Genomic DNA, 126,904 nt, shown 5'->3' on the forward strand with positions numbered 1-126,904 from the left:
CTGGAGGGAGGGCCCAACTTGGCCCATGCCTGGTGTAGATGCAGACCTTCTTCAGGCTTGCCTGTGTGGAGGGGGCAGCCTGTCTTTAGTTAGAGGTCAATGGTGCACGCCATGCATCTGCTCCTCCCAATTAAAGCCCTTGTTCTCTCGGCTTGACACAGTTTTCCATTGGCAGAGAAATCCCTCCCATTCCAAGCTCAGTTTCGTATCCGTAAATAATGCTTTTCCTCCGCCTGCAGACCTCCTCTGCTCCGGTTTGCCCCAAACCCTTTTTTTCCTGCCTTGTATTCATTATTCTTACTTGGGTTGTGTTTAATCAGGAAGGTGGAGGGGGTAAATTTTGGAAGGGAGACCCTCATGCAAAAGACCCCCCCCCCCCTCCTCAATGCAGCCTTTAACAGAGAGTTAATAGCTCATGGGATTAAGGGGAATGTTAATCCAGAGAGAGGGATTAGCAAACCGCACATGAAATAACATGAGATTGCAGGGGGGAAACATCTGGAGCATCACGTTCACTATTCGAGGACACAGAAGGAACGAAGCCCAGGGTGCATCCCCACTGCTAAATTGGTGCAGTTGGAGACTTCCCAATGCTATGGAACCCTGGGAGACTGGTCGAGAAGGCAACCCTTTAGAACAGTGGTTCTCAACCTTCCGAATGCCGTGACCCCTTAATACAGTTCCTCATGTGGTGGTGACCCCCAAACATAACCCTAACATTATGAATCGCCATATAAATAATGATCTCCAGGATGTCTTTTCATTCACTGGAGCAAATTTGGCACAAATACTCGGTATGCCCAAATTTGAATACTGGTGGGGTTGGCGGGGGGATTGATTTTGTCATTTGGGAGTTGTAGTTGCTGGGATTTATAGTTAAGATGTAAACAAAGAGCATTCTGAACCCCACCAACAATGGAATTGAACCAAACTTGGCACAGAGAACTCCCATGATCAACAGAAAATACTGGAAGGGTTTGGTGGGCATTGACCTTGAGTTTGGGAGTTGTAGTTCGCCTACATCCAGAAAGCACTGTGGGCTCAAACAATGATGGATCTGGACCAAACTTGGCACGGATACTCAATATGTCCAAATGTAAACACTGATGGGGTTTGAGGAAAATAGACGTTGACATTTGGGAGTTATATCTGGGATTTATAGTTCACTTACAATCAAGGAGCGTTCTGAACCCCACCAATGATAGAATTGGGCCAAACTTCCCACACAGAACCCCCATGACCAACGGAAAAGACTGTGTTTTCTGGTGGTCTTTGGCGACCCCTCTGACACCCCTTCGCGACCCCCTCAGGGGTCCCGACCCTCAGGTTGAGAAACACTGCTTTAGAACTAAGACTTACATTAACCCTTCCATCACCAACTACTAAGCCTGTCACCACCAACCACCATCAACTGCAGAACATGATACATGACACCTGGCTTCCTCTCCATTCATGACTTTTGGGCATCTTGGTGCTGCTTTGACCACTATCCTGTTGTGACACAGCTGGAATCAGAGAGTGCTTCTGACGAGGATGATGGGACTCAGGTTCACAGTTTGGTTCAAGATGTCCCTGCTATAGAGTGGGGGTATGCAAGAGATAGGTTGCAGGTGGGTGTTTCTGGATATAAGGAGCTAGCCTTGGGACTGGTCTTCCGGAGAAAAGTATTTGTCTAATCTTGGTGGTAGACGCTGCTGGTTTTCCCCCAGATTTGTGGATTTTTGGTGTCCTGACCTGTCTCCTGAACCTTTGGAATCCTGGAACCTTGAATCTTTGGAGTGCCTTCTGACTATGGTATAGACCAGTGGTCCTCAAACTAAGGGCCGAAGGCCAGATACAGCCTTCCAAGGTCATTTACCCGGCCCTCGCTCAGGATCAACCTAAGTCTGAAACTACTTGAAAGCACACAACAATAACAACAATCCTATCTCATTGTTTCCCTGCTATAGACAGTGAAGAATAGAATCATAGAATCATAGAATCAAAGAGTTGGAAGAGACCTCATGGGCCATCCAGTCCAACCCCATTCTGCCAAGAAGCAGGAATATTGTATTCAAATCACCCCTGACAGATGGCCATCCAGCCTCTGCTTAAAAGCTTCCAAAGAAGGAGCCTCCACCACACTCCCTCTGGGGCAGAGAGTTCCACTGCTGAACGGCTCTCACAGTCAGGAAGTTCTTCCTCATGTTCAGATGGAATCCCCTCTCTTGTAGTTTGAAGCCATTGTTCCATTGCGTCCTAGTCTCCAAGGAAGCAGAAAACAAGCTTGCTCCCTCCTCCTCCTCCCTGTGGCTTCCTCTCACATATTTATACATGGCTATCATATCTCCTCTCAGCCTTCTCTTCTTCAGGCTAAACATGCCCAGCTCCTTAAGCCGCTCCTCATAGGGCTTGTTCTCCAGACCCTTGATCATTTTAGTCGCCCTCCTCTGGACACATTCCAGCTTGTCAATATCTCTCTTGAAGAAGTGCAGTTTCCCACAGCAATGGCTGAGAGTGTGGAAACAAGATAGCATACCCCCACTCTTAATTGCTTTCACCCATGAACTCTTACTCATGCAGTTGTGGACAAGAAGTCTCCAGAGGGACCACCAAACGCAGCAGCATTGCCCAACCACGAATCAGGGAACATGAAAGGCACTGCAGACTCCTTCAACCAGAGAAGTCAGCCATAGCAGAGCACCTGATGAACCAGCCTGGACACAGCATATTATTTGAGAACACAGAAATGCTACCTCACCACCTCTGAGGATGCTTGCCACAGATGCAGGCAAAACGTCAGGAGAGAATGCCTCTAGAACATGGCCATATAGCCCGGAAAAACCTACAACAACCCAGCACACCATTTGTCGATGCGCATCATTTCACAGCACAGTAATTCAGTTTCACTGGCAAACGGGACGTTAAGCCAAACCCTCGTAAGAGACACAGACCTAAATGTATGGAGGCACCACATATCTCATGAAAATCTTTCATGTGTATATATATTTGAAAATGTGAGATTTCTTGGTCGTCTCACATAGACAGTTTCTCGTTGCATTTGTGCAGCACACCCACGCACTACAGCCAACACACTAATGGGTTGTTGTAGGTTTTCTCGGGCTGTATGGCCATGTTCTAGAGGCATTCTCTCCTGACGTTTCGCCTGCATCTATGGCAAGCATCCTCAGAGGTCGTGAAGTCTGTTGGAACTAGGAAAAAGGGGTTTATATATCTGTGGAAAGACCTGGGTGGGGCAAAGGACTCTTGTCTGTTGGAGTTAGATGTGAATGTTTCAGCTGACCACCTTGATTAGCATTTGATTGCCTGGCAGTGCCTGGAGCAATCTTTAGTTGAGAGGTGATTAGATGTCCTATTTATTTATTTATTAACTTTGTTTGTACCCCGCTACCATCTCCCCAAGGGTCTTGGAGCATCCTTGTTTGTTTCCTCTCTGTTGTTGTGCTGTTCTAATTTTAGAGCTTTTTAATACTGGTAGCCAGATTTTGTTCTAATCACCTCTCAAAAAAAGATTGCTCCAGGCACTGGCAGGCAATCAAATGCTAATCAAGGTGATAAGTTGAAACATTCACACCTAGCTCCACCCTGGTCATTCCACAGTTCCACGAGAAATAAAAATAAGTTCCAACAGACTTCACTACCTCTGAGGATGCTTGCCATAGATGCAGGAGAAACGTCAGGAGAGAATGCCTCTAGAACATGGACATATAGCCCAGAAAACCCTACAACAACCCAGTTGAAACATTCACACCCAGCTCCACCCTGGTCATTCCACAGATATATAAACCCTTTTCCCTAGTTCCAACAGACCTCACAACCTCTGAGGATGCTTGCCATAGATGCAGGCGAAACGTCAGGAGAGAATGCCTCTAGAACATGGACATATAGCCCGGAAAACCCTACAACAACCCAGTTGAAACATTCACCCCTAGCTCCACCCTGGTCATTCCACAGATATATAAACCCCTTTTCCTAGTTCCAACAGACCTCACAACCTCTGAGGATGCTTGCCACAGATGCAGGCGAAACGTCAGGAGAGAATGCCTTCAGAACATGGCCATATAGCCCGAAAAACCCTACAACAACCCAGTGATTCTGGCCATGAAAGCCTTCGACAATACATCAACACACTAATGTTTGGAAAGCTCTGCAGATGATTAGGCTGGTATGTCTGGAAGTCTCCTGCCTTCTCCTGAGGTTTTGGGTGGCCATCTGTCAGAAGGGATTGGATTGTGGATTCTTGCAGAAGCTGGGGTCAGACTAGATTGCCTCTGGGGATCCCTTCCAACTCTAGAGTTTTGTGATGTGAACTCGCCAGCAAAAAGGAAACGTTGGATGACAGCAAATACCAGGCAGATGCAGCTCTTCCGCCGTTGCACGAAACACATCAACACATCCCTCCATTTGCATAATGCATCCCTTGCTTTTTGGGGCTGCGGCTCTTAAGACGCACTTTGGAGCATGGTTTATTTATAATGCGCAAAGGCTGCTGGAGCTCTTTCTTCCCCCTTGTTAAGTGCTGCCTGGTGCACTTCCCATCATCCCCAGATTCCCACCCTCTTTGCTTCCTTTCCCAGGCAGTCTGGTGCTGAACCCGTTCCGGGTTTTAGTCCAAACTAAAGCCCAATCTTCCCAAAACATGGTTCGTTGCCTTTGGAGATCCTTTAAAGCTCAGAGCAAAAACCAGGTCGCATTGAGACATGCTCGTCTACCTATTAACAGTATTAGTATCAGGATTACATTATTATATCTATCTATATATAAATGCTCTGTGCATAATGAGTACCTTACACAAGGAGTGACCATCACTCAAAACATTATGATTTTGTCATTTGGGAGTTGTAGTTGCTGGGATTTATAGTTCACCTACAATCAAAGACCATTCTTAACTCCACCAACGATGGAACTGAACCAAACTTGACACACACAAATCCCATGACCATCAGAAAATACTATCAGCGTTTGGTGGGCATTGACCTTGAGTTTGGGAGTTGTAGTTCACCTACATCCAGAGATCACTCTGGACTCAAACAATGATGGATCTGGACCAAACTTGGCACGAATATTCCATATGCCCAAATATGAACACAGATGGAGTTTGGGGGAAATAGACCTTGGCGTTTGGGAGTTGTAGTGGCTGGGATTTATAGTTCACCTACAATCAAAGAGCACACTGAACCCCACCAATGATGGAATTTAACCAAACTTGGCACACAGGCCTCCCATGACCAACAGAAAATACTGGGAGGGTTGGATGGGCATTGTCCTTTGGTTTCGGAGTTGTAGTTCACCTACATCCAGAGATCACTGTGGACTCAAACAATGATGGATCTGGACCAAACTCAACACAAATACTCAATATGCCCAAATGTTAACACTGGTGGAGTTTGGGGGAAATAGAATCTGGACATTTGGGAGTTGTCGTTGCTGGGATTTATAGTTTACCTACAATCACAGAGCATTCTGAACCCCACCAACGATAGAGTTGGGCCAAACCTCATTTGGGCCACAGCAACGCGTGGCAGGGGACGGCTAGTTATATTATATTAATTACATTTATATTCCACCCTTTTCACCCCGAAGGGGACTCAGAGCAGCTTAAAAGATATATATACATACAATATATTATGTTATTAAATATCAGTACTAAATATTACTATATTGTACTATACCATTATATTGTAATATTATTAGTAATATTACATGTAATATAAATATATAATTATATCATATTATTATTATTAGTATTATATTGCATTACATTATAATATTATAATTATTATATGAAGGTGCGGATGGCCAACCAGCCTCTGCTTAATAATAATAATAATAATAATAATAATATCACAATATAATAATAATAATAATAATAATAATAATAGTAATAGTAATAATAATAATAATAATAATAATAATAATAATAATAATAGAATCCTGGAGTTAGAAGAGAAACCAAAAGGCCATCCAGCTGACCTCTCTTCTGGATGTCATAAAGGCACAATCTGATCCCTCCTGACAGATGGCCATCCAGCCTCTGCTTTAATAATAATATGATGTAATCATAATAATAATAATAACAATAGAATCCTAGAGTTGGAAGAGATCCCAAAAGGCCATCCAGCCGACCTCTCTTCTGGACATCAGAAAGACACAATTTGATCTCTCCTGACAGATGGCCATCCAGCCTCTGCTTCATAATAATATTCTAATGTGATAATGATAATGATAATAGAATCCTAGCGCTGGAAAAGATCCCAAAAGGCCATCCAGCCAACCTCTCTTCTGGATGTCAGAAAGACACAATCTGATCCCTCCCGACAGATGGGCATCCAGTCTCTGCTTAATAATAATATTGTAATGTGATAATGGTAACAACAACAACAACAACAACAATAATAATAATAATAATAATAATAGAATCCTAGCGTTGGAAGAGATCCCAAAAGGCCATCCAGCTGACCAGTCTTCTGAACATCAGAAAGGCACAATCTGATCTCTCCCAACAGATGGGCATTCAGCCTCTGCTTCAAAACCTCCAGTAAAGAACTGTGTAAGGGTGAAGGGAACTTGGCACCTGAAGCTTGAGAGTATAGGGATCCCTTGTTGTTGTTGTTGTTGTTGTTGTTGTTGTTGTTGTTGTTAGTGGGACTCACCTGTGTTCCAGTGACGGTCAGGTTGAGGGTGGTGGGGCGATGCTTCTGGGTCTCCTCGGGGGTCGGGGAAGGGGTCGGGGAGGGCGGGGCTTCCTCCAGCCCGTTTTCCTCCTCCTCTTCCTCCTCCTCTTCCTCTTCCTCCTCCTCGTTGTCATCGATCATCTCGAACTCCTGGAAGTCGTCCTGGAAGGTGCAGGTGGGGTGGGGCTGCTCGCACCTCTCCAGCACCAGGCAGTCCTGCAAGGCAAGCAGACCACAGCTGTGGATGATGGGACCCACAATCCTGTGCACAACCTGTGGCTCATCCGCATTGCACAACCAATGCAGCTCGACCCCACTTACCTCAATGCCATGGAGACCCCAGGGAAAGGCTCAAGACTTTGCAAAAGGACAGCTGTTGCCTGTAATCTTTCTATACCAGGCATGGGCCAACTTTGGCCTTCCTCCAGGTGTTTTGGACTCCAACTCCCACAATTCCTAACAGCCTACCGGCTGTTAGGAATTGTGGGAGTTGGAGTCCAAAACACCTGGAGGAAGGCCAAAGTTGACCCATGCCTGGTATAGATAGATTACAGGCAACACTTTTTGGATGACCAATCTCAGTTCCCAGAACCCCCCTTTCCGCCTGGGGAATTCTTTCTGACGAATGGCATCCCATTGCTGCATTGCACATTTCTGGCAGACTGTACTATTATCTGTCTATGAGGCATCCCATCCCTGACAACACACAGCAATGAAGCAATCCCTTCCGGTTTCCGATAAGCATTTCGCTGCCTGCTGGAAAGGCTGTATGCACCGAAGCTGCTGAAAAGGCAGTCAGAATGCAACAGGAACATTGCAAGCACTGATGCAGGAACATTGCAACTACGGATAAAGGAACATTGCAAACGATCCTCTATTGGTGCTTGCAGTGTTCCTGAATTGATGATTGCAATGTTCCTACATCAGTGGTTGCAATGTCCTTGCATCGGTGGTTGCAATGTCCATGTATCAGTGATTGCAATGTCCCTGCATCGGTGGTTGAAATTTTCCTACATTGCAACCACTGATGTAGGAACATCGCAAGTACTGATTCAGGAACATTGCAACCACTGATGTAGGAACATTGCAATCACCGATGTTGGAACAGTGCAAGCACTGGTTCAGGAACATTGCAATCACCAATGCAGGAACATTGCAACCACTGATACAGGAACATTACAACTACTGATGTAGGAACATTGCAAGCACCGATGTTGGAACAGTGCAAGCACTGGTTCAGGAATATTGCAACCACTGATGTAGGAACATCGCAAGTACTGATTCAGGAACATTGCAACCACTGATGTAGGAACATTGCAATCACCAATGTTGGAAACACTGATTCAGGAACATTGCAATCACCAATGCAGGAATACTGCAACCACCGATGCAGGAACATTGCAACCACTTATACAGGAACATTGCAAACACTGATTCGGGAATATTGCAACCCCCGATACAGGAACATTGCAACTACTGATGTAGGAACATTGTAATCACCAGTGTTGGAAACACTGATTCAGGAACATTGGAATCACCGATGCAAGAATACTGCAACCACCAATGCAGGAACATTGCAACCACTTATACAGGAACATTGCAAGCACTGATTCAGGAATATTGCGACCACCAATGCAGGAACATTGCAAGCACTGATGTAGGGACATTGCAACGACCGATGCAGGAACATTGCAACCACCAAAACAGGAACATTGCAACCACTGTTGCAGGAACATTGCAACCACTGATGCAAGAGCATTGCAACCAGTGATGAAGGAACATTGCAACCGCCGATGCAGGAACATTGGAGCTTCTAATCCAGGAATATTGCAACCAGTGGTGCATGAACATTCCAGATACTAATCCAGGAACATTGCAGCCATTGCAACCATAAAAAGCATGCACACGTCGCAACTCCCTTGGGGGTGCATCCACATTGTGTAATTCAAGCTGTTTGGCAACACTTTCACTACCATGGCTTAATACCATGAGAGCTGGAGTTTTACTACTACTACTACTACTACTACTACTATAACACTATGTGACATAATTTTGGTTCCTGGGATATAAATGTCATTTCCTATTTGTTCTATCATAAAAACATGGTGCTTAAGCAGAAAAGGAAAAGGAAAAGGAAAGGGCCTGAGGCTGTTAGGAATGGTGGGAGTTGGAATCCAAAGCACCTGGAGGGCTGAAGTTTGCCCAGGCCTGTCCTAGACTGTTTTGTTTATATTGTGCCGCTTTTATATTGCATTCATGTGCCCATCTGCATGAGAACGGCCCATGCTCCAAGCAGTAATGAACAACGGCGACACAACAATGAATGAAAACATGAATCCACTTAAAACACAAAGTGGTGCCAAACTGCATTAATTCTACAGTGTAGGCATTAAGCACCAGGAGATGGGCCTCATTAGCCACTGCTAATTAATTATTTAACATGCCCTTTTCCTTTTGAACCACTCTCTTCTGTTCTCAGAATCACCAGGGCATCACGATTAGTCAATAAATATCTCATTACTGTACACAATGATTAAATTGGGGGGAAGGAAACCTTATTCCTTATTATGTTTTATTATTATATAGTTTCATATTACTGTTGTTATTATTATTATTGATAATGATAGTAAAAGCAAGAACAACAAGTGTCGTAGTTCAGGAGATGCTCAGACAGAGGGGACGTTAAATAGGATGGTGATTCCCCGATTCGGAGAACAGAGGGGAATTTGGGTGATTCTCTGTGTGAAAACGAAACTGTTTTAGAAGCTGACAGGCAGAGAAGGGAGGAAGGGAGGTTGGACAGAGAATCAAGGCTACTTCTGCAAGGGTTCTCAGATCAAGCAACATAGCAGATAGAGCAAGAGCCGCCTGCCTTGTTCCTCGCTTCAAGCCATGTCCTGGTCAAGTTTTGCTTTAAGTCTTGGGGATTTTACCATGGATTCAAGCTCATGTATTGTTCTTTGATACATAATTAGTCAATAAATATCTCGATCCTGTACACAGTGATTAAATTGAGGGGCACTTCTTATTCCTTATTACATATTATTATTATATAGTTTCATGTTACCGTTGTTATTATTATTGATAATGATAATAAAAGCAACAACAACAAGTGTCATAGTTCAGCCAGCTGAGGATGAGGGGTTTGGGGGTGCAGGGCCTGCAGGACCCAATGCTTTTCAAAGTGCTCAGACAGAGGGGATGTTAGAAGAGGATGGTGATTCCCCAATTGGGAGAATGGAGGGGATTTGGGTGATTCTCTGTGTGAAAACGAAGCTGTTTTGCAAGCTGACAGGCAGAGAAGGGAGGAAGGGAGGTTAGATAGAGAATCAAGGCTGCTTCTGCAGGGGAAGAATTCCAGGTGCAATCCAGGCTATGGGAAAGTGAGACCGAGAGAGACTAGTCAAAGCCAAAGGAATGCTTTCATGCATTGCTGTCCTTCATTAAGGAAATAATAGCTTTTGGTTCTCAGATCAAGCAACGTAGCAGATAGAGCAAGAGCCGCCTGCCTTGTTTCTCGCTTCAAGCCATGTCCCGGTCAAGTTCAAACGATGTCCTGGTCAAGATGGGCTCAAAGCCAACCTTAAAATCTCTGGCATAGACACTGAGAACTGGGAAGCCCTGGCCTGTGAGCACTCCAGCTGGAGGTCAGCTGTGACTGACAGTGCTGCAGAATTCAAAGAGGCACGAATGCAGGGTGAAAGCGAGAAACATGCCAAGAGGAAGGCACATCAAGCCAATCCCGACCGGGACCACCTTCCACCTGGAAACCAAAACCCTCACTGTGGAAGAACATGCAGAACAAGAATAGGGCTCCATAATCACCTAAGGATCCACCATGGAGGATTATCCTACTTGGCTAACGAGGGATCGCCTAAGTAAGTAAGTAAAGTGGTCAAGTTTTGCTTTAAGTCTTGGGGATTTTACTATGGACCACATCTTGAATACTGTGTCCAATTCTGGGCGCCACAATTGAAGGGAGAGGTTGACTCTAAGCTGGAATGTGTCCAGAGGAGGGCAACTAAAATGATCAAGGGTCTGGAGAACAAGCCCTATGAGGAGTGGCTTAGAGAGCTGCTGGGCATGTTTAGCCTGAAAAAGAGGAGGCTGAGAGGAGACATGATAGACAACTATAAGTACGTGAGAGGAAGTCCTAAGGAGGAGGGAGCAAGCTTGTTTTCTGCTTCCCTGGAAACTAAGACGCAAGGGAAGAATGGCTTCAAACTACAAGAGAGGAGATTCCACCTGAACATGAGGAAGAACTTCCTGACTGTGAGAGCTGTTCAGCAGTGGAACTCTCTGCCCCAGAGGGAGTGTGGTGGAGGCTCCTTCTTTGGAAGCTTTTAAACAGAAGCTGGATGGTCATCTGTCAGGTGTGCTTTGAATGCGGTTGTCCTGCTTCTTGACAGAATGGGGTTGGTCTGGATGGCCCACAAGGTCTCTTCCAACTTGAATATCATTCTATGATTCAAGCTCATGTATTGTTATTTGATTCTAGGATTACTCAAGTTGATGTTTTGTTCCTTGTCGTTTGGATCAATCAAGCTCATTGTTGTGACTCAGTCTGAGCCTGAGTTTCCTCAGAACGAGGAGGATGATGGGTTACAGATTTCTGAACATGATCCGGTTATTGAGGCAGATAGTGTTGATTCTGAAGAAGAGACGGCATTTCTGTTCCCCAGAGAAAGGAATGTGGCTTTAGATAAAGATAGTGAAACTTCACAGCTGCAGGTGGAGGCTCCTTCTGAGAGCTCAGGGCCTCTTGGTTCCCAGGGTGACCAGGTCCAGCAGGCCCAGGATAATGAGCTAACTGGCCTTGAAGATAGTGGAGATTTGATTAGACAGGACCGTTTGCAATTAAGAGTTCGCAGAAGCGCACGCCTTGCCAGCAAACGTGAAGCTAGAGGTCAACATAATGCTTTCATGTTGGAAGAATCATAGAATCATAGAATCAAAGAGTTGGAAGAGACCTCATGGGCCATCCAGTCCAACCCCATTCTGCCAAGAAGCAGGAATATTGCATTCAAATCACCCCTGACAGATGGCCATCCAGCCTCTGTTTAAAAGCTTCCAAAGAAGGAGCCTCCACCACACTCCAAGGCAGAGAGTTCCACTGCTGAATGGCTCTCACAGTCAGGAAGTTCTTCCTCGTGTTCAGATGGAATCTCCTCTCTTGTAGCTTGAAGCCATTGTTCCATTCCGTCCTAGTCTCCAGGGAAGCTTGCTTCCTCCTCCTCCCTGTGGCTTCCTCTCACATATTTATACATGGTTCTCATCATGTCTCCTCTCTGCCTTCTCTTCTTCAGGCTAAACATGCCCAGCTCCTTAAGCCGCTCCTCATAGGGCTTGTTCTCCAGACCTTTTATCATTTTAGTCGCCCTCCTCTGGACACATTCCAGCTTGTCAATATCTCTCTTGAATTGTGGTGCCCAGAATTGGACACAATATTCCAGGTAAAGTGGTCTAACCAAAGCAGAATAGAGGGGTAGCATTACTTCCTTCGATCTAGACACTAGGCTCCTATTGATGCAGGCCAAAATCCCATTGGCTTTTTTTGCCGCCACATCACATTCCTGGCTCATGTTTAACTTGTTGTCCATGAGGACTCCAAGATCTTCGACCAGAACATATTTAATGATCTGGTCGAAGGGCATTCTTTGTCAGTGCAATGTTGCTTATGCCCTGTTAACTTCTGTGGAAATACCTTGGCTTTTGGGGAGAGCTTCTGGCTCTTTGGGACTTTGGTTTTGATCCTGATTTTTGGAGACTTTGTCATGCTGTCATGGACTCTTGTTTAACCAATGCTGAAGGACTATGCTTCATGTTTTTTGCCTTTGGATCTTGGGAACTTTGCCTTTGCATTTAAGACTCTGTTTTGCCTATTGAACTTTTGCAACTTTATTTCTCTGTTTTGATTTTGCTTTTTCTCAATAAACTACAAAACCTACAGCCTTGGTGTGCGGTGGTGTCTTGAGCAAGGTGAATCTATCCTGAGTTGCGACACTCATGATGATACCTTGCACCTTAGATTAATGTTCATGTTTTAACCTTTGCATTGAAGATTTGTCTCTGGCTTTTGGGGCTCTTATTATCTTACATATTTGGATTTTTTAGTCTTTTATTGTGTTTGCTTTTTCAATAAACTGTTCATTCCTATGTTTGGCTTTCTGGTGAGTGCTTGAGCAAGGTGAACCCTCGCTGAGGTGCAACAACTGTTGGGGTTCAGCCTGATCCTGATCTGTGTGAACAGGATTCTCTGATAGTTTTTCAAACTGAGCAAGCTCTCCCTGACTCTGACAGTGTGGAATGTGTTGTTGATGCAGAGGTCAGTGGGAATGAAAACGAAACCCAACAGTTAGAAGAGAATGTTTTGGAAGTTAGCCGTGATATCTCCCCACCTGGGCTTGATAATGAGGTCCGAAGAGAACAGATAGTGAGAGATAGATTTGTTTCCCAGTCTGTACGAAGGTCACAGCGCCTTCAGCAGAAAGAGGCCCAAACAGAAAAGTCAAGGGGCGTTTCTAAGAATAGCTTCTTTGGTTTAAGAGCATCCCTGCCGGGTGCTTCTTTAGGTCAAGCAACGTTCGGGACTGGGGCTGGTCTTGGCAGAATTCCTGTGTTCCATGGCCAGTAATCCCAGAGGCTTGTAGTTTCCAAGTTCATGGTTAGTAAAAGGCTAACAGACTCCTGGTTCTTGTTTTGTGGCTTTTGAAGTTTTGCTCAAGTTCAGAGATCCTATTGACTGCTGTGTTTTTCTGTGGCTTTTTTACTCTGCATTTACCTTTCTTTTGTAACCAATTTTTCATCAGTAAACAATGATTGCTTTTCCTACAGTCCAGGGTGGTGGATTTAATCTTAGGGTCTTGTTTCTTGAACTGGGATGCAACAACAACAACATGATTTCCATCCCATTTACTAACTAGTGCTTTCTACCCATAATTGGAAATGCAATGGAAACTTCACTGGATGAGGGTTCAAGGCTTAATGACTGCTGTTTTCCAATTGGCCAAATTATGTCTGGTGCACCCCTGTGATTTGCTATACTGTAGATTGTCAGCTGTTGCTGGGTAGATTTCCCCAAATGTGTCACTGAATAAATTGCATTCAGTTCATTATGCCTCCAAATCAAGTCCAAAACTGGAAAGGTTTTACCTTCACAAACTAGCACAAGAACATAGATAGATAGATAGATAGATAGATAGATAGATAGATAGATAGATATATCTTTCAAGAGAGATATTGACAAGTTGGAATATGTCCAGAGGAGGGCGACTAAAATGATCAAGGGTCTGGAGAACAAGCCCTATGAGGAGCGGCTTAGGGAACTGGGCATGTTTAGCCTGAAGAAGAGAAGGCTGAGAGGAGATATGAGAGCCATGTATAAATATGTGAGAGGAAGCCACAGGGAGGAGGGAGCAAGCTTGTTTTCTGCTTCCTTGGAGACTAGGACGCAATGGGACAATGGCTTCAAATACAAGAGAGGAGATTCCATCTGAACATGAGGAAGAACTTCCTGACTGTGAGAGCCGTTCAGCAGTGGAACTCTCTGCCCCAGAGTGTGGTAGAGGCTCCTTCTTTGGAAGCCTTTAAACAGAGGCTGGATGGCCATCTGTCAGGGGTGATTTGAATGCAATATTCCTGCTTCTTGGCAGAATGGGGTTGGACTGGATGGCCCATGAGGTCTCTTCCAACTCTTTGATTCTAGGATTCTATGATTTGATTCTATGATAGATAGATGATAGATAGACAGGCACAGGATGTTCATTCAATATGGAAAATAAAGCTGGGCACAGATACATTCAGATTAAATAATAATGTATGCGCGCGTGTTTGCAGCCAACAATGCCAGCTCTCCATTAGACGGATGCAGCTGAGTGGAGACAATAGCACTCCATTATCCATCCTTTTGCTGAGGAACATCAGGAGTTGCTTTGCTATGGATTCAGGAAGCGTCTACGCTGCAAAATGAATGCAGTTTCAGACCACTTTAACCGGCATGGCTCAATGCTATCAGACTCTAGGATTTGCAGCTTTGTGAGGTTTCTAAGCAAAGAAAGCTAAAGAACATGAAAGTTGCATCTTCTTAAGTAGGTGAAGTTGCAACTGACATTTCCACTTATGGGAATTATTATTATTATTTGATACACAACAAGATGAGTCCACAGCAGACACTCTGCTGGCTGTTGTATTGGATCACATGTCAGGCACTTCCCAAGTTATTTATTTATTTATTATATAAAGGAAGGGGCCTGAGGCTGTTAGGAATGGTGGGAGTTGGAGTCCAAAGGCTGAGGCTGTTAGGAATGGTGGGAGTTGGAGTCCAAAGGCTGAGGATGTTAGGAATGGTGGGAGTTGGGGTCCAAAGGCTGAGGATGTTAGGAATGGTGGGAGTTGGGATCCAAAGGATGAGGCTGTTAGGAATGGTGGGAGTTGGAGTGCAAAGGCTGAGGATGTTAGGAATGGTGGGAGTTGGGGTCCAAAGGCTGAGGATGTTAGGAATGGTGGGAGTTGGGATCCAAAGGATGAGGCTGTTAGGAATGGTGGGAGTTGGGATCCAAAGGCTGAGGCTGTTAGGAATGGTGGGAGTTGGAGTGCAAAGGCTGAGGATGTTAGGAATGGTGGGAGTTGGGAGTCCAAAGGCTGAGGCTGTTGGGAATGGTGGGAGTTGGAGTACAAAGGCTGAGGATGTTAGGAATGGTGGGAGTTGGGAGTCCAAAGGCTGAGGCTGTTGGGAATGGTGGGAGTTGGGAGTCCAAAGGCTGAGGCTGTTGGGAATGGTGGGATTTGGAGTCCAAAGTCTGAGACTGTTAGGAATGGTGGGAGTTGGGATCCAAAGGATGAGGCTGTTAGGAATGGTGGGAGTTGGAGTGCAAAGGCTGAGGATGTTAGGAATGGTGGGAGTTGGAGTGCAAAGGCTGAGGATGTTAGGAATGGTGGGAGTTGGAGTGCAAAGGCTGAGGATGTTAGGAATGGTGGGAGTTGGGAGTCCAAAGGCTGAGGATCTTAGGAATGGTGGGAGTTGGGATCCAAAGGCTGAGGCTGTTAGGAATGGTGGGAGTTGGAGTGCAAAGGCTGAGGATGTTAGGAATGGTGGGAGTTGGAGTCCAAAGGCTGAGGATGTTAGGAATGGTGGGAGTTGGAGTGCAAAGGCTGAGGCTGTTAGGAATGGTGGGAGTTGGGAGTCCAAAGGCTGAGGATGTTAGGAATGGTGGGAGTTGGGATCCAAAGGCTGAGGCTGTTAGGAATGGTGGGAGTTGGAGTGCAAAGGCTGAGGATGTTAGGAATGGTGGGAGTTGGGAGTCCAAAGGCTGAGGCTGTTGGGAATGGTGGGAGTTGGAGTACAAAGGCTGAGGATGTTAGGAATGGTGGGAGTTGGGAGTCCAAAGGCTGAGGCTGTTGGGAATGGTGGGAGTTGGGAGTCCAAAGGCTGAGGCTGTTGGGAATGGTGGGAGTTGGAGTGCAAAGGCTGAGGCTGTTAGGAATGGTGGTAGTTGGAGTCCAAAGGCTGAGGATGTTAGGAATGGTGGGAGTTGGAGTGCAAAGGCTGAGGATGTTAGGAATGGTGGGAGTTGGAGTCCAAAACACCTGGAGGGAAGGCCAAAGTTGGCCCAGGCCTGGGTGAGATGGAATATGTCAGCAATACGTGCCAGAACAATAGCAAAGCTAAACGACCAAGCCAGAATCGATGGATCAATCAATATGATTTGACGGAGCCTGCTTCTTCTTTTATTGCCTTGCACTCTGTGAGCATCCTCTGCCAACGGCGCTCGTAACCAGGGCCAGGATTGATATCCTGCTAGTAAGCAAAACGCAAAGCTACGTGATTGGAAAGCGCTGGAATATGCCATTGGAAAGGCAAGGCGAGGCCAAAGAAGGCAGCCTGGCCCCTCTTGAACTCCCCCGGTTCAATGCCCTGTAGTTTTGGAAGGTCTTTTGCCTTCTCTGCCAAAAAGAGAAGTTGTTTTGCCAAACTACAACTCCCAGGACTGTGTAGCATCCAAATGGGACCAAGCTGCCTTCGTTCTGCAGAGTACATGCAGACCCATTCAGGAGCCCGGTGGCCCACTGTGCCCGCTCACCTTTTCGTAGTGGTCCGAGTCATAGTTCAGGCCGATGCCACAATCGTCGGTGATTTCGGAGAGATCCTCATCGTCGAATTCCTCCAGGCTGATGTCCTGCGGGGCCCTGAGAAGGAGAGAGAAACAGAAGGAGTGTGAGAGACAAGAAGGAAGGAAGGAAGGAAGGAAAGATGAAGGAAGGAAGGAGAGAGAGACAGAGAGAGAGAAAGGAGGAAGGAATGAAGAAGGAAGGAAAAAAGGAGGAAGAAGACATGAGAGCGAGAGAAGGAAGGAAAAAGAAGGAAGGAAAGAAGAAGCAAGGAAGGAAGGAAAGAGAAAGGAAGTACAGAAGAAGGAAGGAAGGAAGGAAGGAAGGAAGGAAGGAAGGAAGGAAGGAATGTGTGAGAGAGAGAAAGGAGGAAGGAAAGAAAAAGGGAAGAAAGAAGAAGGAAGGAAGAAATGAGAGAGGGAGAAGGAAGGAAAGAAGAAGGAAGAAGAAATGAGAGAGAGAGAAGGAAAGAAAGAAGGAAGGAAGGAAGGAAAGAAGGAAGGAAAGAAGGAAGGAAAGAAGAAGGAAGAAATGAGAGAGAGAGAAGGAAAGAAGGAAGGAATGAGAGAGAGAAAGAGAATGAAAGAAGGAAGGAAAGAAAAAGGAAGGAAGGAATTAGAGAGAGAGAAAGAGAAGGAAAGAAAGAAAGAAAGAAGAAGGATGGAAGGAATGAGAGGAAAAGGAAGAGAAAGAAGGAGAGGAAGAGAAGGAAGGAAAGAAGAAGACGAATGGAAGAAGGAAAGAAAGAAGACAGGAAAGGAGGGAGGGAGGGAAAAAGAGAAGGAAGGAAAGAAGAAGAAGAAAAGAAAGAACGAGAGAGGGGGAAGAGAAGGAAAGAAGGAAGGAGAGAGGAAAGTAAGGAAGGATATAGAAAAGAACAAAGGAAGAAGGAAGGAAAGAACGAAGGACGAAAAGAGGGAAGGAAGGAGAGAGAGGAAGAAAGTACAAAGGAGAGATGAAGAGAAGGAAGAAAGGAGAGAAGAAGGAATGAAAGAGAAGAAGAGAAGAAGGAAGGAAGGCAGGAGAGAGGAGGAGAAGGAAGGCAGGTAGACAAGTTCCAGGAGTGCATCTGCACTGTAGAATGAATACAGTCTGACACCATTTGAACTGCCATAGCTCCATGCTATAGAATCCCAGGAGTTGTAGTTTTGCAAGGGCTGGCGCTTCACCAAAAATGCATCATCCCAGGATTCCACAGCATTGAGCTGCAGCAGTTCAAGTGGCGCCAAACTGCGTTCACCCTCTGACTCTGAAGGCCTGGGTTCCAATTTCCTTTTGGTGATGGAAACCCACTGGGTGAGTCGCACTCTCTCAGCCTCAGAGCAAGGCAACGAATGGCAGGCTTCCTCTGGAGACATTTTGCACAAGGCTGAGGAAGGTCATGCCAGGGCAAAGGTGGGAGAGGGTGCGCACCCCTGGATTCCCCCGCAGCCCACCCTCTCTTCTTGCCCGTCTCCGGGTGGGCTTGCAGCCCCCTCCTCTCCCCCATCGGAGGCACCAACCATGGAAGCAGGAAGGGACCGTTGTTATGGAAACGCTTCTCCAAGAAGCATGAAAATCCCAGGCTAATCCCTCCAGTGAAAGGATGGGAAGGAAAAGAGTGGGCTGCATCCCCTTCCTTCCTTCCTTCCCTCCCACTCACCCCCACCCAGGGGGGCCTCTACACTGTAGAATTAATGCGGTTTTGCCTCTGCCTTGATTGCCATGGCTCAGTGCTATGGATTCCTGCGAGTTTTACAAGGCCTTTAGCAAACTACAACTCTCAGGATTCCTTAACATACAACAACATTGAGCCACAGCAGATAAAGTGGGTTCTGCAGTGCAGACCCAGCCAAAAACTAAAATAGTTGTGAGGTTTCCTCCTGATTTGGCAAGCAACAGGGCGCAATGAAGGCTACAAACAGGAACCCAATTTGCAGCCTGAAACCCACTTTGCTGCCTAGAACCAAATTTGCAGCCTGGAACCCAGTGTCTAACCCAGAACCTTGTTTGTAGCCTAAAACACAGTTTGCAGAACAGAACCCAGTTTGCTGCCTAGAGCCAAGTTTGCAGCCTGGAATTCTGTGTCTAAGCCAGAACCTTGTTTGTAGCCTGAAACACAGTTTGCAGAACAGAACCCAGTTTGCTGCCTAGAACCAAATATGCAGCCTGGAACCCAGTGTCTAACCCAGAACCTTGTTTGTAGCCTAAAACACAGTTTGCAGAACAGAACCTGGTTTGCTGCCTAGAGCCAAGTTTGCAGCCTGGAATTCAGTGTCTAACCCAGTACCTTGTTTTTAGCCTGAAACTCAGTTGGCAGAACAGAACCCAGTTTGCTGCCTAGAACCAAATATGCAGGCTGGAACCCAGTGTCTAACCCAGAACCTTGTTTGTAGCCTAAAACACAGTTTGCAGAACAGAACCTGGTTTGCTGCCTAGAGCCAAGTTTGCAGCCTGGAATTCAGTGTCTAACCCAGTACCTTGTTTTTAGCCTGAAACACAGTTTGCAGAACAAAACCCAGTTTACTGCCTAGAACCAAGTTTGCAACCTGGAAACCAGTGTCTAACCCAGAACCTTGTTTGTAGCCTAAAACGCAGTTTGCAGAACAGAACCCAGTTAGCTGCCTAGAACCAAGTTTGCAGCCTTGAATCCAGTGTCTAACCCAGAACCTTGTTTGTTGCCTAAAACGCAATTTGCAAAAGAGAACCCAGTTTGCAGCCTGGAACCCTGTGTCTAACCCAGAACCTTGTTTGTTGCCTAAAACACAGTTTGCAAAACAGAACACAGTTTCTAACCCAGAACCTTGTTTGTAGCCTAAAACGCAGTTTGCAAAACAGAACCCAGTTTGCTGCCTAGAACCAAGTTTGCAGCCTGGAACCCTGTGTCTAACCCAAAACCTTGTTTGCAACCTAAAACACAGTTTGCAGAACAGAACTCAGTGTCTAACCCAGAACCTTGTTTGTAGCCTAAAATGCAGTTTGCAAAACAGAACTCAGTTTGCTGCCTAGAACCAAGTTTGCAGCCTGGAACCCAGTGTCTAACCCAGAACTTTGTTTGTTGCCTAAAACACAATTTGCAAAACAGAACCCAGTTTGCTGCCTGGAACCCTGTGTCTAACCCAGAACCTTGCTTGTAGCCTAAAACAGTTTGCAGAACAGAACCCAGTTTGCTGGCTAGAACCAAGGTTGCAGCCTGGAACCCAATGCCTAACCCCGAACCTTGTTTGTAGCCTGAAACACAGTTTGCAGAACAGAACCCAGTCTGTTCTGGGTTTATATATTGTGTATATTATATTGCATTGTCTTTGCATACCAATCAAAACAGGAAAAGCAGGAGGTGAAGAGCCGTACCCAGAGGCACCCTTCGGCTGCATCGCCCAGCCGTGCTTCTCCGCCCCCTTTTGCATCCAATTCTCACAAGGGGAGAATCCACTTACTGGGACAGGATCCAAATCCCTTCCAGATCCTTCCGTGGATTCATTTGGGCCTCGTCGTTTGCTCCGGCCTTGTCTCAAAACCTTGCCGCGTTTTGCAAAGCCAAAGCCTCATCAACCCTGCAACGCCCAAGGACGGCCACTGGGCTTCATCTGAGCCAGAGTCCTTGGATCCGGTTTCTCAAGGCCAGGGTCACGCCGGGAGGAGTGACCCACTTACGGAGGAAGAGGAGATGCCCGGGGATCCCACTGCATTGAGCCACGGCAGACCAAGTGGGGCCAACGCACATTCATTCCACAGTGTAGGCCCAGCCAAGGAAGCAAGGAGCTAGGAAGCTTCCTCCTGATTCTGCAAGCGAAAGGAAGCAATGCCAAGCTGCAGCTCAGAACCCAGTCTGCAGCCTGGAACACAGATTGCAAACCGGAACCCGGTCTGCAGCCAGAAACCTAATTTGAAGCCTGCAATTCAGTGTCCAGCCTGCGACCCAGTTTGCAGCCAAAACCCCAATTTGCAGCCTAGGACCCGGTTTGCAGCCAGATTCCCAATTTGCAGCCCGGAATCCAGATTAAGATGGAAAATGATTTCGTAGACTGAAACCCAGATTTTAAACCGGAACCCAGTCTGCAGCCAGAAAACTAATTTGAAGCCTGCAATTCAGTGTCCAGCCTGTAACCCAGTTTGCAGCCAGAACCCCCATTTGCAGCCCAAGACCCAGTTTGCAGCCTGGAACCCAGATTGCAGCCCAGAACCCAGTTTGCAGCCTAAAACACAGATTGCAGACCGGAACCCAGTTTGTAGCCGGATTCCCAATTTGCAGCCCGGAACCCAAATTACAGACGAAAATTGATTTTGTAGACAGGAACCGAGATTGCAAACTGGAACTCAGTCTGCAGCCAGAAACCTAATTTGAAGCCTGGAATTCAGTGTCTAGCCTGCAATCCAGTTTGCAGCCAGAACCCCAGTTCACAGCCTTGGACCCAATTTGCAGCCTGGAACCCAGATTACAGATTTTGTAGACTGGAACCCAGATTGCAGCCCAGAACCCAGTTTGCAGACCAGAACCCAATTTGCAGCCAGATTCCCAATACGCAGCCCAGAACCCAGTTTGCAGGCTGCAACCCAGATTACAGCCTCAACTCAATTTTGTAGACTGGAACCCAGATTGTAGACCGGATTCCAGTTTGCAGCCGGAAACCCAATTTGCAGCCCAGAACCCAGATTGCAAACTGAAATCTATTTTGCAGCTGGATTCCCAATTATGTATAACTGTTAGTTGCAAGATTTAAACTGTTGTATCATGCTTAATCCTGCCTTTTTACCCTGCCTATGTATAGTTGGATTGATTGGTTATTTACAGCTGTCAATCAATGTTGTTTGCACCAGTTGAATTGCTTTCTCAGCTCAACTGTTTGGCTCCACCTCTTCCTGGAGGAGGGGAGTGCTTCCCTCTTTCATTCCACCATCAGATTTTCTACCAGATTGATGTGAGTAAAAGACTTGGCTCTAAAAGCCCTTGATCAAGTTACCTCTCAGCACCAATTCTGAGGTTCTTACCCTTGAGACTTATGCTTCATGTTCAGATCAACCTGAACAACGTTGGGAAGTCTCAAGCGCCTTCAAACCAGTTCTTTTGGCACCAGAGGAAGACTTTGTGTCTTCGAACATAGGCCATTTGGACTGGGGTTGTGGATTGCTCCGGCATTCACAGGCACTGAGAAAGAGGGACCTGGAAAAGCTTCTCAGCTGCAAAACTCCTTGGACCCAAGACAACCAGAGACTAATATATATATTCCTTTATTCCCTTTGAAACTTCCAGCTTATTGCCTTAAAGAGATAACTCTTTGTGAACAATTAAACCTATTTTGAGTTATCTATAGTGTTTTGGTCTTTGGGAGTTCCAGTTTCCTAAAGGAGGGCAATCCCCTGGAGAAAGATGTCACGTCCATGCCTCTTTCACTAAGAGCTAGAGCCCCCAGGCGCAACGGCACACAATCCACACCCTCACAACAGATGGCCATCCAGCCCCTGCTTAGCAACATATAAACATTATATGTTTCCTCCCTTTGTAAGAGAATCCTAGAAGCACTCTCAACAAACGACCACCCAGCCTGTTTCCCAACTGTATTCATTCCACCTTGGATCCCATTCAGATGCCTTTGGAACCTCATTCCCAGTCTTTTTTTGCCATTCCTCATATCCTTTCCCATTGCCTTCTGCCTTTCCTTCCTCTTTATTAAATCTATGTATATAAAAATGCTCTGTGCATAATGAGTTCCTTAAAAACAAAAGGCCCAATGAACGAAATCACACCAAATTTGGCAACAAAATGTCTCACAACACAAGGAGTGACCATCACTCAAAACATTATGATTTTGTCATTTGGGAGTTGTGGTTCCTGGGATTTATAGTTCAACTACAATCCAAGAGCATTCAGAACTCCATCAATGATGGAATTGAACCAAACTTGGCACACACAATTCCCATGACCAACAGAAAATATTGGAAGGGCTTGGGAGGGCATTGACCTTGAGTTTGCGGGTTGTAGTTCACTTACATCAAGAGAGCACTGTGGACTCAAACAATGATGGATCTGGACCAAAATCTACATGAATACTCAATATGCCCAAATGTGAACACTGGTGGAGTTTGGGGGAAATAGAATCTTGACATTTGGGAGTTGTAGTTGCGTGGATTTATAGTTCACCTACAATCAAAGAGCATTCTGAACCCCAACAACGATAGAATTGGGCCAAACCTCCCACACAGAACTCCCACGACCAACAGATAATCCTGGGAGGGTTCGGTGGGCACTGATCTTGAGTTTAGGAGTTGTAGTTCACCTACATCCAGAGACCACTGAGGACTCAAACAATGATGGATCTGGACCAAACTTCACACGAATAGTCACTGGGATTCACAGTTCACCTACAATAAAAGGGCATTCTGAACCCCACGAATGACAGAATCAATGCAAACTTCCCACACAGAACCCCCATGACCAACAGAAAATATTTAAGGCCATCCAGTCCAACTCCCTTTGTCAGGGCAAGAAAACGTAAACAAAGCCCTCCCGACAAAGAGCCATCTAGCCATAGATATAGATGGATGGATGGATGGATGGATGGATGGATAGATAGATAGATAGATAGATAGATAGATAGATAGATAGTAGTGGGGAAGGGATGAATGACACACAGAGAGTAAGATAGAAGGAAAAAAGAAAGAAAGAAAGGAAGGAAGGAAGGAAGGAAGGAAGGAAGGAAGGAAGGAAGGAAGAGGGGAAGGGAGGAATGACACACTGAAAGAAAGAAAGATGAAATGAATGAGAGAGAGAGAGAGAAGGAAAGAGAGAGTGAGAGATAGATAGATAGATAGATAGATAGATAGATAGATAGATAGTGGGGAAGAGATGAATGACACACAGAGAGTAAGATAGAAGGAAAGGAAGGAAGGAAGGAAGGAAGGAAGGAAGGAAGGAAGGAAGGAAGGAAGGAAGGAAGAGGGGAAGGGATGAATGACACACTGAAAGAAAGAAAGATGAAATGAATGAGAGAGAGAGAGAGAGAGAGAAGGAAAGAGAGAGTGAGAGATAGATAGATAGATAGATAGAGATATAGATAGATAGATAGATAGATAGATAGATAGATAGATAGATAGATATGATTCACACACAGAGAGATATAGTATAGATTTGAAAGGGACCCCTAAAGAAGGACAATGATATGTTGCATGTTCCAGGATGGGCCAACCAGACACTCTCCACATCAACACTGACAAAGAAACAGCAACAAAAATACCGTTTACCCACAAGCAGAAAGACATGACATAGATTAGAAACCAACACTTTCTCATTATTTTCCAGATCAACAGACTGGGCCACAGCAACGCGTGGCAGGGGACAGCTAGTCTATAATAGGAGATGCCTATGGTTCCACAAAAATCCACACATGCCAGCCTCCTCTAAGGGCGCACCTACACTGCTGAATTAACCCAGTTTGGCACCACTTTAGGTACTTTGGCTCAATGCCACGGAGTAATCCTGGGATGCAGAAAGAGACTGAGATGTGGGGAGGCATTTGCATGCCAAAGAATCTTTTTGCATTTGGGATGAAGCTGTTGCAGCTGTTGAGTGTTTATGTTTTTCCCGGTGGTGGTCACATGGGCTTGGGCTCCTTTGGGCCTCCAAGAAGCCTGGAAGCTCCTTCGTGTTGATGATCGTGGTGGTGTTTTTTCCACTCACTCGTTGCCCAGGGAATTGCCTTCTCTCTCTCTCTCTCTCTCTCTCTCTCTCTCTAGACTGGAAAAACACTGAAAGGGAAGGAGAGGAAATGCAAAGAGAAGGGGCGGAAACATGGACGCCTGGCTCGAGAGCAGTACGTGTGAAAAAGATCTTGGAGTCCTCGTGGACAGGAAGGGGAACATGAGCCAGGAATGTGATGTGGAGGCAAAAAAAGGCCAATGGGATTTTGGCCTGCATCAATAGGAGCATAGTGTCTAGATCTAAGGAAGTCATGCTACCCCTCTATTCTGCTTTGGTTAGACCACATCTGGAATACTGTGTCCAATTCTGGGCACCACAATTCAAGAGAGAGATTGACAAGCTGGAATGTGTCCAGAGGAGAGCGACTAAAATGATCAAGGGTCTGGAGAACAAGCCCTATGAGGAGCGGCTTAGGGAACTGGGCATGTTTAGCCTGAAGAAGAGAAGGCTGAGAGGAGATAGGATAGCCATGTATAAATATGTGAGAGGAAGCCACAGGGAGGAGGAGGGAGCAAGCTTGTTTTCTGCTTCCTTGGAGACTAGGACGCAATGGAACAATGGCTTCAAACTACAAGAGAGGAGATTCCATCTGAACATGAGGAAGAACTTCCTGACTGTGAGAGCCGTTCAGCAGTGGAACTCTCTGCTGCGGAGTGTGGTGGAGGCTCCTTCTTTGGAAGCTTTTAAGCAGAGGCTGGATGGCCATCTGTCAGGGGTGATTTGAATGCAATATTCCTGCTTCTTGTCAGAATGGGGTTGGACTAGATGATGGCCCAGGAGGTCTCTCCCAACTCTTTGATTCTATGATTCTATGATTCTATGATTCTATGATTCTATGCTGGGAAAAGGAAGGCGATGCCCTACCATCCTGCCTACGTCCTCCTAAGAATAAAAGGGAAAGCAATGGAGAAAAGAGCGCGTCTACCATGTTGAATTATTCTCAATCTGGGGGTCGGGACCCCTTGGGGGGTCGTGATGGGGTGTCGGAGGGGTCGCCAAAGACCATCAGAAAACATAATATTTTCTGCTGGTCATGGGAGAACTGTGTGCCAAGTTTGGTTCAATTCCATCGTTGGTGGGGTTCAGAATGCTCTCTGATTGTAGGTGAACTATAAATCCCAGCAACTACAACTCCCAAATGTCAAGGTCTATTTTCCCCAAACTCCCAACAGTGTTCACATTTGGGCCTATTGAGTATCCGTGCCAAGTTTAGTCCAGATCTATCATTGTTTGAGTCCACAGTGCTTTTTGGACATAGGTGAACTACAACTCCCAAGCTCAAGGCCAATGCTCACCTAACCCTTTCAGTGTTTTTTGCTGGTCATAGGCGTTCTGTGTGCCAAGTTTGGGTCAATTCCATCTCTGGTGGAGTTCAGAATGCTCTTTGTAGGTGAACTATAAATCCCAGCAACTACAACTCCCAAGGTCCAGAGAATGAAAATACATCCTGCCTATCAGATATTGACATGATGATTCATAACAGTAGCAAAACTCCATTTATGAAGTAGCAACGAAAATAATTTTAGGGTTGGGGGTCACTACAACATGAGGAACTGTATTAAGGGGTCACAGTCTTAGGAAGGTTGAGAAAACTGTTCTAGATTGACTGCCATGGCTCAATATGATAAACTCCTGGGAGGTGTAGTTTCCCAAGGTCTTTCACCTTCTCTATATGGCAGAATTAACCGGGTATGGCACCACCTGAAGCTTCTTCATCTCAATACAATTTAGTCCTGGGAGTTGTAGTTTGACGAGCTAGCCCTTGTGGAACTACAACTCCCATTACTCCATAGCAGTGTGCTATGGCATTTCAAGGGTCAATCTACATTGCAGAACCAATGGAGTTTGACTCCACTTTAATGGCCAATGCTCAATGCTGTGGAGTTGTGGGAATTGTAGTTTAACAAGGGCTTTCACCTTCTCTACACTGCAGAACTAACCCGGTTTGGCATCACCTGAAGCTTCTTTGTCTCAATGCGATTTAGTCTTGGGAGCTGTAGTTTGATGAGCTAGCCCTTGTGCAAAACTCCCATTATTCCATAGCAGTGCGGCATGACAGTTCAAGGGTCAATCTAGACTGCAGAACCAACAGAGTTTGACTCCACTTTAACAGCCATAGCTCAATGCTGTGGAGTCCTGGGAGTTGTAGTTTCACAAGGTCTTTGCCCTTTTCTACCTCAGCGAACTGGAAATCCCAGGACTCCATCGCATTGAGCCACAAAGCGCATTCATTCCACAGTGCAGAATGATGCTCCCAAAGTGGGGTCAAGCTGCATTAATGTGATAGCGATGCATCCCTAGAGAGAGGGCTTCATAGCTCTCACACACGTGGACTCATCCATGCACAAAGACCCAATGCAGAGTGCAAGAAGGATAAGAGGCCGAAACTTCACATCATCAACAAGGGCCTTTCTCATTCCGTGCCAAAGAAGCAAACTAAATGGACTCTAGAACAGTGATTGTCAACCTTCCTCATGCCGCGACCCCTTAATCCAGTTCCTCATGTGGTGGTGACCCCCAACCATCACATTATTTTCACCCAAATTTGAATACTGGTGGGGTTGAGGGGAGGGTTGATTTTGTCATTTGGGAGTTGTAGTTGCTGGGATTTATAGTTCACCTACTAGCAAAGAGCATTCTGAACCCCACCAATGATGGAATTGAACCAAACTTGGCACACAAAAACTCCCACAACCAACATAAAATTCTGGGAGGGTTTGATGGGCATTGACCTTGAGTTTGGGAGTTGTAGCTCACCTACATTCAGAAAGCACTATGAACTTAAGCAACGATAGATCTGGGCCAAACTTGGCATGAATCCTCAATATGTCTAAAAGTGAATACTGGTGGAGTTTGGGGAAAATAGACCTTGACATTTGGGAGTTGCAGTTGATGGGATTTATAGTTCACCTACAATCAAAGAGCATTCTGAACTCCACCAATGATGGAATTGAACCAATCTTGGCATACAGAACTCCCACAGCCAACAGAAAGTACTGGAAGGGTTTGGTGGGCTTGAGAGTTGGGAGTTGTAGTTCACCTACATCCAGAGAGCACTGTGGACTCAAACAATGATGGATCTGGACCAAACTTGGCACGAATGCTCAATATGCCCAAATGTGGTGGAGTTTGGGGGAAATAGACCTTGACATTTGGGAGTTGTAGTTGCTGGGCTTTATAGTTCACCTACAAGCAAAGAGCATTCTGAACCTCACCAATGATGGAATTGAACCAAACTTGGCACACAAAAACTCCCACAACCAACATAAAATTCTGGGAGGATTTGATGGGCATTGACCTTGAGTTTGGGAGTTGTAGCTCACCTACATTCAGAAAGCACTACGAACTTAAGCAACGATAGATCTGGGCCAAACTTGGCATGAATCCTCAATATGTCTAAAAGTGAATACTGGTGGAGTTTGGGGAAAATAGACCTTGACATTTGGGAGTTGCAGTTGATGGGATTTATAGTTCACCTACAATCAAAGAGCATTCTGAACCCCACCAATGATGGAATTGAACCAAACTTGGCATACAGAACTCCCACGACCAACAGATAATACTGGAAGGGTTTGGTGGGCATTGACCTTGAGTTTGGGAGTTGTAGTTCACCTACATCCAGAGATCACTGTGGACTCAAACAATGATGGATCTGGACCAAACGCTACACGAAGACTCAATATGCCCAAATGTGAACACTGGTGGAGTTTGGGGAAAATAGACCTTGACATTTGGGAGTTGCAGTTGCTGGGATTTATAGTTCACCTACAATCAAAGAACATTCTGAACCCCACCAATGAGGGAATTGGGCCAAACATCCCACACAGAAACCCCAGGACCAACAGAAAATACTGTGTTTTCTGATGGTCTTTGGCGACCCCTCTGACACCCCCTTGTGCCCCCCCCCCGGGGTTCCGACCCCCAGGTTGAGAAACACTGACCTAGAGTAAACAAACAACAGAACCCAAACAGCTCTCATTCTTTTCAATGCATTATGAGACAATGCAAAACTGAGTCTCTTTGATATTCCGGATTATATGTCTGTGTGAAAGACATAGAACATGAACTGAACAGGTCTGTGGCCAGTCAATCAATCAATCAATCAATCACTTCATATCCTTATGTATTGTAAGTATAGTTGCATCCACATTGTGGAATAAATGCAGTTTGATCTCACTGCCACATCTCAGCATGATGGGATCCCCATGTAGCCTCCTCTGCCCAAGAGAGATGGTGCCTCACCGAACTACAACTCCCAGTTTTCCATTGCTTTGAGCATTGACTGTGAAAGCAGGCTCAGACTGCATTCATTCTCCAGTGTAGAGGCAACTGGGCCTTGCAAAACTACAGCTCCAAAGGACCCAATTAGCACTGAGCCATGACAGTTAAAGTGGGGTCAAACTGCAGTCATTCTGCAGTGGAGACAAACCTCTTAGAAATCCCGAAAACATATTATTATGCTATGGAATCTTGGGAGCTGCAGTTCGGTGAGGGCCAGCACTTTCAAGTACAGGAGGCTTAAGGAACAGCACTGGAAGTAGTGTCAAGCTGCATTCGTTCTGCAGTGTAGATGCTCCTGATGATGCCAATGGAGGCCTCGCTGGCCATTCCCTCTGTGCCAGGGGCCAGTCCCCAAAGGCCCTGCCAATTAGCAATATCTTGCAGGCTAACGGCATCTTGCAAAAAGACAGACTCGCCAAGATCACCCTTCGACATCATTTTTAGAAATTGCTCACCTTGCTTTACCCAGGAATCAGCTGGAGCCTGGCCCGGCTTCCCAGCCTTTTCCTCCCTTGCACCTGCCGGGAGGGATTGGATTGTGTTTTTCCTGGAGGGGGTTGGGCTGGATGCCCTTTAGAAGTCCCTTCCAATTCTAGGATTCTATCATTCTAACTTTTCCATTACAGGAGATGGAGAACCTTCTTAAAAACCTATATATAGTATGCACACACATACATATGTGTATATATATATATATATATATATATATATATATATAGACACACATATATGCATATGCACAGAAATACATATATATATATATGGACACGCATGCATATATGTGCAAATACACACTCATACATATATGTATATGTATGTATGGACACACATGCATATACACATCAATACATACTTATACATTTATTTATTTATTTAATTTTTTTATATCCCAATCTCCCACCCTGGACATTCATAGAATCAAAGAGTTGGAAGAGACCTCATGGGCCATCCAGTCCAACCCCCTGCCAAGAAGCAGGAATATTGCATTAAAATCACCCCTGACAGATGGCCATCCAGCCTCTGTTTAAAAGCTTCCAAAGAAGGAGCCTCCACCACATTCCGGGGCAGAGAGTTCCACTGCTGAACGGCTCTCACAGTCAGGAAGTTCTTCCTCATGTTCAGATGGAATCTCCTCTCTTGTAGTTTGAAGCCATTGTTCCGCGTCCTAGTCTCCAAGGAAGCAGAAAACAAGCTTGCTCCCTCCTCCCTGTGGCTTCCTCTCACATATTTATATATGGCTATCATATCTCCTCTCAGCCTTCTCTTCTTCAGGCTAAACATGCTCAGTTCCCTAAGCCGCTCCTCATAGGGCTTGTTCTCCAGACCCTTGATCATTTTAGTCGCCCTCCTCTGGACACATTCCAGCTTAGAGTCAATATCTCTCTTGAATTGTGGCGCCCAGAATTGGACACAATATTCCAGGTGTGGTCTAACCAAAGCAGAATAGAGAATGGGGAGCATTACTTCCTTAGATCTAGACACTATGCCCCTCTTGATGCAGGCCAAAATCCCATTGGCTTTTTTTGCCGCCACGTCACATTGTTGGCTCATGTTTAACTTGTTGTCCACGAGGACTCCAAGATCTTTTTCACACGTACTGCTCTCGAGCCAGGCGTCACCCATTCTGTATCTTTGCATTTCGTTTTTCCTGCCAAAGTGGAGTATCTTGCATTTGTCACTGTTGAACTTCATTTTGTTAGTTTTGGCCCATCTCTCTAATCTGTCAAGATCGTTTTGAATTCTGCTCCTGTCCTCTGGACTATTGGCTATCCCTCCCAATTTGGTGTCGTCTGCAAACTTGATGATCATGCCTTCTAGCCCTTCATCTAAGTCATTAATAAAGATGTTGAACAGGACCGGGCCCAGGACGGAACCCTGCGGCACTCCACTTGTCACTTCTTTCCAAGATGAAGAGGAAGCATTAGTGAGCACTCTCTGTGTTCGTCCACTTAACCAATTCCAGATCCACCTCACCGTAGTTTTGCCTAGCCCACATTGGACTAGTTTCCTTGCCAGAAGGTCGTGGGGGACCTTGTCAAAGAAGGCCTTCCTGAAATCCAGACACGCTCCATCCACGGCATCATTCCCTGCATCTACCCAGCTTGTAGCTCTATCGAAGAAGGAGATCAGATGAGTCTGACATGACTTGTTTTTGATAAATCCATGTTGACTATTAGCGATGACTGCTTTTGTTTCTAAGTGTTTGCAGACCACTTCCTTAACAATCTTTTCCAGAATCTTGCCCGGTATCGACGTGAGGCTGACCGGACGGTAGTTGTTTGGGTCATCCTTTTTTCCCTTCTTGAAGATTGGGACCACATTGGCCCTCCTCCAATCTGCTGGAACTTCTCCCGTTCTCCAAGAACTCTCGAAGATGGTTGCCAATGGTTCCGAAATGACTTCCGCTAGTTCCTTCAATACTCTGGGGTGTAGTTGATCTGGCCCTGGGGACTTGAACTCATTAAGAGCGGCCAGGTATTCCTGAACGACTTCTTTCCCAATTTGGGGTTGGATGTCCTCCAAACCCTCATCCACTCCATCTTGCTGAGGTTGAAAACTCTCTTTTTGTGAGAAGACCGAGGCAAAGAAGGCATTAAGTAGTTCTGCCTTTTCCCTATCCCCTGTCATCATTGCCCCATCTTCTCCTCAAAGAGGTCCTATCGCCTCCTTGTTTTTCCTTTTTCTACTGACGTAAGAATAGAAGCCCTTTTTATTGTTTTTAATGTCCCTGGCAAGTCTGAGCTCGTTTTTTGCTTTAGCCTTGCGGACCTTTTCCCTACAGGTGTTGGCTATTTGTTTGAATTCTTCTTTGGTGATTTCTCCCTTTTTCCACTTCTTGTGCATGTCTCTTTTGTGTCTTAGCACAGTTAGAAGTTCTGAGTCTCTCTACCTCCGTAGAGAGACTCAGACTGGTATGTATGTATGTATGGACTCACATGTATATGTATGTACGGACTCACATGCATAAACACACAAATACATACTTATAAATATATGTATAGATGGACACACATATATGCATATACACAGAAATGTATGTATGTATATTTGTATGTATGAACATACATAGATGCATAAACACACAAATATATACTTATAAATATATGTAAACATGGACACAAATACATGCATAAACACAAAAATAGATGTATGTATGTATGAACACACATACATGCATAAACACACAAATACATACTTATAAATATATGTAAACATGGACACACATATATGCATATACACAAAAATAGATGTATGTATGAACACACATACATGCATAAACACACAAATACATACTTATAAATATATGTAAACATGGACACACATATATGCATATACACAAAAATAGATGTATGTATGAACACACATACATGCATAAACACACAAATACATACTTATAAATATATGTAAACATGGGCACACATATATGCATATATGGACACACATATATGCATATACACATATACACACTTATATGCATATACACATATACACACTAGGCATATACACAAAAATAGATATATGTATGTACGAACACATATACATGCATAAACATACACATACTTATAAATCTATGTAAATATGGTCACACATATATGCATATACACAAAAATAGATGTATGTATGTATGAACACACATACATGCATAAACACACAAATACATAGTTATAAATATATGTAAATATGGACACACATGTATGCATACATGAACACACATATATGCATATACACATATACATACAAATACACAACTTATACATATATGTATATATGAACTCATACATATACATGCAAATACATGCTTATATATCTATGCATATGTATGTACGGAGACACATACATACATAAACACACAAATACATACTTATAAATATATGTATGTATGGGCATATGCATGTATATGCATATACACAGAAATAGATAGGTATACATGTGTCTATATGTCTATATGTATTGCAGATTCTCCCTTGCCTCTCCGAATCCTTCCAGGGACACAAACTCTGCAAAGTCTGTGCCATTCCAGATTCTTCTTCCTGTGTATGCAACCTTGTCTCAAACCCATCCCGATGCAAACTCTGCAAAGCCCTTGCCAGATATATACGTTATATACATATCTATATTCATTCCAGAGTCTTCCTGCATATTGAACCTTGCTTTCCTTGAATCCATCCAAACTCTGCAAAGCCCTCGCCCCTTCTCCTTCTTTCCTTCCTTCCTTCCTTCCTTCCTTCCTTCCTTCCTTCCTTCCTTCCTTCTTTCCTTCCTTCCTTTCCGCTGCTCCCATCCTCTTCTCTGTGGGGTTTTTCTCTCCAAGCCCCCCAAAGCAGGCTGGCACCAGGGGGTCCCCAAAGAGGGATCGAGCTGAGGGATGGGAAGTGGGTCTCTCCCTAATGGGGTTGTTATGGCTGTTTGGGGGGGGGGGGGGTGATGGGAACGAGGAAGAGCTCCAGCATCAGCAATAGGCCTCCTGCCCCCCAATGCAGGCGACCCACATCCACATCCTTTGGCCACAGGAAAGGGCTGGTGGAGACGCTGGGGAGAAAGACCTGAGAAGTAGGCTTGGGCTGGACTTGGGGGTCTCAGTGGGCATGAAGGGGGAATGGGGAAGAGAAGGGAAGAAAAGGAAGGGAAGAAAGGAAGTTGGGAAGGGAAGGGAAAGGGGCTTGAAGCACAAACTCAGTCTCCAACTGGGGATGGCCTTGAGGTCTTAGTGGGCATGAAGGGGGGAATGGGGAAGGGAAGGGAAGGAAAGGGAAGAAGGAAGGATGGAAAGAAAAAGGGAAAGGAGGGAAGGAAAAGAAAGGGAAAGGAAGGAGGCAAAGAAAGGGAAGGAAAGAAGGAAAGCAAAAGGAAAGAAAGAAGGGAAGGAAGGATGGAAGGAAGGAAGGAAGTAAAAGGAAGGAAGGGAGGGAAGGAAGGGAAAGGAAGGAAGGAAAGAAAGAAAGAAGAAAAGAAAGGGGGAAAGGGAAAAGGAAAGAAAGACAGACAGAAAGGGAAGGAAGGCAAAGAAGGGAGGGAGGGAGGGAGGGGAAGGAAGGAAAGAGGGAAATGAAAGGAGTGAAAAAAAGGGAAAGGAAGGAGGCAAAAATGGAAAGAAAGAAGGAAAGCAAAGGAAAGAAAGGAGGGAAGGAAGGAAGGAAGGAAGGAAGGGAGGGAGGGAGGGAAGGGAGGGAGGGAAGGGAAAGGAAGGAAAGAGGAAAATGAAAGGAGTGAAAAAAGGGAAAGGAAGAAGGCAAAGAAATGGAAAGAAAGAAGGAAAGCAAAGGAAAGAAAGGAGGGAGGGAGGAAGGGAGGGAGGGAGGGAGGGAAGGAAGGAAGGAAGGAAGGAAGGAAGGAAGGAAGGAAGGAAGAAAAGAAAGGAGGAAAGGGAAAAATAAAGAAAGAAAGACAGAAAGGTAAGGAAGGCAAAGAAGAGAGGGAGGGAGGGGAAGGAAGGAAAAGAAAGGGAAAGGAAGGAGGGAAAGAAAGGGAAGAAGGAAAGCAAATGAAAGACAGGAAGGAAAGAAGGGAAGGGAAGGAAGGAACGGAAGGAGGGAAGGAGAGGGAAGGTGGGAAAGGAAGAAAACAAAGAAAGGAGGGAAGGGAAAAAGAAAGAAAGAAAGACAGAAAGGGAAGGAAGGCAAAGAAGAGAGGGGGGAGGGGAAGGAAGGAAAAGAAAGGGAAAGGAAGGAGGGAAAGAAAGGGAAGAAGGAAAGCAAATGAAAGACAGGAAGGAAAGAAGGGAAGGGAAGGAAGGAAAGGAAGGGAAAGTGGGAAAGGAAGGAAGAAAGCAAAGAAAGGAGGGAAGGGAAAAAGAAAGAAAGGGAAGGAAGGCAAGAAAGAAAGGAAGGAAAAGAAGGAAAGAAAGGAAAGGAATGGGAAGGGAAGGGGCTTGAGGCCCAAGCCTTGGTTCCAGAAAGACTGAAAGCCCCCCCCCCCCCAGCCCCAATTGAGACATCAGAAGATTTGCTTCTGAGGAAGAGGACCACTGATACCTCTCCAGGTGTTTAAGACCTAGTCAGGGTGGTGCTGTGGTTCTGGAATGTTTTGATGCATTTCTTTGGAGTGCTGTTTGTATTTAAGTCTATTTGACTGTTTGTATGTTTTCAGATTGTGTGTCTGCTGATGCTTTTACGCCAAGCTGCTTTGAGTCCCCTTTGGGAGAGATAAATTGGGGTATAAACAACAACAATAATGCTATGCATGAGCTGCAGCTCCTCATGCAGGCCTAGGCCAACTTGGGCCCTCCCTCCAGGTGTTTTGGACTTCAACTCCCATAATTCCTGACTGCTTGGGGGGAAAGGGAAGCGCAAGCCCTCCCCATTTTGACATACAGATAGACTTTTTTGCGACAATGACTTATCTTTCCTCCCCGCCTTTACAAAAACCAAAGAGAAGCCCAGAAGCCTCTCTCAATGGGGGAAGAGAGAGAGAAAGAGAGACCACCCTTTCCTGCCCCAAGGAAGGCCCAAAGGGGGTCTTCCTTCCCATTGAAGCCCAGCCCTGCGGGGGCTTCCTACCCAACATATAAACAGGCAGACCTTCCTGTCATTATCTTCATTCCCCTGTGTATACAAACCAAAGAGAGGCCCAGAAGACTTTCTCAATGGGGGAAGAGAGAGTGAGAGAGACCCCCTTTCCTGCCCCAATAGAGGCCCAAAGGGGTCTTCCTTCCCATTAAGAGAAAGAGAGAGATTGAGTCCCCGACCCAGCCCTGGAGGGACTTCCCACTCGAAATACAAACAGTCAGACCATTATTTTCATTCCCCCCCTTAAACAACCAAGGAAAGGCCCAGAAGCCTCTCTCAGTGGGGGAAGAGAGACCCCCTTTCCTGCCCCAAATGGAGGCCCAAAGGGGGTCTTCTTTCCCATTGAAGCCCAGCCCTGGAGGGGCTTCCCAACCGACATACAAACAGGCAGACCTTCCTGCAACTTTGTCAATATCTTCATTGCCCCCTTGTAGAAACCAAGAAGAGGCCCAGAAGCCCTTCTCATTGGGGAAGAAAGACCCCCTTTCCTGCCCCAATGGAGGCCCAAAGGGGGGGGGGGTCTTCCTTCCATTGAAACCCAGCCTTGGAGGGGCTTCCCACCCAACATACAAACAGGCAGACCTTCCTGCAATGTTGTCATTATCTTCATTCCTCCCTTATACAAACCAAGGAAAGACCCAGAAGCCCCTCTCAATGGGGAAGAGAGAGAGAGGAGGGAGAGAGACCCCCCCTTTCCTGTTCCAAATAGAGGCCCAAATGGGGTCTTCCTTCCCATTGAAGCCCAGCCTTGGAGGGGCTTCCCCACCCGACATGCAAACAGGCAGACTTCCTGCATCGTTGTCATAATCTTCATTGCCCCCCTTGTACTAACTAAAGAGAGGCCCAGAACATCTCTTAATGGGGGAAGAGAGACCCTCTTTCCTGCCCCAAGGGAGTCCCAAAGGGGGTCTTCTTGTCCATTGAGGCCCAGCCCTGGAGGGACTTCCCACCCGACATACAAACAGGCAGACCTTCCTTTGACTTTGTCATTATCTTCATTCTCTCCCCCCCCCCCTTATACGAACCAGAGAGAGACCCAGAAGCCTTTCTCAATGGGAGAAGAGAGAGAAAGCCCCCCTTTCCTGCCCAAGGGAGGCCCAAAGGGGGTCTTCTTTCCCATTAAGAGAGAGAGAGAGATGGAGCCCCTGACCCAGCCTTGGAGGGACTTCCCACTCAAAATACAAACAGGCAGACCATTATTTTCAATCCTCCCCCCCCCTATACAAACCAAGGAAGGTCCAGAAGCCTCTCTCAATGGGGGAAGAGAGACCCCCTTTTGTGTTCCAAATAGAGGCCCAAAGGGGGTCTTATTTCTCATTGATGCCCAGCCTTGGAGGGTCTTCCCACCTGACATACAAACAGGCCAGCCTTCCTGCGACTTTGTCAATATCTTCATTGCCCCCTTGTAGAAACCAAGAAGAGGCCCAGAAGCCCTTCTCATTGGGGGAAGAAAGACCCCCTTTCCTGCCCCAATGGAGGCCCAAAGGGGGGGGGGTCTTCTTCCCATTGAAACCCAGCCTTGGAGGAGCTTCCCACCCAACATACAAACAGGCAGACCGAGGCCCAGAAGCCCCTCTTAATGGGGAAGAGAGATCCCTTTCCTGTCCTAGTGGAGGCCCAAAGGGGGGGGGGTCTTCCTTCCCATTGAAGCCCATCCCTGGAGGTCTTCCCACCCGAGAAACAAACAGGCAGATCTTCCTGAGACTTTGTCAATACCTTCATTCTCCCTCATTTATACAAACCAAAGAGAGGCCCAGAAACCTCTTTCAATGGGGGAAGAGAGAGAGAGACCCCCTTTCCTGCCCCAATGGAGGCCCAAAGGGGGGGTCTTCCTTCCATTGAAACCCAGCCCTGGAGGGTCTTTCCACCTGACATACAAACAGGCAGGCCTTCCTGTAACATTGTCATTATCTTCATTCCTCCCTTATACAAACCAAAGAGAGGCCTAGAAACCTCTCTCAATGGGGGAAGAGAGAGAGAGGGAGACCCCCTTTCCTGTCCCAAATGGAGGCCCAAAGGGTGTCTTCTTTCCCATTGAAGCCCAGCCCTGGAGGGACTTCCCACCAGACATACAAACAGGCAGACCTTCCTGTCATTATCTTCATTGCCACCTTTATACGAACCAAAGAGAGGCCCAGAAGCCCTTCTCAATGGGGAAAGAGAGAGAGAGACCCCCTTTCCTGCCCCAATAGAGGCCCAAAGGGGGTCTTCTTTCCCATTAGAGAAAGAGAGAGATTGAGTCCCCAACCCAGCCCTGGAGGGATTTCCCACTCGAAATACAAACAGGCAGACCTTCTTCATCCCCCCCCCCTTATACAAACCAACTAAAGGCTCAGAAGCCTCTTTCAGTGGGGGAAGAGAGACCCTTTTCCTGCCCCAATGGAGGCCCAAAGGGGTCTTCTTTTCCATTGAGAGAGAGAGACCAAACCCAGTCATAGGAAGGTTTCCCACCCAAGAAACAAACAGACAGACCTTCCTGTGACTTTGTCAATATCTTCATTGCCCCCTTTATACAAACCAAAGAGAGGCCCAGAAGCCCCTCTCGATGGAAGAAGAGAGACCCCCTTTCCTGCCCAATGGAGGCCCAAAGGGGTCTTCCTCCCCATTAAGAGAGAGAGTTTGAGCCCCCGACCCAGCCTTGGAGGGACTTCCCACTCGAAATACAAACAGTCAGACCATTATTTTCATTCCTCCCCCCCCTTAACAAACCAAGAAAGGCCAGAAGCCTCTCTCAGTGGGGAAGAGAGACCCCCTTTCTGCCCCAAATGGAGGCCCAAAAGGGGGGGTCTTCCCATTGAAGCCCAGCCCTGGAGGGTCTTTCCACCCGACATACAAACAGCAGGCCTTCCTGTGACTTTGTCATTATCTTCATTGCCCCCCTTATACGAACCAAAGAGAGGCCCAGAAGCCCTTCTCAATGGGGGATAGAGAGAGAGAGAGAGACCCCTTTCCTGCCCCAATGGAGGCCCAAAGGGGGGGGGGTCTTCCTTCCCATTGAAACCCAGCCTTGGGGGGGCTTCCCACCTGACATACAAGCAGGCAGACCTTCCTGCGACTTTGTCAATATTATCTTCATTCCCCCCTTGTAGAAACCAAGGAGAAGCCTTAGAAGCCTCTCTCAGTGGGGAGAAGAGAGACCCCCTTTCCTGCCCCAATGGAAGCCCAAAGGGGGTCTTCCTTCCCATTGAAGCTCAGCCCTGGAGGGTCTTCCCACCCAACATACAAACAGGCAGACCTTCCTGCAACATTGTCATTATCTTCATTACCCCCCTTATACGAACCAAAGAGAGGCCTTAGAAGCCCCTCTCAATGGGGGAAGAGAGACCCCCTTTCCTGCCCCAAATGGAGGCCAAAGGGGGGTCTTCCTTCCCATTGAAGCCCAGCCTTGAGAGTCTTTCCACCCGACATACAAACAGGCAGGCCTTCCTGCGACTTTGTCATTATCTTCATTGCCCCCTTTATACGAACCAAAGAGAGGCCCAGAAGCCCCTCTTAATGGGGGGAAGAGAGACCCCCTTTCCTGGCCCAATGGAAGCCCAAAGGGGGGTCTTCCTTCCATTGAAGCTCAGCCCTGGAGGGTCTTCCCACCCCGACATACAACAGGCAGACCTTCCTGCGACTTTGTCATTATCTTCATTGCCCCCCTTATATGTACCAAAGAGAGGCCTTAGAAGCCCTCTCATTGGGGGAAGAAAGACCCCTTTCCTGCCCCAATGGAAGGCCCAAAGGGGGGGGGGTCTTCCTTCCCATTGAGAGACATCGAGAGAGGCCCAAACCCATTCCGACAAATAGGCATCAAGACAGCCCTTGCTGCGTCGCCGACGTCTCTCCCTCTCCCTCCCCCTCCCCTTCTCAACCCAAGCAGAAGCCCCCAACCTTAGAAGCAGACCCTTCCCTCTCCAATGGAGACCCCCCCCCCCTCTCTCCCTCTTTCCTCTTTTCCCGAGGTAGGCCCAAAAGGGGGGGGTGCTTCATTTCCATGTCAGGGTGCGCCTCCCTTCCCCCTCCCTCCTCGCCCACCGTGTCCCCCCCTCCCCCCATCGCCGCCCCCTCCTCACCTGCACCCCGGCGGCGAGAGCGAGTGAAGGTGGAGAGAGAGAACATCTCCGCCCGGTCCGCCATCTTCGCAGAGACAGAGAGAGAGAGAGATGGAGGGATAGATAAATAGAGAAGGGAGAGATGGAGGCGGGGGGGGGGGGGCTGTCTTCCCCTCCTTCTTCACTGGGGCTGGGGGGGCTGCTTCTCCCCCTCTTGGGGCCTTTCTGTCTCTCGAGGGAGGCGCTGAGATCCGCCGCAGCCATGGCGCACCCGCCTCACCCTCCTCCGCCCCAGAAAAACACCGGAGGAAGGAAGGAAAGGAGGAAGAGAGGGAAGGAGAAAGGGAGGAGGAGGAGGGAAAGAGGGGGCAGCCAGGCCCCGCCCTTGGGTGCGGAAGGGGAGGGGGAGGGAGGGAGGGGAGGAGGGGCAGATCACAAGCAAGGGACACCCCCCCCCCGTGAAACAACTACGACGTCACCGCCAGACCCTCCTTTTTGGGGGGTGGGGGGGCGGCCTTGTCTGTGGCCTTCCTCCTCCTCCTCCTCCTCTCCTGCTCAAGGCAGGCAAGCTTGGCGCTGTCCCTCCCGGGAAGGTGCTGAAAGAGGGCGCTGTCCAGTGCTGAAGGGAGGAAGGAAAGAGAAGGATGGAAGGAAGGAAGGAAGAAAAGGGTGGAGGGAAGGAAGGAAGGAAGGCCAGGAGAAAGGAAAGGGGCAGAGAAAGGAAGAAAGGGAGGAAGAGGAAAGGGGAGGGAGAGAAGAAGGAAGAAAGAAGGAGAAAGGGAAAGGAGCAGAGGAAGAATTAGGGAAGAAGGAAGAATGGAGAGAATGGAAGGAGGATGGAAGGAAGGCCAGGAGAAAGGGAAAGGAGCAGAGGAAGAAGGAATAGTAGGAAGGAAGGAAGGAAGGAAGGAAGGAAGAAGGAAGGGGGGAGGGAGGGATGTGGAGGAAGGCAGGAAAAGGTAGGTTGGATGGATGGATGGATAGATGGATGATAGATGGAAGGAAGGCCAGAAGAAAGGAAAGAAGAGGAAAGGGGAAGAAGGAAGGAAGGAAGGAAACAATAGATTGAAGGAAGAAAGGAAAGGAGCAAGGGAAGGAATTAGAAGGAGGAAATAGGAAGGAATAGGGAAGGAGAGAAGAAGGAAAGGAAAGGAAGGAAGGAAGGAGAAAGGGAAAGGGGCAGAGAAAGAACAATGGGGAGGAAAGAGGAAAGGGGAGGGAGAGAGGAGAAGGGAAAGAAGGAAGGAAGGAAGGAAGGAAGGAGAAAGGGAAAGGAGCAGAGGAAGAAAGAATAGGGAGGAAGGAGGAAAGGGGAAGGAGAGAGGAAGGAAGGAAGGAAGGAAGGAAGGAAGGAAGGCCAGAGAAAGGGAAAGGAGCAGAGGAAGAAAGAATAGGGAGGAAGGAGGAAAGGGGGGAGGAGAGAGGAAGGAAGGAAGGAAGGAAGGAAGGAAGGAAGGAGAAAGGAGCAGAGGAAGAAAGAATAGGGAGGAAGGAGGAAAGGTGGGAGGGAGAGAGGAAGGAAGGAAGGAAGGAAGGAAGGAAGGAGAAAGGGCAAGGAGCAGAGGAAGAAAGAATAGAGAGGAAGGAGGAAAGGGGGGAGGGAGAGAGGAAGGAAGGAAAGAAGGAAGGAAGGAGAAAGGGAAAGGAGCAGAGAAGAAAGAATAGGAGGAAGGAGGAAAGGGGGAGGGGAGAGAGGAAGAAGGAAAGAAGGAAGAAGGAAGGAAGGAAGGAAGGAGAAAGGGAAAGGAGCAGAGGAATGAATAGGGAGGAAGGAGGAAAGGGGGGAGGGAGAGAGGAAGGAAGGAAGGAAGGAAGGAAGGAAGGAAGGAAGGAAGGAAGGCCAGGAGAAAGGGAAAGGAGCAGAGAAAGGAAGAATAGGGAGGAAGGAGGAAAGGGAGAGGGAGAGAGAAAGGAAGGAAGAAGGAAGGAAGGAAGGAAGGAAAAGGGAAAGGAGCAGAGGAAGAAAGAATAGGGAGGAAGGAGGAAAGGGGGGAGGGAGAGAGGAAGAGAGGAAGGAAGGGAGGAAGGCCAGGAGAAAGGGAAAGGAGCAGAGGAAGAAAGAATAGGGAGGAAGGAGGAAAGGGGGAGGGAGAGAGGAAGGAAGGAAGGAAGGAAGGAAGGCCAGGAGAAAGGGAAAGGAGCAGAGGAAGAAAGAATAGGGAGGAAGGAGGAAAGGGGGGAGGGAGAGAGGAAGGAAGGAAGGAAGGAAGGAAGGAAGGAAGGAAGGAGAAAGGGAAAGGAGCAGAGGAAGAATTAGGGAGGAAGGAATTGAGAGAATGGAAGGAAGGATGGAAGGAAGGCCAGGAGAAAGGGAAAGGAGCAGAGAAAGAAGGACTAGTAGGAAGGAGAAAGGAAGGGAGGGAGGGAGGGGAGGGAGGGAGGGATGAGGAGGAAGGGAGGAAAAAGTAGGTTGGATGGATGGATGGATAGATGGAAGGAAGGCCAGAAGAAAGGAAAAGGTGCAGAGAAAGAAGGAATAGGGAGGAAGGAGGGAAGGGGGGGAGGGAAGAAGGAAGGAAGGCCAGGAGAAAGAGAAAGGGGCAGAGAAAGAAGGAATAAGGAGGAAAGCAGAAAGGGGAAGAAGGAAGGAAGGAAATAATAGATTGAAGGAAGAAAGGAAAGGAGCAAGGGAAGGAATTAGAAGAAGGAAATAGGAAGGAATAGGGAAGGAGAGAAGAAGGAAAGGGAAGGAAGGAAGGAAGGAAGGAAGGAAGGAAGGAAGGAAGGAAGGAGAAAGGGAAAGGGGCAGAGAAAGAAACAATGGGGAGGAAGGAGGAAAGGGGGAGGAAAGAAGGAAGGAAGGAAGGAAGGAAGGAGAAAGGGAAAGGAGCAGAGAAAGAAAGAATAGGGAGGAAGGAGGAAAGGGGGGGAGGGAGGAAGGAGGGAGGGAGGGAAGGAAGGAAGGAAGGAAGGAAGGAAGGAAGGAAGGAAAAAAGGCCAGGAGAAAGGAAAAGGGGCAGAGAAAGAAGGAATAGGGAGGAAAGGGGAAGAACCTAAGGAAGGAAGAGCCTGATGGAAGGAAGGAAATAATAGATTGAAGGAAGAAAGGAAAGGAGCAAGGGAAGGAATTAGAAGGAGGAAATAGGAAGGAATAGGGAAGGAGAGAAGAAGGAGGAAATAGGAAGGAATAGGGAAGGAGAGAAGAAGGAAAGGAAGGAAGGAAGGAGAAAGGGAAAGGGGCAGAGAAAGAAAGAATAGGAAGGAGGAAAGGGGGAGGGAAGAAGGAAGGAAGGAGGGAAGGAAGGAAGGAAGGAAGGAAGGAAGGAAGGAAGGAGAAAGGGAAAGGAGCAGAGAAAGAAAGAATAGGGAGGAAGGAGGGAAGGGCCTGATGTAAGGAAGGAAATAATAGATTGAAGGGAGGAAGGAGAAAGGGGAGAAAAGGAGGGATGGAAGGAAGGAAGGCCAGGAGAGAGGGAAAGGGGCAGAGAAAGAAAAAATAGGGAGGGAGGAAGGAAGGGGGAGGGAAGAACAAAGGAAGCAAGGAAGGAAGGGAGGGAGGGAGGAATGGGGAGGAAGGGAGGAAAAGGTTGGTTGGATGGATGGATGGATGGAAGGCCAGGAGAAAGGGAAAAGTTCAGAGAAAGAAAGAATAGGAGGGAAGGAGGAGGGAAGAAGGAAGGAAGGAAGGAAGGAAGGAAGGAAGGAAGGAAAGAAAGAAAGAAAGAAGGAACACCTGATGGAAGGAAGGAAATAATGGGTTGAGGGAAGGAAGGAAGGAAGGAAGGAAGGAAGGAGCAAGGAAAGGAATTAGAAGGAAGGAAATATGAAGGAATAGGGAGGGAGGAAAGGAATAGGAAAGAAGAGGGAGGGAGGGAATAATGGATTGAAGGGAGTAAGGAGAAAGGGAAGAAAAGGAGGGATGGAAGGAAGGAATGTCAGGAGAGAGGGGGAAAGAAAGAGGGAAGGAGAAAATTGGGGGGGAGGAAGGAAAGGAGGGAAGAAGGAAGGAGCAAGGGAAGGAACAGGAAGTAAGGCATTGAGAAGGTGGAAGGAAGGAAGGAAGGAAGGAAGGAAGGAAGGAAGGAAGGAAGGAAGGAAGGCCAGAAGAGGGAGGGGTGGTGGAAGGGAAGGAAGAAAGGAAGAAGGAAGGAAGGGCTTAATAGGACGAAGAAAATGACTGGACTGATGGAAGGAAGGAAGGAAGGAAGGAAGGAAGGAAGGAAGGAAGGAAGGAAGGAAGGCAGGCAGGCATAGGAAAGAAGGAAGGAGGGAGGGAGGAAGAAAGAATAGAAAAGAATAGTGAGGGAGGAAAGAATGGACTGAAGGAAGGAAAGGAACGGGAAGGAAGGAGGCAAGTGAGGAAGGAAAGAAAGGAGGAAGGAATAAGAAGGAAGAGGGAGAGAGGGAAGAAAAAGGATGGATAGATGGAAGGCCAGAAGAAAGGGAAGGATTGAGAGAATGAAGGAAGGGATGAAAGAGGCAAGGAAGGAAGCAGAGAAGGGAGGGAGGGCTTAATGAACAGAATGAAGGAACGAGTGGATAGAAGGAAAGAAGCAGGGAAGGAGAGAGGGAGGAAGGAGAAATAGGAAATAATAGGGAGGGTGAGGAAAGAAGGGAAGGGAAGGAAAGCGAAGGAAGGAAGGAAGGAATAAGGAGGGAGAAAAGAAAAGGATGGATGGCCAAAAGAAAGGGAAGGATGGAGAGAAAAAAGGAAGGAATCAGGAGGAAGGAGGCAAGGAAGAAAGGGCTTGATGGATGGAATAAAGAAAAGAGTGGATTGAAGGAAGGAAGGAGGAGGGATCGAGGGAAGGAATAGGAAAGGAGGAAGGAAGAAAGAAGGAATAGCAAGGAAAGGAAGAGGAAAGAACAGGGAGGGAGGGAGGAAAGAATGGATTCAAGGAAGGAAGAAGAGAGCGAGGGAAGGAATAGGAAGGAAGAGGGAAGGCGGGAGGGAGGAAAGGAAAGAATAGGGAAGGAGGGAGGGAGGAGGCGAGGTAAGGAAGGAAAGAAGGGAGGGAAGGAGAAAGAAAGAGGGGCTTGATGGATGGAGAGGAAGGAAATAATGGATTGATTGAAGGAAGGAATAGGAAGGAAAGGAATAGGAAGGAATGGGGACGGAGGAAAAGGAGGGATGGTTGGAAGGCCAAAAGAAAGGGAAGCGCAGAGAGAAAGAAGGAATAGGGAGGAAGGAGGCAAGGCTTCCTCCTTCTTTCCTTCAATCCATTTCCTTCCTTCCATCAAGCCCTTCCTTCCTTTCCTCCCCCTTGCCTCCTTCCTCCCTATTCTTTCCTTCACCTTTCCCTTTCTCCTGGCCTTCTTCTTTCTATCCATCCATCCAACCATTTCCTCCCTGCCTCCCTATTCCTTCCCTCAATCAATTCTTTCTTTCCTCCCACCAAACCCTTCCTTCCTTCTTCCCTCCCTTCCTCTTTATTCTTTCTTTCTCTCCACCCTTCCCTTTCTCCTGGCCTTCCTTCCATCCAGCCGTCCTTTTCTTCCCTTTCTCCTTCCTCCCTTCAATCCATTTTTCCTCCCTCCCTCTACAAAGACTGTGTGCAGTTCTGGTGTTTTCAGCAAGGTGAATCTATTCTGAGGCGCAACACAGAGGCTGGATGGCCATCTGTCGGGAGTGCTTTGAAGGCGATTTTCCTGCTTCTTGGCAGAATGCGGTTAGACTAGATGGCCCAGCAAATCTTTTCCAACTCTAGGATTCTAACACGGCAGAAGTGTGGTTATCTCTCGCTACTTCGCGGTTCGCTTTCCGCGGACTCTCCTCTTCGCGGTTTTTTAAAATAGGAATTTATATATACAGCACAAGTAGTGAGGGAACATGAAGCAGAAAGGCCAATCTTCCAACTCTAGGATTCTAACACGGCAGAAGTGTGGTTATCTCTTGCTACTTCACGGTTCGCTTTCCGCGGACTCGCCTTTTCGCGGTTTTAAAAAAAATAGGAATTTATATATACAGCACAAGTAGTGAGGGAACACTGAGCAGAACGGCCCTGCCAATGCCTCCCTTCCCGCTGATTGAGTGAGTGAGAGAGGCATCTCGTCGCCGCCTGGATAGTCCTGGGTAGTCACTCAATTGGCTCTTCTTCTTCCCTCCTCACCCTCTTTACCTTCCTCCTCCTCCTCCTCCTCCTCATCACTTCTGGAGCGATTGAGGAGGCAGCAAAGGCTTCACAAGGCCCAAGCGGCAGCGATGAGGAAGAGGAAAAAGAAGGTAAAGAGGATGAGGAGAGAAGAAGAAGAACCGATTGAGTGACTACCAGAGTTTACCAGAAGCAAACAGACCCGGTATCAGGAGTCAATTTCTGACGGCATGAAGACATCACAAATTCTCTCTGTGACCTCCTGACTGAATCATCCTGGCTGCCTCAGTTTTTTCTCTGTGACATTTTGAAGTCAGCAGAGTGCCCTGGAAGCTTTGCATTGAATCATAGAATCCTAGAATCCTAGAATCAAAGAGTTGGAAGAGAGTTCCACTGCTGAACGGCTCTCACAGTCAGGAAGTTCTTCCTCATGTTCAGATGGAATCTCCTCTCTTGTAGTTTGAAGCCATTGTTCTATTGCGTCCTAGTCTCCAAGGAGGCAGAAAGGAAGCTTGCTCTCTCCTCCTTGTGAAGCAACAAGTTCTAATAAGGAAACTGAGAAGAGGTGGGAGATGGGCAGCAAAGGTGTATAAAAGGAAGTGGTGGTGGGGAAAAGTCAGCAGTGTCTTTCTTTGCTGCAGAGATACAAGCAATATATCCATTTCCAAGCAAAACCAGCTTGTGAGTGATCATTTAATATTGCTATATAAACCCTACAGTTTTACACCCAGCGGAGGAGGTGTCGTGGGGCCCAAGCGGCAACAAGGAAGAGGAATGAGAATGAGTGAGAGAGGAGGGGGTGTCCCTACTTTGCAGAATTTCACTTATCGTGGGTGGTCCTAGAATGTAACACCCACGACAAGTGAGGGAACATTGTACAGCACGGTCTGAAGACAGCAGGACAATAAATTATTATTATTATTATTATAACTGAAAAGTCGATGACAAATCCCAAATGTAGACTCTGCAAGGAAGCAGATGAAACGACAGATCATAGAATCCTAGAATCAAAGAGTTGGAAGAGACCTCCTGGGCCATCCTCCAGTCCAACCCCATTCTGCCAAGAAGCAGGAATATTGCATTCAAATCACCCCTGACAGATGGCCATCCAGCCTCTGTTTAAAAGCTTCCAAAGAAGGAGCCTCCACCACACTCCGGGGCAGAGAATCATAGAATCATAGAATCAAAGAGTTGGAAGAGACCTCATGGGCCATCCAGTCCAACCCCATTCTGCCAAGAAGCAGGAATATTGCATTCAAATCACCCCTGACAGATGGCCATCCAGCCTCTGTTTACAAGCTTCCAAAGAAGGAGCCTCCACCACACTCCGAGGCAGAGAGTTCCACTGCTGAACGGCTCTCACAGTCAGGAAGTTCTTCCTAATGTTCAGGTGGAATCTCCTCTCTTGTAGTTTGAAGCCATTGTTCCCTTGCGTCCTAGTCTCCAGGGAAGCAGAAAACAAGCTTGCTCCCTCCTCCCTGTGGCTTCCTCTCACATATTTATACATGGCCCTCATCATATCTCCTCTCAGCCTTCTCTTCTTCAGGCTAAACATGGCCAGTTCCCTAAGCCGCTCCTCATAGGGCTTGTTCTCCAGACCCTTGATCATTTTAGTCGCCCTCCTCTGGACACATTCCAGCTTGTCAATATCTCTCTTGAATTGTGGTGCCCAGAATTGGACACAATATTCCAGAGTTCCACTGCTGAACGGCTCTCACAGTCAGGAAGATCCTATCCTCAGCTGCTGCAAGAAGATCGCGCAGACTGACTCCAAGCAGAGGCACAACACCCTTGCTCAGGTGATCCATTGGAACTTGTGCCACAAACACCGTCTGCCTGAGACAAAGAACTGGAGGGATCACAAGCCGGAAAGAGTTACAGAGAATGAACATGCCAAACTCCTCTTGGATTCCGGATTCAGACTGACAGTTTTGGAGCACAACACTCCTGACCTCACAATCGTGTTAAAAAACAAAGTTTGGATTGTCGATGTTACAATCCCGGGTGACAGCAGGATTGAAGAGAAACAACAGGAAAAGCTGACACGATACGAGGATTTAAAGATCGAACTGCAAAGACTCTGGCACAAGCCAGTCAAGGCGGTCCCAGTGGTGATGGGCACACTGGGTGCAGTGCCTCAAGACCTTGGCCTGCACTTAAACACAATTGGCGCTGACAAGATTACCATCTGCCAGGTGCAGAAAGCCACCTTACTGGGATCTGCACGCATTATTCATTGATACAGCCCTAGACACTTGGGAAGGGTCCGACATGTGATCCAATTCAACAGCCAGCAGAGTGATCTTGTCTGCTGTGTACCAATCTTGTTTCTAATAATAATAATAATAATAATAATAATAATAATAATAATAATAATAATAGTGTGTTGTCAAAGGCTTCCATGGCCAGAATCACAGGGTTGCTGTGAGTTTTACAGGATGTGTGGCCATGCCCCAGTAGCATTCTTTCCTGATGTTTTGCCTGCATCTGTGGCTAATGGCATCCTCAGAGGTTCTGTTGGTGGTGAGGCAAGTGGAGTCTGTATATATCCCTATGGAAAGTCCAGGGTGGAAGAAAAAACCTTTGTCTGTTTAAAGCAAGTGTGGATGTTGCAATTAGCAAGCAATTTTCTGAATCAGCTGATGTAATCTATCCCATGCAGTTTTCTGAATCAGCTGATGTAGTCTATCCCATGCAATTTTCTGACTCAGCTGATGTGGTCTATCCCACACAATTTTCTGACTCAGCTGATGTGGTCTATCCCATGCAATTTTCTGACTCAGCTGATGTGGTCTATCCCATGCAATTTTCTGACTCAGCTGATGTGGTCTATCCCATGCAATTTTCTGACTCAGCTGATGTGGTCTATCCCACGCAATTTTCTGACTCAGCTGATGTGGTCTATCCCATGCAATTTTCTGTATCAACTGATGGCGTCTATCCAATGCAGTTCACTGAATCAGCTGATGTGGTCTATCCCACGCAATTTTCTGACTCAGCTGATGGGGTCTATCCCATGCAATTTTCTGAATCAGCTGATGTAGTCTATCCCATGCAATTTTCTGAATCAGCTGATGTGGTCTATCCAATGCAGTTTTCTGAATCAGCTGATGTGGTCTATCCCATGCAATTTTCTGACTCAGCTGATGGGGTCTATCCCATGCAATTTTCTGACTCAGCTGATGTGGTCTATCCCATGCAATTTTCTGACTCAGCTGATGTGGTCTATCCCATGCAATTTTCTGACTCAGCTGATGTGGTCTATCCCATGCAATTTTCTGACTCAGCTGATGTGGTCTATGCCATACAAGTTTTTGAATCAGCTGATGTGGTCTATCCCATGCAATTTTCTGTATCAACTGATGGCGTCTATCCAATGCAGTTCACTGAATCAGCTGATGTGGTCTATCCCACGCAATTTTCTGACTCAGCTGATGGGGTCTATCCCATGCAATTTTCTGAATCAGCTGATGTGGTCTATCCCATGCAATATTCTGAATCAGCTGATGGGGTCTATCCAATGCAATTTTCTGAATCAGCTGATGAGGTCTATCCCATGCAATTTTCTGAATCAGCTGATGTAATCTATCCCATGCAGTTTTCTGAATCAGCTGATGTAGTCTATCCCATGCAATTTTCTGACTCAGCTGATGTGGTCTATCCCACACAATTTTCTGACTCAGCTGATGTGGTCTATCCCATGCAATTTTCTGACTCAGCTGATGTGGTCTATCCCATGCAATTTTCTGACTCAGCTGATGTGGTCTATCCCATGCAATTTTCTGACTCAGCTGATGTGGTCTATCCCACGCAATTTTCTGACTCAGCTGATGTGGTCTATCCCATGCAATTTTCTGTATCAACTGATGGCGTCTATCCAATGCAGTTCACTGAATCAGCTGATGTGGTCTATCCCACGCAATTTTCTGAATCAGCTGATGTGGTCTATCCCATGCAATTTTCCGAATCAGCTGATGTGGTCTATCCCATGCAATTTTCTGTATCAGCTGATGTGGTCTATCCCATGCAATTTTCTGAATCAGCACCCCAAATAACCAAACCGAATCTAAAGTTGAGCAAAAACTGATTTGTAACCTTGGTACTAATGTTGCAGAGTGAGTGGTCCCTGGTCAAAAACAGGTGGGGAACCCCTGGCATAGAGGTAGCCTGGATGTTGTTGCCTGGAGGCATCCTCTCTTTGGGAAGTGTTCTGTGGCCCCAAACCCTGGCAGTTCAACGCTTGCCAAACTGAATTCATTGCATCCAGTGCAAAGTCTCCTCAAATCTTGCAAAGACGAAACGGGAACAAAACCAAGGGTCAAGCTGCTTTTGCCAAAGGCCGAAACCCACTTTGCAGGGAAGACATTTTCTGGTTTTTTAGTATTTCTCCCATTTTATTAAGTTGTTTGTCCAGCGGGTGACCTTGGAGCTGGCTGGAGCGACGCTGCCTGTGTCAGGGAGGGTCCTTGGCTTTGGCCAGGAGGAGGTCCATGTAGGCGCCGGCCAGAAGGTCCTCCTCACGGACGCCCAGCTCCCCCATCAGGCGCCGGGCCTCGGCTTCTCCGTCCCCAGGACTCTGCCCCTCCTGCAGCACCACCTGAAAAGGAGAGAAGGACGGAGAGAGAGAGGGTGAAGCAGGGAGGGAGGAAGAGAAGTTGACAGGCAGCCCTGAAGAGAAAGAGAATAAAGAGAGAGAAAGGAAACTGGGTTCTAGGCTACCAACTGCATTCTAAGTTGTAAACTGGGTTCTGGGCTGCAAACTACACTCTGGGTAGCAAACTGCTTTCTGGATTTGCAAACTGGGTTCTGGGGTGCAAACTGCACTCTGGGTAGCAAACTGCTTTCTGGATTTGCAAACTGGGTTCTCGGTTGCAAACTGCACTCTGGGTAGCAAACTGCTTTCTGGATTTGCAAACTGGGTTCTGGGTAGCAAACTGCACTCTGGATTTGCAAACTGGGTTCTGGGGTGCAAACTGCACTCTGCGTAGCAAACTGCTTTCTGGATTTGCAAACTGGGTTCTGGGGTGCAAACTGCTTTCTGGATTTGCAAACTGGGTTCTGGGGTGCAAACTGCTTTCTGGATTTGCAAACTGGGTTCCGGGCTGCAAACTGCACTCTGGGTAGCAAACTGCTTTCTGGATTTGCAAACTGGGTTCTGGGGTGCAAACTGCACTCTGGATTTGCAAACTGGGTTCTGGGCTGCAAACTGCACTCTGGGTAGCACTGCTTTCTGGATTTGCAAACCGGGTTCTGGGCTGCAAACTGCACTCTGGGTAGCAAACTGCTTTCTGGATTTGCAAACCGGGTTCTGGGCTGCAAACTGCACTCTGGGTAGCAAACTGCTTTCTGGATTTGCAAACTGGGTTCTGGGGTGCAAACTGCACTCTGGGTAGCAAACTGCTTTCTGGATTTGCAAACGGGGTTCTGGGCTGCAAACTGCACTCTGGGTAGCAAACTGCTTTCTGGATTTGCAAACTGGGTTCTGGGCTGCAAACTGCACTCTGCGTAGCACTGCTTTCTGGATTTACAAACCGAGTTCTGGGCTACAAACTGCATTCTAGGTTGTAAACTGGGTTCTGGGCTACACACTGCATTCTAGATTGTAAACCGGGTTCTGGGCTGCAAACTGCACTCTGGGTAGCAAACAGCTTTCTGGATTTGCAAACTGGGTTCTGGGCTACAAGCTGCATTCTAGGTTGTAAACTGGGTTCTGGGCTGCAAACTGCACTCTGGGTAGCAAGCTGCATTCTAGGTTGCAAACTGGATTCTGGGGTGCAAATTGGGTTTCAACTACAAACTGGGTGCTGGGTTGCAAACTGCACTGTCTGAGGACACACACCACCACCCCACAAAGGGGTGGCTCTTTGGGGAGGGGGCTCTTTCCAACGGTAGGGTTCTGAGTTCTTCCCACATCTCTCCGTTCCGCTCACCTCCAGCTCCATGAAGTCCCCCAGGCCTTCCACGCGGTCGACATGGAGGCGGGTCTGCCCCACCAGGAAGAGGCGGCGCTCCTTCCGCAGGGTCCCTTGCACCCCCAGCGCCTGAGAGAGGACCCCCTGCCCAGGAGAAACACCAAAGGGGAGCCTCAGGGTGCAGAAAACACCAAATTTGGACCAATTCTATCATTGGTGGGGTTCGGAATGTTCTTTGGTTGTAGGTGAACTATAAATCCCGGCAACTACAACTCACAAATGTCAAGCTCTATTTTCCCCAAACTCCCATCAGTGTTCGCACTTGGGCATGTTGAGTATTCATGCCAAGTTTGGTACAGATCCATCATTGTTTGAGTCCACAGTGCTCTCTGGATGTAGGTGAACTACAACTCCCAAACTCAAGGTCAGTGCCCACCAGACCCTTCCAGTATTTTCTGTTGGTCATGGGAGTTCTGTGTGCCAAGTCTGACTCAATTCCATTGCTGGTAAAGTTCAGAATGCTCTTCGATTGTAGGTGAACTATAAATCCCGGCAACTACAACTCACAAATGTCAAGCTCTATTTTCCCCAAACTCCCATCAGTATTCACACTTGGGCATGTTGAGTATTCATGCCAAGTTTGGTACAGATCCATTATTGTTTGAGTCCACAGTGCTCTCTGGATGTAGGTCAACTACAACTCCCAAATTCAAAGTCAATGCCAACCAAACCCTTCTGGTGTTTTCTGTTGGTCATGGGAGTCCTGTGTGCCAAGTTTGACTCAATTCCATTGCTGGTAGAGTTCAGAATGCTCTTTGATTGTAGGTGGACTATAAATCCCAGGAACTACAACTCCCAAATGTCAAGGTCTGTTTTCCCCAAAATCCCACCAGTTTCTATTGGTCATGGGAGTCCTGTGTGCCAAGTTTGACTCAATTCCATTGCTGGTAGAGTTCAGAATGCTCTTCGATTGTAGGTGGACTATAAATCCCAGCAACTACAACTCCCAAATGTCAAGGTCTGTTTTCCCCAAAATCCCACCAGTTTCTATTGGTCATGGGAGTTCTGTGTGCCAAATTTGACTCAATTCCATTGCTGGTAGAGTTCAGAATGCTCTTCGATTGTAGGTGGACTATAAATCCCAGCAACTACAACTCCCAAATGTCAAGGTCTATTTTCCCCAAAATCCCACCAGTGGGCATATTGAGAATTCATGCCATATTTGGTCCACATCCATCATTGTTTGAGTTCACAGTGCTCTCTGGATGTAGATGAACTACAACTCCCAAACTCAAGGTCAGTGCCCAGCAGACTCTTCCAGTATGCCAAAAGGTACTCAGGGAAAGATCTCAGGAAAAGGTTGCTCCCATTGCCTTCTTCTGAGTTATCCATGGCTTCCAGACCATTTCCCAATCTGGTGACAACGTTTGGATGTCCAAAGAACTTCTAATTGTGATAAGACATGCACAAGAAGTAGAAAAAGGGAGAAATCACCAAAGAAGAATTCAAACAAATAGCCAACTCCTGTAGGGAGAAGGTCATGGGAGTCCTGTGTGCCAAGTCTGACTCAATTCCATTGCTGGTAGAGTTCAGAATGCTCTTTGATTGTAGGTAGACTTTAAATCCCAGCAACTACAACTCCCAAGTGACAAAATCTGTCCGCCTGCCCAACCTCCCCAGTATTCAAATGTGGGTGTATTGGATATTTGTGCCAAATTTGCTCCAGTGAATAAAAAAAAATACATCCTGCATGCCAGATATTTACATGACAATTCAGAACAGCAGCAAAAGGATAGTTATGAATTAGCAACAAAAATAATGTTATGGTTGGGGTGGTCACCCTAACACGAGAAAGTGTATTAAGGGGTCGTGGCCTTAGGAAGGTGGAGAACCACGGCTTTGTGACCTTACCAGGAGTCCGGCCGGATCCTCTGTGGGGGAAATGGAGAAGTGGGAGAGCTTCGGCCCTTCGGAGTCCGGGCGGTCGTAGAAAACCAGCTGTCCGCGCCCGTCCTGCAGAAAAGAATTCATTGACATCAATTTCCTAATTTGCAATCCTAATTCTGGGCCTAATTGGGAAGGATGGACACCTCTGTGGAGTTAGTGATAGTTAGTAGCCATCTGCATTAAATCACTAATGAGCTTCCGACCATTAATAGTCTAGCTTGCTGTTGACCTATGCTGCTCAAAAGACAGTAGGAAATTTGGGTACCGCTTTCCTCAAATTCCCCCAAAATACGTGGATAAGTGAAACTTTCTGAAATTTGGTGGGCTAAGAGTGGTAAATGTCTTCTACCATTGTAGTAAGTTTCACCCCAATAGCTTTAAAAATGAGGGAGGTATGAGCCCTATAAGTTTCCCCAATTACAGTAACTTAATTATGCGCATGTAAAATTAGTGTAAGGAAATAATAACGAGGTGGCGTCATTTTTTAAAATCGATCATGCCATATATAAATATTTTATATACTAGCCGTCTCCTGCCACATGTTGCTGTGGCTCAGTCTGTGTATATGTGTTTTGTGTGTGTATATATGTATATGTGTGTGTATATGTTTGTGTATATATGTATATACATTACAATTTTATATATATATAGACTAGCCATCCCCTGCCATGCGTTGCTGTGGCCCAGTCTGTGTATATGTGTTTTGTGTGTGTATGTTTGTGTATATATGTATATACATTACATATATATATATATATATATATACACATACACATATACATATAGACTAGCCATCCCCTGCCACACGTTGCTGTGACGCAGTCTATGTATATGTGTTTTGTGTGTGTATGTTTGTGTATATATGTATATACATTACATTTATATATATATAGACTAGCCATCCCCTGCCACACGTTGCTGTGGCCCAGTCTGTGTATATGTGTTTTGTGTGTGTATATATGTGTATATGTGTGTGTATATGTTTGTGTATATATGTATATACATTAAATTTTTATATATATAGACTAGCCATCCCCTGCCACACGTTGCTGTGGCCCAGTCTTTGTATATGTGTTTTGTGTGTGTATATATGTGTATATGTATGTGTATACATTACATATTTATATATATAGACTAGCCATCCCCTGCCGCACGTTGCTGTGGCCCAACCTGTGCATATGTGTTTTGTGTGTATATATATGTGTATGTGTATATGTTTGTGTATATATGTATATACATTATATTTTTATATATATAGGCTAGCCATCCCGTCATGTGTTGCTGTGGCCCAGTCTGTGTATATGTGTTTTGTGTGTGTGTATATGTGTATATGTGTGTGTATATGTTTGTGTATATATGAATATACATTACATTTTTATATATATAGACTAGCCATCCCCTGCTACACATTGCTGTGGCGCAATGTGTATATGTGTTTTGTGTGTGTATATTTGTGTATATGTGTGTGTTTGTGTATATATGTGGTTTTGCACATGTGTTATAAAGCGTTTTTTGGCTTTTGACGTCCCTTCTGCTTTGTTTTTCCATGTTTTTATGAGTGATGGTCACTCATTGGGCTGAGAGGTTATTGTGTCCAAATTTGGTGTCAATTCGTCCAGTGGTTTTTGAGTTATGTTACTCCCACAAACAAACATTACAATTTTATTTATATAGATTTAATTTATGATAGATATAGCATCATAGATTTGGAAGGGACCCCAAAGGCCATCCAGTCCAGCCCCATTTTCTATTATGAGTTGTTTGTAACTCGGGGACAGCCTGCATTAGGCTCCAAAAATATTTTGCATCTGGACATGACCACGCACCGTGTGGACTGTGCCCGTTTTTCCAAGGCAGAGTAAAGGTGAGCCTTGGGTGGCGGAAGGGAGACTTTGGCCTCCAGGAGTGGCAGGTGAGGCCTCTTCAGGTGATGCCATCAGGGCTGGGCTTCCAAAGGTGCCCTTTGCCTGGCCAATCACGACGGACTTTAGCCCAGAAGGCCAGGAGAGAGAAAAGCCCTGCCAAAAGGTACTCAGGGAAAGATCTCAGGAAAAGGTGGTTCCCTTGGTGTTCTTCTGAGGGATCCATGGCTTCCAGGCCATTTCCCAATCTGATGACCACCTTTGGATGTCCAAAGAACTTCTAACTGTGCTAAGACATGCACAAGAAGTGGAAAAAGGGAGAAATCACCAAAGAAGAATTCAAACAAATAGCCAACCCCTGTAGGGAAAAGGTCCGCAAGGCTAAAGCACAAAATGAGCTCAGGCTTGCCAGGGACATTAAAAACAATAAAAAGGGCTTCTATTCTTATGTCAGTAGAAAGGGGGATTCATGGCTTCCAGGCCATTTCCCAATTGGATGACAACCTTCCCTCTTGCCCATCCTCTCCTCCGTGAAGTGCTTTGCCCAGAACCGGACACAGGCGATGAGTCCAAAGGAGAGCTGACCAAAGCAGAAGAGAGCAGGATCGCGACCATCCAAAGATATAGACAGACAAGCAGATAAACAGATATAGATCAGGCATGGGCCAACTTTGGCCTCCCTCCAGGTGTTTTGGACTTCAACTCCCACCATTCGTAACAGCCTCAGGCCCATTCTTTTTCCCCCTCTGCTGCTTCAGCTGAGTGCTGGGCCCATAACCGACGTTAAGCTGAGTGCTGGGCCCATAACCAACGTCAAGCTAAGTGCTGGGCCCATAACCGACATTAAGCTGAGTGCTGGACCCATAACCAATGTTAAGCTGAGTGCTGGGCCCATAACCGACGTTAAGCTGAGTGCTGGATCCATAACCATTGTTAAACTGAGTGCTGGGCCCATAACTGACGTTAAGCTGAGTGCTGGGCCCATAACCGACGTTAAGCTGAGTGTTGGGCCCATAACCGATGTTAAGCTGAATGCTGGGCCCATAACCGTTGTTAAGCTGAGTGCTGGGTCCATAACCATTGTTAAACTGAGTGCTGGGCCCATAACCATTGTTAAGATGAGTGCTGGGCCCATAACCAATGTTAAGCTGAATGCTGGGCCCATAACCGTTGTTAAGCTGAGTGCTGGGTCCATAACCATTGTTAAACTGAGTGCTGGGCCCATAACCATTGTTAAGATGAGTGCTGGGCCCATAACCGATGTTAAGCTGAGTGCTGGGCCCATAACCGACGTTAAGCTGAGTGCTGGGCCCATAACCGACGTTAAGCTGAGTGCTGGGCCCATAACCGACGTTAAGCTGAGTGCTGGGCCCATAACTGACGTTAAGCTGAGTGCTGGGCCCATAACCAACATTAAGCTGAGTGCTGGGCCCATAACCAATGTTAAGCTGAGTGCTGGGCCCATGACCGACGTTAAGCTGAGTGCTGGGCCCATAACCGTTGTTAAGCTGAGTGCTGGGCCCATAACCATCGTTAAGCTGAGTGCTGGGCCCATAACCGACGTTAAGCTGGGAGCTGGGCCCATAACCATCATTAAGCTGAATGCTGGGCCCATAACCAACGTTACGTTGAGTGCTGGGCCCATAACCAACGCCAAATGATATCAAAAGGGGAAAGAAAGTAGCATGAGCTCGTCATGACTCGTAACGACAATGCTCGCTCGGTTGCTCACCCGGAAGTCCCGGAGCTTCAGGCGGCCCTTTGGGACCGGGAAGAAGGTGTCCGTCTGCAGAATGAGTTCCCCCGAGGATCCGCTCAGCCGCTCGGCGTTGCGCACAAGATGCGCCAGGTCCCGCACCCGGGCCTTGATCTCCACGTTCTGCGGCATCTGGAGAAACATAAACAAACAGCAAAGAGGCCCTGGTTGCCAGAATCCTAGGCTCGGAAGAGACCCCCAGAGGCCATCTGACCATGGAAACCAACACCTTATTACAAAGCGACTATTTGGTGCCTCCGGAAAATCCTGCACATTTTTGGGAAGACAGGCAGACAAACGTCAACGTGCTGAAAGAAGAAGCAAAGACCACCAGCACTGAAGCGATGGTCCTCCGCCATCAACTCCGCTGGACCAGTCATGTTGTCCAAATGCCCGACCACCGTCTCCCAAAGCAGTTGCTCTACTCCGAACTCAAGAACATGCCTTCCTCTTGGCACATTTCTCTCTTTCGCCCTCCATTCGTGCCTATTCAAATTCTGCAGCACTGCTGGTCACAGCTGACCTCCAACTGGAGCGGTCAAGGGCCAGGGCTTCCCAGTTCTCAGTATCTATGCCAGAGTTTTTGAGGTTGGCTTTAAAAAAAGGTAAAGGTAGTCCCCTGACATTAAGCCTAGTCATGTCTGACTCTGGGGTGTGGTGTTCATCTCCATTTCTAAGCCGAAGAGCCAGCGTTGTCCGTAGACACATCCAAGGTCATGTGGCCAGCATGAGTTGGCTTTAAGCCCATCTTTAAATCTCATTCTGTTTTCCGTTCTTGAGTTCGGAGTAGAGCAACTGCTTTGGGAGACGGTGGTCAGGCATCCGGACAATGTGGCCGGTCCAGCAGAGTTGATGGCGGAGGACCATCGCTTCAATGCTGGTGGTCTTTGCTTCTTCCAGCACACTGATGTTTGTCCGCTTGTCTTCCCAAGAGATTTGCAGGATTTTCCGGAGGCAGCGCTGATGGAATTGTTCCAGGAGTTGCATGTGACGCCTATAGACAGTCCACATATTGCAGGCATAGAGCAGGGTTGGGAGGACAATAGCTTTATAGACAAGCCCCTTGGTCTCCCTACGGATGTCCCGGTCCTCAAACACTCTCTGCTTCATTCGGAAAAATGCTGCACTCGCAGAGCTCAGGCGGTGTTGTATTTCAGTGTTGATGTTGACATCTGTAGACAGTCCACGTTTCACAGAAGTATATCAGGGTTGGGAGGGGAATAGCTTTATAGACAAACCCCTTGGTCTCCCTACGGAAGTCCTGGTCCTCAAACACTCTCCGCTTCATTCGTAAAAATGCTGCACTCGCAGAGCTCAGGCGGTGTTGTATTTTGGTGTTGATGTTGACTTTGGTGGAAAGGGGGTGCCAAGGGAGCGGAAATGGTCCACATTTTCTAATGTGACACCATGAAGCTGTATCTCTGGCATTGGAGAGAGATTGGCTGCTGACTGCTGGAACAGCACTTTGGTTTTCTCGATGTTCAATGACAGGCTGAGCTTCTCGTTTGCTTCTGCGAAGGTGTTTAGAGTGGCTTGCAGGTCTTCTTCTGAATGCGCACAGATGACGTTATCATCGGCATATTGGAGTGACCTTAGTTTTGGCTTTCAGTCTGCTGAGTGAGGTTCAATAGCTTGCCATCGGTCTGAGAGAGGATTTCCACTCTGGTGGGGAGCTTCCTATCAACAAGATGGAATCACACTGTGTCCAATTCTGGGTTCAAGGGAGAGGATGACCCTCAGCTGGAAGGACAAGGAACAATGGCTTCAAACTACAAGAGAGGAGATTCCATCTGAACATGAGGAAGAACTTCCTGGCTGTGAGAGCCGTTCAGCAGTGGAACTCTCTGCCCCGGAGGGAGTGTGGTGGAGGCTCCTTCTTTGGAAGCTTTTAAGCAGAGGCTGGATGGCCATCTGTCAGGGGTGATTTGAATGCAATTTTCCTGCTTCTTGGCAGAATGGGGTTGGACTGGATGATGGCCCAGGAGGTCTCTTCCAACTCTAGTGTTCTAGGATTGTATGACTTCTGAGGAAGAGGGCGACTGAAAGGATCAAAGGCCTGGAGAGCATCCCTTTGAGGATGCGCCTTAAGGACCTGCCTCTGTTCAGCCTCCAGATGAGAAAGTGGAGAGGAGTCATGAGAAGAGGGATTCATATGTCTAAAAATGTATAAATATTATTATTATTATTATTATTATTATTATTATTATAACTTTATTTGTACCCCGCTAGCATCTCCCGCAGGATTCGATGCGGCTTACAATAGGCCGAAGCCCAACACAAAACAACAATACAATATAAAATAAAAACAGTTAAGCAGAAAAAACAATAACAATAGCAATACGATAAGACAATATTAAAAAACTGGGTCGGGCAGAGTAGGGTACAAGGTTAAAAAGTGCTGATGTGTCGGAGGAGTATGGGATTATGATATAAGTGCAGTGTGCGGTGATTTTGGTGCTAAAGTGCTTCTAGGATTTGGTCCTGGGAGATTCCTAATCTGAAAAGGCACGTTGGAACAGCCAGGTTTTCAAATTCTTCCTGAAGACTGCCAGTGTAGGGGCTTGTCTGTGGTCATTCGGGAGGGCGTTCCAGAGGCGGGGGGCCACCACGGAGAAGGCCCTGTCCCGCATCCCCACCAAGCGCGCTTGTGACGTGGGCGGGATCACGAGCAGGGCCTCTCCAGATGACCGGAGTGAGCGTGTGGGTTCGTAGACAGCGATGCGGTCACACAGGTAGGGTGGTCCCAAACCGTTCAGGGCTTTGTAGGTGAGCACCTGCACCTTGAATTGGGCTTGGAAAGTAAACGGCAGCCAGTGGAGCTCCTTGAACAGGAGGGTTGACCTCTCTCTGTAAGGAGCCCCAGTTAACATCCTGGCTGCTGCCCGTTGGACCAGTTGGAATTTCCGAGCCGTTTTCAAGGACAGCCCCACGTAGAGCGCATTGCAGTAATCCAGTCTGGAGGTGACTAAGGCGTGGACCACCCCGGCCAGATCTGCCTTCACGAGGTATGGGCGCAGCTGGCGCACGAGTCTCAGTTGTGCGAAGGCCCTCCCAGACACCACGGACGCCTGAGCCTCAAGCATGAGCGATGAATCCAAGAGGACTCCCAAGCTACGGACCTGTGGCTTCAGGGGGAGTGTAACCCCGTCCAACACAGGTTGCCACCCTATACCCCGATCCGGTTTACGATTGACCAGGAGGACCTCTGTCTTGTCGGGATTGATCTTCAGCTTGTTCTTCCTCATCCAGATAGACACAGCGGCCAGGCACTCGTCCAACACCCGAGAGGCCTCCTTGGAAGTAGATGGAAAAGAGTGGGTGTCATAAAGATGAGGGAGGGGGAGCCATGGGTTCAAATGAGAGGAAAGGAGGTTCCACCTGGACTCCATTAGGGAGAATTTCCTGGCTGTAAGAAGAGATATTCAATACCATCTTATATTCTGTTCAACAGGGGAACTCTCTGCCTCGGAGTCTCGTGGAGGCTCCTTCCTTGGAGGCTTTGAAAGCAGAGGCTGGGTGGCCATCTGTCAGGGCTGCTTTGATTGTGCTTTTCCTGCATGGTATCGTCCTCAATTGGAAGGCCTTCCAGGTGGCAAAACTTTAGGATGAGCCTCTGCCTGGATGGGTTAATGGAATCCGAGAAAGAAAGAAGCCTGTGAAAGGGAAAGAGACTGGGAGGCCTTGCCTTGATTAAGGTTCCTGCGTCAACCCACGAGACTTCTCTGCGGCGGCGCGTTCACACGAGCGCCGAGACACGCGTCTCCCGCGCCGCTCCTGGCCCCGCCCTCCCCCCGCCTCGCGATTGGTCGTTCAGCGGGGCCGCAGCGGCGGGAGGCAAAAGGAGCCACCCGATTGGCTCACCGCGCGGCTCTAAGCCACGCCCACTCTCCCCTCAAGGCTTGCGACCAATCGCAGCGCGCGGAAGGTGGAGAGCTTGCCCGGATTGGTGGGCGAGAGCGAAAGGGAGAAGGGGGCGTGTCGGTGCGGGGCTTCCGGGCCGTGATTGGCTGGTCGGGATGGAGAGCGCGCCGGGCGGAGGGGACTGCGAGGGCTCTGCCGCTGGGTCCGGGTGCCCGCCCTCCTCCGTGCCCGCGCCCACCCGCCGCCAGGCCTTCCTCTGGTGCCGGGAGTTCCTCGCCGGAGCCTGGCGCCGCCTCGCTAACCCGGACGAGCTCCACATCGCCCCCGTCAGGTCAGACTCCGCCCCTCTTCGGTGACGTCACCCCGCAGGCCACGCCCCCTCCCCTCTACTCTCCGCTCTTTAGCTGCTCTTCCAGGCCCCGCCCAGTTGGCGTGATGTCACCGCACAGGCCCCGCCTACTCCCCTTTCTACTCGCCTTAGCCCCGCCCACTCTCCCTGAGGTTAGTCCGCAGGCTCCTCTTTGCCCTCAGAGGCTGAGGCCCCGCCCACTCTGCGTGACGTCACCGCACAAGCCCCTGCTCTACTGCTCTTCGAGGCCCCGCCCACTCTGCGTGACGTCACTGCACAAGCCCCTCCTCCCTTCTCTAGCTGGTCTTTCAGGCCCAGCCCAGTTGGCGTGATGTCACCGCACAGGCCCCGCCTCCTCCCCTTCTGCTCGCCTCGGCCCCGCCAACTCCGTGACGCCACGCGCGCGCCCCGCCCTCCTTGCTGCGGCTCCGCCCCTCCGTCGTGACGTCACCCGGCAGGCCACGCCTCCTCCTTCTCTACTCACGGCACAGGCCCCTCCTACCTTCTCTAGCTGCTCTTCGAGGCCCCGCCCACCCACCTCGACGTCACACGCGCGCCCCGCCTTCCTTGCCGCGGCCCCGCCTCAGCTTCGTGACGTCACCCTGCAGGCCACGCCTCCTCCCTCTACTCACCGCACAGGCCCCTCCTTCCTTCTCTAGCTGCTCTTCCAGGCCCCGCCCACTCTGCGTGACGTCACCGCACAGGCCCCTCCTCTCTCTTCTTTGTCTGCTCGCCGAGGTCCCGCCCACTCCCCGTGATGTCAGCGCGCAAGCTCCTCCTCTTTTCTCCGCACTCGCAGCATCCCCGCCTATTCAACACTCAAGCTCCGCCCCTCTACTCCGCATTCACCGTGGCCCCGCCCCCTCTAGGGCCCGCCCACTCTCCGTGATGTCAGCGCCCAAGCTCTGGGTACATCCGCCCGTATAGACTACTACAACGCTCTGTACGTGGGGCTGCCTTTGAAGACTGTTCGGAAGCTTCAAATGGCCCAACGCTGGGCAGCCAGGTTGCTCATGAGAGAGGGGACCAGCTCCACTGGCTGCCAATCACCTTCTGAACACCATTCCCTTACAAATAACGTTTGATTATAATGATTATTATTATTATTACGCCCTTGTTACACCGGCTCCACGCCCTGCCAATCGCCTTCTGAGCACAATTCAAAGTGCTGGTTTTGACCTACAAAACTCAGTACAGTTCTGGCCCAGTTTACCTGTCCAAACAAATCAAATCCAAGAATTGGAAGAGACCTCCTGGGCCTTCATCCAGTCCAACCCCATTCTGCCAAGAAGCAGGAATATTGCATCCAAAGCACCCCCGACAGATGGCCATCCAGCCTCTGTTTCAAAGCTTCCAAAGAAGGAGCCTCCACCACACTCCCTTTGGGGCAGAGAGTTCCACTGCTGAACGGCTCTCACAGTCAGGAAGTTCTTCCTCGTGTTCAGGTGGAATCTCCTTCCTTTCCTGTAGTTTGAAGCCATTGTTCCTTCTCTGTGGGAGCACAACTGCCACTTGAGTTCAGGCCCTGGCTTATATAGGGTAAACAGGAAGCAGCAATGACTCACGCTGACTCACTCTGAGAACAATGAGCCTCGCCCCGCCTCTCAAACAAAGCAAACAATCAGCAGCTAATTTTAAATACTCACTCAGATTCCTAGTGCCCTCTAAGACAAGGCTTACCTGAAGCAGAAAGGAACAAAAGCTTCCAAAGAAGGCGCCTCCACCACACTCTGGGGCAGAGAGTTCCACTGCTGAACGGCTCTCACAGTCAGGAAGTTCTTCCTCATGTTCAGATGGAATCTCCTCTCTTGTAGTTTGAAGCCATTGTTTCGTGTCCTAGTCTCCAGGGAAGCAGAAAACAAGCTTGCTCCCTCCTCCTCCCTGTGGCTTCCTCTCATGTATTTATACATGGCCCTCATCATGTCTCCTCTCAGCCTTCTCTTCTTCAGGCTAAACATGCCCAGCTCCTTAAGCCGCTCCTCATAGGGCTTGTTCTCCAGACCCTTGATCCTTTGAGTCGCCCTCCTCTGGACACATTCCAGCTTAGAGTCAATATCTCTCTTGAATTGTGGTGCCCAGAATTGGACACAGTATTCCAAGTGTGGTCTCACCAAAGCAGAACAGAGCATGGGGAGCATGACTTTATTATTATTATTATTTATTAACTTTATTTGTACCCCGCTAGCATCTCCCGAAGGATTCGATGCGGCTTACACAGGCCGAGGCCTTAACACACAACACAACAGTACAATCTAAGCAAATCAAACACTTAAAAACAGAATAAAGCAAAATAAACAACAGGCACAATACAGTAAACACAATAAAACTGGGCCGGGCCAGAGCAATGGGTACAAGATTAAAAGTGCTGATGTGACAGGAGGTGTATATGGGGCTTCCAGGGCAAGTGCGATGTGCGATGTGCAGCAGTCATTGGTTCTGATAAAGTGCTTATGGGACTTGGTGGTGGAGATTTCCTATTCTGGGAAGACTGCCAAAGTAGGGGTCTGTCTAAGATCTTTGGGGACGGTGTTCCAGAGTCGGGGGGCCACCACGGAAAAGGCCCTGTCCCGCGCCCCCACCAAGCACGCTTGCGACGCCGGTGGGATCACGAGCAGGGCCTCTCTAGATGACTGAAGAGAACGCGTGGGTTCGTAGATGGAGATGCGGTCACGCAGGTAGGCAGGTCCCAAACCGTTCAGGGCTTTGTAGGTAAGCACCTGCACCTTAAATTGAGCTCGGAATATAAACGGCAGCCAGTGGAGTTCTTTAAACAGGAGGGTTGACCTCTCTCTGTAAGGGGCCCCCGTTAGCATCCTGGCTGCTGCCCGTTGGACCACTTGGAGCTTCCGAGCCGTCTTCAAGGGCAGCTCCACGTAGAGCGCATTGCAGTAGTCCAACCTGGAGGTGACCAAGGCATGGACCACTCTGGCCAGATCCGCCTTCACGAGGTACAGTCGCAGTTGGCGCACGAGTCTCAGTTGTGCAAAAGCCCTCCCGGACACCGCCGACGCCTGAGCCTCAAGCGTGAGCAATGAATCCAGGAGGACTCCCAAACTGCGGACCTGTGGCTTCAGGGGGAGTGTAACCCCGTCCAACACAGGTTGCCACCCTATACCCAGGTCAGGTTTGCGATCGACCAGAAGGACCTCTGTCTTGTAAGGATTGATCTTCAGCTTGTTCCTCCTCATCCAGATAGACACAGCGGCCAGGCTTCCCTGGATCTAGACGCTATGCTCCTCTTGATGCAGGCCAAATCCCATTGGCTTTTTTTGCCGCCACATCACATTATTTATTATTTATTTATTTCATTTACTTATACCCCGCCCTTCTCACCCCGGGGGGGACTCAGGGCGGCTTACAGTGGGGGCACAATTAGATGCCCAAGGCAATTCACAAGTAGTACAAATACAAACAATTCAACAATTAATTAAAAACATCAGTACATAATAAAATCATAAAACAATCTCATGCTCAGAATTCAGAGTCCATATATCCAAACCATTCCATTTGTCCTTGTCTATCATCAGAACCTTCAGTTAACTGACAGAATGACCAAAAGCTTGATCCCAGATCCAGGTCTTCAGTTTTTTCCTAAACACCAAGAGGGAGGATGACGATCTAATCTCCCCGGGGAGTGAGTTCCACAGGTGGGGGGCCACCACTGAGAAGGCCCTGCTCCTCGTCCCCGCCAGCCTCACTTGTGACAGTGGCGGAGTCGAGAGCAGGGCCTTCCCAGAAGATCTTAAGCTTCGAGATGGGACGTAGAGGGAGATCCGTTCGGACAAATACACTGGGCCGGAACCGTATAGGGTTTTGTAGGTCAAAACCAGCACTTTGAATTATGCTCGGAATTGGATTGGCAGCCAGTGGAGCTGGCGCAACAGGGGGGTTGTATGCTCCCTGTACGTCGCTCCGGTGAGCAATCTGGCTGCTTCTCGCTGGACTAGCTGTAGTTTCCGAGCAGTCTTCAAAGGCAACCCCACGTAGAGTGCGTTGCAGTAATCCAACCGGGATGTGACAAGAGCGTGGACCACCGTGGCCAGATCTGGCTTCTCAAGGTACGGGCGCAGCTGGCGCACAAGTTTTAATTGTGCAAAAGCTCTCCCGGCCACCGCTGAGACCTGGGGTTCCAGGCTCAGCGATGAGTCCAGGATCACTCCCAAGCTGCTCATGTTCACCTTCCTCCCCACGAGGACTCCAAGATCTTTTCCACACGTACTGCTCTCGAGCCAGGCCTCATCGTCCCCCATTCTGTCTCTTTGCATTTCATTTTTCCTGCCAAAGTGGAGTATCTTGCATTTGTCACTGTTGAACTTCATTTTGTTAGTTTTGGCCCATCTCTCTCTCTCTCTCTGCAGTGGTGGGCTGAGCAACCTCCTCTACAAGTGCAGCCTCCCTGAGCGTCTCCCCAGCGCAGAAGGAGAACCCCGGCAGGTGCTGCTCCGCGTCTATGGCGCCATCCTCCAGGTGAGACTCCTCTGCTTCCTGAGCCATCACAGTCAGAAGTGAGGCCAAGCCACATTCATTGTGTGGTGTAGATGCCACCCCCAGATTGCCTGTAACTGGAAATAATAATGTTAATGGTGGTCTTTTCCCTTCGGCAGGGGGTGGACTCGCTGGTCCTGGAGAGCGTCATGTTTGCCATCCTGGCCGAAAGGCAGCTGGGACCGCGCTTGTACGGCATCTTCCCTCAGGGGCGCCTCGAGGAGTACATCCCGGTAGGTTTCCCGGGACCGCTTTTGGACCCAGAATGGCCAACCCCCCCTCCTTTCCCCAAGATGCCTTTGTGGAGACCCCAACCCCTTTCACCTCCTCTCCTCTCTCTCCCCCAGAGCCGGCGCTTGGTGACGGCGGACTTGCCGGAGCCCAGCATCTCCCAGGAGATTGCGGTCAAGATGGCCCGCTTCCACGCCATGGTCATGCCCTTCAACAAGGAGCCCAAGTGGATGTTTGCCACCATGGAGAGGTCGGGGGGGGGGGAGTTCTTTCCCTTTCTGCCTGTCCGTCTGTCTCTTTCTCTCCCAGCTGTATAAAATCCAGATTATCTGCTTTGAACTGGATTGTAAGGCAGTGTAGACTCAGATAAACCATTTCAAAGCAGATAATGTGGGTTAGCTACCTTGATATTCTGGATGATATAGCAGTATAGAAGGGCCCTCTATCTCTTTCCTTCTCTTTCTCTCTTGCTCTTTCTCTATCTCTCTCCTTCTCACTTTCTTTCTCTCTGTGTGTCATTCATCCCCCTCCCTTCTTCGTTTTTCTCTTTCTTTCCTTCCTTCTTTCTTTCATCTCTCTCTCTCTTTCCTTCTTTCTTTCTTTCTCTCACTCACTCTCTCTCTCTTACTCACTCTCATTCATTTTCCCTTCCTTCCTTTCTCTCTTTTTTCTTTCTTTCTTTCTCTCTCTCTTTCTCTCACTCTCTCCTTAACTTCTTTCTTTCTCTCACTCTCTTTCTATTTCTCTTTCTCTCTCTCGTTCATTTCCACCCTTTCTTTCTTTCTTTCTTTCTTTCTTTCTTTCTTTCTATCTCTCACTCACTCACTCACTCACTCACTCTTTCCTTCTCTCCTCTCTCTCTCTCATTCATTTTCCCTTCCTTCCTTCCTTTCTCTATTTCTTTCTCTATTTCTTTCTCTCTTTCTCTCTCTTTCTCTCACTCTCTCACTCTCTCCTTAACTTCTTTCTCTCTCACACACACTTTCTTTCTTTCTGTGTGTCATTCATCCCCTCCCCTCTTCCTTTTTCCCTTCCTTCCTTCCTTTCTATCTCTCACTCTCTCTTTCCTTCCTTCTTTCTTTCTCTCACTGTCTTTCTCTCTTTCTCTCTCTCATTCATTTCCTTTCTTTCTATCTATCTCTCTCTCACTCACTCACTCACTCTTTCCTTCTATCTCTCTTTCTCTCTCTCATTCATTTCCCTCTTTCTTTCCCTCTTTCTTTCCCTCTTTCTTTCTTTCTTTCTTTCTTTCTTTCCAGCTATCTCTCACTCTTTCTTTCCTCCCTTCTTTCTTTCTTTCTCTCACTCTCTTTCTATCTCCTCCTTTCTCTCTCTCATTCATTTTCCCCCTCTTCCTTCCTTCTTTTATTCTTTCTTTCTTTCTCTCACTCACTCTCGCTTTCCTTCTTTCTTTTCTTTCTCTCACTCTCTATCTCTCTTTCTCTCTCTCATTTCCCCCCCCCCCTTCCTTCCTTCCTTTCTCTCTCTCTCTCTCTCAGTCCCTACCCCTTGAGTCCTCTTCCATCTCTCTTCCAGGCTCCTCTCCTTCCCTGGAGGCAGGATATCTGGGGAAGGGCTCTCTAGGGGGCTGCTCAATGCTGCCTAGCTCTGAGGTTGGATGGTCATCTGTCAGGGATGTTTTGGTTGTGTTTTCTGTTGAATTGTGCGGTCCTTACTTTGAAAGTACCAACTCCATTCTGCCCAGAAGCAGGACAATCGCGTTCAAAGCACTCCCGAGAGATGGCCATCCGGCCTCTGTTTCAAAGCCTCCACCTTTCCATATGTTGAGTGGGCCTTCCTCCTTCTCTTCCTTTTTGGGCAGGTACCTGAGGCAGATCTCGGAGCTGACCTTCCCAGAGGAAGCCCAGCGCCGGCAGCTGAACCGGTTCAAAGCCTACGACCTGGAAGCCGAGATGCGCAGCCTCAGGTCAGCATGGGGGGAGGGAGGGCATGGCCTCTGACCTCACACAGACTCCACCTCAGTCTTTGCACGGCAGGCATGGGCCAACTTGGGCCCTCCCTCCCTCCAGGTGTTTTGGACTCCAACTCCCACCATTCCTAACAGCCTACCGGCTGTTAGGAATGGTGGGAGTTGGAGTCCAAAACACCTGGAGGGAGGGAGGGAGGGAGGGAGGGGCCAAGTTGGCCCATGCCTGCTGCATAGCTTTCTGTTGCTTTTTTGTTGTTTTCCGAATCTGTGTAGAGTCCGGCAGTGGGGCGAGGGCTAGTGGGGTCCCTTTGTGGGGCTCTTCCCCCTCCTCCTTCCTCTGCGTACACCTCTTCTTTCTCTCCCACGTCCTTCTAGGGCTCTGCTCGAGGCCACACCATCCCCTGTGGTTTTCTGCCACAATGATGTGCAAGAAGGTGAGAACACTTTCCCTCCTTCCTTCCTTCCTTCCTTCCTTCCTTCCTTCCTTCCTTCCTTCCTTCTTGCCTGCCTGCCTGCCTGCCTGCCTGCCTGCCTGCCTGCCTGCCTGCCTGCCTCTCCCGCTCTCCACACATCTCCTACCTACCTACCTACCTTCCTTCCTTTCTTTCTTTCTTTCTTTCTCCCTCCCTCCCTCCCTCCCTCCCTCCCTCTCTCTCTCCCCCTTCTCCTTCCTTCCTTCCTTCCTTCCTTTCTCTCCCTCCCTTCTCCTACCTTTCATCTTTCATTTCTTTCTTTCTTTCTTTCTTTCTCTCTCCCTCCCTCCCTCCATTCTCCTTCCTTTCATCCTTCTTTCCTTCCTTCCTTTCTCTCCCTCCCTGCTCTTTCCTTTCATCCTCCCTCCCTTCCTTCCTTCCTTCTTTCCTTCCTTCCTTTCTCTCCCTTCTCTTTCCTTTCATCCTTCTTTCCTTCCTTCCTTCCTTCCTTCCTTCCTATCTTTCTTTCTTTCTCTCTCTCCCTACCTCCCTTCTCCTTCCATTCATCCTTCTTTCTATCTTTCCTTCCTATCTTTCTTTCTTTCTCTTCCCTCCCTCCCTTCCTAACTTTCTTTCTCTCCCTCCTTTCTCCTTCCTTCCATCCTTTCTTTCTCTCCCTTCTCCTTCCTTACTTTCTCTCCCTCCCTTCTCCCTTTCATCCTTCCTTCCTTCCTTTCTCTCCCTCCCTTCTCCTTCCTTCCTTCCTTCCTTCCTTCCTTCCTTTCTCTCCCTCCCTTTTTCCTTTCATCCTTCCTTCCTTTCTTTCTCTACCTCCCTTCTCCTTCCTTTCATCCTTCCTTCCTTCCTTCCTATCTTTCTTTCTTTCTGTCCCTCCCTCCCTTCTGTTCATCCTTCCTCCCTCCATCCCTCCCTTTCTTTCTTTCTTTCTTTCTTTCTTTCTTTCTTTCTCTCTCTCTCTCTCTCCCTCCCTCCCTCCCTTCTTCCTTTCATCCTTCTTTCCTTCCTTTCTTCCTTCCTTTCTTCCTTCCTTCCTTTTTTCTCTCCCTTCTCTTTCCTTTCATCCTTCCTATCTTTCTTTCTTTCTCTCTCTCTCCCTTCTCCTCCCTCCCTCTATCTTTCTTTCTTTCTGTCCCTCCCTCCCTTCTGTTCATCCTTCCTCCCTCCATCCCTCCCTTTCTTTCTTTCTTTCTTTCTTTCTTTCTTTCTCTCTCTCTCTCTCTCCCTCCCTCCCTCCCTTCTTCCTTTCATCCTTCTTTCCTTCCTTTCTTCCTTCCTTTCTTCCTTCCTTCCTTTTTTCTCTCCCTTCTCTTTCCTTTCATCCTTCCTATCTTTCTTTCTTTCTCTCTCTCTCCCTTCTCCTCCCTCCCTCTATCTTTCTTTCTTTCTGTCCCTCCCTCCCTTCTGTTCATCCTTCCTCCCTCCATCCCTCCCTTTCTTTCTTTCTTTCTTTCTTTCTTTCTTTCTTTCTTTCTCTCTCTCCCTCCCTCCCTCCCTTCTTCCTTTCATCCTTCTTTCCTTCCTTTCTTCCTTCCTTTCTTCCTTCCTTTTTTTCTCTCCCTTCTCTTTCCTTTCATCCTTCCTTCCTATCTTTCTCTCTCTCTCTCTCTCTCTTCTCCTCCCTCTTTCTTTCTTTCTCTCCCTCCCTTCTCTTTCCTTTCATCCTTCCTTCCTATCTTTCTTTCTCTCTCTCTCTCCCTTCTCCTCCCTCCCTCTTTCTTTCTTTCTTTCTTTCTTTCTTTCTCTCCCTTCCTCCACTTCCTTTCATCCTTCTTTCCTTCCTTCCTATCTTTCTTTCTCTCCCTCCCTTCTCCTTCCTTTCATCCTCCCTCCCTCCCTTCTCCTTCCTTCCTATGTTCTTTCTCTCTCTCCTTTCTTCTTCCTTCCTTCCTTCCTTCCTTCCTTCTTTCCTTCTCAGATTCCTCTGCTGTTCAGTCTTTAATCTTATTCTAATATTTGAATGTTTCTTCTAGGTTTTTTTACATTATACATGGGATTATTTTTGCAATTTGGTTCTCTGATCAGAGATACACCTCATCATAACACCTGATGCATCTCCCTCCCTCTCTTCCTCTCTTCCTTCTTCTGCAGGGAACATCCTGCTCCTGGCTGGGCGAGAGGCCTCTTCCTCCTCTTCTTCCTCTTCCTCTTCCTCTGACCGCCTGATGCTCATTGACTTTGAGTACAGCAGCTACAACTTCAGGTGAGTCTCCAGGGATGTTGACCTCGGAGAAGGGAAGGCTGGGCTTGGCCTGGGCATCCCGGGGGGTGAGGGGGGATGTATCTCCCAAGCTCTGGGACTCTGTCGTTGACTCTGGTTTGTGAGTCTTGAAGCCAATCTCTCTCTGTGTATCTCTCCCCACCTCGAAACCAGGGGTTTTGACATTGCGAACCACTTCTGCGAATGGGTCTACAACTATGCGCATGACCAGTGGCCCTTCTACAAAGCCACCCCCGAAAACTACCCCAACCGTCTCCAACAGGTTAGTTGTCATTCATTGATCGAGCACCAGCCCTGTGGGTGTGGTTGTGCCTTCCAGCCCTGGCTGGCTTATGCAACTCTGAAGCAGAACTGTCCATAGGGTTCCTTTGGGGCTGAGAGAGTGTGGCCTTCATCCACCCATGAAAATGTCCAGGGGCTTTCCTGGGTTTTAAAAAATAAGGTTGTGTTCAGAAAAACAGATGGATAGACAGGCAGATATTTATTATTTCTTTATTAACCATATTAACCATATTTATATACCGCCTTTCTCAGCCTGAAGATAGATAGAAAGATAGATAGATGAGAGAGAGAGAGAGATTGAAGATAAAGATGGAACCGAAAGATAAATAGATAGATGAGAGAGAGTGTGTGTGTTAGAGTTTGAAGATTGAGATGGAACCAATAGATGGGTGGGTGGATGGATAGGTAGTAGGCTTGGGCAATCCATGGTTCTAAATGGTTCTAAAGTACTTACAAAACTAAAGTTCTGGTGGTGAAAATTTCAGAACTCTAACAAAACTTTCAAAATTTAATTATTATTTCATTATTGGTGATTTTTATGATAGAACTGTAACGAAGCCTCCCAGCTGCTGACACCAAATTATGTAAAGAAGTACTATTTCCACTGAATGTGAGGAAGTACTAATTTTCCTTGATGCCAACAATATTTGTAAGGAACCTTCTTTTAGATATCAATTAAGCTGCCACCAATATGTTTAGAGACGCTGGTTTGTGTCTCTGTTTATCTTTAGTTGTGTTGTGAGGGGACGTTGGTAGTGTGGAATGCACCAAGCATAAAAGCAATGGAGGAGGCAGGTTTGAAATACAAAGAGAACAAGTTTTATTGTTAACAGAACGTATTGTTGCAGTTTTGAGAATTTGAACTTGGCACAAGGCTTGATGTTACAAAATGGCTAGTTTGAGATACATTCAAGCTTCTGATGTTACAATTCTATAAACTCCTTCTTTAGTGAAGTGCTTTTATTACTTCAGAGTCCCCTATTGTGAATATTCCACACTGTTTGTCCTATACTCGGATCAAACCACTTTCCTTACTGGCAATCCTTAAAACCCCTTCTGTTAGATTCTTTTAACCTAAGCAATCTAACAAGGTAACACTTTCAGCTCTCTTGCTGAAGAAATATTCACAAATCCTAAGAACTAACTGAATTCTCACAGCTTCACAACCCAGAGCCCTAACTGACTCTGATCCTCTTCCCCGGGTCTCATCCACCGGACTAAACTACTTTTCCCAGAGTCCTTTCTTGACTCTGCTATTTACCAGAGCCCTTAACTGGCTCTGCTCTTCTCCTCAGGGTCTCTTCCTCCTGACTGGAAATTAACTGACACTTTCAAACCTTTTTCTCCTTAAGCTCCGCCCACCTCCTCTTCTGCCTTGTCTTGTCATGTCACCATGGCAACCTATCCCTCACAGCTAGGCCATGGCAATAAATGTAATACATAAATACAGTTTAAACACATTATAAATAACACTTTATAATAAACACATCTCTACAAGAACCAATTAGGAACTGCCATTTATTATGAAATTTTGAGAGTTTTGTTAGAGTTCTGAAATTTTCACCACCAGAACTTTAGTTTTGTAAGTACTTTAGAACCATTTAGAACCATGGATTGCCCAATCCATGGTTCTAAATAGGTAGATGAGAGATAGATATGGGACCAATAGATCGATTGATCAATAGATAGATGAGAGAGAGTGAGAGGTATTGAGATTGAAGCTAATATGGGATCAAAAGGTCGGTTAGCGGATGGATGGACAGACAGACAGATGAGAGAGAGCAACCAATCAAAAGATTGGTTAGCGGATGGATGGATGGTTGGATGGATAGAGATGATATAGATAGATGAGAGAAAGATATTGACTATAGAGATGGGATCAATAGATAGATAGATGAATAGATAGATAGATGGATAGATAGATAGATCGATAGATAAAAGGTAGATAGATAGATTGATAGATAGATCAAAAGATAAAAGGATGGATGGAAAGATAGATAGATAGATAGATAGATGAATAGGCAGAGATAGATAGATAGATAGATAGATTAGAAGATGGATAGATGAATAGATAAAAGGATAGATAGATAGATTAGAAGATAGATAGATAGATAGATAGATGAATAGATAAAAGGATAGATAGATAGATAGATAGATGAATAGATAAAAGGATAGATTAGAAGATAGATAGATGGATAGATGAAGAGATAAAAGGATAGATAGATAGATAGATAGATATATGAATAGATAAAAGGATAGATGATAGATAGATAGATAGATAGATAGATAGATAAAAGGATAGATAGATAGATAGATAGATGGATGGATGGATAGATGAATAGATAAAAGGATAGATAGATAGATAGATAGATAGATAGATAGAGAGATAGATAAAAAGATAGATAGGTAGGTAGGTAGGTAGATAAAAAGATAGATAGATGAAAAGATAGATAGAGAGAGAGAGAGAGAGATGAATAGATAGATAAAAAGATAGATAGATGAATAGATAAAGAGAGAGAGAGAGATGAATAGATAGATAGATGAATAGATAGATAGATAGATGAATAGATAGATAGATAGATAGATAGATGAATAGATGGATAGTTAGATTTGAGACCAATAGATGGATCGATACATAACTACGCATATACATACATACACAAGAACAATAGAACATACAAACAAGTTTTTTAAAGTGTCATGTTTTAAAAACTACCCATCTCCATGTAGCCTACTACAAACACCTATTTTAAATGCAGACTTTAAACACAAAAACGAAAACACGTGACTGAGTACAATAACAACAACAACAACAATGTCCTTTCCCAGTTGCATTTCATCCGTTGCTACCTGGAAGAGGCGAGGGGGAAGAGCGCTCCACTTCCACCCGAAGAGCAGGAGCGCACGGAGGAGGAGATGCTGATGGAGATCAGCCGGTCAGTCTTGCCGTCTGTCCGTCCGCAGGGAGGGAGGGACTGCAAGGGATTGTTGTTATTATTGTTGTCATTGTTATTATTGACACCCCGCTCTCCCGCTCATCCCGTCCTTCTCTCCTTCCAGGTTCGCCATGGCGTCTCACTTCTTCTGGGGCTTGTGGTCCATCTTGCAGGCCAAGATCTCCACCATTGAGTTTGGCTACCTGGTGAGTGGGGCGTGATGGGGAAAAGGGCCATCCACAATCCGATCCCTCCCGACAGATGACCATGCAGCCTCAAATGAAGAGAGCCTCTCAAATGGCAGCGCCTTCTGCCATCATACAATCTGAGAGTTGGAAAGGGGCCCCCAAAGGCCATCCGGACCAACCCCATTCTGCACAACTCGAACACTCCCAACAGACAACCCTCTAGGTTCTGGTTGAAAACATCCAAAGAAGGAGACTGCTTCTCCAACGAGAGACAGACATGGGAGATACATAAATATGATCACTGGGTTGTTGTAGGTTTTTTCGGGCTGTATGACCATGGTCTAGAGGCATTTTCTCCTGACGTTTCGCCTGCATCTATGGCAAGCATCCTCAGAGGTAGTCAGGTCTGTTGGAACTAGGAAAAAGGGTTTATATATCTGTGGAAAGACCAGGGTGGGACAAAGGACTCTTGTCTGCTGGAGCCAGGTGTGAATGTTTCAACTGATCACCTTGATTAGCATTTGATTGCCTGGCAGTGCCTGGAGAAATCTTTTGTTGAGAGGTGATTAGATATCCTTGTTTGTTTCCTCTCTGTTGTTGTGCTTTGGAATATGCTTTCAGAGCAGTCCAGGTTTTTTTCCCTATGTTTATGTCAGAGTTATGCTTTTCCTGAGAGTGACCACTAGAGGGCAGGCCTGGCCAAAAGGCTGACCAGGCTGACCGGAGCAATGCGCTCACAAGCGAAGCCGCTACACAAAGAACACCAACAACACAATCCCTACATAAAAAGAAGGCAAACAATGCAAACAGCAAAACAATACAAAAGAATCCAGAGTTAAACATAATAATAAATATTATAATAATAAGGTTGCTGTGAGTTTTCTGGCCATGTTCCAGAAGCATTCTCTCCTGACATTTTGCCCACATCTCTGGCAGATGTCCTCAGAGGTTGTGAGGTCTATTGGAAACCAGGCAAGTTGGGTTTGTATGTATGTATGTATGTATATGTGTGTGTGTGTGTATGTGTATGTATATATATATATATATATATATATATATATATATATATCCCTGTGGAATGATGTCCAGGGTGGAAGAAAGGACTCTTGTCTGCTGGAGGCAAGTGACAATGTTGCTGTTAGCCACCTTGTTTAGCATTGAATGGCCTAGCAGCTTCAAAGCCAGGCTGCTTCCTGCCTGGGGGAATCCTTGGTTGGGAGGTGTTAGCTGGTCCTGATTTATTCTTGTCTGGACTTCCCCTGCTTTTGAGTGTTGCTCTTTGTTTACTGCCTTGGTTTCCTCCTTTCTCTTGAAATGACCCACATGCTTCTTGTGCATTTCAATGGCTTCTCTGTGTAGTTCATTTAATGGCCTTGCAGCTTCAAAGCCTCTCACCCCTGCAGGAGTCTACCATATGCCATGCAGCTGTGGACAAGAAGTCTACATAGGGACACCAAACAACACTCAGAAAACAGGGGAATTCCAGACACGAAACAATCAGGAGCAGCTAACCCCTCCCAGCAAAGCATTCCCCCAGACAGGAAGCAGCCAGGCTTTGAAGCTGCAAGGCTTTGCAGTGCTAATTAAGGTGGTTAATTGCAGCTTCAAGCAGACAAGAGTTCTTTCTCCCACCCTGGACATCATTCCACAGATGTATAAACCTCACTTGTTTAGTTTCCAATATACCTCACAACCTCTGAGGATGCCTGGCATAGATGTGGGTGAAACGTCAGGAGAGAATGCTTCTGAAACATTTATTTATTTATTTATTTCCTCTCTCTGCAAAACAAACCTCAAAGTGGCCTACAAAACAATCAATTCAATACATAATACAATCAGGGCCAGTTAGCACCTCCCAACAAAGGATTCCCCCCACCCCGGGGCAGGAAGCAATCAGGCTTTGAAGCTGCAAGGCCATTTAATGCTCATCAAGCTGGCCAACAACAACACTAAAAAAAAATCCAGTGGAATTCCAGACATGAAACAGTCAGGACCATCTAACACCTCCCAACAAAGGATTCCCCCAGGCAAGAAACAGCCAGAACTTGAAGCTGCAAGGCTTTGCAATGCTAATCAAGGTGATTTATTATTTTACTGTATAATTGTTATTGCTACATTCATTATTCCACTATTATTATTGTTATTATTATTATTATTATTTTACTCTGTTATTATTACTATTTCCATTTCATTTATCATTTTATTCTATTTATTATTATTACATTTATCATTGTACTCTATTATTACACATTTATTATTTTACTGTATATTTGTTGTTATTGCTACATTCATTATTTTACTCTTTTTATTATTATTGTTGTTATTATTATTATTTTCTTATACTCGAGTATATACGGTACTTCACAACCTCTGAAGATGCCTGGCATAGATGTGGGCGAAACGTCAGGAGAGAATGCTTCTGGAACATAGCCAGGCAGCCTGGAAAACTCACAGCAACTCATAATAATAATAATAATAATAATAATAATAATAATAATAGGGGTTTTTTTGGCCTGTCTTACTCTCCTCAAGGTGAGGAAAGCAAGACGTAAACAAACACACAATTGTTTGTTTACGTCTAAAACGTAACAAAAAAAATGGTTTGTTTACACTAAAACGTAAACAAACACACAATTGTTATAAAATGCTCCGTAAAATCCATACATTCAAGCATATATGGTCATCCAACTCACCCTTGACCCTCCTTGTCTCTCCTTCAGGAGTATGCCCAGTGCCGCTTTGAGGCCTACTTCCAGCAAAAGGCCGCCTGCCAGTGACCAGTGAGCCTTTGGCCGGAGGAGGAGACAGCTGGACATCCGCTCTGCCTGGACGGAAAGGGACCCTTCTGCTGCTGGACCAAAGCCCCTTCTCTCTCTCTCTCTCTCTCTCTCCATCTCTCTCTCTCTCTCTCTCTCTCTTCCTTCCTTCAAAGGCTATCAGGGTTGGCTGGCCAGCCCTTGACCTTTGGGGTCAAAACGGTTGGACATCTCAAGACGCTGCAATGGAGCCTCCAGACTTGGTTTTGTGCATCAGGCTGAGCAGAGAAATGGGACTACAAGGGGTGGGGGGCATCCACACTGGAGAATTAATGCAGTTCAGCGCCTCTTTTAGACTTCCATGGGTCAGTGCTGTGCAACTTTGGGACTTAGTACGAGGGTTGAATGAAAAGTAATGCCTCCACCTTCGTAACTCCTCAACAGACGGCAGTACTGCTATATGGCAGGTACTGGCTTGTTCAGTAGACTCTCCTTAGTGAGAAGCCTTAGCATTGAACACTTGGCAGTACTGGTATGCGGCAGGTACTGGCTTGTTTAGTAGACTCTCCTCTACAGTTCCATTTTGGCAGGAAGCCTCAGCATTGAACGTTTGGCAGTACTTGTATATGGCAGGTACTGGCTTGTTCAGTAGACTCTCCTTGGTGGGAAGCCTTAGCATTGAATGCTTGGCAGTACTGGTATGTGGCAGGTATTGGCTTGTTCAGTAGACTCTCCTCTACAGTTCCATTTTGGCAGGAAGCCTTAGCATTGATCACTTGACAGTACTGGTATGTGGCAGGAACTGGCTTGTTCAATAGACTCTCCTCTACAGTTCCATTTTGGCGGGAAGCCTTAGCATTGAATGCTTGGCAGTACTGGTATATGGCAGGTACTGGCTTGTTCAGTAGATTCTCCTCTACAGTTCTATTTTGGTCAATGCGACTTAAACAACGTGCAGTCGTTGAATTCTTGACAGCAGAAGGTGTCACCTCAACATCTTTGCACTTACTTTCCCAATGACGCACAGTACTCACATCAACACAATCATCATAAACAACTTGCATTCTCTGATGAATGGGGTGACACCTTCTGCTACCAAGAATTCAATGACTGCACCTTGCATAAGACGCATTGACCGTCCGTCTGCGCAGGGTTCCATACTTCGCACTTTAACAACACAACCGTTCAATGCTAAGGCTTCCCACCAAAATGGAACTGTAGAGGAGAGTCTACTGAACTAGCCAGTACCTGCCACATACATTGCTTAAGTCACATTGACCGACCGTCTGCGCAGGGTTCCATACTTTGCACTTTAACAACACAACCGTTCAATGCTAAGGCTTCCCACAAAATGGAACTGTAGAGGAGAGTCTACTGAACAAGCCAGTAACTGCCACATACGTTGCTTAAGTCGCATGGACCGACTGCACAGGGTTCCATACTTCATACTTTAACAACACAACCGTTCAAAGCAAAGGCTTCCCACCAAAATGGAACTGTAGAGGAGAGTCTACTGAACAAGCCAGTACCTGCCACATACGTTGCTTAAGTTGCATTGATTGACCGTCTGCGCAGAGTTCCATACTTTGCACTTTAACAACATAAGCGTTCAATGCTAAGGCTTCTCACCAAAATGGAACTGTAGAGGAGAGTCTACTGACCAAGCCAGTACCTGCCACATACGTTGCTTAAGTCGCATGGACCGACTGCACAGGGTTCCATACTTCATACTTTTAACAACACAACCGTTCAAAGCAAAGGCTTCCCACCAAAATGGAACTGTAGAGGAGAGTCCACTGAACAAGCCAGTACTTGCCACAGACCATGCCATCCGTTGAGGAGTTATGAAGGTGGAGGCATTACATTTCATTCAACCCTCGTAGTTTTGCAAGGCCTTTAGTTTTGCAAACGATACAAATCCCAGGATTCCGTAGCATTGAACCGCGGCACTTAAAGTGGTGCAAATCTGCATTCATTCTGCGGTGTAGATGCACCTTTTCAAGGCCTCATCTGCACCGCCATGTAATGCAAATGTAGATTAATATAATCCATGTCTGATGCGGTTCAAAGTGCATTCCTTGCCGTGTAGATGGGGCCCAAGGAAGGTGGAGGTTTGCTAGAGCTTGGCATTGTAGAAGGGGAGCATTCTCATTGCAGAGGGGTCTCACCTCTGAGCACAATAACGGTGCCTTCCCCCCATTTGCACTCATTCCTCGATGGACACCACGCACACGCTCCTTCCCTTCTCTCCTTCCATGGCTTTTGAGGCCTCTTTCCTTCCTGCCTCGTCTGCTGACCCATTTCTCAGGGTGGCTCCTCATTCTGCTGCTGCCACAGCACAAAACACAACAGCTGCGCAATGTATCCTCTACCAATAAACACTCATTGCTTGGTGCCACCAGACCTTTCCTCCGTCTGCCGTGACTCCTTTGCATTATCGTGGTGCTCATTGGTCCGATTGACCACATCTAGTACTTGCTCACCCTTTTGGGGATCTACGAGGGTTGACCGAAAAATAATGCCTCCACCTTCGTTACTTGGGTTTGGATGGGAATATTTTAATAAACGCAGAAATACTCCTTAGAATGTGCTCTTTAACTACCACGAATCACTTTCCCACATAATCACCAGGCAATCGGATACGTTTCTGCCAACGATGAACAACCACTATTCACTTTCCTACATAATCACCAGACAATCGGATACGTTTCTGCCAACGATGAACAAGCACTCTTCACTTTTCCACATAATCACCAGACAATCAGATACGTTTCTGTCAACAATGAACAACCACTCTTCACTTTCCCACATAATCACCAGACAATCGGATACGTTTCTGCCAACGATGAACAAGCACTCTTCACTTTTCCACATAATCACCAGACAATTGGATACGTTTCTGCCAACGATGAACAAGCTCTCTTCACTTTTCCACATAATCACCAGACAATCGGATACGTTTCTGCCAATGATGAACAAGCTCTCTTCACTTTCCCACATAATCACCAGACAATTGGATACGTTTCTGCCAATGATGAAAAACCACTCTTCACTTTTCCACATAATCACCAGACAATCGGATACGTTTCTGCCAATGATGAACAAGCACTCTTCACTTTCCCACATAATCACCAGACAATCGGATACGTTTCTGCCAACGATGAACAAGCACTCTTCACTTTCCCACATAATCACCAGACAATCGGATACGTTTCTGCCAACGATGAACAAGCACTCTTCGCTTTTCCACATAATCACCAGACAATCGGATACGTTTCTGCCAATGATGAACAAGCTCTCTTCACTTTTCCACATAATCACCAGACAATCGGATACGTTTCTGCCAATGATGAACAAGCTCTCTTCACTTTCCCACATAATCACCAGACAATTGGATACGTTTCTGCCAATGATGAACAAGCACTCTTCGCTTTTCCACATAATCACCAGACAATCGGATACGTTTCTGCCAATGATGAACAAGCACTCTTCGCTTTTCCACATAATCACCAGACAATCGGATACGTTTCTGCCAACGATGAACAAGCACTCTTCACTTTCCCACATAATCACCAGACAATCGGATACGTTTCTGCCAACGATGAACAAGCACTCTTCACTTTCCCACATAATCACCAGACAATCGGATACGTTTCTGCCAATGATGAACAAGCACTCTTCACTTTCCCACATAATCACCAGACAATCGGATACATTTCTGTCAACGATGAACAACCACTATTAACTTTCCCACCTAATCACCAGAAAATCGGATACGTTTCTGCCAACGATGAACAACCTCTATTCACTTTCCTACATAATCACCAGACAATCGGATACGTTTCTGCCAACGATGAACAAGCACTCTTCACTTTTCCACATAATCACCAGACAATCGGATACATTTCTGCCAACGATGAACAACCACTCTTCACTTTTCCACATAATCCCCAGACAATCGGATACGTTTCTGCCAACGATGAACAACCACTCTTTACTTTTCCACATAATCATGAGACAATCGGATACGTTTCTGCCAATGATGAACAAGCTCTCTTCGCTTTTCCACATAATCACCAGACAATCGGATACGTTTCTGCCAACGATGAACAAGCACTCTTCACTTTTCCACATAATCACCAGACAATTGGATACGTTTCTGCCAACGATGAACAAGCTCTCTTCACTTTTCCACATAATCACCAGACAATCGGATACGTTTCTGCCAATGATGAACAAGCTCTCTTCACTTTCCCACATAATCACCAGACAATTGGATACGTTTCTGCCAATGATGAACAAGCTCTCTTCACTTTTCCACATAATCACCAGACAATCGGATACGTTTCTGCCAATGATGAACAAGCTCTCTTCACTTTCCCACATAATCACCAGACAATTGGATACGTTTCTGCCAATGATGAACAAGCACTCTTCGCTTTTCCACATAATCACCAGACAATCGGATACGTTTCTGCCAATGATGAACAAGCACTCTTCGCTTTTCCACATAATCACCAGACAATCGGATACGTTTCTGCCAACGATGAACAAGCACTCTTCACTTTCCCACATAATCACCAGACAATCGGATACGTTTCTGCCAACGATGAACAAGCACTCTTCACTTTCCCACATAATCACCAGACAATCGGATACGTTTCTGCCAATGATGAACAAGCACTCTTCACTTTCCCACATAATCACCAGACAATCGGATACATTTCTGTCAACGATGAACAACCACTATTAACTTTCCCACCTAATCACCAGAAAATCGGATACGTTTCTGCCAACGATGAACAACCTCTATTCACTTTCCTACATAATCACCAGACAATCGGATACGTTTCTGCCAACGATGAACAAGCACTCTTCACTTTTCCACATAATCACCAGACAATCGGATACATTTCTGCCAACGATGAACAACCACTCTTCACTTTTCCACATAATCCCCAGACAATCGGATACGTTTCTGCCAACGATGAACAACCACTCTTTACTTTTCCACATAATCATGAGACAATCGGATACGTTTCTGCCAATGATGAACAAGCTCTCTTCGCTTTTCCACATAATCACCAGACAATCGGATACGTTTCTGCCAACGATGAACAAGCACTCTTCACTTTTCCACATAATCACCAGACAATTGGATACGTTTCTGCCAACGATGAACAAGCTCTCTTCACTTTTCCACATAATCACCAGACAATCGGATACGTTTCTGCCAATGATGAACAAGCTCTCTTCACTTTCCCACATAATCACCAGACAATTGGATACGTTTCTGCCAATGATGAACAAGCTCTCTTCACTTTTCCACATAATCACCAGACAATCGGATACGTTTCTGCCAATGATGAACAAGCTCTCTTCACTTTCCCACATAATCACCAGACAATTGGATACGTTTCTGCCAATGATGAACAAGCACTCTTCGCTTTTCCACATAATCACCAGACAATCGGATACGTTTCTGCCAATGATGAACAAGCACTCTTCGCTTTTCCACATAATCACCAGACAATCGGATACGTTTCTGCCAACGATGAACAAGCACTCTTCACTTTCCCACATAATCACCAGACAATCGGATACGTTTCTGCCAACGATGAACAAGCACTCTTCACTTTCCCACATAATCACCAGACAATCGGATACGTTTCTGCCAATGATGAACAAGCACTCTTCACTTTCCCACATAATCACCAGACAATCGGATACGTTTCTGTCAACGATGAACAACCACTATTAACTTTCCCACCTAATCACCAGAAAATCGGATACGTTTCTGCCAACGATGAACAACCTCTATTCACTTTCCTACATAATCACCAGACAATCGGATACGTTTCTGCCAACGATGAACAAGCACTCTTCACTTTTCCACATAATCACCAGACAATCGGATACATTTCTGCCAACGATGAACAACCACTCTTCACTTTTCCACATAATCCCCAGACAATCGGATACGTTTCTGCCAACGATGAACAACCACTCTTTACTTTTCCACATAATCATGAGACAATCGGATACGTTTCTGCCAATGATGAACAAGCTCTCTTCGCTTTTCCACATAATCACCAGACAATCGGATACGTTTCTGCCAACGATGAACAAGCACTCTTCACTTTTCCACATAATCACCAGACAATTGGATACGTTTCTGCCAACGATGAACAAGCTCTCTTCACTTTTCCACATAATCACCAGACAATCGGATACGTTTCTGCCAATGATGAACAAGCTCTCTTCACTTTTCCACATAATCACCAGACAATTGGATACGTTTCTGCCAATGATGAAAAACCACTCTTCACTTTTCCACATAATCACCAGACAATCGGATACGTTTCTGCCAATGATGAACAAGCACTCTTCACTTTCCCACATAATCACCAGACAATCGGATACGTTTCTGCCAACGATGAACAAGCACTCTTCACTTTCCCACATAATCACCAGACAATCGGATACGTTTCTGCCAACGATGAACAAGCACTCTTCGCTTTTCCACATAATCACCAGACAATAGGATACGTTTCTGCCAACGATGAACAACCACTATTCACTTTCCCACATAATCACCAGACAATCGGATACGTTTCTGCCAACGATGAACAAGCACTCTTCACTTTCCCACATAATCACCAGACAATCGGATACGTTTCTGCCAACGATGAACAAGCACTCTTCACTTTCCCACATAATCACCAGACAATCGGATACGTTTCTGCCAACGATGAACAACCACTATTCACTTTCCCACATAATCACCAGACAATCGGATACGTTTCTGCCAATGATGAACAACCTCTATTCACTTTCCCACATAATCACCAGACAATCCGATACGTTTCTGCCAACGATGAACAACCACTCTTCACTTTTCCACATAATCGCCAGACAATTGGATACGTTTCTGTCAACGATGAACAACCACTCTTCACTTTCCCACATAATCACCAGACAGTTGGATACGTTTCTGCCAACGATGAACAACTACTATTCACTTTCCCACATAATCACCAGACAATCGGATACATTTCTGCCAACGATGAACAACCACTCTTCACTTTTCCGCATAATCATGAGATAATTGGATACGTTTCTGCCAACGATGAACAACCACTATTCACTTTCCCACATAATCACCAGACAATCGGATACGTTTCTGCCAATGATGAACAAGCACTCTTCACTTTCCCACATAATCACCAGACAATTGGATACGTTTCTGCCAACGATGAACAAGCACTCTTCGCTTTTCCACATAATCACCAGACAATCGGATACGTTTCTGCCAATGATGAACAAGCACTCTTCGCTTTTCCACATAATCACCAGACAATCGGATACGTTTCTGCCAACGATGAACAAGCACTCTTCACTTTCCCACATAATCACCAGACAATCGGATACATTTCTGTCAACGATGAACAACCACTATTAACTTTCCCACCTAATCACCAGAAAATCGGATACGTTTCTGCCAACGATGAACAACCTCTATTCACTTTCCTACATAATCACCAGACAATCGGATACGTTTCTGCCAACGATGAACAACCACTCTTCACTTTTCCACATAATCATGAGACAATCGGATACGTTTCTGCCAATGATGAACAAGCTCTCTTCACTTTTCCACATAATCACCAGACAATCGGATATGTTTCTGCCAACGATGAACAAGCACTCTTCGCTTTTCCACATAATCACCAGACAATTGGATACGTTTCTGCCAATGATGAAAAACCACTCTTCACTTTTCCACATAATCACCAGACAATCGGATACGTTTCTGCCAATGATGAACAAGCACTCTTCACTTTCCCACATAATCACCAGACAATCGGATACGTTTCTGCCAACGATGAACAAGCACTCTTCACTTTCCCACATAATCACCAGACAATCGGATACGTTTCTGCCAACGATGAACAAGCACTCTTCGCTTTTCCACATAATCACCAGACAATCGGATACGTTTCTGCCAACGATGAACAAGCACTCTTCACTTTCCCACATAATCACCAGACAATCGGATACATTTCTGTCAACGATGAACAACCACTATTAACTTTCCCACCTAATCACCAGAAAATCGGATACGTTTCTGCCAACGATGAACAACCTCTATTCACTTTCCTACATAATCACCAGACAATCGGATACGTTTCTGCCAACGATGAACAAGCACTCTTCACTTTTCCACATAATCACCAGACAATCGGATACATTTCTGCCAACGATGAACAACCACTCTTCACTTTTCCACATAATCCCCAGACAATCGGATACGTTTCTGCCAACGATGAACAACCACTCTTTACTTTTCCACATAATCACCAGACAATCGGATACGTTTCTGCCAACGATGAACAAGCACTCTTCGCTTTTCCACATAATCACCAGACAATCGGATACGTTTCTGCCAACGATGAACAAGCACTCTTCGCTTTTCCACATAATCACCAGACAATTGGATACGTTTCTGCCAACGATGAAAAACCACTCTTCACTTTCCCACATAATCACCAGACAATCGGATACGTTTCTGCCAACGATGAACAAGCACTCTTCGCTTTTCCACATAATCACCAGACAATCGGATACGTTTCTGCCAACGATGAACAACCACTCTTTACTTTTCCACATAATCATGAGACAATCGAATACATTTCTGCCAACGATGAACAACCACTCTTTACTTTTCCACATAATCATGAGATAATCGGATACGTTTCTGCCAACGATGAACAAGTTTTCTGAAGCCGTCACGGAAGAAGTCAACAGTCTTGTTTCCACAACCAGCATCTCACAGTTGTCTCAACGTCTTCATCAGAAGCATAATGATGTCTCCACAGATCTTCTTTCATTATCGGGAACAGATGGAAGTCAGACAGTGCTAAATCTGTCACATCCCGCATAGATTACTGCAACGCGCTCTACGTGGGGTTGCCCGTGAAGACTGCCCGGAAGCTCAGATGGTCCAGCGTTCGGCAGCCAGGTTGTTAACGGGAGCGGCTCTCAGGGAGCACACCACTCCTCTGCTGAGCCAGCTCCACTGGCTGCCAATTCGCTACCGGGCACAATTCAAGGTGCTGGCTTTAGCCTATAAAGCCCTAAACGGTTCCGGCCCCACCTACCTCTCCGAACGCATCTCCTCCTATGAGCCGGCAAGGACGTTAAGATCGTCCGGGGAGGCCCTGCTCTCGGTCCCGCCAGCGTCACAGGCGCGGTTGGAGGGGACGAGAGACAGGGCCTTCTCGGTGGTGGCCCCTCGGCTATGGAATGCCCTACCCGTGGACATCAGGCAGGCCTCTTCGTTGCTAGCGTTCCGGAGGAGGACCAAGACGTGGCTCTACGAACAGGCATTCGGTCAACAATGCAATTGAACTCACAATGACGGCATTACTGAACAAGGAACGGCTAAAGGATTATGAGAACGAGATCTGATTTCATTCAGGCGTAGATGACTATTGTTGTATGTCTGTGTATGTTATGTCTTATTTATTGTAATTGTTATTAATCGCACTGTAAACCGCATAGAGTCGCCGTATCAGGCTGATATATGCGGTATAAAAGAAAAGCAAATAAATAAATAAATAAATAAATAAATCTGGACTGTGTGGAGGATGTCATGCAGTGGTGAGATCCAGTCTCTGAAGTTTCAAGTCTGTGCATTTTCATTTCAGGCATCGGCATCCTGGGTACCCATCATGCACAGATCTTTCTCCCACCTTGGATGGCATTCCACAGAGTTAAACAAGGCACCTTCGTTACTTCGGTTTGAATGGGAATATTTCATAAATCAAACACAGAAATAATCGTTAGAATGTGCTCTTTAACTACCATGATTCACCTTTCCACACAATCACCAGACAATTGGATACATTTCTGCCAATGGTGAACAAGTTTTCGGACGCCGTCACGTAAGGAGTTGACACTGTTTCCGTAACCTATCGTGCACAGATCTTCCGATAGCCAAGCAAAGCAATAATGTGACCCACACATTCTTGTGAAATGCAGATTATGCTTGAAATTTCTCTCTGAGTGATACGACGATCGTCCTGAATCAATCTGTCAACCGGGTTGTTGTTGGTTTTTTGGGCTATATGGCCATGTTCTAGAGGACCTCAATACCTCTGAGGATGCTTGCCATAGATGCAGGCGAAACGTCAGGAGAGAATGCCTCTAGAACATGGCCAGATAGCCTGAAAAAACCTACAACAACCCAGTGATTCCGGCCATGAAAGCCTTTGACAATACAATCTGTCAACCTTTTGCTTGTGAAACTCAGTGGTTTCAGACTCAGGACGTCCAACTCTGTTTGTCACGCAAGTTAGATGTTCCCACCTCAACATCTTTAAACTTTCTCGCTTGTTGCACACCAAGGCTGGAAGCACACCTTTGAACCCACAAACACTCCAAAGTGCTTTAGCAATAAACAATTTATTGAATAAATGCAAGCAATATTTCCCCAGCCCTCCCGGACGAGGGCTGGGGAAAACAATAACAACAAAACCCAGAGAGATAGAGACAGGGGAAAAAGACAAGAGACACACACAGAGAGGGATTCAAAACTTGGGAGTTGAAGTTCGCCTGGTCCCAGAGCACAATTCCCTTGCCTTGCAATTTCCGGAGCAGAAATGAAGGAGCCGGGCTTGAGGAGGAGGAGGAGGGAAGAAGAGCTGCGAGGAGAGTGCTGCTGATGCCCGGAGAGAGAGAATGAAGGCAAAGGCGTGGAGAAGTTGAGCAGGGGAAGAAGAAGAGAGCCGTGTTGTTGCTTCTTCTCTCTTCTCAGAGCCCTAAGCAGGAGACAAGAAGAGCCGAAGGGCTGAGAACTTCCGGTTCCGGCATGGTGGCTAGCAGCTGGAAAACGCTGAGCTGCTCTACCTTGATTTTTGAAATCTGAAGGAATCGTACGCCATCCCCTCACCAATCCACCCACAAATTGAGGGAGGAGAGACCCCGAGCCTTTGGCTCTCCATAGAGGGTCGCAGAGCCGGAGAAAGAGCCAGGAAGGCGGAGGAAAGGCGGAGGAAAGGCTGAAGCAGGGGAAGAAGGAGAAGCGGCCGCCATTACATCGCGGCCGACCGACCTACCTGCAGCCTCTGCGGCCTCGGTGAGCTTGCCGGGGGCTGTCGGCTGGCCAGATCATCGCTGCCGCCGTTGCCATCGGGCCTCCATCGGCTCTCTGCCTCCGCCGGGCCACCACTCTCCCGGGCGCTGCCTGGCCTCCGCGCCGGCTGAGCTGCGGCCGCCATTATCAGCGCCACCATCGCTGGACTACCGCCCGGAGGGGCTGCCGCCGCCCATTGTGGGGCCGAACGCCGCCGGGCCGCCACTGCCACAGCTGCCGGACCACCACCAGGCCGGACCATCGCCACTGGGCCGACACCGCCGTCGCGGTTGCCGCGGCCGCCATTGCGATCGGCCGCGGCCGACACCATCACTGGGCCGCTGCCGTCGCCGCCCGGGGGAGATCATTGCCGCCCCGTAGCGGGCCTTGCAGCGGGCTGAGTGCACCATCGGGCCGCCACCGGGATCATCACTGGGCCGGCCAGACCATCGCCAGGCCGCCGCTGGACCGCAGCCACCAGGCCGCGGTCGACGCTGGGCCGCCACGGTCGCCGCGGCTGCCGCGGCCGCCAGCACCAACAGGCCGCGGCCGACACCAACGCTAGGCCGCTGCTGCCTAGGCCGCTGCCGCCGCCGCCCGGACAGGGGCGGAGTCACCGCCGGACCGCCGCCGCCGCCTCCATTAGGCCGCAGCTGTCGCTAGGCCGCAGCTGCAGCGAGGCCGCCTTTGCGGCCCCACCACCATCAGGCCGCTGCTGAGTGGCGCCCTCCTTTGCCGCTAGGCCGCTGCCACCGCCGCCCGACGAGACCATCACCACCCCGTGGGACTGGCCGAACGTCCGCCGGACCGCCGCCGTCGCCGTGACCGGGGGGCCGTCGCCGCTCTCTCCATCATTATAATCCGGCCGCCTCTTCCATCAGGCTGCTGCTGAGTCACGGCCTCCTCCCCCGCCCAACCTCCATCAGGGCGAAGCGACGAGTTGTGTAGATCTTTGTGCTGACCGTCTTTGTGTGGACCTCTATGAGATATTGTGTACTGTGTACTGACCTTCTTGTGTAGACCTATGAGTAGACCCTTGTGCTGGCCTTTTATATAGATTTTTGTGTAGACCTTTAAGCTGGCCTTTCTTACGTTGTTACTTATTGAGTAAGAGTGTGATTGACCATCCGTGCTGCCCCATCCCCGAGTTATCATCTCCGGAAGCCCCATCTGCTTGTATACCAACCGTCTAGAGATTCACCGGGGTCATATCAATATTTAGCTAACTACCATCATCTCCACCCCCATAAGAGGGTGATCATATATTACCATATATTACCAACTAGTACATTCCTGGTTGTCATCTGTTGTCATCTGTTGCTAATGTGATAAGAACGAAATAGAGCACTTTAGGCGCCTGCCGTCTGCTGCTAGATTGCACCAGCACTTACGCCCCTTCCCTGTCCCTCTGTGCCGCACTTTAATTATCGTTGAATAGAGCACTTTAGATCTAGCACTTTATGAATGTGCCTGATGGCACGTAGTGTTGCTGCTGACTGAATACTGTTATTGGCGGGTTGCACCTAAAACTTGTGCACTTTAAGAACTATCCCATTGGAGTGGCCGGAACATCGACTACCACCTGTATTGCTGCTACCCATGTGGTCCCCCGCCCCCCTTTGTGTACTGTCCCTGTTACTTCTGTGTAGCGGAGGGGGCAGAAGAGGAGGTGGGTTGGAGCCTGTGAATGAAAGTGTGGTAGGGAGGGGGGGGAGGGGGAGAGAGGATGTTGGCAAGAACCAAAAAATCTAACAACGAGCAAAGTAGAAAGTAATTTCTTGGCTCTGGACTGCGGCATGGAGGGGGGAAGGTGTTCCACTAGCCGAGGGGCCCCCATAGAGGTCGTGGTGGGAAGGAGGAGATGCGGCAAAAGGAGACCCCGAATTCGGCCTAATTCGGACCACTTATCCATATTATCAACCCCCAACCGGTCTCCTAAGGTAAATTGGTGTAACCAGGTGAGCGGACCCTCCGGTTTGAAGGTGGTGTTGTTGAACGCCAGATCTGTCAACGGAAAAACGACCTGGATCCAGGAATTAATTCTGGAGGAGCGGGCAGATCTGGCGTGCATCACGGAGACCTGGTTGGATGAAGCTGGGGGCGTAAACCTCTCCCAGCTTTGCCCTCCAGGCTTCTCCGTGCAACACCAACCAAGAGCCGGAGGACGGGGAGGCGGGGTCGCAGTGGTCTATAGAGATTCCATCCATCTGACCAGGAGCCCCATCCCGCAGACCACAAATTTTGAATGCGTCCACCTGAGGGTGGGTGACCGGGACAGAATAGGGATTCTGCTAGTGTACCGTCCACCTGGCTGCACTACAGTCTCCCTACCTGAGCTAGCGGGGGTGGTCTCGAGCCTGGCGGTGGAGTCCCAACGGCTTCTTGTGCTGGGGGACTTCAACATCCATGCCGAGGCAACCCTCACAGGAGCGGCTCAGGACTTCATGTCCGCCATGGCGACCATGGGGCTGTCCCAACGAATAACTGGCCCCACCCACTGCGCTGGACACACATTGGACTTGGTCTTCTGCCAGGGATGGGAGCAGGGTGGCGGTGTGGAGGAGCTGTCTATCTCTCCGTTGCCATGGACCGACCACTTCCTGATCAGATTTAGGCTCACTGCGCCCCCTAACCTCCGCAAGGGTGGAGGACCCATTAAGATGGTCCGCCCCAGGAGGCTTATGGATCCGAATGGATTCCTGACGGCTCTTGAGGAGTTTCCCGCCACCTCGGTAGGTGACCATGTCGAGGCCTTGGTCGCTCTCTGGAATGGGGAGATGACCAGGGCAATTGACAGGATCGCTCCGGAACGTCCCCTCTCAAGTAACCGAGCTAAACCAGCTCCTTGGTTCACTGAGGAGCTGGCAGCGATGAAGCGAAGGAAGAGGGTTCTAGAGAGCGTGTGGCGCTCGGACCCAAGCGAGCCAAATCGAACACGGTTTGTGTCCTTTCTAAGGGCATATGCCGCGGCAATAAAAGCCGCAAAGAAAACTTTCTTTGCGGCCACTATTGCGTCTGCAAAAAACCGTCCGGCGGAGTTGTTTCGGATTGTCAGAGGTCTTTTAACTCCCCCTATCTCAGGTGGGAGCCCTGACAATTCGGCCACGCGCTGTGAAGCATTTGCTCGGTTCTTTGCAGACAAAGTCGCTTTGATCCGCTCCGGGCTGGACGCCACATTAAATGCAGTCTCCGTGGATGTGACACAAGCACCTGCTTGTCCGATTTTGTTGGATTCTTTTCAGTTTGTGAAACCCGAGGATGTGGACAAGATACTTGGAGAAATGAGACCCACCACGTCCATCCTAGACCCCTGCCCATCCTGGCTTCTGAAGGAGGCCAGAGGGGGATTGGCCGAGTGGGTAACGGTGGTGGTTAATGCCTCCCTTCGGGAAGGCAAGATTCCAGCGAGCCTAAAACAGGCTGTTATAAAGCCGCTGTTGAAGAAACCATCACTTGACTCCACTAAATTTGACAACTTTCGGCCTGTTTCCAATCTTCCCTTCTTGGGCAAAGTCATGGAAAGCGTGGTGGCCTCACAACTCCAGGTATTCTTGAGAGACACGGATTATCTGGATCCGGCACAGTCTGGTTTCAGACCGGGACATGGTACCGAGACGGTCTTGGTCGCCTTAGTGGATGATCTGCGCCGGGAGCTAGACAGGGGGAGTGTGTCCCTGTTGGTGCTCCTGGACCTCTCAGCGGCCTTCGATACCGTCGACCACGGTATTCTTCTGGGGCGCCTTGCAGAGATGGGTCTTGGGGGCACTGCTTTGCAGTGGCTCCGGTCATTTCTGGAGGGTCGTACCCAGAAGGTGTTATTGGGGGACTCCTGTTCAACACCACAGCCGTTGACCTGTGGGGTTCCTCAGGGCTCCATCTTGTCCCCCATGCTGTTTAACATCTACATGAAGCCGCTGGGTGAGATCATCCGGAGTTTCGGGGTGCGGTGTCACCTGTACGCAGATGACGTCCAACTCTGTCACTCCTTCCCACCTGCTACTAAGGAGGCCGTCGAAGTCCTGAACCGGTGCCTGGCCGCTGTAATGGTCTGGATGAGGGCGAACAAACTGAAACTAAATCCAGACAAGACAGAGGTACTCCTGGTCAGTCGCAAGGCCGAACAGGGTATAGGGTTACAGCCTGTGCTGGACGGGGTCGCACTCCCCTTGAAGGCGCAGGTTCGCAGCTTGGGTGTGACCCTGGACTCGTCGCTGAGCCTGGATCCCCAGGTTTCAGCGGTGACCAGGGGAGCATTTGCACAGCTTAGGCTCGTGCGCCAGCTGCGCCCGTATCTTGGGAAGTCTGACTTGGCCACGGTGGTACACGCTTTGGTCACATCCCGCCTCGACTACTGCAACGCTCTCTACGTGGGGCTGCCCTTGAAGACGGCCCAGAAGCTTCAGCTAGTCCAGCGCGCAGCAGCCATGTTGTTAACAGGAGCAGGGCGCAGGGAGCATACAACGCCCCTGCTGTCCCAGCTCCACTGGCTGCCGATTTGCTACCGGGCCCAATTTAAGGTGCTGGTGTTATCCTACAAAGCCCTAAACGGTTCCGGCCCAAAATACCTTGCAGATCGCATCTCGGCCTACGAGCCCACGAGGACCTTGAGATCATCCGGGGAGGCCCTTCTCTCGGTCCCGCCTGCCTCACAGGCACGCTTGGCGGGGACGAGGGAGCGGGCCTTCTCGGTGGTGGCCCCCCGGCTGTGGAACACCCTCCCTGCTGAAGTTAGACAGGCGCCCTCCCTTATGGCCTTTCGTAGGAGCCTGAAAACATGGCTCTTCGAGCAGGCCTTCAATTGAGTGCTATAGCATTGGAAACGATGACCGGAATGGACTATGACTAGGAAATCGACTATGACCCCAGGACTTGACGAAGCGGATTTTTAGCATAAGTATATGTTATGTAGTAGTAGATTGTTATGTACTGTTTTGATTTACTGTAAACTGTCTTTTCTATGTTGTTGTTCACCGCCACGAGTCGCCCTAGGGCTGAGAGTGGCGGTCAATAAGTGCAAGAAATAAATAAATAAATAAATAAATAAAATATTAAAAAGGGTGAAAAAGGCAAACAAAAGTTTAAGTAAGAAAGTCTAAAAGCAATCCAGACCAGCAGGTAGGCAAATATAATCCACAAGAGAGTACAGAGATGATTCTTAATTCCACAGCAAAATCCACAAACGCATAGTCCTTAAATCCCATAGAGAAAAATGTCCAATGTCTCTTGAAAAGCCAGGGAACAAGGTTGCACAGATCCAAAATCAACAGAAGAATTGCACAGGAAAAACTTTCACCAACAGCAACTTGAACATGTGTCTTGAGCAGAGATTTCCATGAATCTTGACATGACATACATACAAGACTTGATCAGTAAACGACGTTGCGCTCACTGAAGGCAATGCTGTGAAAGCTCTATATTTATTCAAAAAGACCTACACAAAATGCATTCCGATTCCCTTGAGAACTCTCCTTCAAATTCGTCTTTTCCCTTATCCTGACAGACCTTCTGCGCAAGGTTCCATACTTCGCACTTTAACAACACAACCATTAAATGCTAAGGCTTCCCACCAAAATGGAACTGTAGAGGAGAGTCTACTGAACAAGCCGGTACCTGCTGCATACGTTGCTTAAGTCGTATTGACCGACCGTCTGCGGAGGGTTCCATACTTCACACTTTAACAACAAAACTGTTCAATGCTAAGGCTTCTTGCCAAAATGGAACTGTGGAGGAAAGTCTACTGAACAAGCCAGTACCTGCCGCATACATTGCTTAAGTCGCATTGACCGACTGTCACTTGACGGAGAAAGAAGGTAGACACACAAGCTGTATAGCGGGCACAGGCAAACTTGGGCCCTCCCTCCAGGTGTTTTGGACTTCAACTCCCACAATTCCTAACAGCCTACCGGCTGTTAGGAATTGTGGGAGTTGAAGTCCAAAACACCTGGAGGGAAGGCCCAAGTTTGCCTGTGCCAGCATATAACTACATTGGTTACACAAACGAAGGGGACATTGCATTTTCCTCAGCAGCCACTCATCATTGATTCCCTCTCTCTGCAATGTAAACATTACAATTCCTAGGATGTTTCCTTCCTGCCTGGCATAAGAGAGCTGGCCTGGGTGGGCTTTGTGGGGTCTCTTCCAATGCTACTTCTATGGAACAGCAATGCGCTCCTTGCAGCTGCCTTGGCTCGGCTGTGTTTGCAAACAGGCTCAAAATAGAACCAGCGTCCAGTCCTGTGCTCGGAGCGGTCAAGGGCCAGAGCAGCCTTGCAAGTGCCCCTTGCTCTCCGGCCATGCCCCACAACCGTGTCCTCCTGCTGCGTTCTGCCCTTTCGGTCGTCCTGGGATGGATGCAGCTGGCCGCACAGCTCCTGGCCTGGCTGACCGGTGCCCTCCAGGCCGCCTGGAGGCTTTGTCCAAAGTTTCTCTGGACAGAAGCCCCAGCACAGCCCCTTCCTGAGCTGTGGGAGAGCTGCCCCGAACTCAGAGTCTACGGAGGAGAAGGGGACGGCGGAGGATGCGGACTGTTGACGGTGTGCACAGACCCCCACACCTTCCAGGTACGCACTGAAAAGGCGCACGTTCCAAAGTGGGCAGTTGTCCATCCCTGCAAACCCCTTTCTCCAAAGCAATGGGAAGGTGAAAGGTCAACGTTTGCAAACAGCTGTCCCCTGTGAGTTGGAAAGGGACACAAACGCCCTGCAAGGGAGCGTCCACATTGCAGGATAGATGCAGTTGAACTACAATGACAAACTGCTAGGTTTCAGACTGCTAGGTTGGCAGGAGCTAGGGTTATTCTGCCCTGTACCTATTGATCTCCTCACATTTGCTTGTTTTCAAACTGCTAGGTTGGCAGGAGCTAGGGCTAACAGCGGGAGCTCATCCTGCCCCGTACCTATTGATCTACTCACATTTGCATGTTTTCAAACTGCTAGGTTGGCAGGAGCTAGGGCTAACAGCGGGAGCTCATCCTGCCCCGTACCTATTGATCTACTCACATTTGCATGTTTTCGAACTGCTCGGTTGGCAGGAGCTAGGGCTAACAGCGGGAGCTCATCCTGCCCCGTACCAGTTGATGTACTCACACTTGCATGTTTTCAAACTGCTAGATTGGCAGGAGCTAGGGTTAACAGCGGGAGCTCATCCTGCTCCATACCTATTGATCTGCTCACATTTGCATGTTTTCAAACTGCTGGGTTGGCAGGAGCTAGGGTTAACAGCGGGAGCTCATCCTGCCCTGTACCTATTGATCTGCTCACATTTGCATGTTTTCAAACTGCTAGGTTGGCAGGAGCTAGGGCTAACAGCAGGAGCTTATCCTGCCCCGTACCTGTTGATCTACTCACATTTGCATGTTTTTGAACTGCTAGGTTGGCAGGAGCTAGGGTTAACAGCGGGAGCTCATCCTGCCCCGTACCTATTGATCTGCTCAATTTGCATGTTTTCAAACTGCTAGGTTGGCAGGAGCTAGGGCTAACAGCGAGAGCTCATCCTGCCCCGTACCTATTGATCTGCTCACATTTGCATGTTTCCAAACTGCTAGGTTGGCAGGAGCTAGGGCTAACAGCGGGAGCTCATCCTGCCCCGTACCTATTCATCTACTCACATTTGCATGTTTTCAAACTGCTAGGTTGGCAGGAGCTAGGGCTAACAGCGGGAGCACCTCCTGCCCTGTAACTATTGATCTACTCACATTAGCATGTTTTCGAGCTGCTAGGTTGGCAGGAGCTAGGGTTAACAGCGGGAGCTCCTCCTGCCCCGTACCTATTGATCTACTCACATTTGCATGTTTTTGAACTGCTAGGTTGGCAGGAGCTAGGGCTAACAGCGGGAGCACCTCCTGCCCTGTAACTATTGATCTACTCACATTTGCATGTTTTCAAACTGCTAGGTTGGCAGGAGCTAGGGCTAACAGCGGGAGCTCATCCTGCCCTGTAACTATTGATCTACTCACATTTGCATGTTTTCAAACTGCTAGGTTGGCAGGAGCTAGGGCTAATAGCAGGAGCTTATCCTGCCCCGTACCTGTTGATCTACTCACATTTGCATGTTTTTGAACTGCTAGGTTGGCAGGAGCTAGGGCTAACAGCGGGAGCTCATCCTGCCCCATACCTATTGATCTACTCACATTTGCATGTTTTCAAACTGCTAGGTTGGCAGGAGCTAGGGTTAACAGCGGGAGCTCATCCTGCTCCATACCTATTGATCTACTCACATTTGCATGTTTTCAAACTGCTAGATTGGCAGGAGGTAGGGTTAACAGCGGGAGCTCATCCTGCCCCGTACCTATTGCTCTACTCACATTTGGATGTTTTCAAACTGCTAGGTTGGCAGGAGCTAGGGCTAACAGTGGGAGCTCAACCTGCCCCGTAATAATTGATCTGCTCACATTTGCATGTTTTCAAACTGCTAGGTTGGCGGGAGCTAGGGCTAACAGCGGGAGCTCCTCCTGCCCCGTACCTATTGATCTGCTCACATTTGCATGCTTTCAAACTACTAGGTTGGCAGGAGCTAGGGTTAACAGCGGGAGCTCATCCTGCCCCATACCTATTGATCTGCTCACATTTGCATGTTTTCAAACTGCTAGGTTGGCAGGAGCTAGGGTTAACAGCGGGAGCTCATCCTGCCCCGTACCTATTGATCTACTCGCATTTGCATGTTTTCAAACTGCTAGGTTGGCAGGAGCTAGGGCTAACAGCAGGAGCTTATCCTGCCCTGTACCTGTTGATCTACTCACATTTGCATGTTTTTGAACTGCTAGGTTGGCAGGAGCTAGGGCTAACAGCGGGAGCTCATCCTGCCCCGTACCTATTGATCTACTCACATTTGCATGTTTTCAAACTGCTAGGTTGGCAGGAGCTAGGGCTAACAGTGGGAGCTCATCCTGCCCCGTACCTATTGATCTACTCACATTTGCATGTTTTCAAACTGCTAGGTTGGCAGGAGCTAGGGCTAACAGCGGGAGCTCATCCTGCCCCGTACCTATTGATCTACTCACATTTGCATGTTTTCAAACTGCTAGGTTGGCAGGAGCTAGAGCTAAGAACAGGAGCTCATCCTGCCCCGTACCTATTGATCTGCTCACATTTGCATGTTTTCAAACTGCTAGGTTGGCAGGAGCTAGGGCTAACAGCGGGAGCTCATCCTGCCCCGTATCTGTTGATCTACTCACATTTGCATGTTTTCAAACTGCTAGGTTGGCAGGAGCTAGGGCTAACAGCGGGAGCTCATCCTGCCCCGTACCTATTGATCTACTCACATTTGCATGTTTTTGAACTGCTAGGTTGGCAGGAGCTAGGGCTAACAGCGGGAGCTCCTCCTGCCCCGTACCTATTGATCTACTCACATTTGCATGTTTTTGAACTGCTAGGTTGGCAGGAGCTAGGGCTAACAGCGGGAGCTCATCCCGTCCCTTGGATTCAAACTGCTGGCCTTCAGGTCAGCAGTTCAGCAGCACAAGGGTTTAACCCATTGCGCCACTCTTCTTTGGGGGACTCCTCCAACTCTATGATCCCATGACTCCTTCTGTGCCCCACAGGTACACCTGCCCCACCTGGCACGCCACAGCGCCTACTTCGCGGCTCTCTCTCGGTCCCACATGCGGGAGACCTCCAGAGGCCACCTAGATCTGACGCACGTCCCTTCGTCTGCTTTCCACGCCGTCCTGGAGTGGGTCTTCTTCGGCCGCTTCGTTGTGGAGGAAGAGGACCTCTTACCTGCCATCCAGGTGGGCAGCTACCTGGCACTGCCAGGCTTCCTGGACCGATGTCGAGCAGCACTGAAGCCCTTCTTGACGCCCCAGAACTGCCTCTCCTTCCTGCACTTTGCAGAGAGCATGGCCTGCCCCGAACTCAGGGCGGAGGTGTGCAGATACCTGAGTGACCACCTCCTGGAGCTGGCACCCACCATCACTGGACAGCTGGACCCACACCTGCGGGAAGAACTGACCCAGATGCGTCTGGAGGGACCACCTCACCTTTGCATCCTAAGGAAGGAGAACGTTGTGACCCCACAAACCGGGGACCTGCCCAGGGGTCTCTTCCGCCGACCTTTGCCCCCCAAGGAGGGCGAGTGGCACTGTTTTGCCCAACTGCCTTTCCAAGCCCAGAAGTGGAGCTTCAGCGTGGCTCAGCTGCTCAACTACCTCTTCCTTTCGGGGGGCTTCCGGGAGAAAAAGGGGGCCAGGGGCTTCGCCTTCTGTCCGGCGGCCTTCCGCTACAACCCCTTGACCGGTGCCTGGACCCCCATCGCAGCCCCACAGAAGGTCAGGCCCTGGACTAGAGGTCAAGGCAGGGATGGGCAAGCAAGTGGAGGCATTGAGAAAGAGAATGGGGAGAGGGGACACCAGAGCCTTGCTCAACCGTTTCAAAGGAGTAGAATTGGAAGGGACCCCCAAAGAGTATCTAGACCAGTGGTTCTCAACCTTAGAATCATAGAATCAAAGAGTTGGAAGAGACCTCATGGGCCATCCAGTCCAACCCCCTGCCAAGAAGCAGGAATATTGCATTCAAATCACCCCTGACAGATGGCCATCCAGCCCCTGTTTAAAAGCTTCCAAAGAAGGAGCCTCCTCCACACTCCGGGGCAGAGAGTTCCACTGCTGAATGGCTCTCACAGTCAGGAAGTTCTTCCTCGTGTTCATAGAATCATAGAATCAAAGAGTTGGAAGAGACCTCATGGGCCATCCAGTCCAACCCCCTGCCAAGAAGCAGGAATATTGCATTCAAATCACCCCTGACAGATGGCCATCCAGCCCCTGTTTAAAAGCTTCCAAAGAAGGAGCCTCCTCCACACTCCGGGGCAGAGAGTTCCACTGCTGAATGGCTCTCACAGTCAGGAAGTTCTTCCTCGTGTTCATAGAATCATAGAATCAAAGAGTTGGAAGAGACCTCATGGGCCATCCAGTCCACCCCCATTCTGCCAAGAAGCAGGAATATTGCATTCAAATCACCCCTGACAGATGGCCATCCAGCCCCTGTTTAAAAGCTTCCAAAGAAGGAGCCTCCTCCACACTCCGGGGCAGAGAGTTCCACTGCTGAATGGCTCTCACAGTCAGGAAGTTCTTCCTCGTGTTCATAGAATCATAGAATCAAAGAGTTGGAAGAGACCTCATGGGCCATCCAGTCCAACCCCCTGCCAAGAAGCAGGAATATTGCATTCAAATCACCCCTGACAGATGGCCATCCAGCCTCTGCTTAAAAGCTTCCAAAGAAGGAGCCTCCACCACACTGCGGGGCAGAGAGTTCCACTGCTGAACGGCTCTCACAGTCAGGAAGTTCTTCCTAATGTTCAGATGGACCTTCCTAATGCCGCGACCCCTTAGTACAGGTCCTCATGTTGTGGTGACCCCCAACCATAATATTATTTTCGTTGCTACTTCACAACTGTAATTTTGCTACTGTTATGAATGGTAATCTAAATATCTGATATGCAGGATGTATTTTCAGTCACTGGACCAAATTTGGCACAAATACCCAAAACTCCCAAATTTGAATACTGGTGAGGTTGGGGGTTATTGATTTTGCCATTTGGTAATGCTGGAGTTGCTGGGATTTATAGTTCACCTAAAATCAAAGAGCCTTCTGAACTCCACCAATGATGGAATTGAATCAAACTGGGCACACGGAATTCCCATGACCAAGAGAAAATACTGGGAAGGTTTGGTGGACATTCACCTTGAGTTTTTTGGAGTTGTAGTTCACCTACATCCAGAGAACACTGTGGACTCAAGCAATGATGGATCTGGATCAAACTTGGCACAAATACTCAATATGCCCAAATGTGAACACTGGTAGAGTTTGGAGAAAATAGGCCTTGCCATTTGGGAGTTGTAATTGTTGGGATTTATAGTTCACCCACAATAAAATAGCATTCTGCTAGAATTGGACCAAAATTTCCACACAGAACCCCCATGACCAACAGAAAATACTATGTTTTCTGATGGTCTTTGGCAACCCCTCTGACACCCCCTCGCGACCCCCATGGGGGTCCCGACCCCCAGGTTGAGAAACGCTGATCTAGACCATCCAAGCCTTCCCAACAGATGGACATCCAACCCTTCTTTCTGTTTCTGCCAGGCAGGAAGGCACCATCTGATCCCTCCCAAGAGATGCCCACCCAGACATTGCATAATTAATAATAATAATAATAATAATAGATTATTATTATTATTATTATTATTATTATTATTAGGAAGGCACCATCGAAGTCCTCCCTACATATGGCCATCCAGATTGTTTCATAATAATAATAATAATAATAATAATAATAATAACAACAACAACAACCTCCTTCTTTCTGCCAGGCAGGAAGTCTCCCTCCCAACCCTCCTGATGGATGGACATCCAACCTCTGCTTAATAATAACAACAACAACAACAACAATTGAATATTCTTCTTATTGCTGCTGCTGTTGTTGTTATTATTATTATTAGAAAGGCACCATCCAAGTCCTCCCTACATATGGCCATCCAGATTCTGTTTCATAATAATAATAATAATAACAACAACAACAACAACAACCCCCTTCTTTCTGCCAGGCAGGAAGTCTCCCTCCCAACCCTCCTGATGGATGGACATCCAACCTCTGCTTAATAACAACAACAACAACAACAACAACAACAACAATTGAATATTCTTCTTAATGCTGCTGCTGTTGTTATTATTATTATTATTAGAAAGGCACCATCCAAGTCCTCCCTACATATGGCCATCCAGATTCTGTTTCATAATAATAATAACAACAACAACAACAACAACAACAACAACAACAACAACCCCCTTCTTTCTGCCAGGCAGGAAGTCTCCCTCCCAACCCTCCTGATGGATGGACATCCAACCTCTGCTTAATAATAATAATAATAATAATAATAATAATAATAATAATAGAATCTTCTTTTTATTGCTATTGCTATTTTTGTTGTTGTTGTTATTATTATTATTATTATTATTGTTATTATTATTATTATTAGAAAGGCACCATCCAAGTCCTCCCTACATATGGCTATCCAGATTCTGAACTTGGTTTCCAAATGATGCCTGATCTGACAGGTTTTCCCTTGAAGCAAACTTTATATCCCAAAACTCAGAAATTGGTTTTGTTTCCTTCCACCTTTTCCCTTTATCAGACGCAGCCTTTCAGAGCGACGTAAATACTGAGATTGTTGCCGATCCTGGCTAATCTCCAGCCGCCTATTCTTCAGCTCCCTACCTGGCTGCTCATTAAAATTCCCAGGTGTCAGATGGTTTTCCAACCCCAAATCTTGGGAGCTCACAGAGAGAGGGAGTGAATTATCATCGCTAGGCCCAGCAGGGATATTCTCATGAGAAACTGCCCTTTGCACTGGGGCCTCTCTGTCATTGTCTGTATGAAAATCATTGACCAAACCATCTCCATCTTGCACCTCAGCCTCGGCAACATCATTTCCCACATCAGGATCCTGAAACACAAGCACAGGCTGATTCCCAACAGATCCATTATATAAAGGGCTAAAAGTAATATAGCAAGTAATAGATATCTAAGCATGATTAAGTCTTTTCCCCAGACCAGCCAGATAAAGGATGTTGCAATGACCCAAAGTCTCCTTTTGTTTTGACCCAATTCTCAATGCAACACGATAGCTGGATAATTTTGCTTTCTGGCTGAGGTTAATGTTTTCTGTCCCAGAAATAAAACAGAGCATTTAAAAATAGATGTATAGGAATAAAACTGTAATTAAAAATAGTTTGTAGAGGAAAGAGAGAGGGCAAGGGGTGATGGGGAATCCTGGGTGGAGGGATGCAAAAGAGAAGGCATTGCTGTACCTCATTCTGGCATGTTGCCCTTGGAAAAACTATAAATCCCTAACTATAAATCTCTTTTTATTAGTTGCGGGGGTAGTCGTGGGGGTAGACAACAAAACCATTGTGTTTTACTTCTTTAACTTAAATAATCATTGTCTATGGTCATGTAAACATGTTGTTTACCCAAGAGTTCCCCCACATCAGTTATGTCAGCAGTTTAGCAGTTTCCTCCATCAGCAGTTTTCATGTCACAAGTTAATCTTGGTCAGTGATGGGTTAGGAACTGAGGCATCCATAAATATTGACTCTCTCAGTTCCCCCCTTCGTGACCCAAGAAAAACAATCTGTTCTCTGAGCAGTTTGGGGCTTCCATCTTCTTAGGATAGTGATTTCAGCCTTGCCAAGTATAACAATACACACACTCTCCAAAATATAATAACACAGTGAGAGTAGTAGAGGAGATTTTAGTTAAATCATTTAGATGGGGATATATATATATATATATATATATATATATATATATATATAAAAGCTAGGAACTGGGAACTACTGGAACTGAGAGATTTCCGCTGCCACCATTCCTATAATAATCAGGCTGAGGTAATACTGAGAGTTTCTTCTGTGACACACACTGTGCCACTATAGTTTCTGTGAAGCTGACTTTAGTAATGCTTTGACCACAAAGGTATTCACACTGAGGCTGTTATAAGTTGATAAAAATAACAAGAACGTTTATTGAACAGTCTTGAATAATTCAGGTACAAATGCTTAATGGTTTCAGTAAAATACTGGCACAAAAAGCTTGTGGTTGCGTTAGAGTAAAAATCTTAAGACTTCTGGGTTACAAGTTGTAAAGGAGTGGTTAAACTGCTGCCACCAATTGTGAAGATGCGTGTTGTAAAACACCCACTGCCACCTAATCTATGAGGGAAGCTGGGCAACGCTCAATATCAACCTAGGAGCTATCTTATAAAGGGACTGTGAATTACAGAAGGCTTTGTTCATTTGATAGCGTAGCGTTTACTGTTCCTGGCTGACTTTACTATTGCAGGCTGTTCAACTTAGGAGAAACTGTATCAGGCAAGGCTTGAGGAAAACAGTAACAAGTTTATTTTAACAGGAGTATAACATGTTTAACTGTTTCTTCACAAGAGGCACAAATCTTGATGGTTACATTGGAAAGGTTTCATGAGTAATCTCAGGCACAGACTTCAAAACGTTTCACAGCAGGCACAGAGGGCTTAAACCCAGCCAAACCTTGATTCTTAATTCAGAATCACCAACCCCCTGTAGCTCTCTCACTACCAGGTCCTTCTCTGCAACCACTTTGGTCGCCAATTGATTCCCTGAATCCCCACCCTGAGATTCAGTCTTTCCTATAGCACACCGGCTACAGACACATTCCCTGAATCTCCACCCAGAGACTCAGTCCTCTCAGTAGCTCACCGGCTTACTGACTTTTTTAAAACAGCTGCCTCCTGAAGAGGCAGTTGGCTCCGCCCCCGTTGCTATGGCAACTCAGCTAACGCCAAGCCACCATCTCCAACAAAACATAATCCTCCATACTTACCATCCCTAAACTACTGTTTAAATTACACATAACCAAAGGAATAAAATTTACACATTGTCACACAAGTCTTCAAAGTTCCAGCACAGAAAATTACTTTAGGAAATGAATCTCTGAAAGTAACTTCCAAAAATGCCCCTTAGGAATCTAGCCAAAAATCTTGAACTAGTGGAATTGAACAGACCACTAATGGGGTACTGCTATATGGGGTACAGCTATATTCTCAATAGCTCTTCTGAATACTACACGAAAGACTGACCCAAGCTTCTTCTTCAATCCCAAACTCGTTTTCACTAACACCAACACTTCTTCTTTCTAACAGTTCCACTCTCTCAGCCTCTCTTTCTCTTCCTCAGCGCCGGCGCCACTTCAGTCTGATCGCGTCGGGGGCCCACCTCTTTGCCGTGGGGGGCTGGCACCTGGGCTCCCTCCTGGGGCCGGACAGCAGCACCTGCCTCTACGGGACGGTGGAGCGCTACGACCCCTGGGCTGACCAATGGGCCCTGGTCTCCTCACTGCCCCTGGGGGAGCTCCCCTTCGCCGTCTCCCTGTCCCACGACCTGCCCCTCTGCGCCGCCCACCAAGGATCCCTCTTCGCCTTAGGCAGTCTCCGCTCCACCGGGGAGAAGCTCCTCCTCAGGTACGACGTGGAGGCAGGTGAGCAGCGCCTGCGTTCGGCCCGTGTGCAGAGTGCCAGGAAGTCTCTAAAATAGGATAATATTGCAGGGACTGCAAAACAGTGTTAGCAAGATAAATGTAATTCTGCTAATTGCTAATGAATTGCTTTGCCAATGTGTTGCTGAAGGCTTTCATGACAGGAACCACTGGGTTGGTGTGAATTTTTCAGGCTGCCTGGCCATGGTCTCTCCTGATGTTTTGCCTACATCTGGTTAATGGCATCTTCAGAGGTTTTGTTGGCAGTGAGGCAAGTGTGTGTGTGTGTCTGTATCTCTGTGTGTGTGTGTGTCTCTCGTCATCAAATTTGCAGACGACACCAAATGGGGAGGGATAGCCAAGACTCCAGAGGACAGGAGCAGGATTCAAAACGATCTTGACAGATTAGAGAGATGATGGGCCAAAACTAACACAATGAAGTTCAACAGGGACAAATGCAAGAGACTCCACTTAGGCAGAAAAAACGAAATGCAAAGATACAAAATGGGGGACAATGCCTGGCTCGAGAGCAGGACGTGTGAAAAAGATCTTGGAGTCCTCATGGACAACAAGTTAAAGATGAGCCAACAATGTGATGTGGCAGCAAAAAAAGCCAATGGGATTTTGGCCTGCATCAAGAGGAGCCTAGTGTCTAGGTCCAGGGAAGTCATGCTCCCCATGCTCTATTCTGCTTTGGTTAGACCACACCTGGAATATTGTGTCCAATTCTGGGCACTACAATTCAAGAGAGATATTGACAAGCTGGAATGTGTCCAGAGGAAGAGGGCGACTCAAAGGATCAAGGGTCTGGAGAACACGCCCTATGAGGAGCGGCTTAGGGAACTGGGCATGTTTAGCCTGAAGAAGAGAAGGATGAGAGGAGACATGCTAGCCATGTATAAATATGTGAGAGGAAGCCACAGGGAGGAGGAGGGAACAAGCTTGTTTTCTGCTTCCTTGGAGACTAGGACGCAGAACAATGGCTTCAAACTACAAGAGAGGAGATTCCACCTGAACATGAGGAAGAACTTCCTGACTGTGAGAGCCGTTTAGCAGTGGAACTCTCTGCCCCGGAGTGTGGTGGAGGCTCCTTCTTTGGAAGCTTTGAAACAGAGGCTGGATGGCCATCTGTCAGGGGTGATTTGAATGCAATATTCCTGCTTCTTGGCAGAATGGGGTTGGACTGGATGATGGCCCAGGAGGTCTCTTCCAACTCTTTGATTCTAGGATTCTGTGTGTGCATGTGTATATCTCCATGGAATAATGCCCAGGGTGGGAGAAAGAACCCTTGTCTGTTTGGAGCAAGCGTGAATGTTGCAATTAGCAAGCTTGAATAGCACTGAGTAGCCTTGCAGCTGCAAAGTCAATCAGTGTGGGTGTGTGCCATCACACCCAGACACTATGAAGTTAAAACTAAGATGTGCTTCTCTCTTTATCTGGGCAAATCGCACGTGCCTTTCTTAGAAACTCCAGATTCTCAGCAACTGAGGACAGTCCAGAATTGAACATCAACAGAACATTTATTTTTCAAAGTCCTTGGCAGACTTGGCACAGCTTGATGAAGTTACAAACACAAACAGTCAATTTGGGAAGCCATAGAGATGTTCTTTCTTTCCTTTTTCCTTCAGTCGCCGAGTTAACTTATCCCCAATGCTAGAAAAAATCCCGGGATCTTTTTACCCTAACCCTGAGCTGTTATATTTCAGAAAGAGCAGGTCTTCCCTTATCTAAGCTCAAGATTAGTTTTGGAGATTTATTTATTTTTATTTATTATTATTTATTTGATGCATTTATTAACCGCCATTCTCAGCCCTTTAGGGCGACTCATGGCGGTGTACACACATATAAAAGACAATTTACAAAGAAGCAATTACAACAACCTGTAAACTACACAACAATTACAAAACTACACTAAAAATCCGCTTCGTCTCATAGTGGAATCGTAGCCAATCTCATATTCCTTGTTCCATTCCAGTCATCTTTACCACATTGTTATAGCACTAATTAAATGCCCTCTCGAACAGCCATGTCTTGAGGCTTTTTCGGAAGGACATAAGGGAGGGCGCCTGTCTGATGTCTGCAGGGAGAGTGTTCCACAGCCGGGGGGCCACCACCGAGAAGGCCCTCTCTCTCGTCCCCGCCAGGCGTGCCTGTGAGGCAGGCGGGATCGAGAGAAGGGCCTCCCCAGACGATCTCAAGGTCCTCGTGGGCTCGTAGGCCAAGATGCGGTCCGAAAGGTATTTTGGGCCGGAACCGTTTAGGGCTTTGTAGGCCAACACCAGCACCTTAAATTGGGTCCGGTAGCAAATCGGCAGCCAATGGAGCTGGGACAACAAGGGCGTTGTATGCTCCCTGCTACCCGCTCCAGTTAGTAACATGGCTGCCGCACGCTGGACCAGCTGAAGCTTCCGGGCCGTCTTCAAGGGCAGCCCCACGTAGAGAGCGTTGCAGTAGTCAAGGCGGGATGTGACAAGAGCGTGTACCACCGTGGCCAAGTCAGACTTCCCGAGGTACGGGCGCAGCTGGCGCACGAGCCTAAGCTGTGCAAATGCTCCCCTGGTCACCGCTGACACCTGGGGATCCAGGCTCAACGATGAGTCCAGGATCACACCCAAGCTGCGAACCTGCGCCTTCAAGGGGAGTGCGACCCCGTCCAGCACAGGCTGTAACCCTATATCCCGTTCGGCCTTGCGACTGACCAGGAGTACCTCTGTCTTGTCTGGATTTAATTTCAGTTTGTTCGCCCTCATCCAGACCGTTACAGCGGCCAGGCACCGGTTCAGGACCTCGACAGCCTCCTTAGTAGCAGGTGGGAAGGAGTGACAGAGTTGGACATCATCTGCGTACAGATGACACCGCACCCCGAAACTCCGGATGATCTCACCCAGCGGCTTCATGTAGATATTAAACAGCATGGGGGACAGTATGGAGCCCTGAGGAACCCCACAAGTCAAAGGCTGTGGTGTTGAACAGGAGTCCCCCAATAACACCTTCTGAGTGCGACCCTCCAGGAATGACTGGAGCCACTGCAAAGCAGTGCCCCCAAGACCCATTTCCGCAAGGCGCCCCAGAAGGATACCGTGGTCGACGGTATCGAAGGCCGCTGAGAGGTCCAGGAGCACCAACAGGGACACACTCCCCCTGTCTAGTTCCCGGCGCAGATCATCCACTAAGGCGACCAAGACCGTCTCGGTACCATGCCCCGGTCTGAAACCAGACTGTGCCGGATCCAGATAATCCGTGTCTCTCAAGAATACCTGGAGTTGTGAGGCCACCACGCTTTCCATGACTTTGCCCAAAAAGGGGAGATTGGAAACAGGCCGAAAGTTGTCCAATTTAGCGGGGTCCAGTGATGAAGTAATGAAGCTTTTCTCAATAGCAGAGAAATCTGGAGATATTCCCTACCCCAGCACTGAGCTACTGTCTTCTAGAAAGAGCAGGTCTTTCTCTATCTGAGCTCAACACCAAAGGCGAGAGGGTAACCTCAATCCTAATCCAAATCTCAATTATACTCACAATGGCTTGTCCGAGCTTGCCAGCGCATCTGAGGCTTTTTCTATACTAAAGAAAGCAGGAGGGCTTTCCAAAATGGAGATCTCATCCCCAGGAAAAAGGGCGGTCCCTAGACCAAACGAACACTTGTTAAACCAATAGCTGCAAAAGACTCGCAGGCTGGATTCCAGCTTCTGTTAATACTTAACTTTCAGGGTGCGGCTGCAACCCGGGGGAAAATTCAAAGGGATGTTACTTTATGCAACTAAGGGGCAATGCAAACCAAGCTCCTGGAAGACGGAACAGGGTATTTGCATAGAGGTGATGTGATTGGAGGTGACCCCCCCCCCCCGCCCAGGACTCTGTAAAAGATAGTTCAAAACCAGGGGATTCATAGTTTTGCTAAGGACACCAGGCTGGAATGATCCCATAATCCCCTATCTCTCCCCCATGTGGGAACCTAAGACTTCTTTCATGGCCCCACATGGCAACACCCCTGTAACCCACACTAGCACCTAACCAATTTGGCTATTATTTATTAATTGGATTCCTTTTAATGAATGAAACTCCTGTTTTATGAATGGACTCTGACCCCTCAGTGTTCCCATTGGCCCCCCATACGCTCCTCATAAACTTTAGGGAGCTCTTATGAACTTTTATAAACTTTCTTCAACTTTTATGGATTTGTTTGAAAACTTTTACAAACTTTGGTGAACTTTGGGAAGGGCCGATATAGGACCCCTGACCCTGTATGATTTCTCTCTCATCTTATGGACTCCATGTATGTTCCCGTATCCCTTTTCCCATTCACTTTATGTATATGTGTTAGTGTTTTGGAAAATGAAGGAAAAAGCCTTCTTTTTCATGAAACCAGCACCTCATGTAATGCAAAGATACAGAATGGGGGACGCCTGACTCGAGAGCAGTACGTGTGAAAAAGATCTTGGAGTCCTCGTGGGGAGGAAGGGGAACATGAGCCAACAATGTGATGTGGCGGCAAAAAAAGCCAATGGGATTTTAGCCTGCATCAATAGGAGCATAGTGTCTAGATCTAAGGAAGTAATGCTACCCCTCTATTCTGCTTTGGTTAGACCACATCTGGAATATTGTGTCCAATTCTGGGCACCACCATTCAAGAGAGATGTTGACAGGCTGGAATGTGTCCAGAGGAGGGCGACTAAAATGATTAAGGGTCTGGAGAACAAGCCCTATGAGGAGCGGCTTAAGGAGCTGGGCATGTTTAGCCTGAAGAAGAGAAGGCTGAGAGGAGACATGATGAGGGCCATGTATAAATATGTGAGAGGAAGCCACAGGGAGGAGGAGGGAGCAAGCTTGTTTTCTGCTTCCTTGGAGACTAGGACGCGGAACAATGGCTTCAAACTACAAGAGAGGAGATTCCATCTGAACATGAGGAAGAACTTCCTGACTGTGAGAGCCGTTCAGCAGTGGAACTCTCTGCCTTGGTGTGTGGTGGAGGCTCCTTCTTTGGAAGCTTTTAAGCAGAGGCTGGATGGCCATCTGTCAGGGGTGCTTTGAATGCAATATTCCTGCTTCTTGGCAGAATGGGGTTGGACTGGATGGCCCATGAGGTCTCTTCCAACTCTTTGATTCTAGGATTCTATGATTCTATGAAACCAGCACCTCATGGCTCCTGGAAGTTTCTCAGTTTACTGGGCCAGTTAATCCCTAGACCAGCGGTTCTCAACCTGGGGGTCACAACCCCCAGGGGGGTCGTTGGGCCATTTTCGGGGTCGTGAAGCTGCCTTGGTTGGCCCTGCCCCTGCCAAAATGGCTGCCGACCCTTGCCGTTTGGGCAAGGGAGGGCTGCCTGCCCCCCGCGGGGGGGGGGGAGAGAGGCGGAGGGGGAGGGCTGCGCTCACAGCTTTGCCATGAACGCAGCCTTTCTGCCCGCCCCCTGTGCACCCTTCCAAGCTCTTTGATGGCAGGGGAGCTATACATCCCAGTAGCTCCCAAATGCCAAGGTCTGTTTTTCCCCAAACTCCACCAGTGTTCACATTGGGGCATGTTGAGTATCCGTGCCAAGGTTGGTCCAGATCCATCATTGTTTGAGTCTGCAATGCTCTCTGGATGCAGGTGAACTACAACTCCAAAACCAAAGGACACTGCCCACCAAAACCTTCCAGTGTTTTCTATTAGTCATGGGAGAACTGTGTGCCAAGTTTGGTCCAATTCCATCATTGGTGGAGTTCAAAATGCTCTTTGATTGTAGGTGAACTATAAATCCCAGCAACTACAACTCCCAAATGACATAATCAATTCTCCCTCCAACCCCATCAGTGTTCAAATTTGGGCATATTGGGTAAGGTAAGGTAAGTTTTCCCCTGACATTAAGTACAGTTGTTTCCAACTCTGGGAGTTGGTGCTCAATTTCTAGGCCAAAGAGCCTGTGTTGTCCATAGACAGCTCCAAGGTCATGTGGCTGACATTACAGCATGGGTATTTGTGCCAAATTTGGTCCAGTGAATGAAAATACATCCTGCATTTCAGATATATACATTATGAGTCATAACAGTAACACAATTACAATTAGGAAGTAGCAATAATAATAATTTTATGGTTGGGGGTCACCACAATGTGAGGCGCTGTCTTAAGGGGTCGCGGCATTAGGAAGGTTGAGAACCACTGCCCTAGACAAAGGACTCAACCAAAACCCATTTGCATGGACAATAAATAAATGGCTCTTATCAGACTGGACCTCTGAGGGCTTAGCCAGGCTATCTGGAATGATAAGGCCTATGGACTTTGGAATCACCCAACACAAAGGGCAATTCTCTATCTGCGAGGACCAGGGATTTCGTCACAGTCTTATCCATTGTGTCATATCCTGCCCGGCCGAAACGAAACATTAACTTCATCAATGAATTCCATATCCAGGAACGTAAAAACAAAGGACCTAGCCTCCTGGGGCTAGATGCTGTTTCGAAAGATTAAAACAATAACTTTGGTCTGGCTTGAGGGCCTAAGCTATCGCTGGATCATTGGGAAAACATTAGTCACTTTAATCCTTCATGTTTCCATTCCCTTCATTGTTTCCCGCCTGGTCCGCCTCCTCCCTTCCCGTTGGCTGAGAAGCCAAAGCGGGGCTAGCGCTCAGATTGGACAGAGCGTAGATTAGCTGACCGCACCTCCCAGCCAGCTGATTACTCCAGCCAATCAGTGCAAAGCCAGCTAGGGGGGTGGGAGCGGGAAATTTGAATTTGACAGCTCTGTATTTCCAATAAATATTGTATTATTTTCCCCAACAAGTCATGTCGGCTCCTGGGCAAATTATTGTGGAATGAAATAAACATCTCAGTGGCTTTCCTTTAACTTGGTAAGACTTTATTAGGAGAAAATTAGGGAAAAATTATTTTGCGTGCTTGCTGTCCCACCAGGGTCGCAGATCTCCTTTTTGGGTCTGGCCGGTTTCTGCTCTGCCAGGGCCTCTCAAATTCATGCTCGACATCAGTGGCCTGGCTGATGTTGCCTGGAGGCATCCCTGTTTGGGAGGTGTTAACTGGCCTTTGATTGCTTGCTGTCTGGAGTCCTCCTGTTTCTGAGTGGTGTTCATTATTTACTGTCTTGAAAATAAACAAACACCAGAATCAGGACAGTAAATAATGAACACCACTCAGAAACCAGGGAATTCCAGACAACAATGACGACAACAACAATGAACCACAACAACCGCACACCATAAACTCAAATGGGTGGAACCATTCTGGCTTCTCTGGGGAACGAGTTGCTTGTTTTGGGTGAAAGCAGAGTCAGAGCAGAAGTCATCCAGGGTCAATGGGAAGCAGTCATCCAGGGTCAGTGTGGAATTACCCAGATCCTGTTTCCCGCCTGCCAGACAGACAGCCCATAATAATCTCCAGTATCCAAGTCCCAAAATAGTCACTAGAGACAGGAGATCTCCATTATAGTGAGTTTATTGATCAGCTAAACGCACGGCAAACTTTACACAAATGAGAGTGCCATGCCACACCTCGGTCCAGCTTCTGTTTTTACAGACAATGTAATTTTCATTTCCTGAGAAAGCTAGCGCTGTTATGTCAGTGCTAGCGTATTAGCCTCCTAGTTTATTCCCATTGTCTATGAGAATATGGATGGCCTTGCTGTGTCAACCGGTTTTCCTTTTCTACCCCCTCACCTTGTAATTAAGCTCTGAAGTCTTAGCAAATCAACCCATTAAATCGGTTCTTTTGAAGTTCCATGCTGGGTCAAGCTGACCCTTCTCGGAGGCTGTTAGAGCTTAACTAACTAACTTTCAGGCTAAGCACAGAGCAGTGATCAATATCAATCTGCTTGAGTTGTGTTGGAGCTCAATTTGTGGTTGTGTTTAAGGATCAGGGTAATTTGGATATGGGGAATGATGACAATGAGGTTCATGAAGGTAATGGTGTTTCCAATGATATCGATGCAGAAAAAGTGTATTTTCTCATGAGAATGTTCCTGAAGGGTGTGATGGCACGAGTGGCGCCACCTATATATAGAACTGTAAATTGCAAGATTTGAACTGTTGTATTATGCCTAATTTTGCCTTTTTACCCTGTAAATGTATAGTTGGATTGATTGGTTATTTATAGCTGTCAATCAGTGTTGTTTGCACCAGTTGAATTGCTCCTCCTGCTCAATTGTTTGACCCCACCTCTTCCTAGAGAGCAGGGCAGTGTTTCCTTTTCCATTCCACCATCAAACTTTCTATCAGGTGGACATGAGAGAGAGACTTGGCTCTGAAGCCCTTGATTAAGTTACCTCTCAGCACCAATTCTGAGGTTCTTACCCTTGAGACTTATGCTTCATGTTCAGATCAACCTGGATGACATTGAGAAGTCTCAAGCACCTTCAAACCAGAGGAAGGCTTTGTGCCTTCAAAATATAGGCCATTGGAATTGGGGTTGTGATTATTCCAATGTTCACAGCCATTGAGAAAGAGGGACCTGGAAAAGCTTCTCAGCTGCATACTCCTTGGACCCAAGACAACCAGAGACTCTAATGTATATTTCCTTTGAAACTTCCAGCTTATTGCCTTAAAGGGATAACTCTTTGTGAACAATAAAAACCTATTTTGAGTTATCTACAGTTTTTTGGTCCTTGGGAGTTCTAGTTTTCCTAAAGGAGGGCAAGGAGCAATCCCCTGGGGAAAAGATGTCACGTTCATGCCTATTTCAGGTGCGACGGCACAAAGAGTGTGGGGATTATGGTGTGCTCCCTGAATTGCTACCAGAGAATTCCCATGATTTGGTGCTTGAGAACAGCTCAGCACTTGGCCCAGCTACAGAAATTAATGAGCAAATAGATAGACTGGATGTTATTAGTCAGAATAGGAAAGCAGAACAGTGCCTCAGGCGTTCTGCCAGGCTCAAAGAAAGAATGATAAGGGATTCAAGGCTAAAACAAAACCCATTTCTGGCCACTTGGGACATAGTGTAATGAGGAGATAAAAGTCCCAAGTACAGGATCTGTAGTCAGATGAAGCATCATTTGGAATCAAGTCAAGACCTCGTTCATGTTCCTTGGAAGCCTTGCTTTGGAAAGATTCATGTGTTAAGTGCCTTTGATTCATGTTTTCAATTCTTGGATTTTATGATCATGTTTTAAGTGTTCTTGGATTCATGTTTCCAGTTTTTGGATTATACTATAGAAGTTTCTGCATTTGTTTGTCATGAACTTTGATGGACTAATTTCCAGGGCATTGGTTCTGGCTTATGTTCTTACCTGATTGGATCCACCTATTCCTTTAAAGTGCTTTTTACTATTACTGCTCTTTAATTATCCTCTGTTTGTAATTCATCTGTGCAATTTTCTTGCAGCAGCTGAGATGATCCATGGTTTCCTCAGCTTCCTTGCACAGCCTGCATTTTGGGTCATCCGCTGATTTTTCAATCCTGGCCTTAATGGCCTTGGATCTGATGGCTTGCTCCTGGGCTGCAAGGATCAGGCCTTCTTCTGTCTCCTTCTTCAAGGTTCCATTCGTGAGCCATCACCAGGTCTTCTCCTTGTCCACTTTTCCTTCCATTTTGTCAAGGAACTGCCCATGTAAGGCTTTGTTGTGCCAGCTGTCAGCTTTAGTTTGCAGTGAGGTTTTCTTGTACTGACTCTTTGTCTGCTGTGCTTTAAGGATCCAATTCTTGACTTCCATCAAAGCAGGTTCTTGGCTTTCCTTGACATATTCTGCCAGGGCATCGTGTTTGTCTTCTTTGACTGCTTGTTTGACTTGTTTTACAAGTCAAACAAGTAGTTTGACTTGTTTTCTCGGCCGATAGAGCTGGTCAACATCACTGCGAGGATGTAGTGAATTATGAATGGTCATGAGTTTCCTTGTTTGTCTGTCCAAATTGTCCAGTTCTGCCTGTGTCCAGTTTATGATGCCAGGCTTGGGCAATCCATGGTTCTAAATGGTTCTAAAGTACTTACAAAACTAAAGTTCTGGTGGTGAAAATTTCAGAACTCTAACAAAACTTTCAAAATTTAATTATTATTTCATTATTGGTGATTTTAATGACAGAACCAATTAGGAACTGCCATTTATTATGAAATTTGCAGAGTTTTGTTAGAGTTCTGAAATTTTCACCACCAGAACTTTAGTTTTGTAAGTACTTTAGAACCATTTAGAACCATGGATTGCCCAAGCCTAATGCCTAGTAATTCATCGTTAGCATTACTCCAGCCTCTGTCTCTTCAAGTTGTCAAAGGTGAGTTTGGACAGGTGACCACTCACGTTCCGCATCTTTCTTTGCAGATTCCTGGCAGGAGCTGCTGCCCACCTTGACCCGTGCGGACGCCGACCTCCCAGGACTGTACTTTCTCAGGGGCACGGACCCACTCTTTGTGTTGGGGGGCAACACACAGGGCAATGTGGTCACCACCTTCAGCCTCGACCGCCGGGAGTGGGGTCCGGTCCGAGCTCTGCCCAAGTGCGGCCTGGCGGGTCAGGGTCTGGCGCTGGACAATGGGATGGTCTTCATGGCCTCTCCGGACGCAGACGCCATCCTGGAAGTGGACTTGGAGGGTCTCTGCTGCCGCCCGCTGCCCCCGCCTCCCTTCCCCCTCTTCTACGAGGCCCTCTTCCTCCTCCACTTCCCAGCGTCCACTCCTGAAGAGGGAGAGGAACAGGGGGGCTTGGGAGACCCCAATCCATGAGTGTGCAAGTCTACACACCAATGGGAGTCTGGGGTCAGGTGGAGAGAAGCCATAGTCCCACTCTCTTCTTCTTTGGCCAGATCTTCTCATTGGAATAATAGTTTGTTTGGGTTGTTGTAGGTTATTTCAGGCTATATGTTCTAGAGGCATTCTCTCCTGACGTTTCGCCTGCATCTATGGCAAGCATCCTCAGAGATAGCGAGGTCCTCACTATTATTTTATTTTATTTATTTATTTGATACACTTGTATACCGCTAATATCTCAGCCTGTGCGGCGACTCATTGCGGTTTACAACTTGTTAAAATACAATAGTCACTTAAAAATATAAAATAAGATATCAAAATACAAGACATAAAACATACATAGTATGAACATACTTAGTATCGGGCCACCAATACAAGTCGAAAACATCTCATAGTTAAAATCGTAGTTCAGTTCGTTATCCTTGGTTGCAAGTCCATGGTCAAAATAACCTTACATCGGAAATTAGTTAAAAACTTGCTCGAACATCCAAGTTTTTAGATTTTTCCGAAATGCCATTAGCGAGGTGGCTGATCTTAGTTCAATAGGGAGGGCATTCCAAAGCCGGGGGGCCACCACAGAAAAGGCCCTATCTCTCGTTCCCGCGAGCCGCACCTGTGAAGCAGGCGGGATGGAGAGAAGGGCTCCTCCTGAAGATCTTAGGGTCCTGGTGGGCTGATAGGCCGAGATACGTTCGGATAGGTATGTAGGGCCAGAACCGTTTAGGGCTTTAAAGGTCAAAACCAGCACTTTGAATTGGGCTCGGTAGCTGATCGGTAGCCAATGGAGCTGGTACAGCAGAGGAGTTGTGTGCTCCCTGCGCCCTGCTCCTGTTAATACCATGGCTGCCGCCCGTTGGACTAGTTGAAGCTTCCGGGCCGTCTTCAAAGGCAACCCCACGTAGAGAGCGTTGCAGTAATCAAGGCGGGATGTAACCAGAGCGTGGATTACCGTGGCCAAGTCAGACTTCCCAAGGTACGGTCGCAGTTGGCGCACGAGTCTTAACTGTGCAAATGCTCCCCTGGTCACCGCCGAAACCTGGGGATCCAGGCTCAGCGATGAGTCCAGGATCACACCCAAACTGCGAACCTGTGTCTTCAGGGGGAGTGCGACCCCGTCTAACACAGGCTGTAACCCTATACCCTGTTCAGCCCTGCGACTGACCAGGAGCACCTCTGTCTTGTCTGGATTTAATTTCAATTTGTTCGCCCCCATCCAGACCGTCACAGCGGCCAAGCACCGGTTCAGGACCTCGACAGCCTCCTTAGTAGCGGGTGGAAAGGAGTGACAGAGCTGGACATCATCTGCGTACAGATGACACCGCACCCCGAAACTCCGGATGATCTCGCCCAGCGGCTTCATGTAGATGTTAAACAACATGGGAGACAATATTGAACCCTGAGGAACCCCACAAAACAACGGTTGTGGGGTAGAACAGGAGTCCCCCAGTAACACCTTCTGAGACCGACCCTCGAGGAATGACCGGAGCCACCGCAAAGCAGTACCTCCGAGGCCCATTCCTGCGAGGCGTCCCAGAAGAATACCGTGGTCGACGGTATCGAAGGCCGCTGAGAGGTCGAGAAGCACCAACAGGGACACACTCCCCCTGTCGAGCTCCCGACGGAGATCATCCACTAAGGCGACCAAGGCTGTCTCGGTACCATGTCCCGGCCTAAAGCCAGACTGCGCCGGATCTAGATAATCCGTGTCTACCAAGAATGCCTGGAGTTGTGAGGCCACCACACGTTCCATGACTTTGCCCAAAAAGGGAAGATTGGAAACAGGCCGATAGTTTACCAATTGAGTGGGGTCCAGTGATGGTTTCTTCAACAGCGGTTTTATCACAGCTTGCTTTAAGCTGGCTGGAAAAATGCCTTCCCGAAGGGAGGCATTAACCACCACCTTAACCCACTCGGCCAATCCCCCTCTGGCCTCCTTTAGAAGCCAGGATGGGCAGGGGTCTAGGATGCATGTAGTAGCTCTCATTCCTCCAAGCACCTTGTCCACATCCTCGGTTTGAACCAATTGAAATGAATCCATCAAAATCGGACAAGCAGATGCTCGTGTTACATCCTCAGAGACTGCCGTTAATGTGGCATCCAGTCCAGAGCGGATCAAAGCGACTTTGTCTGCGAAGAACCGAGCAAAAGCTTCACAGCGAGCTGCCGAGTCATCAGGGCACCCATCCTGGATGGTGGGTTTTAAAAGGCCTCTGACAACCCGGAACAGTTCAGCCGGACGGTTCTTTGCAGACGCAATAGAGGCCGCGAAGAAGGTCTTCTTAGCGGCTCTTATTGCCGCGGCATATGACCTTAAAAAGGACACAAACCGTGTTCGGTTTGGCTCGCTCGGATCCGAACGCCACACGCTCTCTAGTTCCCTCTTCTTTCGCTTCAACACCGCCAGCTCCTCAGTAAACCAAGGGGCTGGTTTAGCTCGGCTACTTGAGAGGGGACGTTCTGGAGCGATCGTGTCTATTGCTCTAGTCATCTCCCCATTCCAGAGAGCGACCAGGGCATCAACAGGATCACCAACCGAGGTGGCGGGGAATTCCCCAAGAGCCATCAGGAATCCCTCCGGATCCATAAGCCTCCTGGGGCGGACCAATTTAATAGGTCCTCCACCTCTGCGGAGGTTAGGGGGTGCAGTAAGTCTAAAGCTGACCAGGTGGTGGTCGGTCCATGGCAACGGAGAGATGGATAACTCCTCAACACCGCCACCTTCCTCCCATCCCTGACAGAAAACCAAGTCCAATGTATGTCCAGCACTGTGGGTGGGGCCAGATACTTGTTGGGACAGACCCATGGTCGCCATGGTAGACATGAAGTCCTGAGCCGCTCCCGTTAGGGCAGCCTCGGCGTGGACATTGAAGTCCCCCAGCACAAGCAGCCGTTGGGACTCCAATGCCAGGTCCGAGACTACCCCCGCTAGCTCAGGTAGGGAGACTGTAGTGCAGCGAGGTGGACGGTACACTAACAGAATCCCTAAACTGTCCCGGTCACCCACCCTCAGGTGGACGCATTCAAAATTTGTTGACTGCGGGATGGGGGTCCTGGTCAGAGAAATGGAATCTCTATAGACTACTGCAACCCCGCCTCCCCGCCCTCCGGATCTCGGTTGATGCTGCACAGAGAACCCGGGTGGACAAAGCTGGGTCAAGTTTACACCTCCAGCTTCGTCCAGCCAGGTCTCTGTGATGCACGCCAGATCTGCCCGTTCATCCAGGATTAAGTCCTGGATGAAAGTTGTTTTGCCATTGACAGATCTGGCGTTCAACAGCACCACTTTCAATCCCGAGGGACCGCCATCCTGGTTACTCCTACTTACCGTATCAGGAGACCGGTTTGGAATTACTAAAGTTGTTCCCCGTTCCCTAGGCCGAATTAAAGGTCTCCTTTTCCCGTATCTCCCCTTCCCCACCACGACTTCTATGGGGGCTCCTCGGTTAACGGAAGCCTCTCCCTCCTCCATGACGCATTTGGTACTTATACTAATAAACCAGGGATCATCGTGGTGTACATGCCATGTTACAGTTTCAGTTTGCCATAGCTTTGCCTTCCACGTGTTCTTCAGTCCCGTTAGGTCATATTCGAGATCCCTCGTGCTATTCCATTCCTTCTTACCTACATATACAATTAGCAACCAAATTAACAGATGCCAAGAAGTAGGTAATAGCATAGGTCGTAGTTATTAAGCACAGTTGGAACAAGGAATTATGCTGTTGAAATACAGATGATGTTTTAGCACAACACAGTAGAGCAGCAATGAAATGCGAAGGCTTAAATGACCCAAGATATTAATTAAAGTGCGTCATGGAGGCCTGATTCAGCACTAGCTGTAACAATCGAATTTAAAGTGCTATAGTGGCTAAGTGCACAAGAAATAGTTTAAAGTGCTAATGGCATAAAGTGCAAGATCACAACAGTTAATAAAGTGCACGAAGTAACCAATTGATCATGGAATCAGGATTAATTAATTAGCAACCATCAGGAACGGTCAGCACATTCAAGATGGTCACACATAGGTTGCAATAATAATCAATCAAAACGGGGGTGAATTAGCACCGTCAGAATAATTAGCACACTCAGAGCTAGATGATACAATTAAAAAGACTAAGGTGCTAAAACTCATGAAATAGTAGTCCAATGATATAGTAAGTTAAAGTGCTGATCGTATAAGTGCTAATATCATACAAGATTTTAAAACAATGAGGTGCTGAAAGATGATAATGGTTAACCAGCAAGGATGGTTATATATAACTATCAGTCCAAAGGAGGCCAGCTCAAGAGGTCTGCACACTATCTCTGAGGATGCTTGCCATAGATGCAGGTGAAACGTCAGGAGAAAATGCTACCTCACTCCCTCTGAGGATGCTTGCCATAGATGCAGGTGAACCGTCAGGAGAAAATGCCGTCAGGCGAAACGTCAGGAGAAAATGCTACCTCACTACCTCTGAGGATGCTTGCCATAGATGCAGGTGAAACGTCAGGAGAGAATGCCTCTAGAACATATAGCCTGGAAAAACCTACAACAACCCAAACAAACTATTAGGGAAAATAGATCTTGATATTTGGGAGTTGGAGTTGCTGGGATTTATAGTTCATTACAATCAAAGAGCATTCTGAACCCCACCAACGATAGAATTGGCTCAAACTTCCCACATGGAATCCCCATGACCATCAGAAAATACTGTGTTTTCTGATGGTCTTTGGTGACCCCCCTGACACCCCTTCGCGACCCCCTCAGGGGTCCCGACCCCCAGGTTGAGAAACACTGTTCTAGAGGCATTCTCTCCTGACGTTACGCCTGCATCTATGGCAAGTATCCTCAGAGGTTGTGAGGTCCTCTGAGGATGCTTGCCATAGATGCAGGCAAAACATCAGGAGAGAATGCCTCTAGAACATGGCCATGTAGCCCGAACAAACCTACAACAACTCAGTGATTAACGGCCATGAAAGCCTTCGACAATACAATAGTTTGTTTATTTATTTACTAGACGTCCCCTGCCACGCATTGCTGTGGCCCACATGGGGGTTCTGTGTGGGAGGTTTGGTCCAGATCCATCATTGTTTGAGTCCACAGTGATCTCTGGATGTAGGTGAACTACAACTCCCAAACTCAAGGTCAATCACCCACCAAACCCTTCCAGTATTTTCTGTTGGTCAAGGGAGTTCCGTGTGCCAAGTTTGGTTCAATTCTATCGTTGGTGGGGTTCAGAATGCTCTGTGATTGCAGGTGAACTATAAATCCCGGCAACTCCATCTCCCAAATGTCAAGATTCTATTTTCCCCAAACTCCACCAGTGTTCACATTTGGGCATATTGAGTCTTCGTGCCAAGTTTGGTCCAGATCCATCATTGTTTGAGTCCACAATGCTCTCTGGATGTAGGTGAACTACAACTCCAAAACTAAAGGACATCACACACCAACCCCTTCCAGCATTTTCTGTTGGTCATGGGAGAACTGTGTGCCAAGTTTGGTTCCTTCCATCGTTGATGGAGTTCAGAATGCTCTTTGATTGTAGGTGAACTATAAATCTCAGCCACTACAACTCCCAAACGCCAAGGTCTATTTCCCCCAAACTCCATCTGTGTTCATATTTGGGCATATTGAGTATTTGTGCCAAGTTTGGTCCAGATCCACCATTGTTTGAGTCCACAGTGCTCTCTGGATGTAGGTGAACTACAACTCCAAAACCAAAGGACATCGCCCACCAAACCCTTCCAGTATTTTCTATTGGTCAAGGGAGAACTGTGTGCCAAGTTTGGTTCTGTCCATCGTTGATGGAGTTCAGAATGCTCTTTGATTGTAGGTGAACTATAAATCCCAGCAACTACAACTCCCAAATGTCAAGATTCTATTTTCCCCAAACTCCACTAGTGTTCACATTTGGGCATATTGAGTATTTGTGTAGAGCTTGGTCCAGATCCATCATTGTTTGAGTCCACAATGCTCTCTGGATGTAGGTGAACTACAACTCCCAAACTCAAGGTCAATGCCCACCAAATTCTTCCAGTATTTTCTATTGGTCAAGGGAGTTCCAAGTGCCAAGTTTGGTTCAATTCCATCGTTGGTGGGGTTCAGAATGCTCTGTGATTGTAGGTGAACTATAAATCCCAGCAACTCCAACTCCCAAATGTCAAGATTCTATTTTCCCCAAACTATACCAGTGTTCACATTTGGGCATATTGAGTATTCATGTAGAGTTTGGTCCAGATCCATCATTGTTTGAGTCCACAGTGCTCCCTGGATGTAGGTGAACTACAACTCCAAAACCAAAGGACACTGCCCACTGTTATGAATTGTCATGTAAATATCTGATATGCAGGATGTATTTTCATTCACTGAACCAAATTTGGCACAAATACCCAATACACCAACATCTGAATACTGGTGAAGTTGGGGCGGGGTTGATTTTGTCATTTGGGAGTTGTAGTTGCTGGGATTTATAGTTCACCTACAATCAAAGAGCATTCTGAACTCTGCCAGCAATGGATTTGAACCAAACTTGGCACACAGAACTCCCATGACCAACGGAAAATACTGGAAAGGTTTGGTGGGCATTGAAGTTGAGTTTGGGAGTTGTAGTTCACCTATATCCAGAGAGTACTGTAGACTCATGCAATGGTGGATCTGGACCAAACTTGGCACGAATACTCAATATGCCCAAATGTGAACACTGGTGGAGTCTAGGGAAAATAGATCTTGACGTTTGGGAGTTGGAGTTGCTGGGATTTATAGTTCATTACAATCAAAGAACATTCTGAACTCCACCAACGATAGAATTGGCTCAAACTTCCCACTTGGAATCCCCATGACCATCAGAAAATACTGTGTTTTCTGATGGTCTTTGGTGACCCCTCTGACACCCCTTCGCGACCCCCTCAGGGGTCCCGACCCCCAGGTTGAGAAACACTGTTCTAGAGGCATTCTCTCCTGACGTTTCGCCTGCATCTATGGCAAGTATCTTCAGAGGTTGTGAGGTCCTCGCTACCTCTGAGGATGCTTGCCATAGATGCAGGCGAAACGTCAGGAGAGAATGCCTCTAGAACATGGCCATATAGCACGAAAAAACCTACAACTCAGTGATTCAGGCCATCAAAGCCTTCGACAATACAATAGTTTGTTTATTTATATAGACTAGCCTTCCCCTGCCACGCGTTGCTGTGGCCCACATGGGAGTTCCGTGTGGGAGGTTTGGCCCAATTCTATCGTTGGTGGGGTTCAGAATGCTCTGTGATTATAGGTGAACTATAAATCCCAGCAACTACAACTCCCAAATGTCAAGATTCTATTTTCCCCAAACTCCACCAGTGTTCACATTTGGGCATATTGAGTATCCATGTAGAGTTTGCTCCAGCTACATCATTGTTTGAGTCCACAATGCTCTCTGGATGTAGGTGAACTACAACTCCAAAACCAAAGGACACTGCCCACCAAACACTTCCAGTATTTTCTGTTGGTCAAGGGAGTTCCGTGTGCCAAGTTTGGTTCAATTCCATCGTTGGTGGGGTTCAGAATGCTCTGTGATTGCAAGTGAACTATAAATCCCAGCAACTCCAACTCCCAAATGTCAAGACTCTATTTCCCCCAAACTCCACCAGTGTTCACATTTGGGCATATTGAGTACTCGTGTAGAGTTTGGTCCAGATCCATCATTGTTTGAGTCCACGGTGCTCTCTGGATGTAGGTGAACTACAACTCCAAAACCAAAGGACACTGCCCACCAAACCCTTCCAGTATTTTCTTTTGGTCATGGGGTTTCTGTGTGGGAAGTCTGGCTCAGTTCCGTCACTGGTGGGGTTCAGAATGCTCTGTGATTGTAGGTGAACTATAAATCCCAGCAACTCCAACTCCCAAATGTCAAGATTCTATTTTCCCCAAACTCTACCAGTGTTCACATTTCATAGAAGCATAGAATCATAGAATCAAAGAGTTGGAAGAGACCTCATGGGCCATCCAGTCCAACCCCATTCTGCCAAGAAGCAGGAATTTGGGCATATTGAGTATTTGTGTAGAGTTTGGTCCAGATCCATCATTGTTTGAGTCCACAATGCTCTCTGGATGTAGGTGAACTACAACTCCAAAACTAAAGGACATCACACACCAACCCCTTCCAGCATTTTCTGTTGGTCATGGGAGAACTGTGTGCCAAGTTTGGTTCCGTCCATCGTTGATGGAGTTCAGAATGCTCTTTGATTGTAGGTGAACTATAAATCCCAGCAACTTCAACTCCCAAATGTCAAGATTCTATTTTCCCCAAACTCTACCAGTGTTCACATTTGGACATATTGAGTCTTCATGTAGAGTTTGGACCAGATCCATCATTGTTTGAGTCCACAGTGATCTCTGGATGTAGGTGAACTACAACTCCAAAACCAAAGGACACTGCCCACCAAACCCTTCCAGTATTTTCTGTTGATCATGGGAGAATTGTGTGCCAAGTTTGGTTCAATTCCATCGTTGGTGGAGTTCAGAATGCTCTTTGATTGTAGGTGAACTATAAATCCCAGCAACTTCAACTCCCAAATGTCAAGATTCTATTTTCCCCAAACTCTGCCAATGTTCACATTTGGACATATTGAGTCTTCATGTAGAGTTTGGTCCAGATCCATCATTGTTTGAGTCCACAGTGATCTCTGGATGTAGGTGAACTACAACTCCCAAACTCAAGGTCAATGCCTACCAAACCCTTCCAGTATTTTCTGTTGGTCATGGGAGTTCCGTGTGCCAAGTTTGGTTCAATTCCATCGTTGATGGAGTTCAGAATGCCCTTTGATTGTAGGTGAACTATAAATCCCAGCAACTACAACTCCCAAATGACAAAATCAATTTCTTTTGAGTGAAGGGCATACATTGGGTTGTTAGGTGTCTTGTGTCCAAATTTGGTGTCAATTCATCTAGTGGTTTTTGAGTTCTGTTAATTTATGCTAATTATACAATTAGCATAAATTAAAACAGTTATAAATATACATTAAAACATTTCGCCAGATCGAATCCATCATTCTAATCAGTCCATTGCAGTCCACTAAAAACACCATCTTCCCCAGGGTTTGAGCTTCTTCCGGAAGGCCGGGAAGGAGGGGGCTGACATAATCTCATTATGGAGGGAATTCCACAGCTGAGGGGCCACCACCGAGAAGGCTCTGTCTCTTGTTCCCACCAAGCGTGACTGCAACGGTGATGGGATCGAGAGCAGGGCCTCCCCAGACGATCTAAGATCAGTGAGTACTGTGCCCAACAACACACAGTACTCACATCCACACAATCATCACAAACAGCTTGCATTCTCTGATGAATCTCCTTTGGGGTGACACCTTCTGCTGTCAAGAATGCATTGACTGCACGTTGTTTAAGTCGCATTGACTGACCATCTGCGCAGGGTTCCATACTTTGCACTTTGACAACACAACCGCTCAATGCTAAGGCTTCCCGCCAAAATAGAACTGTAGAGGAGAGTCTACTGAACATGCCAGTCCCTGCTGCATACGTTGCTTAAGTCGCATTGACCGACTGTCTGCGCAGGGTACCATACTTCACACTTTAACAACACAACCGCTCAATGCTAAGGCTTCCTGCCAAAATGGAACTGTAGAGGAGAGTCTACTGATCAAGCCAGTACCTGCCGCATACGTTGTTTAAGTCGCATTGACAGACTGTCTGCGCAGGGTTCCATACCTCACACTTTAACAACACAGCCATTCAATGCTAAGGCTTCTTGCCAAAATGGAACTGTAGAGGAGAGTCTAACGAACAAGCCAGTACCTGCTGCATATGTTGCTTAAGTCGCATTGACAGACCGTCTGCGCAGGGTTCCATACTTCGCACTTTAACACCACAACCGTTCAATGCTAAGGCTTCCTGCCAAAATGGAACTGTAGAGGAGAGTCTACTGAACAAGCCAGAACCTGCCACATACGTTGCATTCCAGGACTGTCATCTCTTGGGGAGTTACGAAGGTGGAGGCATTACTTTTCATTCAACCCTTGTAAATGGCTACATACATTGCTTAAGTGGCATTGACCGACCATCTGTGCAGGGTTCCATACTTTGCACTTTAACACCACAAGTGTTCAATGCTAAGGCTTCCCGCCAAAATGGAACTGTAGAGGAGAGTCTACTGAACAAGCCAGTACCTGCTGCATATGTTGCTTATGTCACATTGACAGACCATCTGTGCAGGGTTCCATACTTCGCACTTTAACAACACAACCGTTTAATGCTAAGGCTTCCTGACAAAATGGAACTGTAGTGGAGAGTCTACTGAACAAGCCAGTACCTGCCACATACCAGGACTGCCATCTCTTGAGGAGTTACAAAGGTGGAGGCATTACACAGCCATTCAATGCTAAGGCTTCCTGCCAAAATAGAACTGTAGAGGAGAGTCCACTGAACAAGCCAGTACCTGCTGCATTCCAGTACTGCCATCTGTTGGGGAATTACAAAGGCGGAGGCATTACACAACCGTTCAATGCTAAGGCTTCCCTCCATAATGGAACTGTAGAGAAGAGTCTACTAAACAAGCCAGTACCTGCCTCATATGTTGCTTGAGTCGCATTGACTGACCGTCTGCGCAGGGTTCCATACTTCGCACTTTAATAACACAACCGTTCAGTGCTAAGGCTTCTTGCCAAAATGGGACTGTAGAGGAGAGTCTACTAAACAAGCCAGTCCCTGCCGCATACGTTGCTTAAGTCGCATTGACAGACCGTCTGCGCAGGGTTCCATACTTTGCATTTTAATAACACAACCGTTCAATGCTAAGGCTTCCCACCAAAATGGAACTGTAGAGGAGAGTCTACTAAACAAGCCAGTACCTGCCACATACCAGGACTGCCATCTCTTGAGGAGTTACAAAGGTGGAGGCATTACACAGCCATTCAATGCTAAGGCTTCCTGCCAAAATGGAACTGTAGAGGAGAGTCTCCTGAACAAGCCAGTACCTGCTGCATACGTTGCTTAAATCGCATTGGCCGATTGTCTGCGCAGGGTTCCATACTTCGCACTTTAACACCACAACCGTTCAATGCTAAGGGTTCCCGCCAAAATGGAACTGTAGAGGAGAGTCTACTGAACAAGCCAGTCCCTGCTGCATACGTTGCTTAAGTCGCATTGACCGTCTGAGCAGGGTTCCATACTTTGCAGTTTAACAACACAACTGTTCAATGCTAAGGCTTCCCGCCAAAATGGAACTGTAGAGGAGAGTCTACTGAACAAGCCAGTACCTCCTGCATTCCAGTACTGCCATCTATTGGGGAATTACAAAGGTAGAGGCATTACACAGCCATTCAATGCTAAGGTTTCCTGCCAAAATGGAACTGTAGAGGAGAGTCTACTGAACAAGCCAGTACCTGCTGCATACATTGCTTAAGTCGCATTGACTGACCATCTGTGCAGGCTTCCATACTTCGCACTTTAACACCACAACCGTTCAATGCTAAAGCTTCCTGCTAAATTGGGACTGTAGAGGAGAGTCTACTGAACAAGCCAGTACCTGCTGCATATATTGCTTAAGTCACATTGACTGACCATCTGCGCAGGGTTCCATACTTCGCAGTTTAACAACACAACAGTTCAATGCTAAGGCTTCCCTCCATAATGGAACTGTAGAGGAGAGTCTACTGAACAAGCCAGTACCTCCTGCATTCCAGTACTGCCATCTATTGGGGAGTTACAAAGGTGAAGGCATTACTTTTCATTCAACCCTCGTAGTTTTGCAAGGCTTTTAGTTTTGCAAATGATACAAATCCCAGGATTCCGTAGCACTGAGCCGCGGCACTTAAAGTGGTGCAAATCTGCATTCGTTCTGCGGTGTAGATGCACCCCTTCAAGGCCCCATCTGCACCGCCATGTAATGCAAATGTAGATTAATATAATCCATGTCTGATGCGGTTCAAAGTGCATTCCTTGCCATGTAGACGGGGCCCAAGGAAGGTGGCATTTGCTAGAGCTTGGCATCATGGAAGGGGAGCATTCTCATTGCAGAGGAGAGTCTACTGAACAAGCCAGTACATGCCACATACCAGGACTGCCATCTCTTGAGGAGTTACGAAGGTGGAGGCAGTGGAGTGCCTCCACCTTATCTCTCTTGCAGAAACAAGGTTTGTGGAGTTTAATCAACTTTCCCCATGTTTTTAGGGCAGAGTTAATTAGGAAATGGCCTTAATGACCCAGGAACAAGAATGGTGCCGCCTGCCCTGTGGACGCTGCCCTTTCACCCAGATTCGGACGGCTAATTCCGGCCCTTGGAGGAGAGCAGCTGACCCTTTTTTCCATCCAGGGCAGACAGGGCTTCCCTCGCATGCATGCCGCGCATAGCCGGCCCATGCACTGCACACACACACTGACGCAGATGTCCTTCGTAGTCTCTGCCTTGCATCCCACTCTGTCCTGAGGGCAGCCTAAAGGTCATCTAGTCCAACCCCGTCTCCTCCAAAAGCATATCACTTGCACCCTTTTGCACCCACTGACACACAACATGGTATGTCTGAAGAAAGGCATTCAAAGAAGCTCGGCCCCTGGACACTTTGGTTCGGCCTCTTTTGAACCCAGGTCCAGCCCAGGAAGCAGAAATGGTTGTCAGTGAGGCAAGTGGAGTGCATACTATATCTGAGTGGGAGAAAGAGCCCTTCCCTGTTGGAAGCAA

At 47.4% G+C, this 126,904-nt stretch overlaps 4 protein-coding genes across 4 annotated transcripts in view; 3 read left to right on the top strand and 1 right to left on the bottom strand.

Annotated features, from left to right (window-relative positions):
• The window catches only part of MAPK8IP2 (mitogen-activated protein kinase 8 interacting protein 2), a 62,288-nt gene extending 22,923 nt beyond the window's left edge, over window positions 1-39,365 (bottom strand). The window contains exons 1-3 of the mRNA XM_067468538.1: window positions 39,302-39,365; window positions 16,754-16,887; window positions 6,654-6,890 (exon numbers count right to left, since the gene is read on the bottom strand). Coding sequence (XP_067324639.1) covers window positions 6,654-6,890; window positions 16,754-16,887; window positions 39,302-39,365 — 435 coding nt within the window. The remainder of the gene's footprint in view (window positions 1-6,653; window positions 6,891-16,753; window positions 16,888-39,301) is intronic.
• A 21,411-nt stretch (window positions 39,366-60,776) lies between these two features.
• On the top strand, window positions 60,777-78,862 carry CHKB (choline kinase beta). The gene is made up of 11 exons (XM_067469420.1): window positions 60,777-60,981; window positions 65,358-65,466; window positions 65,604-65,717; window positions 65,832-65,965; window positions 67,538-67,642; window positions 68,021-68,079; window positions 70,168-70,279; window positions 70,451-70,559; window positions 73,409-73,515; window positions 73,640-73,721; window positions 76,424-78,862. Exons 1-11 carry the CDS (start codon window positions 60,806-60,808, stop codon window positions 76,478-76,480), a joined length of 1,164 nt encoding a protein of 387 aa, XP_067325521.1. The 5' UTR covers window positions 60,777-60,805; the 3' UTR covers window positions 76,481-78,862.
• Window positions 78,863-93,806: 14,944 nt separating this feature from the next.
• On the top strand, window positions 93,807-98,193 carry LOC137097112 (kelch repeat and BTB domain-containing protein 11-like). The gene is made up of 2 exons (XM_067468417.1): window positions 93,807-94,156; window positions 97,135-98,193. The coding sequence occupies exons 1-2, from the start codon at window positions 93,890-93,892 to the stop codon at window positions 98,116-98,118; spliced, it is 1,251 nt and encodes a 416-aa protein (XP_067324518.1). The 5' UTR covers window positions 93,807-93,889; the 3' UTR covers window positions 98,119-98,193.
• A 4,940-nt stretch (window positions 98,194-103,133) lies between these two features.
• On the top strand, window positions 103,134-114,237 carry LOC132775600 (kelch-like protein 20). The gene is made up of 3 exons (XM_067468539.1): window positions 103,134-103,138; window positions 103,198-103,601; window positions 113,836-114,237. Exons 1-3 carry the CDS (start codon window positions 103,134-103,136, stop codon window positions 114,234-114,236), a joined length of 810 nt encoding a protein of 269 aa, XP_067324640.1. The 3' UTR covers window position 114,237.
• The last annotated feature ends 12,667 nt before the right edge of the window (window positions 114,238-126,904 follow it).

Source organism: Anolis sagrei, chromosome 5 (genome assembly GCF_037176765.1).
Source record: "Anolis sagrei isolate rAnoSag1 chromosome 5, rAnoSag1.mat, whole genome shotgun sequence".
Lineage (NCBI taxonomy): Eukaryota > Metazoa > Chordata > Lepidosauria > Squamata > Dactyloidae > Anolis > Anolis sagrei.

Bases quoted from the DNA above. Each gene is read 5' to 3' on its own strand.
- CHKB (XM_067469420.1), top strand. From the start codon at position 60,806: ATGGAGAGCGCGCCGGGCGGAGGGGACTGCGAGGGCTCTGCCGCTGGG. The intron at 65,467-65,603 runs GTGAGACTCCTC...TCCCTTCGGCAG, and splicing joins TCTATGGCGCCATCCTCCAG to GGGGTGGACTCGCTGGTCCT. The intron at 70,280-70,450 runs GTGAGTCTCCAG...CCTCGAAACCAG, and splicing joins TACAGCAGCTACAACTTCAG to GGGTTTTGACATTGCGAACC.
- LOC137097112 (XM_067468417.1), top strand. From the start codon at position 93,890: ATGCCCCACAACCGTGTCCTCCTGCTGCGTTCTGCCCTTTCGGTCGTC. The intron at 94,157-97,134 runs GTACGCACTGAA...TGTGCCCCACAG, and splicing joins CAGACCCCCACACCTTCCAG to GTACACCTGCCCCACCTGGC.
- LOC132775600 (XM_067468539.1), top strand. The intron at 103,602-113,835 runs GTGAGCAGCGCC...CTTTCTTTGCAG, and splicing joins CAGGTACGACGTGGAGGCAG to ATTCCTGGCAGGAGCTGCTG.